General features: G+C 33.0%; 9 protein-coding genes and 2 pseudogenes across 32 annotated transcripts; 4 read left to right on the top strand and 7 right to left on the bottom strand.

Moving 5' to 3' along the window:
- Window positions 1–9,096: 9,096 nt before the first annotated feature.
- LOC146924944 (toll/interleukin-1 receptor-like protein) lies at window positions 9,097–12,332 on the bottom strand. Its single transcript, XM_085709911.1, has 3 exons — window positions 11,993–12,332; window positions 9,636–11,164; window positions 9,097–9,337 (listed from the first exon to the last, which is right to left on the bottom strand). The coding sequence occupies exons 2-3, from the start codon at window positions 10,085–10,087 to the stop codon at window positions 9,283–9,285; spliced, it is 507 nt and encodes a 168-aa protein (XP_085566037.1). The 5' UTR covers window positions 10,088–11,164; window positions 11,993–12,332; the 3' UTR covers window positions 9,097–9,282.
- An 11,207-nt stretch (window positions 12,333–23,539) lies between these two features.
- LOC146924943 (uncharacterized) lies at window positions 23,540–25,182 on the bottom strand (annotated as a pseudogene). Its single transcript, XR_015011206.1, has 3 exons — window positions 24,901–25,182; window positions 23,991–24,749; window positions 23,540–23,768 (listed from the first exon to the last, which is right to left on the bottom strand). The product of XR_015011206.1 is annotated as an uncharacterized LOC146924943 (transcript).
- Window positions 23,891–27,751, bottom strand: LOC146924942 (uncharacterized). The gene is made up of 3 exons (XM_085709912.1): window positions 26,156–27,751; window positions 25,526–25,632; window positions 23,891–25,255 (listed from the first exon to the last, which is right to left on the bottom strand). The coding sequence occupies exon 1, from the start codon at window positions 27,718–27,720 to the stop codon at window positions 26,542–26,544; it is 1,179 nt and encodes a 392-aa protein (XP_085566038.1). The 5' UTR covers window positions 27,721–27,751; the 3' UTR covers window positions 23,891–25,255; window positions 25,526–25,632; window positions 26,156–26,541.
- Window positions 27,752–32,946: 5,195 nt separating this feature from the next.
- On the bottom strand, window positions 32,947–34,991 carry LOC146924941 (toll/interleukin-1 receptor-like protein). Its single transcript, XM_085709915.1, has 3 exons — window positions 34,824–34,991; window positions 33,636–34,488; window positions 32,947–33,371 (listed from the first exon to the last, which is right to left on the bottom strand). Exons 1-3 carry the CDS (start codon window positions 34,825–34,827, stop codon window positions 33,293–33,295), a joined length of 936 nt encoding a protein of 311 aa, XP_085566041.1. The 5' UTR covers window positions 34,828–34,991; the 3' UTR covers window positions 32,947–33,292.
- A 2,206-nt stretch (window positions 34,992–37,197) lies between these two features.
- Window positions 37,198–45,784, top strand: LOC146924940 (protein VTE6, chloroplastic-like). 21 transcript variants are annotated; one of them, XM_085709921.1, is made up of 17 exons: window positions 37,444–37,759; window positions 37,852–38,033; window positions 38,119–38,251; window positions 38,984–39,078; window positions 39,180–39,207; window positions 39,351–39,439; window positions 39,529–39,661; window positions 39,820–39,900; window positions 39,982–40,080; window positions 40,278–40,340; window positions 40,459–40,678; window positions 41,548–41,716; window positions 41,810–42,158; window positions 42,633–42,996; window positions 43,155–43,838; window positions 44,397–44,604; window positions 45,457–45,784. In XM_085709921.1, exons 9-13 carry the CDS (start codon window positions 40,056–40,058, stop codon window positions 41,813–41,815), a joined length of 483 nt encoding a protein of 160 aa, XP_085566047.1. In that variant the 5' UTR covers window positions 37,444–37,759; window positions 37,852–38,033; window positions 38,119–38,251; window positions 38,984–39,078; window positions 39,180–39,207; window positions 39,351–39,439; window positions 39,529–39,661; window positions 39,820–39,900; window positions 39,982–40,055; the 3' UTR covers window positions 41,816–42,158; window positions 42,633–42,996; window positions 43,155–43,838; window positions 44,397–44,604; window positions 45,457–45,784. The 21 variants fall into 21 exon arrangements, 11 of the variants coding, with proteins under 11 accessions (XP_085566046.1, XP_085566048.1, XP_085566049.1 ...); XM_085709920.1 differs by lacking the exons at window positions 44,397–44,604; window positions 45,457–45,784 and adding an exon at window positions 37,198–37,437 and having other exon boundaries at window positions 37,730–37,759; window positions 43,155–44,071; XM_085709922.1 differs by lacking the exons at window positions 44,397–44,604; window positions 45,457–45,784 and adding an exon at window positions 37,198–37,437 and having other exon boundaries at window positions 37,719–37,759; window positions 43,155–44,071.
- A 710-nt stretch (window positions 45,785–46,494) lies between these two features.
- Window positions 46,495–48,258, bottom strand: LOC146924939 (vesicle-associated protein 1-4-like). The gene is made up of 2 exons (XM_085709913.1): window positions 48,126–48,258; window positions 46,495–47,550 (listed from the first exon to the last, which is right to left on the bottom strand). The coding sequence occupies exons 1-2, from the start codon at window positions 48,127–48,129 to the stop codon at window positions 46,607–46,609; spliced, it is 948 nt and encodes a 315-aa protein (XP_085566039.1). The 5' UTR covers window positions 48,130–48,258; the 3' UTR covers window positions 46,495–46,606.
- Window positions 48,259–55,604: 7,346 nt separating this feature from the next.
- LOC146924938 (uncharacterized) lies at window positions 55,605–56,922 on the bottom strand. Its single transcript, XM_085709916.1, has 2 exons — window positions 55,798–56,922; window positions 55,605–55,713 (listed from the first exon to the last, which is right to left on the bottom strand). The coding sequence occupies exons 1-2, from the start codon at window positions 56,595–56,597 to the stop codon at window positions 55,605–55,607; spliced, it is 909 nt and encodes a 302-aa protein (XP_085566042.1). The 5' UTR covers window positions 56,598–56,922.
- Window positions 56,923–66,977: 10,055 nt separating this feature from the next.
- LOC146924937 (toll/interleukin-1 receptor-like protein) lies at window positions 66,978–68,700 on the bottom strand. Its single transcript, XM_085709914.1, has 3 exons — window positions 68,504–68,700; window positions 67,319–68,171; window positions 66,978–67,082 (listed from the first exon to the last, which is right to left on the bottom strand). The coding sequence occupies exons 1-3, from the start codon at window positions 68,505–68,507 to the stop codon at window positions 67,004–67,006; spliced, it is 936 nt and encodes a 311-aa protein (XP_085566040.1). The 5' UTR covers window positions 68,508–68,700; the 3' UTR covers window positions 66,978–67,003.
- A 3,972-nt stretch (window positions 68,701–72,672) lies between these two features.
- LOC146924936 (putative disease resistance protein At5g05400) lies at window positions 72,673–79,639 on the top strand. 2 transcript variants are annotated; one of them, XM_085709906.1, is made up of 5 exons: window positions 73,978–77,074; window positions 77,296–78,033; window positions 78,558–78,914; window positions 79,028–79,117; window positions 79,206–79,639. In XM_085709906.1, the coding sequence occupies exons 1-4, from the start codon at window positions 74,003–74,005 to the stop codon at window positions 79,085–79,087; spliced, it is 4,227 nt and encodes a 1,408-aa protein (XP_085566032.1). In that variant the 5' UTR covers window positions 73,978–74,002; the 3' UTR covers window positions 79,088–79,117; window positions 79,206–79,639. The 2 variants fall into 2 exon arrangements, with proteins under 2 accessions (XP_085566031.1, XP_085566032.1); XM_085709905.1 differs by having other exon boundaries at window positions 72,673–77,074; window positions 79,028–79,639.
- An 813-nt stretch (window positions 79,640–80,452) lies between these two features.
- On the top strand, window positions 80,453–83,253 carry LOC146924935 (putative disease resistance protein At1g52660). Of its 2 annotated transcripts, none has more exons than XM_085709909.1 (3): window positions 80,453–80,602; window positions 81,095–82,636; window positions 82,851–83,253. In XM_085709909.1, the coding sequence occupies exons 2-3, from the start codon at window positions 81,108–81,110 to the stop codon at window positions 82,936–82,938; spliced, it is 1,617 nt and encodes a 538-aa protein (XP_085566035.1). In that variant the 5' UTR covers window positions 80,453–80,602; window positions 81,095–81,107; the 3' UTR covers window positions 82,939–83,253. The 2 variants fall into 2 exon arrangements, with proteins under 2 accessions (XP_085566035.1, XP_085566036.1); XM_085709910.1 differs by having other exon boundaries at window positions 80,461–80,602; window positions 81,122–82,636.
- Window positions 83,254–93,637: 10,384 nt separating this feature from the next.
- LOC146924934 (FBD-associated F-box protein At3g52670-like) lies at window positions 93,638–96,751 on the top strand (annotated as a pseudogene).
- The last annotated feature ends 12,445 nt before the right edge of the window (window positions 96,752–109,196 follow it).

Raw genomic sequence — 109,196 nt, 5'->3', positions numbered from 1 at the left:
TTTCAAAAAAAAAAAAATAGCCAAAGAAAAATTAGACTTTATTCAAACGACTTCAAATTTGTTGAGTGCATTATTAGACCATTTTTCAGCTGCACTGAAATCCAATCTATGAAAGTCACGATGATTAGTCCTTTCATGGACCTTGGTACCTTAGATTAAAGTTTTAAAAAATAGTTGAGAGTAAGGCGATTGTTAGGAATCAAGAAGATAGAAACTGTGATTTATTATTATTATTGAATTCACTTCTGAGTTCTGTTACAAGCAATTGCCTATAGAAAATTGCTTTTTTGACAATGAATACTTCCTATTGACACAAGTAAATGACGTTTTTACCCCCAGCAGTTGTTAACTACTGTTGGGTGAACCGTCGACAATTAACTGCCGCTGGACCCAGCGGGAGTTAACTGCCGTTGCATTCTTTATCTTAAGAACGCTGAAACCTCCGGTTTCTGGTTATATGCTTCAAAACAAAACAAACCCAACTTCACCCTAAATTCACCCCAACTTCAATTCAATTGCGAGGATTTGAGCCAAATTTCTTCAAGTAATCAACAAGTAAGTTATTTTCTTTCTATTTACATGCAATGTAGTTTCTTTAGGGTGTTATTTTAATAATTTTAGAAAATTGTTAGTGTTTAGGTTAGGTTTAAAAATTGCAAATTATGTTAGAATTTGATGTTATAATGTAGGGTTTTTGCTGGCATTGTTGTTTAGAGTATGTTTAGGTACAATGTAGTTGAATTTGATGTTGAATTAACACTGACTGTGCTAGCATTTAAAATGCACTTAAGGTGTTTGATGAAATGCCTAAGTGAAATAGTCTTGCTTTTTTTGTGATTTTTTTCTTTCCAAATACGTTAAATTTAATAATGTATATATGTTATAATTATTATAAGGTTGGATTTTGACATTTTTTGGCAAGTTTAAGAATGACATAATGTTATACGATACGTTTTTTTTAATGAAATGCCCAAGTTGAATGATTCTAAGTTTGAATTTTTATGAATGCCCAAGTAAAATTTGTTACATGTTAAATGCCTTAAAAGTATATATTTTTTGGCAACTTATTTGTGTTTTTTAAATTTGTTTTGAACAAATATCGCTAGGGATGAGGATGAGCGGCAACAGGTTATTAGAGAGGATAGGATGCGCAAAGGTAACACGGCGGGTACCGCTAGCACTCGGAAGGAGAAGGAGGAATAAAACCCGTATGTCCCAAAGACTCAGAGGCGTATGGACGCGAGGCCAGGTGTAGAGGGCTCACATGCACATATTGATTACTCCTCCTAGGTGGTTGATCTGACACCAGCGCATGATTATGCCGGGTATGCAGATGAGGGTTTTGTTCGATATGATCGGATGGAGGAGGATAAAATGTTTTATCAGCCGCAGGACGAGGCAGAGGATCAGGAGGTGGCTGATGAGGAGGTGCTAGAGGATGTTGTGGCGGATTATCTCGAGGCAGATAATGTTGTTCCTGAGGGTGAGCCTGAGCCTCAGACTCAGCGACGATGCCGCCGTGTTCTGCTGATACCCCTATATCCTGTTGGAGTGGCTCCCTTTCCTGGAGAACCTGAGACCACGACACTGTTGTCCGACTACGCGAGGCACATGGCGAACCCTCTTTGGGTGAACCATCATAATGTAAGTGGTTCAATTCTTTAAAATTCTTTAAATGCTTTAAAGTGATTATTTAAAATAATGTAGCGTAAGTGTAGTGATTATTTAAAATAATGTAGCGTAAGTGTAGTGATTATTTAAAATAATGTAGCGTAAGTGTTTTGATTATTTAAAATAATGTAGCGTAAGTGTAGTGATTATTTAAAATAATGTAGCGTAAGTGTTTTAATTATTTAAAATAATGTAGCGTAAGTGTAGTGATTATTTAAAATAATGTAGCGTACGTGTTTTAATTATTTAAAATAATGTAGCGTAAGTGTAATGATTATTTAAAATAATGTAGCGCAAGTGTTTTAATTATTTAATATAGTGACAATGTCTTAATTAATTTGAATTTCAGATGTGGTATGATGAAGCGGAATAAAAGTGTATAAATGCAGGAGGTGATGCGGATAGCTAGTACTAGTGGCCCTGCCCTTACTTATCATATTGCCAAGCGGCGCAGGGGGCAGAGGCAGGGTAGGCAGCAGGGTTGATTATGATTAGACTTTTTTTTATGTACTTTTTTGACTATGATGATGATGTATTATTATGACATGTTCCGTACATTTTCGTATTTCTATGACATTTACGGTTTTATATTATTTCTTGCGTTTTAATTTTATCTTGTTCCTGTTAAATATTGGATGAATTTGTTTAGGTATCAATTGGTTATTAGATGAAAATTTTAGATGAATTTTCAATTGGTTATTGGATGAAAATCTTAGATGAATTTGTTTAGGTACCAAAGGATTTGGTTAGGAAAGACACTGGAAAATGAGCTTCTGGAAAATGATCCAGACACATAGCGGCAGTTAACTGGAAAATGAGCTTCTGGAAAATGATCCAGACACATAGCGGCAGTTAACAGCCGCCGGTTAGACCAACGGTTGTTAACTGCCGCTGGGGGCATTTAGGTATTTTACTTGTGTCAATGTGAACTTATCAATGTATATACAAGGACTAAAAGCAACTCTCTACAAGTGGGCCAACAACAAAATAAGCCCAATACAACACTAAGTCCAAAAGCTATTTACAGTGCTACTAACATCCTCTCTTAAACTGAACTACTTAAAGTAGTCAGTTTATACTTCTATCAATTACATGCCACAAACTACAATACAAAGCACTGCACACCTAATCACAGAGATCTAGAGACACAACCATCAATTTAGCAACCTGCAAACACCCATTTTCCCTTAGTTTTTTGAATGCTTCCCTCTTCAAAGGCTTGGTCATTACGTCAACTACTTGTTCCTGTGTGCTGCAATATTGTAACTCCACGACTCCATTATTAACAAGTTCACGTATAAAGTGAAATCTAACATCAATATGTTTACTTTCCCCATGCATTACTGGGTTCTTTGAATGCTTTATTGCAGAACTATTGTCACAGAAAATAACAGTGCTCTTGCTTTGAGGATGTCCCAACTTCTCAAGTATTCTTCTCAGCCATACAGATTGACATGAACATGAGGCTGCTGCTATAAATTCAGCTTCAGTGGTTGAAAAGGTGACAACCGGTTGCCTCTTAGATGACCAAGAGATGGCTCCAGCTCCAAGCATAAACACATATCCCGAGGTACTTTTCCTATCATCAATGTCACCAGCATAATCACTATCTGTGTATGCTAACAACTCAACCTGTTCATTCTTCAAATATTGCACACCAAAATCCATTGTACCCTTTAGCTATCTTAGAACCTTTTTTTGCTGCAAGCAAATGTAACTCAATGGGCTTTTCCATGTATCTGCTGATAAGACAAACTGCATACATGATATCAGGCCTTGTAGCAGTTAGGTACATTAAGCTTCCAACTATTTGTTTGAATGTAGTTACATCCACATTTCCACCCTCTCCTTCTTTTGTAAGCTTACAACCCGGAATTATAGGACATTGTACAACATTGCAATCTTTCATATAAAATCTTTCTAGCACATCTTTGGCATATCTAGTCTGACTAATGAATATACCCCTGTCACTCTTCCACTCCAAGAAAATGCCTCATTTTTCCCATATCAGACATGTCAAATTCCTTTTTCATATGTTCTTTGAAATCTAAGAACATATCCTCATTATTTCCCGTGAATATTAGGTCATCAACATACAAACTCACAATTAAAAGAGTACCTTTGTCACCTGTCTTAACATAAAGAGTATGCTCTGATGGGCACTTGGTGAACCCTTCCTTGCTAAAGTAAGTATCTGTTCTACTATACCATGCTCTAGGTGCCTGTTTTAAACCATACAATGCTTTCTTCAACTTGTACACTTTAGATTCATTTCCCTTTTTGAGGTACCCTTGGGGCTGTTCCACAAACACTGTCTCACTCAGTTCACCATGTAGAAACGCGCTTTTGACATCAAATTGATAAACACACCATCCTCTAATTGCTGTGATTGCAAGGATAGTTCTAATAGTGTTCCACCTAGCTACAGGAGCAAAAACCTCTCTGTAATCAACGCCATACTGTTGTGAATATCCTTTAGCCACGACACGAGCTTTATACTTCTCCACTTCTCCCTTTTCATTGTATTTAGTCTTAAAGACCCATTTGAATCCAATTTTCTTCGCACCTTCAGGTAATGTAGTCAGTTCCCATGTCTCATTCTTTTCTATGACTTTTATCTCATATTCATGGCTTCCTTCCATTTGTTACTTTTACTTGCTTCTTGAAATGAAATAGGAACCTGAGCTTGTGTAAACATCGCCCAAAATTGTTCTTCATCACTTTAATCTTTATTCCCATCATAATATGTTAACCATTCTGGTGGCCTTCTATTTCTTTTATCCAATTGTTGCTCGGTAATATCACTTCCATTATTATCCAACTGTTGCTCAGTAGCATCACTTCCATTAGGTGCATTCATATCTTCTTCATTATTACATTGAGTGTTGATATTTAAGTCATTTTCAACTGGTGGAGTATGTTCACTTTCTTGTATCTCAACTTCCTCCTTTTCTCTCATATCTACTAATCCTTCACTTACATCATTATTTGTATTCCAGTTCCACATTTCACTCTCATCAAAAACCACATCTCTACTCACTATCACCTTTTTTGAGATAGGGTCATATAGCCTATAAGCCTTTGATTCTTCACTCACACCTAGTAAAATGCACTTAGTACTCTTATTGTCCAACTTCTTTATGTGAGCATCAGGAATATGCACATATCCAATACACCCAAATACTCTAAAGAAATGAACTGATGGTTTAATTCCACTCCAAGCCTCCTCAGGGGTTATATCTTTGACAACAATGGTAGGACTTCTGTTTTGTACATATACATACCAGTTTACTGCCTCAGGCCAAAATTCTTTGGGAATTTTCTTTTCTAACATCATACTTCTAACCATGTTCATAATAGTTCTGTTTTTCCTCTCAGCTACTCCATTTTTGTTGTGGAGAATTAGCAGTTGTAAGTTGTCTTTTAATACCATTTGTACTACAAAAATTATCAAACTCAGTTGAGGTAAACTCTCCGCCTCTATTAGTACGAAGATAACAAATTACACTACCTGCTTCCTTTTCTACAGAGGCTTTAAATTTCTTAAACATGTTCAACACAGTGGATTTTCCGACAAAAAATATACCCAAGTCTTCCTACTATAATCATCAATAAAGGTGAGAAAATACCTCTTATTACTATTTGATTCTGGCTTTATGGGCCCACAAACATCAGCATGAATCAATTGTAGCCTTTGAGTAGCTCTCCAAGATGAAACTTTAGGAAATGGCTCTCTATATTGTTTTCCAGCCATACAATCACTACACACCTTTGACGATTCTTCCAGTTTTGGCAACCCTCTTACCATGTTTTTTTGTACCAAGATCTTCAATCCCTTTTGACTTAAATGGCCATATCTATAGTGCCAAAGTTGAGCAATATCCTCATTAGTAACTTTAAAGCAAGTAGGTAAGACCATAGTTACCATTATGGCATACATACGATTTGCTGACATTTTGGATTGCATAATCACACCCTTGTCTTGATGATACACTTTGCAAATCTTCTTTAAACACTATAGTCAGCCCCTTCTCTTGTAACTGACCAATACTTAACAAATTGTTTTTCAGTTCTGGTATGAAATACATATCACTAATGACCTGGATAATTCCACCAACCTTTATCTTGACACTACCCTTTCCAACTACAATCATTCTGGAGTTATCACCAAGCTTCACTGAGACCCTGAATTCTTCATCAAGATTGAAAAACCAATCATTTTCCCCACACATGTGGTTGCTGCACCCTGAATCAAGAAACCAAGCTTTCTTGATCCAAGAACTATCTTCATCAGTGCGAGCCATCAACAACATTTCTTCACCCTCATCAAATTCAGCATAATTGGCCTTCTCACCCCAAGTGGGACACTCATACTGAAAGTGCCCTAGCTTGTGACAGTTTGATAGGAAATTAGATATGGGCCTTAGGCCAATAGAGAGAGTAAGAAGATATTCTCTAAATAAATCTTAGTAAAGATTTATATTAGAAATATATAATAAATATATTATAAATCTTGTAAAAATATTATTTGATAATTTATCCTTGCTAGTATTCTATATAAGTAAATATGTAGAGGGAGTTCAAGACAAGCAATCAGATTATTTGTTAGTACCCTTTTAGGGCCGGCGGCAAGAGACTTTGCTGAGGAGCTTTGCTCTGGAACTTGTAACCCTTTTCTTTATTCCATCTAGTTAATAATATTCACCACTATTCTCTAGTTTCTATTGATTTCTTCTGTGTTATTGGCTCTGCTCTATCAATTGGTCCGACCTACCGGATTCATGCAAACCATGGCTGAGCGATTTAATTTTGTGGAGGATCGTTTGGAACGTGTCAAAACAAGAATCGAAGGTTTGCGTGCTGTGATTGCCGAAGAGATTCAACGTGCTTTGGTGGATCCATTAGAAAAACTCAAGGAGTTGAAACACACTGGCTCAGTGGAGAACTATGTTGCAGATTTCCAATTATACTCTTCTCAATGTGAACGTTTGCCGGAGCAACAACTTTTGGGTTACTTCATCAGTGGATTACGTCACGATATCCGTTCTCGTGTTCGCATGTTCAAACCACGCAACTGTGAATTGGCGAGGCAGTGGGCACATGATGTGGAGCGGGAGTTTGCTGCGGAGTCGCGTTCAGGTTACAAAATGGGTCCAAATTCTTGGGCTCGTCCGCAGAAGCAGTCATTGGCTCATCAAGAAGATGATGGTAACAAGTCATCTAACCCGAGACCGGTTTGGGGAGTTTCAGGTCAATCATGCTTGATTTCCGGTTCTACCATATCGACAGGGTCTCACAAGCCGCTGATGTCAACCTCTAGTGTGATTTCTGGTGAAACTGAGGTGACACCAGAAAAGGAAGAGGCGGGAGAGAATATGAAGAAGGAACACAGAGCAATTGCTTTGGGGGAGGGAAGAAACCATCCAATTCTGTCGGAAGGAATGGATGGAATTGAACCTTCGTCTTTGGCGGTTCCGGCCATCCTGTTACCGTCTTCGGAATCGATAGATCAGAAACGGAAATTGAGAACCGTGGGAGTACTAGCTTCGTGGGTATTGCTATTGAAGGCACCAGTTGCTTATTTATGGGAGGCGAATTCCCAACAGTCACTGAGCACTGGATTTGGGATTGTGAACACTAAAGGAAAGCCAAGCGGAAAGGAGAGCACTGTATTTGTCAATGAAGTATGTGCGTGTTGCTCAATCATAATCACACCACCACCAAAGCCGCCGGACACTGGGTCAAAGGAGGTCGAGCAAACGATGTCGGTGACAAGATATCTGGCAAGTATGGGATCACTATCAACAGAGGTTTTTAACATCGGTTCAGTTGAGAAGGATCTAGAGATGTTAAGGGCAAAAACGGTTCCAAGATTGGAAGATTGTGTTGACATGATAGTGTTTTATTGCCGTTCTGGAAGGATGAAATCGATAAAAGTTGCTGTGTTTGAACTTAATTGGAAAGAGTCCTTCGTAAATTTTGAAGACAAATTACATAGAGTATTGCAGTATAAACTTAAAGTCATAATATATGCTGAAAGTGTTGACCATGCCAATGACAAGCACAAGTTTCAGATCAGCGTTTCCAGCCTTGGGAACAAATTCCCAGCAGCTATCTTGATGTTTTCGTGGAATTTCAACACTTGTTACTTAAAGGAATTGTTTGATTTAGCCAATGTTGCAATGCGGTTATTCTATTCACTAGTTTTGGTAACACCATGGGACCCCAGAAAATGCAACTTTCTTATGGTTGGGGCTGCTTATGGACTGGGTGGGATAAACTATTCTGCGAAATACTATTTTATGAAACTTGTATATGACAAAGGGAAGTTTTGGTCTTCAAGCATTTGGATGCGGCTTAATTTGGTATATGATAGAGGAAAGTTGTGGTCCTCAAGCATTTGGGTGCAATTGATATCCAGCATCATTGTCTTCAACGACTCCATTCCTATTTGTTTCTCAGGCAAATTGAAGGCTCTCCCAGTAGCAAAAATGGCTATAGAAACTATATCCAACCTTGAGGACAAGGTTGTTTTTCTAGCGGTCGGTGATGATAGGAAATTAGATATGGGCCTTAGGCCAATAGAGAGAGTAAGAAGATATTCTCTAAATAAATCTTAGTAAAGATTTATATTAGAAATATATAAGAAATATATTATAAATCTTAGTAAAAATATTATTTGATAATTTATCCTTGCTAGTATTCTATATAAGTAAATATGTAGAGGGAGTTCAAGACAAGCAATCAGATTATTTGTTAGTACCCTTTTAGGGCCGGCGGCAAGAGACTTTGCTGAGGAGCTTTGCTCTGGAACTTGTAACCCTTTTCTTTATTCCATCTAGTTAATAATATTCACCACTATTCTCTAGTTTCTATTGATTTCTTCTGTGTTATTGGCTCTGCTCTATCACAGTTATAGCATTCAACCCAATTCTTATTAAAGGATTGTCTTCCTCTGCCACGACCACCCTTAAATCCACCACGACCTCTACCTCTACCGTTTAATTGCCCAGCATGAGTAACCTTAAGAACATGATCTTCTTCCTTATGCCCTCTCATTCTTTGCTCATGAACAAGAAGACTGCTTTGAAGTTCATCAACTGTTAGATTGCTCACATCATTTGAATCTTCAATGGAGCAGACCACATAATCAAACTTTGAAGTCATGGATCTAAGATTTTTTTCAACTACAGTTACATGTGCCACCTTTTCGCCATGAATCTGCATCTTGTTTACGATTGACAGAGTTCTTGCAAAGTACTCATCTACTCTTTCACCATCTTCCATATTAAGCATCTCGAACTCCTTGCGAAGAGCTTGAAGATGTGCACGCTTAACCTTAACACACTATTATCATATGGTGTATTCAAGCAAAGTTTACTTCCTTCACATGACCGTGTTATACGAAATATAATTATTGTGTTTATCTTATTTTTCATTGACACAAAATATAGGTGCAGTCAAAACTTCAAGGAACATCGAACATGTTGAAAACAACTTCATACCACTGTCTGAACATGCACATTACAGCTTGGTATAATTCAAGGAATGTTTATAATTTTCATACACTTTAAAGACTAGATTGGAAATTAAGAAAATGATACTTGAAGATTAAATTTGGCTCTTTACTCTCTCCACGATCGTTTGGACTAGTTTATATTCGTACCTGCAAAAATAAAGACATATTAATTCATGTACGCACGAAGTTTCCATCGTTTTTATTCAATTAAAAGAATACATTAAAATTAATCTTCACAAAAATAAAATCACAAAATATAAATTGCACTTGAACGAACTGAAAACATAACTGTAACAACACACAATTCCTCATGCCTAACTACATTTTTACAAACTGTAAAGAAAACATTTTGATAAAACCACACTTATCTGATTCAAAAAAATAAAATAAAACCACACTTAAAAAATTTCCTGTTAACAATCATACTAGAAAGCATACCACGTACCCAGTTTTGTAGGTTATTCCACTCAAGCTAGCAACTTCAAATAAAGCTGACCTCCATATCTGTAACTTCTCAAAGTCATTTCCAAACCTTTTTACTTGTTTAGCCATTCCTCTTTCATAACTGTTTTTCTGATGCCTTACATCAGACGGTTCTATTTTGTAAAAAATCGGCAAAATCTGTTGGTTCTTCATCTTTTTACACTTAAGAATAGTGACCAATTCATCTAGACACCAAGAAGAATGTGCAAATTTTTTAGAGAAAACAATAACCGAAATTCTTGATGCCTCAATTGCTTTGATTAGAGAAGATGAAATTCCGTCTCCACCCTTCAACCCCTCATCATCCATGAAGGTCTTGAACCCTTCCCGGCATGGAGCATCGTAGAGAAAACCCGTAAAAGAGTCGCGAGTATCTTTTCCTCTAAAACTGATGAAAATAGCGTACTGAGACATTGAATGTCTTAGACCGTCGGTCTAATGATGTTTTCCACTCCTCAATAGGTTTACTTCTTAAGGATGATCCCACATCTTTAATTGTCCCAGGCAACCCTTGACATTCAATTGCAACTTCGTATGCCACATTTAATAGGTCGGTTGAGGACTCATCGTCTATCCCTGAATGCATCTTAAACAAAGTCCAAGCTTCCTCTATAGATAAGGGACACAATGGAATCTCTTCTTGGCAGTTCATTAGTGCGAATTCTTGTTTGCAATGTGTCGTCAAAAGAACCTTGCATCGGTTACAATTACAAGGAATACCTAATTCCTCTAGATCAAGATTTTCCCAAACATCATCCAAGATCACAAGAATTGGACGATCCGTACTTTCTAATGTCAAGTATAATTCTCTAGCTCTCCCTGCTTCAGTATTTTTGTCGAATTTCAGATTCAACAAGTCAGCAATTTCATCCTGAATCTGTTTTACATTTGGGTTTTGGGACACGGTGATAAATAAAATTGCATCAAAAACCCTTAGTTACCTGGCTTTCTCAGCCACTGCTTTAACCAACTTTGTTTTACGAGAGCCTCGCTTTCCATACAATCCAATTTTATAGAACTTACGATTTTGTAGTGCCTCCAAAAGTCTATCTGAAGTCTCTTTTATAGCCTCAAAACATACAAAATTTCCAGAAGAGAAGTGCTCTAAACTTGGAATTGGATTGAAAAATGGCTCAAACTCACCTTTGATGTTCAATGCCTTTAATTTGTTAAGCATTTTATTGGGATATCTGGATTCTGGTTCTGGTATTACTGTCACATTCTCCATCTCTTGTACAAGTTTTTCCACTTCTTTTAGCCACTCAAAAACAATATCATCGACCTTTTGAGTTTTATGATCGGTTGCTTCAATTTTTTCTTGTATAGAATCACGATTTGAGATTAGCTTCTTCTTTTCTCTTACTACATCTTTAATGATTTTGTAAGCTCGATATACACGTAGTTTATTAACTGTCTTAATCAGAATAATCGATATGATACAAACAACAGCTATGGTTATCTTGTATGTAGCAAGTCCAATGGCAAGGTAATCTGAAAAATAATCAATCTAAATTTCATGGCATATATATAAACAAGGAAATTCCTGTAAATTATCTAAAAAAATCCTATATAAATAGAATTATTTTTTCTAATCGATCATAATTATAGAATCTCCATTAGACGCCCCAAGCATCCCGAACCCGACGGGACTAATTCTCAAGTCAACTGTGGATCAACTGGTTTTTTTTCTTTTTTTACCAAGGCTACCTCCGAAATGGGTAACTCAAAAAATCAAACTCATGTTCTTTTTGTAAAAGAGAGTCATGTTGCCAACTCTCCCAATACTATGCCAGATATATAAATGGAATTATATAAACTCATATCCTCCATTTATATTTATAATGTTTGATCTATAGAAGTATGAGTTTGATAAAATAGGTTACAATATAGGGTTTGTCTAAAATGTACAACATTGAACATGTTAAAACAACTAAAAATACAAACATTTTATTGAAAAATAACAATAATTTATTAAAAAGTTATATATTTATTTAATATAAAATGACTTCATATATTGCCTAAAAAATGACATCAAGAATGTTACACACACAATCATAACATATATGCTCTACTTTAGTAAATAACACACAAATTAGAAAACAAATTGTTTTACAGTACATAGTAATGAATAGAGAATACAAATGCAAATTATACTCTTTCTCTATTCTTATACTCTTTCTCTCTTTTTCTCACATTATCACATATTTCATCTTACAACTAAACACACAAGTAGTGAATAAAAAAAAGAGAGGAAAATTGATGTGAAAACGATGACATAAAAGTGGAGAATTTAAATGAAAGAAAGGAAATTGAACTCACACATAGTGCAGCTGGCAGGAAGGATATGTATCAATGAACTTTGAACTTTGAATGATTGTCTCTTCCTTTCCTAGCTTCAAAACCAGAAAAGTGTGTGATGTAAACCTTACCTTACCCGTCTATATATAATTGCAGGAAATACGAACTAGGCGCTCTTGACAGTTGACACTAGTATCTGATCAAATCAACACACGTTGTGGTTAAAAAGTGGCTGATTGACAATTGTACATGCCTACTTGGTACATGATGATGAGCTGACTTATAAGTCAAACTCATCAAAATTTTAAAAATCAAGGATGAGTTGATCAATTCAAATGGTTGGGTTGATTATGAATTTTAGATTTACTTGTCTGTGGTTATGAGGTTTTACGGAAAGAGTCACGCTAGGGAAGAAAGAAAGAGGAAAATGAAATAGACAAAATTTATGTTGATTTTAATTGATTTTATTATAAGCCGTTGATCTGCCATTCAAAGGAATGGAGGGCTGCGATTGCTCCACAGGAGAAAACTGGAGAAATTTTGGCGGGAGACAATTCATTCCCTGCTAAAATAGTCTTGTTAACAATTGGTGCATTTTCCATCATTATAAATTAAAGTAAAATATGGTACTTTGGAAGTAGTGGGTGTAGTAATAATTTGGGAGTACTATAGGGAAAAAGTAATTAATGATGCATTGAAAACTGAAAGTTGAAATTCATTTTGAAACAATTTTTTATAACGATATTCATTTTAAAACGGAGGGAGTATGTATTACTCCACCCGTCCTATAATAGTTGTTTCATTTACATAAAAATATGGGTAAAAAAGATTATCACTTTTGGTTTTCAAGAATAATTTAATTAATTTTAGTCCTTGGGAGAATTTGCAAGACTCAATTTAATCCTTAACAAAAATAAAAACAACTTTTAGTCCCTAAAAAAAAAGCCGGGACAAGTTAGTCCCTACCCTCTTTACACTATGTTTGGTTGATAAAAAAAAAAAAAAAAAAGAGAAAAGAAAATAAAACGAGAAGAATTGATTAATAAGTAATTTGATATGAGAAAAAACCACAAACTTAACTTTTCCAAACTTTTATTATTTTGGTAAAATTGCAACACAAAGTCCTTTAACTCTATATTTGTTTATCAGTGTATTCTTGCTTCTTCATTTTTCAAGTTAATTTTTTATGTAAAAAAAATTCTAATTATTATTTTTATGGTAAAATTGCAACAGATTTAATGGAAATTTGGTCTCAAGTGGTGCTTTATCTGATTGACAGAAACGGGTGTATAATGGAAGGTTGGATCCTTGTGGTGCTATCCATATAGCTATTGGTAATGACTAATGATGGTAGAAACAGAGAAGGCTTAGGTCATAGGTAAGTAATATCTGCCAAACCCAACATTGAAATCCGTTATCTGAATTGTTTGTTGTGTGAAAAAGTACTAGTATCAAGGTTATTTATCAGTAGGCGTGCAGCCTGCAATATGTATCTTACATCGTTGTTGATTGCAGGTACATAAATCCACAACCAAAGTGGTCTGAATTCCGCAAATCCAGTTTTTGTCATGGTAAGCCGAAGATTGTAAACTTTACTCATGCCTTCTGGAGTTGGCATAGGAATGATAACGATGAATCGGTAAGCTCTTCGGTAAGCTCAAAATGTCTGTTGATCAGAAGAGACATGAGCTCAGGAGTATGCTTATGACACCCAAAGGAATCCATGTCTGCTGTAGTCATTCTTCAACTAGCAGTTTGATTATGCTAGGCTTCTGTCATAAGCGAGTAAACTGACGTATCTCACAATATAGATGCTGCTTATGCAGTATATATTAATACTGACATGTATTAATTATCTGTAAATGGATTGAAAAAGCTAGTGGTGGTCTCTTTGCAATAAATGTTACTACACATTGTATCAATGCTTCCTGCAGATGTAGTTTCATCCACTCTGGATTCTGGATACTTGAAATGGTTTTAGTAGCCAAGGCAAACATAGCATTCATCACACCTTTTCCACTGAATATTCACTGTATTGAACCAAAAGACTTTGATGGAAAATATGAATAGCAGCCAAGGCAAAGTTGTCGCGTCATTTTTTGGAGATCAAGGCTATTTGTTTAGCTTTTGACTCACTTTTTATTTCACGACTTTGAAAAAATTTATTTAAATTGGGGGTCCGGGGGTTGGTTATATTTAGGGAAGGTATTAGCACCCTAAATATTCGTAGTACTCTACGAGAACCTTTTGGTTTTATTTAACGTTTTGTGCTTTAAACTTGCTTGCTTTTTTTAAAAATGGAATTTTGAAATGATTAAAAAAGGAAGACCTAATTATCTACATTTTATTGATTTGGAAGGACGAGTGTCCTCTGCCTACGTACCCGTGAGGGATCAAAACCTCGTAGTTCGGGGTTAAGAAAATGACGTTTGATTTGATTTGGTGTTTTTTATTAATTTTGAAAAAAGGTTTTAAAATAAAAGCCAAGTGGCAAATGAGTATTTGTTTGTATTTTTTATATTGAAAGAAAGATGACTCAAAGTATGATTAAAATTGATTTGATATTTGATTAAGAAAGAAAGTAAAAAGAACGATCACTTGATTGAAAATCAAGGTTTATTATGAAAATATTTTTGTGATTTTTGTTATTTGAATGTTTTTGTTGTTTTGGAATAATAAATGAAAATTAAACTAACGGAGCAATAAAAATAAAAGCGCGTGGATTTTTGTAGTGACGTTGGGTCACCACAAAATCCATAATCTAATTTTTTTTTTGTATTTTTTGATATATATAAAGCGGTAAAGAAATAAAAGACACACACACACACACACACACACACACACACACTTTTCTTATTTATATTTACATTGGACCTAAATACATTCTAATTGCAGGAAAATAAATGACAATAATTAAAATGCTAAATAGAAATAAAATAAAATGCTAAAAAGAAATAAAATGCAAGAAAATAAAAGAAAGGGACAACCGAAGGGACAAAAATTACCGAAGGGACAAAATTCCGAAGGGACAGAAAAAAGAGAGAGAAGAAAAGAATAGCTCGTCAACACAAGCTAAATGGGGGAGAAGAGAGAAAAGTTCTTTGACAACTCAAGAGAACTTTTGGTGTGTTTTGAAGTGTGGAATGAGGGCTCTATTTATAGGTGAGGAGGTTGATGAGAATGACAAAGTGGTTTAATGGATTTTGATGGTGATTTGAATGGTGTTTAATGGTGAATTTTAAAAGAGGAATGTGAAAGTTGACACTTGACTTGAAAAATTTTGGACCATGGACATTTTATTTTTGGACTCATTAAAAAAGTTATATAATAAAAAATAAAAAAACTTATAGAAGTAATTAAACTAAAAATAAAAAAGGTAAAATGGAAAATAATAGGAAAAAAAGTTTCTGCCTTTGAAAGTGGCGTGTAAACAAGACTTGTACTATGTTTTTTGGACATTTTCTTTTGGACATTTAAAAAAGGAAAAAAAAAAGTGACTAAAATAAAAGAATAAAAATAACTAAAAATTAAAATTAAAATTACAAGAAAATTAATAAAAGATGGAAATTTTACTAAAAAAAAGAAAGGAGAGAAGAGGGCCCGATATCGGAACAAAAAATGAGGTATTTTAAAGTACCCCTCTACCGAAATTTCCTTGAAATGTCAGAGACTAATCAGGGTCAAAAGGCACATGAATGTAGGACCTTAGGTCAAAAATTGGGGTATGACAGATGCCCCTATTTAAGTTTCTTCGTCCGGAGATTTGAAGATGGAATCTTCGAGTTGACGGAACGAAGAGACTTAAATACAAAAGTACACCAATTTTGGACCTAAGATGCTGTGAAATGCTCATGATATAAGTATGAATGCAGGACGGCAAAGATGATTTGACTGGGGAGAGAAACAACAACGGGATACCCAAGTTTGTTAAAGAAAGGGATCCGACTCCGCTAGGGAATGTAGTTTCACTGGGGAAAAGATTGTCTACAAGACTTTTAGCGACATCTCTTGAACAGCTAAGCTGGGAATGACACTATTGAAATTGAAATTGATTAGTGACATCACTAGAACAGCTAAGCTGGGGATGCCACTATTGAAATTGAAATTGATTGGCGACATCTCTAGAACAGATAAACTGGGGACGACACCATTGAAATTGACTTGATTAGAAGCATTTGCAGGGTATCAACCTGATTTAAAGACATCTGGCAGGATATTAACCCGACTCTAAAGGTATTTTGCAAGCTATTCGCTTGACCCAATGAAGCAAAAGGTGTTTGCAAGCTACTCGTTTGACACAAAGGCAACAGAAAAGGTTTGCAAGCTATTCGCTTGACACACAGGTAACAACAGATGTTTTCAAGCTATTCGCTTGACACATAGGTAACAGAAGATGTTTGCAAGATATTCGCTTGACACCAATGATAACAAAAGATGTTTGCAAGCTATTCGCTTGACACCAAGGTAACAAAAGATGTTTGCAAGCTATTCGCTTGACACCAATGATAACAAAAGATGTTTGCAAGCTATTCACTTGACACCAAGGTAACAAAAGATGTTTGCAAGCTATTCGCTTGACACCAAGGATAACAAAAGATGTTTGCAAGCTATTCGCTTGACACCAAGGTAACAAAAGATTTGACACCAAGGTAACAAAAGATGTTTGCAAGCTTTTCGCTTGACACAGAGGTAACAAAAGATATTTGCAAGCTATTCGCTTGACACAGAGGTAACAAAAGATCTTTGCAAGCTATTCGCTTGACACACAGGTAACAAAAGATATTTGCAAGTTATTCGCTTGACACAGAGGTAACAAAAGATCTTTGCAAGCTATTCGCTTGACACACATGTAACAAAAGATGGTTTGCAAGCTATTCGCTTGACACAAATGTAATAAAAGATTGTTTGCAAGCTATTCGCTTGACACAGAGGTAGCAAAAGATCTTTGCAAGCTATTCGCTTGACACAGAGGTAACAAAAGATCTTTGCAAGCTATTCGCTTGACACAACAATGAGTGAAGATCGAACTGAAAGGGTACAACCATACAAGATTATGGGTGATCAATGCGGTTATGTATGAATGATGTTGTGTATATGATGTGTATGAGTGAATGTAATAATGCATGAATGTATGGATGTGCGAAAGTATTAGTGTATGAATGTATGATTGTATGAATGTATGAGTGTATGAGTTGTAACTTGTATGACTGTATAAACTGTATGTGACAGGTGAACTTGATGAGACAAGACACAACAGGTAAGATGGGAGTCGGACTGACATCGCAGTAAAAACATTCGGCAAACTTCCTTGGAGATGATGTTTTTGTGAACAAATTGAACCGTTGATTGGAGTAAAAACCCAGTACAAGGTAGCAGTTGATGCTCCTAGGGATAAAGCCCATTGTCGATCAAAAGTCTGGAAGAAGTCGCCATTTGTAAACCGGCGTAGAGTACCCTTCCACTGGTATGCCTTAGCAGTCATGTTTTTTTTTTCTTTTGAAAATCCCTAACTTTTGCCTGGACCGCCCTTTCGGGTTTTCAGTCCACCGGGAGTATATTCCTTTTTTGTGCCCCTAATTTTTGCCTGGACTGCCCTTTCGGGTTTTCAGTCCACCGGGACGCTCTCTATTGCCTAAGCCGCCTTTTCAGCTTTTCAGCTTAGCGAGCCCTTTTTTTTTTTTGAATTTTTGGATTATGACTGTATCTTGCTCAAAGCAGAGATCCTCTTCGTAGTGCTTAGACATGTTTCTCTTTCGATGTGTAACCGATCTCAAGGCGCATGCTGATGTACGCTTCAACTACTCACAAGTTCAAAGAGAGTGTGCTTGTTGTTCACACTTTTCAAAAGATGTAAAAAGTTTTTGTATTTTTTTTTTGAAATTTTTTGCTTCAAGTATTGCCATCAAAAATAGAAATTTTTTTTGCAAATAGAATAAATGAGAGTTCCAACTGAATGGGCACAAGCTCAAATTTGGTGAATTGAGTGGTGGCATGTCAATGGCGTGACCCCACGAATCTTTGAAAAATTTGGAAAATGGTAAATATATGGGAAGGTACATTGAACACAATAACCGTTATACTCCCTAACAAATTTGAATGCCCCTGTTTCGAGTCTTTGATCTGCAGATGCTTATAATCGGAGGTTCTTTGATAGCAGGTATGCCCCATGCTTCGAATTGGAGGTTCTTTGACAGCGGGTATGCCCCAAGTGGATTGTGCCTGACCGGATGCAATTACTTGTCATGATCCTTAACTTTTGCATAGCCTTTTTTGGGTTTCAACCTATCAGGATGATTATATTTTTTTTGTCTCTAATTTTTGCCTGGACCGCCCTTTCGAGTTTTCAGTCCACCGAGACGCTCATTTTTGCCTAAGCCGCCTTTTCAGGTTTGCGACTTATCGAGCTCATACTTTTTGACAGAGTATTTCTTGACTGCACCGGCATTCATAGGATGTGTGAGTTTGTCACTATCCATAGTTGTAAAAGTATTGCACATAAGCCTTCATAATTAGGCGTCCACTTGCCCCTGGAGTCTGGTTGGAAAGTAGTACAAAGTTCCCTTCTTGAAATTCATGGGGACGAACCTTTTTGTTAGAAGCTTGTTTTAAACCTCTTTTGATATATTTGTACAAGGTCGTCATAAGTTTAAATTCGATGAAGGTTGGATTTTAGCAGAACTCCTATTGACGGGACTTCGACTTCCACGAGAAGCACGACCTCCATGTTGCATATTGGGGAAGGAGGGGGGGTTGCCCCTGTTGAAATGTGTACTGAAGTACGATATCCATGCGAGGCAACGGTAACATCTCATGCCAGTCTTTGAAAGTGACCACCATCTTCTGGATAATATTTTTGTTTGTAGCTTCAACGGCCAAGATGCCCCAGCATGCGAGAGATCTCATCGGGAGTGTCTTCATTCTTCCCTTCAGCTTCGGATACAAGGAACTCAAAGTTGGAAGAGAGTACATGGTTAATGTGTTCAACGGGTTTATTAATGCATGATTTGATTATTGATTTTGACAAGTTATGATTATGCAGATATTTGAGAATGATTAAAGAAAGTTTTTTTTGTTTTGGGTTTTTTGTATTACCATTTTTCCAGAAAAAGCACAAAATAAAATCAAAGTCGGGATCAAAACGACTTTTTTATCGATGATGGAAATCCTTAAAGCAAAAAGCCCTACACAAGTCCACTTTCGTCTCGGGCGGGACGAAAGGATTTTTTGAAAAGTAGCAAACAACAAACCAACACATTATTTGAACAGATAAGTAGTAGAAGGAACATCAAAAACGACCCAAATGTGGCATGCAAGTCTGAATTCAATCTTCGAAGAGCAATATATTGGCTTCAATCAGCTTTTGGACTTCAATCTTCAAAGAGAGACAGTGTTCAATGTCATGGCCGGGTGCTCCTTGATGAAAGGCACATGAGAGGTCAGGTTGATACCGACCCGGCAACTCGTTAGGCACTCTAGGAGGCTTTCTCGTTTGGACAAGGTTCTTCATGAGCAAGATGGGAAGCAGCTCCGCATATGTCATTGGGATTGGATCAAACTGCATCCTTGGAGCCTGTTGTCGAGGCTGCTGTTGATGTTGGCGTTCGGGCCCTTGCTGGAACTGTTGCTGATTCTGTGAAGCTACCAGTTGAACCACCAAGGTGCCCAGTCTCTTTGACCCAGCCTGGAGTGTTGTGATCTCTTGCTCAAATTGATACGTTCTCTCTTTTTTGCTTGCACGAGTGCTGTAAGTGCGAGTTGACTTTGAATGAGGACGTCAGACCACTTTTGACTAAGACCGAATGACCTTTTATTGAAAAGACACAGTGTGAGACTCAGACTTGAAACTATGGATGCAAAATGATGCATGCTATGCCTATGCAAAAACAAACATGAATTTTTTTATTTATCGAAGAACTTGTCAAAGTAATTGTAAACATCATAAGGTACATTGTTTCATTTGATGATTTGAAAAAAATGGTTCCCTTAGGAATAAAAGCAATGCCAAAGACAAAGTCCCCGATAAAGCTGAGGTCTAGTTTAAGACTTTTGAAATTGTATTCCTTGGTGTTCCTCTTTACAAGGTCCACACCTCTGATGTTTACAAAAACTTATTGAAGTCCTTCGGTATTTAATGAGAAAAATTTTATGAATGTATGCATGTATGCATGATTATGCTGAAGAACATGGAAGGCATGGTGAGGTTAAGTCCACATGTTGGAGTCAAGGGTAACAACGCCATGTGGTAAAGACTATGGTTTCATTTGCACTTGTAACAAGGGTTCTACCAAGTTCCCAGAGTTGTCAACCACTTCCGAACATTATCGGGTTGCGGAACTACTTCCGGTCCAACAACGTTCGTAAGAAAGTCTCGTCTGAGTGTAGTATCGCGTATCAACCAACTCAAGACTACTCTTGATTAGCCACCGCACTACGTCCTAAAAGGCCAAGATGGGTTAAAGGTAACTAAAGGTCCTCAACATTAACAGCCACTTGAAAATAGCAATGCCAATCACGACTACTCATGTCGACATAAATTACTTCCAAGAGACCTCCGTTGAGTGGGGTTATCACATGTGCCATATCCCGAAACTTACTCTCGGTATGGGACTTTGATTATACCACCATCCTATCTTATGTTTCCCTCAAGTCCGGGTGTAGGACTTATCTCACCACTCACGTTTAAGAAAGGAGAAAGAAGAAGGAAGAACAAATATATACACGAATTTCCATCTTTTATTTTTTGATTTTTGATTTTTTTGATTTTTAAGCAAGTTTAAAGCACAAAATTTTAAACAAAACCAAGTTAGGCTTAACCCTCTTAAGGTATCCCCAGTGAAGTCGCCATTTCTGCCGCGTCATTTTTTGGAGATCAAGGCTATTTGTTTAGCTTTTGACTCACTTTTTATTTCACGACTTTGAAAAAATTTATTTAAATTGGGGGTCCGGGGGTCGGTTATATTTAGGGAAGGTATTAGCACCCTAAATATTCGTAGTACTCTACGAGAACCTTTTGGTTTTATTTAACGTTTTGTGCTTTAAACTTGCTTGCTTTTTTTAAAAATGGAATTTTGAAATGATTAAAAAAGGAAGACCTAATTATCTACATTTTATTGATTTGGAAGGACGAGTGTCCTCTGCCTACGTACTCGTGAGGGATCAAAACCTCGTAGTTCGGGGTTAAGAAAATGACGTTTGATTTGATTTGGTGTTTTTTATTAATTTTGAAAAAAGGTTTTAAAATAAAAGCCAAGTGGCAAATGAGTATTTGTTTGTATTTTTTATATTGAAAGAAAGATGACTCAAAGTATGATTAAAATTGATTTGATATTTGATTAAGAAAGAAAGTAAAAAGAACGATCACTTGATTGAAAATCAAGGTTTATTATGAAAATATTTTTGTGATTTTTGTTATTTGAATGTTTTTGTTGTTTTGGAATAATAAATGAAAATTAAACTAACGGAGCAATAAAAATAAAAGCGCGTGGATTTTTGTAGTGACGTTGGGTCACCACAAAATCCATAATCTATTTTTTTTTTGTATTTTTTGATATATATAAAGCGGTAAAGAAATAAAAGACACACACACACACACACACACACACACACACACACACACACACACACACACTTTTCTTATTTATATTTACATTGGACCTAAATACATTCTAATTGCAGGAAAATAAATGACAATAATTAAAATGCTAAATAGAAATAAAATAAAATGCTAAAAAGAAATAAAATGCAAGAAAATAAAAGAAAGGGACAACCGAAGGGACAAAAATTACCGAAGGGACAAAATTCCGAAGGGACAGAAAAAAGAGAGAGAAGAAAAGAATAGCTCGTCAACACAAGCTAAATGGGGGAGAAGAGAGAAAAGTTCTTTGACAACTCAAGAGAACTTTTGGTGTGTTTTGAAGTGTGGAATGAGGGCTCTATTTATAGGTGAGGAGGTTGATGAGAATGGCAAAGTGGTTTAATGGATTTTGATGGTGATTTAAATGGTGTTTAATGGTGAATTTTAAAAGAGGAATGTGAAAGTTGACACTTGACTTGAAAAATTTTGGACCATGGACATTTTATTTTTGGACTCATTAAAAAAGTTATATAATAAAAAATAAAAAAACTTATAGAAGTAATTAAACTAAAAATAAAAAAGGTAAAATGGAAAATAATAGGAAAAAAAGTTTCTGCCTTTGAAAGTGGCGTGTAAACAAGACTTGTACTATGTTTTTTGGACATTTTCTTTTGGACATTTAAAAAAGGAAAAAAAAAAGTGACTAAAATAAAAGAATAAAAATAACTAAAAATTAAAATTAAAATTACAAGAAAATTAATAAAAGATGGAAATTTTACTAAAAAAAAGAAAGGAGAGAAGAGGGCCCGATATCGGAACAAAAAATGAGGTATTTTAAAGTACCCCTCTACCGAAATTTCCTTGAAATGTCAGAGACTAATCAGGGTCAAAAGGCACATGAATGTAGGACCTTAGGTCAAAAATTGGGGTATGACAAAAGTCAAATATTTCTATGGAATGCCACAATAGAGGATCTGTCCATTGTAACAATCAGCTCTGCCAACATATCAAATACATACCATATGACTTCATGTTGTTCAAAATCAGAGGAAGTTCAGCCAGTGATTTTGCACCTAGAACCTTGATAAATGCATTATGTAACAATTGTTTGAAGGCAGGTAGAAGTCAGATCCAAATTATGAGATGCCATATGCATCCTGTAATAGATCCAAGGCATACATGGAACATGTAACTATTAGAAAGGAATTTTTCTGCCAAAACTTCTAATGCTGAAACTGTTATCACTTTGAAGGAGGTATTTGATGAATCATCGAGTACTCAGCTAATTTTTATACATATTTTCTTAAGTGATTCTTCAGAACTTGTATTCATAGGAAGCCAAGGAAAATTTGGACTTGGGAAAGTGGATCATTCCTGAGGAAAGACTAGCCGTGTAACTTGCGTTTGCACAGTGCATACATACAGGTAGGGTCAAGTTATAGTAGTAACATCACCTACATTACAGACTACAAAATTACCTTGATTATGAAAGACATTGTTCAGTGCATAGTCCAATCTTAATAGAATTGTTGTGTTCAAACATTGATACAACTCATGCCCTCTCTTATTCTAATGACATAGTCAAACGAGTAACTGATCTCTTAATTAGTTCTTGTCCTTGTTTAGCACTTGCAGCATAGCAATGATCTGTAAACTTCAAAGAAATTCACTGGACTATGATTTCTCCATACATACACAGATACTTCATTTGTATTGCACGGAGAGAGAAAGAATATACGGACAAAACAACATACTATTCATATGCCAAAGTGAACTCCTTAGCTACCATTGTTTAAAAAAAACTGGATATTTAAAATTATAATTATACACATTGTTTTAATAGAGCTTCGGAAAGGAAAAATGGTTTTGTGGTCTAAATAAAAAGGTGGAAATTACTGCTCCATCGTAAAAGTTTGATAGAGTCTTGGGATAGAGAAAAAATTCACTTTGATAGAGTCTTCTCCAACTAATTTATCGTCTACGAACAAATATTATCCTAGAAACCATATTCAAAAACAAATTATCATTGAACGTGTATATTACAATCATAATTCATTTATGAACAAGTAGTTGTTTGCCATCGCTTAGATCTAATGTAGCACTTAATTATTGCAAGAGAAAATGTAGGCATCCTTCTATTTCCTATCCGTGCTTCGTATATACAGTCGATGTTTAATATTAACGGCATCTTCCACAATCTTTCGGATAAATTCATATTCGTACCTACAAGATATACACAAGGGATTTCAATTTTTTTGTTCAGTAACGAAACTACACGGTTCATATGACCAACAAATTTTCTATAGCACAAATAGTCACTCAAAATGCAGAACTTGAACAGAATATTTCATGTAAAAGAGCCAAACTAACATCTACAACTAGTAGATTAGAGAGTGAACAATTATGAAATATGTTAATCAAAGTATGTGAAAGTATGCTACGCACCCGATTATATAAGCCTTTCCAGACAAACCAGAAACTTCAATCAAAGCCGACTTCCATTTCTGTAATCTCTCAGAATCACTACCGAATTTTTGTTCATGTTCGGTCATATATTTGCCATAACTATTTCTCATGTCTTATATCTGAAGGTTTCACTTTGTAAAAGATAGGCCAAACCAATTGATTCTTCGATTTCCTACACTCAAGGATCTTCGCAAGCTCATCAAGACACCAATAGGAACTTGCATAATTTTCAGATAAAACAACAATCGAAAGCCTTGATGCTTCAATTGCATTAATAAGAGAGGGTGAAATTTGGTCTCCAATATGCAATCCCTCATAATCCATGAATGTTATGAATCCTTCTCGACAAAGAGCATCATAGAGAAAACCCGTAAATGAGTACCGAGTATCTTCTCCTCTAAAACTGATGAAAATCTGCCATCGAGCCATTGATTGCCTCAAATTGTCAAAAGATTCTTTCCACTCCTCAACAGAACTACATTTTAAGGAAGATCCCACCTCTATAATTGTACCAGGTAACCCTTCACATTCAAAGGCAGCATCTTGTGCTAGATTTGATATGTCAGATGAGGACTCGACTTCTATTCCTGGATGTTTTCCGAGCAAAGTCAAATCTTCATCTCTAGCTGCTTTCAACAAATTTGTTTTACCAAAACCCCGCTTCCCATACAATCCAATCATAAAACAATTATTATCATTTAGTGGCGCTAGAAGTCTATCTGAAGCCTCTTTTATAGGCTCAAAAGACACAATTTACAGAAAAGATGTGCTTCAAAGCTGGAATTGTGGTGCAAAATGGCTCAAATTCACACTTGGTATTCAGTGTCTTTATTTTAACTAGCATTTCATGGTACATCCAATATCTCATCCTATGATCAGCAGAAAATACCCCAGCTAATGAACAATCATAATTGGGAATCTCTGGTTCTGCTCTTGTTTTAAGATTTTCCTCTTGTCCTATGAGTTTCTTCATTTCTTTAAGCCACTCAAAAACAGTATTGTTGACTTTTTCAATTTTAGCAGTCGCTCCAGCTTTTTCCCACACAAGATATCGATTTGAAATTAACTTCTTTTCCCTCTCGACATGTTTCACGATATTGCCAAACCGAAATAGACATATTAGTTGTTTAGCTTTTTTGACCACAAGATCTGCGATGGATTCGATTTGCATTAAGTTGAATAAGGTAAACAGCTAAGCTGAAAAATAATCAAACTAAAACTCAACGGATAACGGAAAATATTTCCTGCGACAAAAAAAGAAAGAAAGAATTGTGACGGATATAAAATAAAATATATTTCTACATAAAATTGAAGGCAATCATGCCTTCAATTATAATGTATGTTTCACGATCCAGCAAGAAATGGAATAAATTAGAGAAGATGAGCAACACTTGATCAAATAGAAAAGGAAAGCAAGCTTGCTGCATGTCATTAACATCACATTCACAGCAAAGAAAAATACGTTACAACATTACTACAGAAAACAAATGTTTTAAGGAAGAGTAAGGATCTACCAAAGAACTGGAAAATGACTGACTATCTCTGCAAATCAGAAAGTCAATGACTTCGGCGCTGAAGCAGCAGACTTGCTAATTGGGAGTTTGGACTCCGTCTACACTAGCTGTGAGGTGAGAACCCATTAGTTAATCATATAGCTATCTTATAATAATAACACGAACAATATTAAATAACTTAAAGAAATAAATGAAAATTTGAAAATGTCTTGTAAAAAGGGGACAGGGAATTTTTTGAAGCAAATTTTATATTTTAGAATAGGGGTAATAACGAGGCTCTTATTTTATAGGATAGGAAGCAACATATTCCATCTTCAATTATTGATGTGAAGCAACCTTTATAAACAATAAGATGTTGACTTGTCACAAAATCTTACTAGTATTTTTTTTATACAAACTCGGCACAAAAATCAAAATGAGAAAATCCATGATAATTCTACTAGGACCAATGAAGGTCTGACGGTTGAAGGGGATAATAACATAACAATAGAAATTAATTAACCAGCAATCTTTGACTAGAATTGTAAACATAAGTCGATTATTAACCATTAAGTGAAAACTTCCGTCTTGAAGTACTATCAACAAATGAAATCAGGTTTTGAGAATTAAATTACATGTATGGCATCATACCAATTTTGAAGAAATGTGAAGAAAAACTGAGTTCTAATATCATATATCCATGTCATGTGAATTCCAGCTTGTAAAATCCATTCACTTATTCTTCCTTTTCAGAATTTGTTTCTCCTTGTTGTAGTTAACACTTAACAATAATCTTTCATTTTACTACATCATCATCACGTGGCTGGATTTGCTTCGATAGTGTATCTCTCTGCTGATGTTTCTGCAATCTTCAAAGTTCCAGCTTGATTATTGCAATCCTTCTTCTGAGGATACGCGGGGCAGAAACTCCTAGAGGTTTCATGGTTCATAATTCATTTCAAAACTATTTCTTTTTGGGTTTAAGCGACTTCTTCAAGTTGTTCAACTTCAATCAAAAGAAGAAATCAAGGGCTACCTCAACTAGGTAACAGTTTGCTCAGTCTCTCATCTTTACATCGTCTTTGGTCACCAACCATGGACTCAAAAGTATCCAACAGATTATCCAAACCACTGTGTTTCTCCCCAACTGCCTTCAAAGCAAACACAATACTCTCAATGGTGGACAAATAACCAGCTTTAGGCTGATTCCTCACTTCACCATATAAGCTCATCTCATTCACCTCCAACTTCAAATGCGGCAAAATGTTCAGCCAAGGATTTTCGCTATAAATCCTTTTAGCCTTAGCCCATGTTCCATCCAGAACAATCAAGTTCTTCACCTCAAAACCAACAGCATCTAATTCACTAACACTAACAGCATTATCCGAAGGAAAAAGTAGTACAGATCCAGCACAAACCTCAAGCTCAAATTCCTCGTACTCTTCGACATTTTCCTCCCTATTCAACTGCTTCCTTTGAAACTTCTTCACCAAAAACCCTTTTGAGAGTGCTTCACATGCTTCAGGACAAGACAAAATCTTGTCAAAGGTTAATAACTCATTAGATTCACATTGCTTCATCCAAATATGTGACAAAGAAGTAATTGCACCATATTTGCAAATAGTAAAAGTAATAGCAGGTCTTCCATAACCTCCAGTTAGATCATCACAACTTCGACGAAACAGAATTTTCTTAACTTCATCATTCACATTTTCAACAGTAGAATTATGAATAACATAATTTTTCAAACCAGCACTATCAGTATCAATATCAATAAAGTTGGAACTTTTATCATAAAACAAATCAAGGGTCTCCTTAAATTCACGAAAAAACGAACCTTTTTCAGCAGAATTTGAATTGGGGTCAAATAAGTGAATAAAAAAGCGAGATTCAAAGTTAACATCGGAAACAGTTGCAATAGTGAGATTGTTGAGACCCATTTTAGCAATTCTGGTAGAATTAAGAGGGTGATTGCATTCAAGAGAGTGTTGAAGAATGGTAACATTGACGGAATTAGGGATTGGAGGAGTGAGAATTCGAGAACAGAGACAAGTTCGAGTGGGTTTGGAACATGAAGGGCAAATTGGTCTTTTGGATATTCCCTGTGACATTGAGATTAACGTTTTCAGGGGTTCTCGTAGAAGGAGTTTGTGTCTATGAAAAGGGTTGAATCGCAATGTGATGATTTGGGTTTGAGGAGTCAGAGAAAATGCCATTGTTAATTTGAGAGGAAATTCATTCTTGGATAAAACCCTAGAAATTAGGGAAAGGGAATATGTAGCTACGATGTCGTTTTACTGAGGTGGGCTAATTCATGTGTTTTTTTTATTTTTTTATTTAATTGGATAGCCATTAAGATTTTGATTGTTAAAAATAACGGATAACTAATAAAACTAATTTATAATGAATAAATTACTTCCTTCGATCTTGTAAGAAAGTGGATTAACTACATTTAAGTCATGATAAAAAAAACTGAGTAAATAGTAACTTTGGTCTCTGACTCTGCACCTCGTTGTCACAAAAGTCTCTGACTTAGGATTAAATACAAAATAATAATGTGCACTTCCGTTTGGGGATATTGATTTTCGGTTCAGGGACCAAAGTGACCATTTCTACTTTCACTTTAGTCTCTGTGACACCTCATACCCCTTCGCATAAAACATTTACCACACCATCTGTTAACAAAATTATTTAACATTAGAGGCTAAAGTGATAACGAAAGTGCACATTCAATGACTACTTTGTATTTAATCCTGAGTCAGAGACATTTGTGACAGTTAGGCATGACAATGGGGCGGGGCGGGACGAGTTTTACCTTCCCCATCCCCATACCCTATTCTCATATACTTACCTGTTACCCTACCCATACCCAACGGGGATGAGAAATCAAACCTCATCCCCGTCCCCGACGGGTTCGGGGATCCCATCCCCATCCCCGTACCTGTAGTGAATTATTTTTTAATAAATTTTTTTTTTCCAACCCCAATGACAATTTTGTAAAGCATTATGTTCCCATTAACATTTCCTTAACATAATGATTTGGTTGCTCCTTTAAAAATCAAAGGCAATTTTTATAACATGGGAATTATTAAACCAAATAACATAACATGATCTAGGGTTGAGTTTCTATTTATATAAAAAGGGGTAAAAAAAATAATTTTTACATTTGGGACGGGTATGAGTATGGGTTCGGGGTGGGTACATATAACCCTGTTACCCGTCCCATACCCATGTTTTGAAATAGAGGAAAACCCAAACTCATACCCAAACCCAGTCAAAGCGGGGAAAACCCGTCAAATCGGGGTGGGTTTGGGTAGGTACCCATGAGGACGTGTATTGTTGCCATGTCTAAGTGGGATGCAGAGTAAGAGATCATAATGACTGTTTACTCATGAAAAATATACCTTTTCAATTTTGCCCTTGTTTTGGAGTTATACATTTAAGTCGTGAATGTGACTTTTGAACTCAACATAAGAATGTGAAACAAATTGAATATAAATTATTGAGGGTATAATTGGAATAATAACATTTAATAGGATGATTTGATTATATTTTTGCCTACATTTGAGACCATCAATTTTTTTTGTTTTTTACATTCGAGACTGGAGAGAGTATAACGAATAATTGATAAGTTAATTTTTAGCTTACAACGGATGAGTTAAGTAGTGAGTAATTGAGAAAATTCGTTTTTTTTTTCTTTCATTCCAACATAATTTATTTAAAATACGAATTATGGAAGATTGAAGGGTAATTGACTAAATTATATTTAACGAATAATTTGATTACTCCTTACATTAATGCTTTAATTTTTCATTCCAACATAATTTATTTTCATCTTCCATATGATTGAAGTTAAATACGAGTTCGTTTTTATTTAAAATACAAATTATTGAAGTTAGGAGTTAAAAGTTAAAAGTAATTTAGTTAAACGAATTCGTTTTTATTCGAAAAAAAAACGAATTTTAGTCAAAAGGGTAATTGAGAGAAATTAGGAGTAATCAAATTCTTAAATTAGTAGGGAGTGTATCATCAACTTCGTCCTTGAATTTGCACTAATCGACCAAATTCATCCTCCAATTTAACGAAATATCAAAATAATCCCTGAATTTGTAAAATGTCAATCAAATTATGCTGGCCGAGATTGAATAAAAATGAATTCGTTTCATCTTTCGAATAAAAACGAATCCGTGCACCAGTTTTTCGTATGAATTGGAGGATGAACGAATCTTGGCCGATTCGTTTCATCTTCAGAATAAAAACGAATTCGTTTAACTCCTAACTTCAATGTTGATTACTCCTAATTTCTCATAATTACCCTTTCAAAAATTTCGTTTTTTTTTTCCAAAATTAAGAAGATTTTTGAAAATTTTGGAATTTAATTTTCAAAATAAAAAATGAAAAATTTAATATAAAATTAATTTACTTTTTAAATTAATATAAAATTAATTTTTCCGAAATTTTAAAAATTATAAAAAATCAGAAAAAAAATATTCATATTTTTTTTCCAAAAATTTTAAAATCGAAAACATCAGAAAAAACATTAAATTTTTTTTTCAAAATTTAAAAAATTAGAAAAAAAAAATATGGTTTTTTTCTTCGAAATTAAGAAGATTTTTAAAAATTCTAGAAATTAATTTTTAAAATAAAAAAAAAAGGTCAGATTTTTTTTCAAAAAAGCTGTTTTAAATTTTTTCTCTGGAAAAAAAATCATTTAAAATAAAAAAATTTAAATTTAGATCATATTTTTTTTGAATTGAAAATTCTGAAAAATGAAAACTATTTTCCTGAATGTTTTTAAAATAAAAAATGAATTTTTTTTCTAATTTTTACAATTTTTTTTATTTTTAAAAATTAATTTTCTGATATTTTAATTTTTTTATTTCTAAATTAAAATATATTTTATTTTTTAAAAAAATTCAAATTTTAACAATTTTTTATTTTTGAAAATTAATTTTCATTTTTTAAATTGTTTTTTATTTTTAAATTAATATAAATTCATTTATAATATTTTTTATTTAAATAAAAAGGTACAAATGGCACATGTACCCTTAAAAAAAATAAAAAACAAAACTAATTATAATGTCAGCGCGCCACATAATCAGATATGCACAGTCAGATGAGGGAGGGGGGTATTCTGGAAAAAAAAAATTACGAGGACGAAATCCTAACCGAAAATTTCATAGGGGGTTAATCGAAAATGACTTATATTACAGGGGGTAAAACACTATTAAATCTTAAATTTAAAACTTACATATTTGTGGTGTGGTAGGTTTTTCCTCTGTATCTCTAGGGGGTGCTTGTTCGATTGGTTTTGGTGTGGGTGGCATCGGCATGGCAAGGAGAATGCATCACTTGTCCCTGCTCTTCCTCTTCTGTCTACCACCACCACCGCTACTGGAGGTTCTTCCTCAGCTGCTCCAGACCCTTTTCAGTCCCTGCCACCAGAAGAGCAGTTTCGAGCTGCAACTTCTGATCATCGTATAAACCACAAGTCGAATCCCCCATGGGCGATCATTTTGTGGGCATTGGCTGCAGGAATCTTCTTGATATTGGTTGCCATAAAAGTCTTCTTTTGGTTATCATCATCACCAGCACCTGCAGCCAACGCTGTTGTGCTTGGAGTGCTAGTGCCAAATACATCAGTGGGCAGCAACAATGGAGTCTAACAGATAGAATTTCGTTTATTCAAAGAACAAGAATGAGAAGAAGCTTATTTTTCAAGATATAATACTAGTAATAATACGTACACACGTGCGCGCGCGCACACACAGATATATATAAGGTTTTGCTAGAAGACACCTTTTATGAAGGTGTCTTTTAGCAAGTTATTCTATGAGCATTTGCTAAAAGACACCAACTAATTTTTATGAAGGTGTCTTTTAGCAAAGTTATAACTAAAAATTGGAAATCACACCTTGAGGTGTGGATTGCTAAAAGACACCTTCATAGGTGGCTTCTAGCAAAACCCATATATATATATATATATATATATATATATATATAAATAAAATTACTTATTGTGTTGACATACCAATGATGTTCTTGGTATTAAGCAGTATGTATCATTCTCCAATCAATGTACTTTCAGGGTCACTTGCTGGCCATGACAAGAGAAATGTTTATTCTTACAAAATAGAATACACAAAAGGAACAATGACTCGTCGAAACTGTCAATGAGCATATCTCTCCTAAATTCAAGGATAAAGCTTGTGTTTTTTACATTTTACTTACTCTTATTGTTTGTTAAATTGGTTGAGAGTCTGAGTTGTTTCTTGTACACATTTGCTGTTGGTTAGCACTGCCTTGTCCCACAAAGGGGTAAGGTTTATGAATCTGTTATAGTGTTAAGATTCCTTTGTTAATCTTCCAAAGAAACCATTGTTAGGTTTATCTTTTGTCCTTGCACTGCAAGTAATTTGGCTAAAGAAGGTTGAACCACAAAAGTGAAATGTAAAGTGTTTCGTAACATAGTGAATACAGTGAGAATCACAAGTGAAGTGATCAATTGAGAAATTTTACAGAGTGCTTTCATCTCTCTCTCTCTCTCTCTCTCTCTCTCTCTCTCTCTCTCTCTCTCTCTATCTATCTATCTATCTATCTATCTATCTATCTATCTATCTATCTATCTCTCTCCAAAACTTTCTCAAACAACTGTATTTTTTTTATGTTATTCTTCTTCTTCTCTGATAACAAGTGTGTGAGTGAATGTGCAAAGTGAATTACACCAACAACTAGCATCAACATCAAGAACCCTAGTTGGATCGCATAGATTCAATAATGGATCAAGAACGTGGGTAGTGAGGATCCAAGGAGTATTTGGTTTGCAGAGAGTGCTGGAAATGGTGCAAAGTGGTATCCAAAAGGAGGAAGAGAGTGCTTCCTACGAGGAATCCAACAAGAGAGTGAATATTGAGAGGATTTCTTATGAATGAGTGGCATGGATATTTTATGCAATGTAATATTGAATCACATTTATTTTCAGCTGGTCCAACTGAGTCTTTAGTAAGATTAAACTGAAGTTTCTTGAATGCAAATTCAATACTTGCACACATGATAGATGAACAATTATAACAATAAAAGAGTTTTCATTTCTCTATGATTTAAGTCAAATTTTAAACTTTTTTTTGTTGGAAACCTACTTGTTTATTTTTTTTTTTGAAGGGAACGGCCTAGTTGTTTGCTTAAATAGTATTTAAGATGTTAATTACAAGTTTTTTGGAAACTTAATTATAATTTTTGTTTAATTTTTATGTAATTTTGTTACATTATTCATTACACCATTCACATTTTTGTTGAAGTTTCACAAAAAGTCATTTAAAAATGAATTCAAGAACTACAACAATAATGACCTCATACTTTATTTCCATAAAAAATCATAACAAAAGTTTGTATCAGTATTTGATATGATTAAGGGACTCACACAATTTATGGAGAGAAATAACGAAGAAAAAAATGAAAGATACTTGATTAAACTGATTCAATGAATGAAAAATACAAAGGGTTAAGGTTATATACAATAGTGAAGCAAGTGTATTTACTAACAAATCCCTAACTAATTCAGTTAAGAAAATAAATCTCTAACAATAGAACATAAAAAGAAGAAACCCACCTATCTAAGACATTCTTATTGATAACAATCATATGGACAGTAAGCTCATGAAAGACCTTAGGCCTCAAGGCTTTGACTGATCAAGTGACATAATGTTCGTCTCTAAATATTACAATAAGTTACAACTTCAATCTTGTCTTGTGCATGACTTCATTATAATAAAATTGGAAGCCTTCCTTCTAGTCCGTTTGTATACACAAACTATTTTTAATATCATTGGCCATTTTCACAATCTCTCCGACTAGTTTATATTCGTAGCTGCAAAATTGAAAGAAATATTAATTCATGTATGCACAATGTTTTCATCTTATCCATTAATCAAAATAGCAATTAAAAGAATATATTAAATGAAAATTACTCTTCACAAGATACAAAATTGCACATGAACTGAAAACAAAACTTTAACAACACACAATTCTGCATGCCTAACAACATTTTAACAAAAGTCATTCTTAAAAATGTTAACTAAAAGACCAAGTTTTAAGATAGGAACTTAAATATTTGAAAGCATGTCACATATACCTACAATTGGAAGCTATTCCTTTCAAGTTAGCAACTTCAGATAAAGCTGACCTCCATTCCATTACCTTCTCAGAGTCATTTCCAAAATCTTCTTTATGCTTAGCCATGGCTCTTTCATAGCTGTTTTTCTGATGCCTTACATCGGACGGTTCTATTTTGTAAAAGATTGGCAAAACCTTTTGGTTCAGCATCTTTTTACAGTTAAGAATAGTGACCAATTCATCTAGACACCAAGGAGAATCTGCAAAGTTTTCAGAAAAAACAACAATTGAAATCCTTGATGCCTCAATTGCTTTGACTAGAGATGATGAAATTTCGTCCCCGCCCTGGAGTTCCTCATCATCCATGAAGGTCTTGAACCCCTTCCGGCACAAAGCATCATAAAGAAAACCTGTAAAAGACTGACGAGTATCTTCCCCTCTAAAACTGAGGAAAATATGCCATTTAGCAAGTGAGTATCTCCAACTATCTAGTGATGCTTTTTTAGGTATCCCTTCACATTTCCTATTTAGTGCCTTAATTTTTTCATATAATTCATTAAATTCATTCCATGATGGCGGTTTTGATTGTATTGTAAGATTCTCCATTTTTTGCATGACTATGTCTGCTTCTTTTAGCCACTCAAACACAACATCTCTAACCTTTTCAGTTTTACGATCAATTTCTTCAACTTTTGCACACGCACGATCTCGATTTGAAATGAGTTTCTTCTTTTGTCTTTCAACTTTTATATAGCATTTGCCAAACCAATAAGATACACGTTTATTTCCATCAACTTCATCTACCACCTTCTTTACCGCATAAGTTACAAGAAGACAACCATACTGAACAACAGCATAGGGTTTTTTGCTTGCTGCAAAATATTATTAATAGAAACTAAATCAGCATAATTTTACCTATATATGTATATTAAACTTATAACAAAACTTAAAATGATTTTATTTATGTTGGACATTAATGCGTTGGATTTCCCCGCGACTCATGAGTTATAAGGATACAACTCGGTTGAACTTTTTGATCTTTCTCAAAAAACTATTAAGATTTTGTTTTTTAATTTTCAACACTATCAATTATACATCTTATGCGTGTGAGTAAATAATCATCCAACAATTTATCTATCATCCAACTTGTAATGTGGGAAACAAAAAAGAGAGAGAGGAGAATTGAGTGAAAGGAAATTGAACTCACACATGTTGCAGCATGCAGAAATGATGTAATGTAAGAGTGAAAGAAAATTGTCTCTTAATTAGCTTCAAACCAAAATCAACAACAAAGGATTGGAGGCTCAGAGCAGATAAGGTATTGTAAGTTAAGTGTGATATGAACCCATTAATTCCCCATCTATACCAAAATTATTATCAAGTGTATAAGAAGCTGACTTGTCAAATTGGCATCGTTAGAAACTTCCAACTTATTGCATCGTTAGAAACTTCCAACTTATGGTCAATATATTTTTGTTTTATTGAAATTTATAGTCAGCGGTGAAGCTAGCAAAAAATTTACGCAGAGGTCAACAAAAAAGAAAAAATAAAATAATTTTTTTTGATGGAATTTTTTTTTTAAAACCAACATATTAAATTATTCAATTTTTGTCTCAATTTTTTAAAATTTTACAAAAAAAAAGTGTTTTTAGTCTTAGATTTAATCTATATAACAAAAAAATTAAGGACTGCTAAAATATTTAAAAATTTCTAGTGCCGTAGAGACTAAAAACAAAGTAAACCAAAAATTAGTCAATACAAGTTAGCTTATAGCAATTGACAATAGCTACTATTTAAAAAAGTTGGACAAAATGTGTTCCAAGAAGTCAATTTTATTCATAATTGATTGTTTACAAAATAGATTAATAATGTTTTTTTTCCAATGTAAACTAATAGGTAATTTGCAAGAAACTCATTGCCCATTTAATATTGTCTTGATAATTTTATTGTTGAATTTTTTTTTTCTCTATAGTTGTTATTGAGACCGGAAGTTCAAAATCAATACAAATGAATCTATCAATCATGTAGTAATTTTTTAACTTTCTTATCTATGTTAATTTTCGACAACCGAACTTTTTTAAGATGGTTCAATGTTTATTATTTAAGATAGCTAAATATAAATCCATACCTACCAACTCAAAAATAATATTGGCTACCCTTCCACATGAAGGGATACGCCCCTGCTTATGTCAATATTGGTGATTATTCCAGGAGACCACGACTGTACCAATATTTCCGAGAAACTTTCAACTTATTGGCATCGTTAGAAACTTCCAACTTATTATGAAAAATGAAAAATAGCTAAAAAAAAACACGTTTTCCCTTAAAAAAAAAAGTTAACACGTACTTTCCTCAACAAAAAAAAGAGTACTATTAGATAAAGTGTGTCAAATTATTTTAAACATTCGACTAAAAATATTTTTTTTTTGAAGGAAAACATTCGACTAAAAATATTATTTTCAACATAAATAAAGAATATACCCCCCCCTTGTTCATTGTATAAACTAGAGTTAACATATGTTTAGACCATGGTAACACCAAGAAAATAAAAATAAAGGTATTATTTAAAGAACTCATAAAAATACATTGTGTCTTATATTATACTTGTTAAATTAATAAATATATTCATTTTTATATAAAGCTACATCTTTTTGAAGAGTTGAGTTGAGTCGCATTCGTCTTATCTCGATTCGATCCCATATAAATTGGTTTGACTTGAAATTTGATTCAAGTTTGATTTAAATCTTGTTTTAATTTGAATTCACCTTGTATCAAATTCACAAATAAATGGAATCAGTGTTGAATTTCAATTTGTTTGCTCGAATCACATATTTTAAAATAAAATTATATGTTTTTTCCTTTATATTTTGACCCATTTTTAAAATTTAAGCAACTGTTAACATGTATACCCAACAACTTCAGAAATTCCGATTCCAACATTGATGCATGATTGTTCTAGGAGACTTGTATCAATATAACCGAGTACTAGCTAGTCCAGTGATTAACACCCTTAGCATACATAAGAAAAGTCTCCAATTATTTTTAACGTAAAAAATATGTGCATGCCCCCATGTTCGTTGACGTAGAAGAAACTATGAAATTTCGTAAGAAAACGAAAGGAGTTAAACTAAGAATAAATGTCTAGTAGTATCATTTTTTTCGACATATATCTCAAATCGGGTACAAAGGGTTGCAAACAAAGTTTTAGAATTTGGATTTATGCTAACTCAATTTACAAGAACAGCCCAAACTTTAATAAGTACTACAAAAATCATAGTATATTTTTTGCAAAAGTTTTTTATTTTCCGTTTTAGCGTGGTGTTTATTTAATTCAGATTGAAAGATTAACTTTGATCAAGTGCAAATTCAAACAATGACTTTGATGTCGTAAATGTTGGAGGCATGACTGTTTCAGACACTGATACAATCATATTTATAGGCTTATGAAGTTTGTCGTTTTATGTTATTAACATGGATGTTGTAAGTTTGTTGGCAAATTTATCGTTTTTGTTATTAGCGACTTTGAATCCATAAGCTATCGATGTACTCTATCAGTTTAAATGAAAGAATATTGTTTATCTACTAAACTAGATAGGAAAATCAATGTCCGTGGAAATTACAATTTTGCCCTTAATAAGGGCATTTTCGTAAATTAGTAAATGGACTCCCCTTGCCTATATATATGTGAAAAGGAAAAAAAAAAACAAAACAAAAGAAGGGGGACGAGAGATTGGAACGGGAGAGGAAGAAGGGGGATGAGAGAAAGAGGAAACGGGAATAGAGAAAGAAGGGTCGGCGTCTTCTTCTTCTTCATCAAAGAGGTGATTTTCTTATTCCTTCTTGAATCTAAGGCCATGCATGTCTCAGATTGAATGAGTTTTGTGCTTTTAATTCAAAAATTTAGGTTTTTGGTTTGTTTCTTTGCAATTTTGGGTTTAATTCATCTATGTGAAATTAAATTTCTCAATTTGTATAGTTTTGAACTATTGCCATCAGATTGTTTAGAAAGTAGCAATTAAGTTGTTGTGGGGTATGTTTGAATTGATGTTTTAGTGTTTGGGTTAAAATTGAAGTCTTTAGAAGCAATAAGTTGTCCATTAAGTTGTTTTGCAGAAGCTTAAGTTGGAATACAAGTTGTTGCAGGTATGGTTATGTGTTCTTTATATTACCAATGCTATATTTAAGTTACCATATGAGTAGGTGGTGAACTGATAAACTATTTTGGGAGTTGACAGAATTGCTTAAATCATAATTGAGCTGTTTTAGAAGCTGACAGAAAGTGATTATGGAGGATTAGGGCAAGGGCAGAAGTGGATAAATTGTAATTAGGCTGCTGATTGGGATACAAGCTAGGAATAAGCTGTTTTTGGAAGAAGTTTGGTGAAACCCGTATTTGGGACAGGGCTCCACTAAAACGGTAAGAACTCACTCCCTGTAACTTGGAATCAAGTGATTTTTGATGCTATGGTTAGCTAACGAAATTCCGGACGTTTTTGTACCAGTTTCATTGATTTTGGTCCAGATTTGACTTCTGTAGACGATTTTGAAGTTGGGGGCAGAAGTAGGAATTTATGCTGAACCACCATGAATATAAGTTGTTTTGATGTGTTAAAGTTTGGTATCACTTAACAATAGGTATTTTTAAGTTGCCAACGAACAACTATGAATATAAGTTGTTTTGAAGTTTGGTATCACTTAACAAGCATCATTTGTTGCATTTTTATCTGTCAAATATCTTCATTTTTTAATCCTAGCATGATGTATATTAAGATTTTTTAAGCCACAATGTTGCAGTTTTAGAGACCTAAAACAATGAATATGATGTGTACCACTAAATTCATTAAGTTGAAATTGTGATTTATTTTACACAAATGAGTTTTTATTCAATTGTAAAAATAAAAAATAAAAACTTGAGGGTAGGATATGAAACTTTGAACGGGAACTCGTCAGGTCTGTTGCCGAAGTTCATGCTCTACATCAAATAGGTATTTTCTATAAAGCTTATGATTATGCAAGTAGCAAAGTTTATAGGGTTCTACATTCTGTGAAAACATATTTGTCATCTATATGTCTACTACTCATATTGCCGTAACAAAAATAGGCTTTTATGATGTATCATTTTTTTTAAAATGGTTTTTGAAGAATTAGCAATTGATAGCAGAATTGAGGTTCTTAAATGTCTAATATTTTCCAAAAATTTAACCAATTGGTCGCCATAAAAAAAAATTCCCAGTATTATCTCCAACACATGACCAATAAAGAAATTCTTTCTTTGCTATTACCTTTCTCTGTCTCCCTTGTGTGAATTCAATTATGTCCTTGATTTGGTGGATTTCATTTCTTGGTTTGTGACTATGGTTTCTATAGTTATCTTTTTTTGGTAGGTATTTATTTTTCAGAATTTGAGGGAGGGGAGTGGAACCTCAAATCATGTGCAAAATGAGAAGGAGAAATTTGAAGAGGTAATTCTTATGGTTGCTACATTAATAGTTATTTTCTGTTACTTTAAAGGTTTAAGAAACCGTAATAATATGATATTTATAACTTGACGTGTTCTTGACAGGAAGCATAGAGTGAATAAATCCATTAAGGTGCCTGCTGTCAGCAACAAGCTTGCGGATCTCCCTCCTGATTTTTAAGTTTATAGCTGCAGATTGCAATTTGAGATTAATTTGTGCAACTTGATATGGCAAGTTTAAGTTGTTAATTTGGGTTACTTTGTATTGTGTTTTAGGTGGTATAGGTACAAAGGGAATGATGATGGTACTGATCAAGTTAGTGGTGTTGAACTTGATAAAGTGTCTTAAACAATCTGAACCAAAGGTTAGTGGTGTTTAGTGGTTAAGGTATAAATAGTTATTGTTGTAGCACTTTTGATGGAAGAGAAATGTGATTCCATTTTTGTTCTATAGGCTTTTGAAGATGCTAAAAGGTTGGTCAATCAAGAGAAGGTGCACAATTTATTAATAAAAAAAGAAGTCACATGAGAAGGAAATGTGAGATTGCACAATTTATAAGGTGAACAACGTCCAGACATATTGTAAGGTGAGATTCTGGAAAAAATTAATTTGTTTCTAATGCTTTTTCTTAGCATTGTTATGGAATATCTGTCACTACGGCGCTATGGCAGATTGCGTTGATAGTTTTTATGTTCTCGGTTATGGTAAATGGCGACTGATATCCCATATTTTCTGCTATAACAGGGATTCCTTCTTGATCGACAATTGTTACTGATTGGAATTTCTTAGGATAGTATTTAGAGCATTTCCCATCTCTCATGCAAGGTGAGTTTCTGTTTGTTAAACCACATGGACCATGAACCATATGCGCCTTAACCAAGCTGTATAATTCTGGTTCTTTTATAGGATCAGACATTTGGAAAATTGGATTTAGAGTCCTTGAATCTTGGATTGTCACTGGTAGTTAAAAGATCAAGCAGATGACTTCTTCACCAAGCCACTCAGGTAGGACTACGAACTTGATTTGGTTTATTAAGGTCTGTAGAATTTTGGGGTGTTTTTCCTGTTTTCATTTTGATAATGAACTTAATTCTGGCTAGCACTTTTAATTGGAAGTGTTTGTTTACATTTTAATTATTCAAATTCACTTAAAGCTAATTAATAATTAAGTGCATTATTAAATGACAGAATCATATCATCAGGTAATGCTGCAGATCACAATTTGGATTTGAGTTTGGGAAATTCAAGTTCTACAAGGACACACAGTATGTGTTGTCTATGCAATTATGATAATGGATATGAAAATTTTCATTGTTTTTGGTTCTAGGGTTGATGCTTTTTATACTTTAGAGTTGATTGGTTTGGTGTTTGTTTAGGGTACAGCTGGAACAAAAGGGGTTGCTGAGAAAAGAAAAGGAAGAAGGGGTCCAGGGAGTGTAATTGGATATAGTGTTGCCGATTGCGTTTGTGCTTTCCTCACAATTTTTGGAGTTGGAGGAGCGGCTTTTTCTCAGCTTTGGAGACTTGGGTTTGTTGCAAGTTTCTATACCAAGTTGAGTGACACAGTCTCAAGTGAGATAGGCAAAGCATATGGAAAAACAATGTGAGTAGTTAACTCTTTCTTTTTTTGGATAGATATATGTTAGTTTCCAAGGATCAAACCCTGAACTTCATACTTAAAACTCCTTCGATGGATATCAAACTTTTTGTTCAATTTTATAGCTTTGTTGTCCTGTTTGAAATTAAAGTGGAACAAGAAGGTTTGTGCTTTGTTACATTGTTTGTTAGCCTTTGTTTGGTTACTTCCATTGATGATTGTTTCATTGTGTTAAAAATTGGGTTGACATTCATTTGGTTTTGATTCCAAATTGGGATTCCCATGTGCAACAACATTAAGTTTTGAATTTTAGGCTTTGCATTGCTTTACTTTCAGACTTCAAGTTTGATTCCTGAAATTAAAGTATGCTAAACAATTGGTTTGTAACTTTTCTAGACCTTTGATAAACATGTTCAATGGCATGTTACATGGTTCATTAAACTGAATTAATCTTGATGATGAACCATGATTTGGAATTTTTGAAACCACTCACAGTCATATTTTGTTCAAATGCACAATTTATTTGGATGAACTACGCTATATCATGATATCATATTTGAATTTTTAGTTAGTGGACTAAAGTGCCCAATAAAATGGATTAATATTTTACTGAATAAGGGTTTTGAAGTTTGTAGGATTGATGGTTCCGTGAGATTGGAACTATGATATAAAAGTGCAGGTCAGTACCAATGTTTCATTTTTTTTTCATGTGAAAACCATTTGTTTATTTCTCTGTAAAATACATGCAATGTGAACTTTTTTTTATCTCTTCAAAATTGCGTTTTTAAGATTTGATTTTTTTTCTTCCTTTGTGCATATTTAGAAGGATGGCAATTTTGACAGAACATTAAGTATAATGCTTCCATTTGAATCAGAAATTGTTGGCAAGTTTGGGTAGCGCTGAAGAAGATACATGGTGATATCATGTATGGAACATTAAGAAAGGATATAAATTGGCACTACAGCAGCACAATAATCTTAAGGAGACAGAAACATGTACAAATGTTTGAAACTTTGGATACTTCGGTAACCTTTTCCCAAAAAGTTTGTACTTTCTCTGAAGGACTAATAGATTTAGGTTTAATGAGTTATTTCAGTGGAATGAATTATATTGAATTGATCCATCACTATATGCAGCGTTAGTTTTTGTGTTGATGATGATTGCGACGAACTTCTGATATAGTGTCAAGCCACACATTGTGTCATGGTGGAGAAGCACATTTGAATGTTTGTGGCGGAAAAGCTAGATAGGTTCAAGAAACAACAAGAGAAGTGTCAATCGACACTCTTGAGAATTGCGTCGAGCAAAGTTGGTAGCAGAAAACCTAATACTCCGGTGGTGGCTGCAAATGCTTCATCAAATGGAAGAAATTCAAAAACTGGTGTTAAATTCTCAAATGATACTGAGAGGCTTCAGCAGATTAATAATATACGTAAAGCCCCCGTTGGTGCTCAGATGGAGCGTGTTATTGATCTATTGCTTGAGGTCATTTTGGCTTTCGCATTCAATTCGATTTCGTTGTTTGTTTTTTTAATTATTGTTAGTGACTGGCGGTTTTATTGTAGTGATTTTGATGCATGAGATGAGGGAAAAAAAGAATTTCATTAGACTGTATACACTCATTTTACATATTCTATGAGAAGCCTAGCTGTTAAGTTTGAGGTTAATTTACCCATTATAGCTTAAAAGTCACCAATTGCAAATTGAAACTAATATGTTTGGCTTGTGGACCTGTGATTTTGTTGAAGCTTCAACGTGCTGAATTTGCTTTTACGCACTGTGATTTCGTGAAACTCACCGCCCAGCAAAACATATTGAGAAATTCATTTAAGAAGCAAAAACGTTTTTTTATTGTTTGCAAATTAGTCATGTTACTTAAGATAGCTTACCAATGAAAGTCCACAATTAGGAATTGATTCGTTAAAACCATATTGATTTGGTGTTTTGGTTTGCTGATAGGCACGACAAGCTTTTACACCAGAGCAAATAAATGAAGTATGCTATGTTGATATGAGGCTAACAAAGATGTTTCTGAGAGTCTGAGGAAAAAACCAAACGTAGCATACGACGGGCAACGGTTCTCTTACAAGATAATCTTTACGGGTTCATATATCTTAACAGTTTTATATTTGAATACTCCTTTAGCAAATAACTTCTTCATCTGTTGTTTGTTTTTTGTCTAGCATGTTCTCATTTTCTTCTACATTATTTTAATGGCAAGATGGTTCTACCTACGTGGTTTTGTTACCACTTTTGGAAGGAGATTTCAGGGTTGTTCTTCAGGGGAATGATCAAAATGAAATTGAGATTTGTGTTGAAAGTGGTATGTACTCTTCGAACAACACAACAAACAATCATAAATTTGTTAGTATTTTTTGTCTGTGTAAATCGTGTATTCTCTGCTCACAATGGTAGAAACAAATCCCCGGAGTTGGGTAGGACCACAATGCCGAGACTAATGTGTGTTATGTATGATTGTAGGTTGTCCTGATGTGGAGGAATTTGATGGGACTCATTTGGTGTTTATTGGGGCTGGATCAGATCCTTATGAAGTTATAACAAATGCTTTACCTTTTCAATATACTCTTCTGAAGTGATATGAACTAAAACATGTTCCATTAGTGCAGTATTAGGACTTAACTAACTTATTGCTTAATTAGACAATTCCTAATTTGCAGTGATAAACTTTTTGTGCTTCTTATAAATGTGTTGTTAACTAGAACCATCAATTTTTTTCTTTGTTCAGGACTATTGAGTCGGGTTGAATAACGTAATTTTATATCATTGTATTTGCATCTTTTTGTTTGCTTTGTTTGGATTGATAGGAATGATGCGTTGTGGAACACCAACGGGTAAGGAGAATGCAGTTGCAGCATTGCTCGAGTTATGCCGGAGTGGAGGTTCAGCTGCAATTGAAAGGGCGGTTAAGGCACCAACTATTGCCGGATTACTTCAAACCCTACTATTTACCGGGACAAAGCGATCTAGACGTAAAGCCGCTTCACTTGCTATAGTGTTTCAGAGATGTGAAAATGCATCTCTACATTATGGTGTATTAGGTGTAGGCTATGCATTGGCTAGCAATTCAGCTCAAACTAGGGATTCAAGCTTTGCTGCAGGGGATGTTTCAGTACCAATGTCCATCTCTGTACCTGTAATATAGTGGTATAATACTTCTTCTGTATTTGTAATTGTTATGTTCACAATTTTTATTGGAAGTTTTTACAGATTCTTTCATTGAAACTTTATAAAGTCATAAAAAAAATGTCACCAACACCATATGTTTTCTCTTCCAAGAGATACATGAATGTTGTTGACAAGTTAGGTTCATCACTTGTGTAACGTTGAGTTATATCAAAGACAGAAAAGAGAATGCTCTACAAAAGAGTTTTAGACCATTTCTTGTGCATATTTGGTTTCATGATTTTTTTTTCCTTTCTTTGCCACTGCATATTAATCTTAATGGTCCCAATTGAAAGGGTTTTCCCTAGAGTAGTAAAATCCCACTTCATGTTCACAATTGATGATTACAATGAGGCCTAACTGTGCTCATGCCATCATTTCATTTGAATGTAAATCATCCTGCTTTTGCATTTTTTATTTTCTTGCATTGATTAGATGGAGACTTGTGTGCTATTGGAGACATTTATGCGGGTCATGTTATTATTACATTTACCATAAATTCATAAACAATGTTGCAATATGCACTATTCTTTTTTTTAGGAAAGAATCTACACTATGCTTCTTGTCTTCTGAACACCAAATCAAGGCGCTTCAGCTAGGAAATCATTCACAATTTTAACCACTGAGTTTAATAGTTCAGATGCATTAGATTTGGAGACTTTGAACATTTTCTTCAACTACAATTGAAATATTTTCGCTTCCTAGACACTCAGATAATATCCAGCTGACAATGAGAAAGGAGATAATGGTATGTAATAAGTTAATTATGAAGATCAAGATTCCAATTATGATTGCATCTTATTCAATTCAATGCTAATCACAAATTGCTACAATGAACTTACTATGGTTAAATATGTTAAATGTAATTATCTTGCTTTCTGCTTGCATTTCGTTATCCTTATAATCAACTAACTACATCTAATATTGCACTCTTTAGATATTAATCTAAGACTATTGAAGTTTTAAAAATGCAAAGTACACAATTTGGACTGTTATTTAAGGTAAACAAAAAATGATGTTGGCTGCAGGGACATATAGAAAAACCTTGGTCATCATACATCTTTGTTGTGATTTGTGATTATGTATAAATTACTACAAATGAGGTTTTTTATTGTATTTTGGTTTCTCTTACCACAAAGCTTGAATAATTTTATGTAACTAATATTTAACAACTTAATATCTAATGGATTATATGAGATATCATATACTTAGTTTGTAACAGTATTTATTAGCGGATACTTAAACTATAACGTTCACTTGAACCATAAAAAAAAATTGCGTGAGAACCTTAAAGAGTGTTACAAAGAAATTTCTCTCCATTCCCCTTTATTTCAAGATTCAAGTAAATTTAGATGTTCAAAAGTGGCTATAGTAATTATCATCCATTCTTTGACAATTTTCTTTTATTCTAGGTTTTTCCATCCTTTATATCATTTTTGAAAGAAAAAAAAATCAAATAACCATGCGTTTAAGGACCCTTTTTTTATTGTTATATTAGATTAAAAAAAAATTGTCCTTACATTTTTTTTTTTACCTTTTTTTTTATGAATATTAAGTTTGCATTTTCACTCATATTTTGCTCTTTCCCTTAATTTGCTAGAATGTGAAAAATGCAGCTATTTTTTTGAAAAATACAACTACAAGAAAGACAATGCGGTTGCTTGATGTGCTTACCGGTCAGGAATACAATTGCCGCCTCATTACCACTGAGCGTAACAAGGCTAAAAAAATCCTTGGGAGGAGGTTGGTTCCAGTTTGTTAGGGACAATCACCTACAAGAGGGCGACAAGCTCCTATTCGATTTTATCTTCTTATCTGTGCAATATTCGTTTTTGGATCATGCTTTTTTATATTTATATGCATGTAATATCTAAATTTCGAATCAGTTTACTTTTAAGCGTATTAACAAATATGTGTTTGCCAACAAAATTATCCGAAAAAAAGCAATCCACCCCGTGCGAAGCACGGGTTGACAACTAGTTTTGTTAAAAAAAATGGTGGTAGATGATTTCTTTAACCAATATAGCAATACAAATTCGTTTTATTAGAATAAAAAGTCAATTCATTTCGTTTAATAAAATGGAAAATACAAAGGGGTAGATGATAAAAATCATTAGGATTAGCCGTGAACGTTGTCTCCCTTGTTAATCTTTGTTATGAATCTTAATCTTCTCTTTTTGGTACAAAGATTCTTAATCTCTTTTTTTTTTTTTTGATAGAGTTTCTTAATCTTCTTACTTATTAGTTAATTTGACTTTCATATAAAGTATAGTATATTTTGATATTTTATCTACATAATTTAATCAAAGGTGATAAAATAAAAAGGTAAAGGAATTGCTTAGAAACAAAGTTAACAATTGATACCACATCTAAAGAAGTAAGGAATTCAACCCTACAAACAAAATTAACAATTGATACCCCATCTATAAGAAGTAAGGAATTATTTATTGTTTCATCAGTTTATTAGTCCTCCCTCACCTTTTCCTCTTTTCCATGTTAATTTTTTGAAACCACTTTGAAGTCTACCAACATCTAAACTATAACTTGCATTGCATCATCCACATTGAATTGAACATATAGCTACGTGACTTGTGAATTGTGATTGGTTCAATCCACTATTTTGTCCAAATTGGATAACTCTTGGTACGTATTTATGTACAACTCTACTCCCTTGTAATATATTTCGGCATTCTCTTTAAAACATGTAATTAGTGTTTCATTCTTAAAAATGTTAACTAGAAGACCAAGTTTCAAGTTAGGAACTTAAATATTTGAAAGCATGTCACATACCTACAATTGGAAGCTATTCCTTTCAAGTTAGCAACTTCAGATAAAGCTGATCTCCATTCCTTTACCTTCTCAGAATCATTTCCAAACTCTTTTTTATGCTTAGCCATGGCTCTTTTATAGCTGTTTTTCTGATGCCTCACAACGGACGGTTCTATTTTGTAAAAGATTGGCAAAACCTTTTGGTTCTTCATCTTTTTACACTTAAGAATAGTGACCAATTCATCTAGACACCAAGGAGAATCTGCAAAGTTTTCAGAAAAAACAACAATTGAAATCCTTGATGATTCAATTGCTTTGACCAGAGATGATGAAATTTCGTCCCCGCCATTCAGTTCCTCATCATCCATGAAGGTCTTGAACCCCTCCCGGCACAAAGCGTCATAGAGAAAACCTGTGAAAGAGTGACGAGTATCTTCCCCTCTAAAACTGAGGAAAATCTGCCATTTATCCGGTGAATATCTCCAACTATCTAGTGATGCTTTCCATTCCACGTTTGGTTTACTTCTTAAGGAAGATCCCACCCTTGTAATTTTTTCAGGTAACCCTTCACATTTCCCATTTAGTGCCTTTATTTTTTCCTGTAATTCATTAAATTCATTCCATGATGGTGGTTTTGATTGTACTGTAAGATTCTCCATTTCTTGTATGATTTTGTCAGTTTCTCTTAGCCACTCAAAGACAACATCGTTAACCTTTTCAGTTTTACAATCAATTGCTTCAACTTTTACACGCACAAGATCTCGATTTGAAATAAGTTTGTTCTTTTGTCTTTCAACTTTCATATAGCATTTGCCAAACCAATCAGATACACGTTTATTTCCATCAACTTCATCGACCACCTTCTTTACCACCTGAGTTACAAGAAGACAGCCATACTGAACAACAACATAGGGTTTTTTGCTTGCTGCAAAATATTATTAATAGAAACTAAATCAGCATAATTTTACCTATATATGTATATTAAACTTATAACAAAACTTAAAATGATTTTAAGTAGGACATTCTGTGTTGGATTATTTCATAGGCTCAATTGAAGTGGAGGAACTTGGTGAGCTAGTTTGTGTTCTTAAGTGTTGAGGCCTATGCAATGAAGAATTTAGAAAATTCAAATTCTCAAATAATTGTTACAGAAATCTAACTCAAATTCTTCTAAATAATTCTAATTTCTTGATGGAACTCATGAACAACTTGAACCCAATTGTTTGGGTTAGGCGGTGTGGGGGTTAGTGTCCCCACTGTATTTTCAATTTGTTTATAGTGTTATATATATATAAACAAATGAAGCGAAAGAAAATTGTAGTAAAGTTAGAAAGATATAAACTCATGATGCAATATGTGTGAGCAGCAATTGTTTCTACCTATGAAACTTAGAAAGATATACACAAGAGCAGCAATAGTAGTAAAGTTGTAAGTGATTAAAATGAAGATACATAATGTGAAAAAAAGAAAGAAAATTGAGCGAAAGGAAGTTGAACTCACACATATTGCAGGAGACAGAAAGAATGAATTGTATGAGTGAACTTTGAATAATTGTCTTTTAGCTTCAAACCAGAAAGTCAACAACAAAGGGTTGGAGGTAGAGCAGTAGACAAGGTGTTGTCAAGTGTGATGGTGAACCATGGTTTACCCATCTATATATATAATTGTAGGCTCCCTTGACAAGAAGAAAGATTAATATATAGATAGTAGTAATAAACTATAGGTTATAATAATAATAATAATAATAATAATAATAATAATAATAATAATGAAGTGATTATTTCATTCGAAGAATCGTTTGTAAACAATAGAAGTTGACTCATATTCGAACTCACCAAACTTAAAAAAAAAAAATTGAGGATCGATGAGTTGATCTAGTCACATCACATCAACTAGCATTTGCATTGTTTTTAAATAAATTTCTTTTTTTCAAGTAAGGTGTCTAATGTTCGAATCTCAATCCCTGCATATATTATATATTATGCATTATTTCTTTAACAAATGAGCTAAACTAAACTCTAAGAACTTTAATTAAGGCCAATATATAGCCTCTGAGAAAATTAATACATTTTTTAAATGTCAAATAATATTAATTGTTATTTTGTTAGCAGGCAAAGTTAAACATGTGACTTCCTTGTCATATGTGTTTGGATTGCCACTGACGTAAATTAATGATAACATTTAAGGGGTTTTGTGAGATTTTCATATGGTTATGACATTTGGCATTTTAAGAAGATGGCTAGAACATTAACAGACTTTTCGGAACAATTAGTTTGAAGATTCAAGAACTCATGTCATGTGTAATTTCATCTTCTTCTAGTATGTCTTATAATTATATATGAAAAGCTAGCTAAATCCATTATGTAAGGCCAAAGTAAATCTCCATGAATCTTCATGTGATTGAATTCTAGTAGTTAACAACTATACAATTGATATTTTGTTCGAAATAATTGAGTCTTATTCTTAATGTTTTTCTATAATTGATCACTATCGAGTTGATTATATGATTGATACTTTGCTAATGAAAAATAGGTAGCAGTGATAACCGAAACTAAGATCTTTCGTCATGAATTTATTTACTAATGAAACATAAAAAAAATTATGATGCGTTCATTATAATTTTTTTTAAGAAGCTAAATTAGTCTACACACCGATGAGAATCAAATCTGAGACTCCGAGGAGGAGCACACTCCTAGATCCCAAATTAATATCACCAGGCCAAATGTTCTTCAAAGCTTAAATTGCTAATTAATCACGTAAGAATTTAGGGGTTATTGATAAGAAACAAAGGATATTGAAACAAGGAAATTGACTAAACCTACATTGCCAATTTAAAATTATTTTTGTAAAACTTAATTGTGTTAACCTGATAATGAAAAGGAGAGAATTATATTCTTTATCATTCCTAGTCAAATTTGCAATTTTACCTAGGTTACTAAATCAAACATTTGTTGAGCAGTTAAATTAAAGAAAGTGTTAATATGTGTCCTTATAGTACTTTTTAGTGCATTAAAGATTGAAATTTTGCATCAAAAACTTTGCATTTTATTTTTTAAATATAATATTGAGTCGTGTTTAGTTGCATCCTAAGGTCACGTGTTAATGAAATTAAAATGAGAAATTTTCGATTTAAAAAAAACAACTTTGAAATTTTAAGGAGTTGATGAATGCACAATTTTCAAAACATAATTTCTACGGTAAATTCATTAACATGTACATTGTAAAGGCACACATTATTACACTCCCTAGTTTCAAATTATATGTCATTTTAATAAACTTAGTTTGTTTCAAATTATATGTCACTTTACAATATCAATGAATCATTAATGTATATTTTCATATTATGCCGCCTACTATTTATTACTTTATCTTTTTTTATTCTTTTAATTTATGTTTTCCACATCATTAAAGAATGATATTTTTGTAAAACAATTTACAATTACTTTTTTTTTTCTATACAACATTAAATATATTTCTTAATCAATATAAAATTGTTAAAATGACATATAATTTAAAACAGATGAAGTTTATAATTACTATTACTAAAATACAATTTGATACACTTGCGAAATTATCATCAATACCCAACTTCAGGGAATCCGATTTCAATTTATGATTTCAATTTATGGCCAATGTTATTGTCAAAACTAATGGTCAATATTGGTGATTATTCTAGGAGACAAGGACTATATCCTAAAATAAAACTAAAAATAAAAGAAACAAGGACTATATAACCGAGAGTAGTAGCAACTAGCAACCACTCAATAAAATATAACCTAGTAGTAGTGCTATGATTACCACAAACATTAGATAAGTGTCAAATTATTTTAAAAATTTGTCAAGAAGATCCTTTGTTCGATATATAAATTGAAGTTAAATATATTTTTAATTTCTAAAAAATTAAGACCTTCTATGTCTAGATTCTATTAGAAAAAGAGTTTTAGTCCTCTACAAAATCGTCGTTTAAAACATTAATCTCTGCTGTTAAATTATTGATGACTGTCCTTGTGAGCTTAACTCAGCTGTAATGGACAATGCATAATATATGCAAGGTTCGAGGTTCAAACCCCGACCACTACCAAAAAAAAAATTTGCTGACTAAACTATCCAAAGTGCTAGCCAGTAATACCATTTTTATTGACATGGTATACATGTGGGAAGTGAGTGACACACAACTTTCATTAATTTTAAATAATAGAAATGCTAAGGGTTTCTACTAATAAAAATAGAATTTGTGCCAATTTATTTTTTAAAAGGTTGATTTATTATTTGATGGAAGGATATGAAAAAAATCACATTAATTTGATATGAGCTGAGATCAGGTTAAACATAAAATATTGCTTTTGAAAACTTTTTATTTTCCGTTAGTGTTATCGTATTGCAGTATTGACCATAGTCTAGGTTGTATGGTTTAACATCCCATAGTGGGCTGTGGCTACAGTACGAGACCATTATGGGTCTCTCACCGTGCAAGACCTCTTAATTTTTATTTTTGTTTGTTTCAAATTGTTTAGGAGCCATTGGATTTACTTATTTTAAGTGAACGGTAGGGATTAATTTAAAAGTTCTCAAAAGTTGACTGTTAAAATTTGTATTGTTGATGAACATTGTGGAATTTGTAGTTTCATTTTAAAAAGGGTGATTTAGTCAATGAACCAAAAATACTGTTGACAAATATAATTGAATTATGGCATTTGGATATTGTGGAAAACCATTGAAACGGACTGATTTACACCATATGTACCCGACCGGATTTTAAAACGTTATTAATAATTGTCCTTATATTTACTAGTGAAGAGGCGAGCAGGTGAGTGTCCAGTCTTTTCGCTGTTTTTGTTGCGCTAATGAATGTAATTATGAACGGTATTTTATATTAAATTTTGATTTTGATGAAAATTAGAAGTATAAATATTTGCGATTTTTAAATTGTAACAAACTTAAAAAACCATGTTTATCTTTTTCAATAACAACAATAATATAATAAATATAATATAAATCCTTATCTTTTTTATTACCACCAACAATATAACATTAATATACGAAAATTTGTTTAATGACATAATTAAAATTATAAAAAAAATCAGCCCAAAATCTATATCCCGTCATATATAATATTGATAATATTGTTCCTATTGTAATGAGATTTTTCCTATTTCAACAGCATTTAATTTTTAATTAAAATCTTAAAATTTAAAATAATACTCCATCCGTTCCTTTTTAAGTGTCGTTTTAGAATTTTAACATAAAAATAGCGAAGTGTATTTTTGCACACTTTTTTTCCTATTATACCCTCATTTTAATCCACTAACGATTTCCTATTTTCTTGCACACACACTTTATCTTTCCAATAAATTTAATATCTTACAAACAATTGTTAGTTACTACTCTCTTTCTCCAACAAATTTCTATTTTTTTGCGCGTTTTATCTTTCTCTCGTAACAAACAATTTTCAATTTTCCAAATCTTGTGCATATTTCTTGAAATTTTTTGCAAGTACTACTCATGTTATTTATATAATTTTAACTCTTCATAGAACTATTATCATATGTAACAAAAAAAAAATTAGTTTGAAGATAACAAGAAACAAATTTTGTTTTAAAACAAAACAAACAAATTTTGTTTTAAAAAAAACAAACTGAAGTTTTTTAAATATATAGCATTAATTAGTTTTATTGAAAAATATAAGAATAATTGACAAATGGTATAATTGACAAATCATACCGTCAAAATACCAAAACGACAGTTAAATAGGAACGAAAAATTCACCCTAAAAAAACACTTAAAACGGAACGGAGGGAGTATTATTAAAGAAAAATAATAAATAAAATAGTTTAAATTAAGGGTAAAATAGGTCATGAAAAAGCCAGTTCAAACTCATGTATTTCAAACTTATTTTCTTTATATATAGTATAGATTAAAAAATTGTCCTTATGTCGTAATCTGCATTATCAAAACTAGCGAAAAGACGGGCCCTCACGTGTCCGCCTCTCCGCTCTTTTTATTGCGCTAACATATGTAAATTATGAACGGTATTTTATATAAAATTTTGATTTTGTTTAAAATTGCAAGTACAAATATTTTTTATTTTCAAATTGTAACAAACAAAAAAAAAACATGTCTATGAGAATCTTCCTAACAACTAATATTCTTATCTACGAGAAACTGACTAAGATTTTTATCTATGATAATCTTACTAAGACAAACTTATGCTCTATGAAAATCTTCCTAAGAACTAAGATTCTTATCTGTGAGAAACTTACTAAGATTTTTATATATGATAATCTTACTAAGACAAACTTTCGTTTTATGATAATCTTACTAAGATTAACTTTCGTTCTATTATAATCTTCCTAAGAACCAAGACTACGATTCTTATCTATGATTCTTCCCTCCGTCTATTTTTAAAAGACTACTTTCATTCTATGAGAATCTTTCAAAGACTAACTTCCATTCTCCGAGAGTATTCCAGAGACTTACACTCATTTTATGAGAATATTCCAAATACTGGCTTTCATTCTATGAGAATCTTCCAAAGATTAACTTTCGTTATCCGAGAGTCTTCCAAAGACTTACCTTCTTTATATGAGAATATTTGAAATACTAACTTTCGTTCTTCGAGAATCATCCAAAGACTTACATTCATTCTATGAGAATCTTCCAAAGACTAACTTGTGTTCTATGATAATCCTATAAAGACTAACTTACGTTCTATGAGAGTCTTCCTAAGAATTAACATCCTGTTATACAACAATCTTCCAAATACAAACTATCGTTCTATGATAATTTTCATAAGATTAGCTTTCGTTCTTTGAGAATCTTCCCAAGACTGATTCTAAGTTCAATTAGGTCATATCCAGCTGTGAGAATGATTTTGTTTGATATCGTTTGTCGTTTAAATGAGTTTCAGTCGACGAACAAACATACTTCGATGTTGACTATGTTTCTGAAGGGATAGTTTATCGAATGGACTTATCTCTAAGATTCTGATCGGTGAAGTTTGAGTTCCTGGTTTATTCTAAGTTCAGTTAGGTCATATCCAGCGGTCGTAATGATTTTGTTTGATATCGTTTTTCGTTTGGGTAAGTTTCAGTTGACGTCTAATGATTTTGATTAATGTGAAGTTGAGATAATTTTTATTTTGCTTTACAATTATTAAAAAATACGTGTACAATATTTAGATTATTGATAATTGTTTGTCATGGGAGAGAGATAAAGTGTGCTAAAAATATAAGAATTTGTTGACGGAAAAGAGAGTGACTAACAATTGTTTGTTACAAGAGAAAGATTACACGTTATATTTATTGGACAGAGAAAATGTGTGCAAAAAAATAGAAAGGAACAGAGAGAATATTCCAAAACGACACTTAAAAAGGAACGGAGAGAGTAATATATATTAAACTAAAAATTAATTTATTTTTATCTGAATATAGTTGGAAATAATTAACATCTTCAACAAGCCAAAGAAAAGAGGATAGTTGCAAAATATGAACTACCTAAATTGACCTTTGCTTCAACACGTGAGTATAATTGTTATAATACTCATCACCTACAGTTTCAATTTAAAAACAGGAATGTCAAAAAAAAAAGGGGGTTATAATACATCAGGCACCGTAGGAGACCCATTGATGTTGCGCACTGGAAACGGCGCCCCCATAGTGAGTCAAAGTGAAAGTACATATTATCATGTTGACTGAAACCCATTAGTTTACTCAAAATGTAGATACATGCTTATATAGCTAAATATCACTTTTTTAATAACAAAACAAACAAGTGCCATATTTTTTAAGGGGACTGCTATGGTGCAGTTGTTTTTATGACTTTTCTGGAAAAGTCGCTTATGTGGCTTAATGGGAGAGTGCCACGTGGATGTCTTTTTAAATCGGTTATTTGGAAATACGATTTTAAAAAGCTTTTGTTTTATATAAAAAATGTTTTTTTAATTTCTTTTTTATTTTTATTTTCATGTTTATCCCTTAGGATTGTGTTTCCTGCTCTGATACCAGGTTTGAAGTGGGGTTTTCAGCGGAATTTTTTCGAACTTCGTTTAACATTTGTTCGATTTTAGTTAATCCTTGAAAAGGTTTTAAGAGTGTTTTAGCTCTTTGTTTTTGTATCTGAGTAAGATTTTCTAAATCTTCTGTATCTCTTAATAGATCTTCAATATATTCTATATGATATATAACAAATTCTCTAGAATTGTAAAGAGTTTGTTTAAAAACAATTCTTTCATAATACAATTCTATTTCAGAGACTATGTCTTCTAGCCTTTTCTTGAAGAGTCTTAATTCTGTTATAAGATCTAGTCCAGGCATATCTAATTGTTGATTCTCCAGCGGAGGTTTTCTTGTTCTAACATTTGATCAGTTTTTATTTGTTTTAACATTTTTTCGATTTTTTCTAAACCTTGAAAGGGTTCTAAAAGTCTTTTTGCTTTTTCTTGCTGAATACTTGTAAGAGTATTCGAATCTTCTATTTCTTCTAATAAATTAGAAATATAACCTACATGGTAGATTATTAAATCTTGTGAAGCAAAAAGAATTTGTTTTAATATAATTCTTGTATTTTGATAATTTATTTCAGAAATTATTTCTTCTAGTCTTTGCTTATAGAGTTGTAACTCTGTTTTTAGATTTAATCCAGGCATTATAGATTTTCAGCAGAATTACCAGCGGAATTTCTTCGAGCTTTATCTTTTTCTCGAGCTTCGTTTATAAGGTGTTCAATTCCTTCTAAGCCCCAAAAAGGTTCTAAAAGAGTTTTTGCTCTTTTCATTTGAATCTCTGTGAGATTTTCTTGCATTTCTTCTACCAGATCTTCAATTAAATCTATATGAGATCTCATTAAAGTTTGAGCTTTATATATTATTTGTTTGTATGATATTAGATCATAATACCATTCTATATCACTTACTAGATGTTGTAATCTAGTTTTAAAAAGTATTAATTCTGATTTAAGAGTTAGACCAGGCATTTTGACTTTTTATAGTCTTTGATTAATCTTATTAACCTGTATCGATAGAGTTTTTATAGAATTATGCAGATCCTTAAGCTCTTTTTCTCTGCTTATTTCGAAATCCTTTCTAGGTGGTTCGAATGAGGATGAAGTATCATCTTCAAATATGGTTTGAGAACTTAATGATTTGCTAAAATCTTTTTGATCTTTGTTTGGTGATGTTATTCGAAGACTTTGGCTTCTAAACAACGGTTTTTCTGTTTCTTCAAACATATTCTTTTCTGCTTCTATCAGAGAAAAACTATTTCTCGTGATATCTTTAAATATTGGTGTTTCTAAAGTAATTAATGGTGTAAATAACTCATCAATATGAATTGTTTCTTTTCCTATGAATTCTATGCTATGATGTGAATTACTCAAAGCATAATTAATTCTGTAGTAAATTGTAAAAGGATGATTACCTTCTTTCATAAATGTTGAATCTTTTAGCTTATAATGAAAAACTATAGATTTATTCAAATCTATATCTTTTAGGGATAATCCCATCTGTAAATTTATATCAAATTTTATCTTTCCATATTTTAGATTACAATTTCCTTTTGCAATTACTGCTTGTTTTTTATTTCTAATTCTAGAATCTTCTAGAGCTATTTCTAGAGGTGAATCAATACCTTTCATGAAGGTACTTTTGATTAGAATTTGAATGGTTGATATATGAATATAACCAATCTTTTTTCTCTCGTTTTCAGAAAATTTTCCAAGTCTTTTATCGATTTGTTGTTTATCTATAGTTGATATAACTATTTTTCCATTAGTTGTTTCAATTGGAATTGCTTCCTCTCCTACCATTATTCCGAATTTTAGAATATTTTTTCTTGACAGAAATTCCTTAAGTTTACTAAACTTTCTTTTAAAATTTTCTTCAGCAGTTAAAGACAAATCTGCTTCTTCAATTTTATTATCTATTATGCTATCAGCATGATAACTAGATGTTCCTTCAAAATATGAAACTTCAGACATATTTTATAATAATTTTGATAAATTCATACCTGATTTTTCTTCAGAAATATGGGTTGTTTTGCTTCAGCAATCTGATCTTCAGCAGTTTTTTCTGCTTGTATTGAGTTTATCCCAACTCAGGGCGAATTCCTCCAGAGTATTACCTCAAGAATTCTCAACTATAGTGTTTTACCACTATAGGACCACTAGTTCTTAAAACTAAGAGGCAAGCTCATATCAAACGATATAACTTATATTGCTTCAAAACATGGTGAATACAAATGAGCTTCAAGGCTCTTATTTATAGGCATAGAGACTTACAGATAGGTACTACGTCTCCATCCTTACAGCTGGCTACAGCTTACTATACGACAAAAGAAATAAAGAAAATACAAAAAAGTAGATTACATAATTGCCTTAGAGATACGGCTTATCTCTAAATGGGTCCCATGCCCACTAGCTTTCTACATTTTCTTCGTTATTTGGTGATATGTCACTATCATACAACGATTCTTTGTCGGCCACGTTTTTCATGTCCTTTGCGCACCACTTGCATTGGTGTCCTTTGTACTTTTGAAAGTGTCGGCAGCACTCCTGTTGGATTGGGTCGGGTAGATGACCCAAGTCTGCTTCAAGCCCACTAAAGTTTTCTTCAAACTTTAGGATTTGCTGAAGATGCTCTTCTTTTGCTTGTTTCCTTGAATCACTATAGACTAGAAAACTTTCTTTTGCAGTAATTACCCTGAAGTTTGGTAATTTTACTCCAAATCTGATGAGAGTATCATAGAATTTTTCCATTTGATGCAGAAAACATTCTGGTCTTGGATCTACATCTCTTCCATCATTTGTTGGATATGAATGATTTGAAATGCCAATCTTAATTAAGTGTCTGGCTTTAATAACTTCATCGTCTTCAAACCATGGATAAGTTGAAGTAAAAGATAAAAAGAATTCTTTACCTTTTGCGAAGCTATTGTTGAACTTATAAGCGATTTCGCCTATATCTTTTGGAAGAAGTTCTAGTTCATGAATTTTTCTTCCTGCATCTTCTTGAAGATACATTGTTTTAATCATTCCACAATCATAGAATGATCTGACTAACTCTTTGCTTACGCCTGGGACTGTTACGGCTTTTACCTCTATCCCGTTGTTGCTAGGATAAAAACATTCTGTTTTTAACTCTTCTGAGTAGTTAGTTAACCATCTCCAGTTTTTGTAGTAGTCTCCAATGGTGACTTCTTTAACAAATTTGCTTTCTCCATAGATAATTCTATCTACAGATATTTTCTTCTTAGTCTCCATTTTTGATGGCTGGACTATATTGTTTGCTGTTGCAACTTCCTTGTAAACAGCGTTGTAGGCTGTTTTTGCTTCTTCAAGGGTCTCATACCCTTTGTATCTGACATTTTTGCCGTTTGTATGTAACTTTGTGGTTTCCCAGTTTTGGTAGATACCTTTCATAGGTCCATCAAAAATTACATAAGCTTTCTTTTTACCTCCAAGTTGACTGTCAATCTTTTGGCTTGTTTGTTGATCAATGGGTTCTTTTTCTTTTCCATTTTTTCTTTCATCTTCTTCGACTTTATCAGCCCAAGATGTTTTTGGTAAATCTGCAAGGACAGTTGTTGGGGATTTCCATCCTTTTGGTTCTATTGACTCAATTGGGATGTTTGATTCTTTTGGAACTGAGTATTTTACATAGTAGTTGAACTTTCCAGAATCTTGACCAAGCAGATCCCAGTTTTCACTATTTTTAGATTCTGAAACTGTTGATGTTTCTTTTTTACACAGTTTTTCAAGGTTTTGAATTGTTAATATCATCTCCCCCTCTTCAGAAAGAAGAGTTTCTAGACGATTTTTTGCAGAGGCAATTTGCTCCTGTTTTTGTCTGAGAGAATTCTGTAGCGTCTTTATAGCTGCTTCCATTCTCTTGTCAGTGCATCTGCGAAGCAATTCTTTTCAGATTTTATATATTCAATATATGGGTGAAACGGTTGAAGTTTCATCTGCCATCTTACAAGTCTTCCATATTTATAATTGACACGAAGGTCATATTTCCAAAATCCAGTTACATATTTGGAATCTGTTCTTAATAAAAATCTGGTTGGAATTAATTCCATTTGCCATTTTGTTAAAACTTTAACACAACTCAATGTTTCTAATTCATGAATTGGGTATCTTGTTTCGGTATCTGTAAATGATCCTGAAACATATTTACAAAGTAAAAGATCTTCATCTTTTATCTTATTTTTAATATTTTCATAAGAATAATCAATCTTAGTATCTTTTGATACTAATTTTTCTGATGAATCAGAGAGTTTGTCTAATTTCTCTTTCGAGCTACTAGACTTAGCGTACTGGGTTGCTCCAGTATCTTTCATTCCTTGTTGATGGGTTACATCATCAACATAGTTTCCCGAATCATCAAGATTCAGTATCGCTTTACCATTAGGTAGAGCTCTCATACAACCTGCCCAGGTTGTTTTATCAGCATCAATCTCAACAATTAAAAAATCATTTTCTGTCGGATTGTATAAGCTGGGTAAAACTTTAATTTTTCTTTTAATAGTTTTTATAGTTAGAGTATCTTGTTCAGTCCATGACCATGGAACTTTCTCAGATATCTTTTTCTGTAAAATCTTTCTTTCAGTTGCCAAATTTTTGAAAAATCCTTCATTGGCAATATAATTCAAACATCCTAAAAATCTTTGAATTTGTTTTCGATCTTTCAATTCATCAGGGAAAGCTTGAATTTTTTCCTGAACATGTGGAGATAAATCGAGGGTGCCATTTTCTTTAAAAATAAGGCCCAAATACTCGATTTCTTTTTTGGCTGATTGTGATTTCTTTTTTGAAATAACAATTCCCTTTTCTGAAATTCTATTTAAAACAATTTCTACATCTTTAAGATGTTGTTCTTTAGTTCCTTTTGTAAAAACTAAAATATCATCAATATATGCCAAACATATATGTTCTAATCCTCTAAGAGCATTATCCATAAATCTTTGGTATATAGATGGTGCTTGTTTTAGTCCAAACGGAAGGACATTCCATTGGTAATGACCTTGTGGACATGAAAAAGCTGTTAAAGGCTTAGTTTCTTCTGAAAGTCTGATTTGATAGTATCCTGATTTTGCATCAAAAGATGAAAACCAATCACATCCTTTTATTTTTTGCAAAATATAATCCTTTCGTGGTAATTTATAAGAATCTCCGATTGTAGCATCATTGAGTTTCTTATAATTTATCACCATTCTAGCTTTTCCTCTTTTTATTTCATTGTGATTTGTCACATAAAAAGCGGGTGCCGAATGTGGACTTGCAGATGGAGTAATTAACTTCTTTTCTTGAAGTTCTTTTATATCCTTTTGAAATTCTAATTTATCTTGCACTGAATAAGGCATTTTATACTTTACATTAATCTCCTTATTAGGGTCTCGCAATTTAATGGTAACAAGTTCATGATTTGTATTTTTCAGATTATCCAAAGGATCTTCTGAACATACAGCATCAAGTTTTTGTTCTATTTCTTCAAGATTTAAAAATAATTTTCCTTCTTCCCAAATACTCTTTAGGTTTATAAGATTTTCAGAAATTAATTGAATAATCTCATTTCTAGTTATAATTTTTGTTGTTATAACTTTTGTCTTTTCTTTGGGGTTTGCTAAATTTTTCCAAAGTAAAGAAATAGTTTTAACATTTTGCACAAACGGTGCATATAACTTTAAAAAGTTATTTCCAATGATTAAATCTAATCCTGAATCATGGAGATAAATTGTTGGTATGAAGAATTCATAACCTTCTATAGTAATTGAGATATTTTTCAAAACAAACCATATTTGATGTTTTGACTTATCTGCAACAATTATTTCTTTGGGTTTTCCTAATCTTTCCCAATTTCTTGATATGTTTCGTTTTCCAAAACATAATGTCGCGCCTGTATCTAAATAGGCTAAAATTTCCTTCTTACGAAGTTTTATTCTAATAAAGGTAGCACTAGGGTTTCCTTTACTCAAAATCTTGGTTTTGCTCATCTTCGGAATCTGTACAAAGTTCATAGAAACTTTGTTGCTCCCAATCAGAATCTGAGTCTGATTCTACTGGTTCATAACCTATTCTATAGATCATGTTTAAAACTTGTTTCTTTTCTTTAGAAACTTTCTTTGGACATTCATTGGCATAATGTCCTGTTTCATGGCATAGCCAACATGTGCATGATTTTTTACCTTTAGGACAGGTTTTATTTTTTCTAGGGTACTCCCTTTTTCTTCTATAGAATCTTTTCTTCCTATGTTTCTTTTTATCATAGGAAAATCTTTTAAATTTCTTTCTTCTAGGATATTTTCTTCTTTTCCTAGTTTTTTCACAACCATATGCTCCAATTTTTCCTTGGATTCTATCGCAGCACAAACCTATTCGTGCATCTCGTTTTGATTGTTTCTTTAGGCATTGTTCTTGCATCCAATTTCTAAGGATAGAAATTCTAGCTCCTAAAGTATCTTTAACCGTTCCTGAGGATACTGCACTTTTAAATTCGTTTTGAATTATTTGGGACATAGACATAGGTAATTTTTGGTAAAATAACTCGACAATCTTTTGGTTTTCTCTAGTGTCTTTATTTAAATCGTAATATAATTGTGAAAATTCACAAATATAATTTTCTATGTAACAAGGGTTACATATGGATAAATTCATTATTCTCCATAATTTTTCAGTGTTAAAGGCGGTATTTGAATCCACCGTATCTTGCCATCCTTTGAATTCATTTAAAAGCCATTCAAAGATTTTATTAATCATTCCCATACTGTTTTCTGCAGTTTGTTCTTCTTCAGGTTTTTCGGCCAGAAATTTATATGCATTACCTTCTGTTCTACACAAAAGATAATTAAAAATTTGTTTTGGGCTTAAACCTTTTAAGTCACTATCTAACTGTATCTGGATAGTGTTTTTATTATACCAACTTCTTATGGCTTGGACAAGATTGTCAACACAATCAATATTTAAAATTCCACTTCCATCGTTTACACTATGTTTGGGAATATAACTCATAGGAATTTTTTGATATTTGGCTTGGGAAAATTCCCTATGGAATTCTGCATTCCAATTATAAGATGGTCCTCTTTTTGTTCCTGAGCTTTCGCCCATTTCTAATTGTTCTATTTTAACGAAATTTCCGTCGTCTTTTGAATCATCATCGGAACTAAAGTCGTAGATAATATCTTCTAGATCTTTAGGTTCAGGTTCTTCCTTAATGGAATCTTTTTCACTTATGTCTAAAGTAGCCATAAGTTGATCTAATTTTTCGAGTTGATACTCTATATTTTCCTCTATACTCATTTCTTATAGTTAGAAAATAGAGTTTTTTCAATTTCTTCAATCTTTTCTTTATTCTTCCCCCCTTTTTGAAGAGAAAGATGTTGTTTACAACAGTTTTTTATCAGATAATTAATCATATCAGTGATATTATTTAACTGAGGATTAAAAGAATGATATATATGAGGATATTTATTATTCTCATTTTTATTGTAACACGGAAAATCTTTTTCCATATTTTCCCAAGTTTCATGGGGTCTTTCTAATCCTTGCTCATAATCTTTTGTAAACAAATTATTTTGTTTATAGATTTGAGGTAAGGTTTCAAGAAAAGAAATCTGTCTTTCAAATCTCTCATTTAACTTCTTGGTTTCGTCAAGCAAAGCTTTGACTCTGGTTGTGAGTGTATTATTTTCTTCACTCATCTAGCTATTTCTTTAAGTTTATTCCTTAAATCTTGAGCTATTCCTTTATATTCATTATATAAAAAATGATATATAGTTTCATGGCTTTCATATAAATATTTGTCTAAAAAATATTCAGCCGTTGTATCACACCATCTAATTTGTGCTTTAACTAGTGTAATATCTTGATAATTTGGACATAATATAAAGGGTTGTAAAATACATTTCCCTATTGGTCCTTTAATAAATTCCATTTTTATTTAGACTTTTAAAGCCGGTTTTCCACAAACTGATTTAAAATGTTTGACTTTATTGGAAAAGTCATTTGGGTGACTGTACCGTAGAATTCTCCATTTTTTAATTGCTACAAAATAAATAGCCAGTTGCGATACGACAAAATGGCATAGTGGTCCCCTGTTTACTTATATCCATCAATCACCACCAACCTCGTAGTACCCAAACAAAATAAGGATGCATACTTTGAACAAGTCCCGTCTTATAGACAATTGGATTGATGGTCAGTGGCTACTATGGTTTGCAAGGCCACAAGTTCATAACCCCTCTCTTGACATCTCCGTTAGATACAAAAGTTAATTAATAATACCAGAAATGCTACCATCACACTCTCTAACACACTCCAATAACATAAAGCCACGTCATCCATTTTCTTAACTCCTTTATCTGGTAACCGGTTCCACAGGTGGAAGGAAAATAACATTATTTTTTCTTTCTTTTTTATGAATTCAACTGCTGGTTTGTCATCTCCAAGGGGTCATGAGCTGCAACCACAACCCATGTTTTTTTATACATGGGTTCCGTTCTTTTTTTATATATGGGTTCCATTCCTCTCATAAAATAGATCTGGGTTATGGGTTATGATTACATATGAGTTTAATTCATCTAATAAAATAGAATTGTGAAGGATCCATTTCCATTTCTCCCCATTCTCGTTCTCAATTTCAATACCCTCCTTCTTCTCCTGTTTTAATTCAATTTCGTTTCCAATCTCTAACAACAACCCCTCTTATCAATTTCTGGAATTGCAACCTAAAAGAAAAGATGAAAGTTGAGGATGATGCAAATCAGAAATGGGTCTTCTTAGTACAGCACCGTTACTTTTGAAGGAGGAGGATATTATTGATGTCTTTAGCACCACCACCACCATCCGTACAAAAGAAAGTCAGTGAGGAAGATGGTGAACAAAAAAAAAAATAATGTTTTTTTTTTTTAAGTTAAAGTACTTGATGTTTGTACCGGTTGCAGGTTAAATGAACAAAAAGAATGGGTGATGTGGCTAATTTTTATTGGAGTGTGTTAGGGAATGTGACCCTAGCATTTCTCTTAATAATACATTTCTACCTCAAATTCACAATAGTATGTTTGTTGAGGTAGCTCTCACAATTTTGTTATTTGTAAAAGACATGTTGAAAAATGTGGATATAAACTTAGGGACGGATGCAAGTTTCAGTCTACGTAGGCTTGTGCACGAAGTTCTTAATTTCTTTTTTTATAGTAGTATAATATAGTAAAAAAATTGATATTTTGATTATATAGTCCACACATATTACAAATTCTTTCTCTCTTATCCCACACATACAATCACTTGACACAACAAGTAACAACATAACTTTCATGTTTCTAAAAATAAAAAACAATAACTTGTTATTATGAAATAAAATTATCACAAACCTTTAAATGGTTTTGAGAATATCAACAATTATAAAGGACAATTATGATTTATATTTCTTTTTTCCGGTCAAGTAGCATAGTGACGATAAATTCATGTCAAAATATCTCTACCAACTAAGATATGTTCACGGATGCTACAAATTTATATATAAGGTGCCCATATAAAGTGCCCCCACTATTCAAAATTCCTGGATCCGTCACTGTATAAACCTCTTAGTAGTGATTCATAAGCATGCTATTTTGATGTACTGGAACAATAGTCTTCTAGTCGAGGTTAAGGGGATAAAGTGCATGTAAGTTACGCTCCTCCTTCTGACGCCAATGTTTCAACCTCAAATCTACAACGCTACGTTTATGAGGTATCGTTCATTTTTGACCTTGTATGAGACCTCATAGTTTTGCTCTTTGTAAAAGATGTTGCGTTGAGTTGAGAAGTATAAATGTTGTATATAAACTACCCTTAATTATCAAATAACGTAGAACTATTTCGGTGTACCGAGTCATCATACTAATTAATTAATTTCACTAGTCAATTGTTTTTTTCATTGGCTATGTAACTCTTATGTACCACTAATGTAATTCATATTATCTCATATATGTTGTACGAGAGTCCAGTGGTCGTGTTAATACCCTGGGTCAAAGGGTTCAAACTTTCAAACTTCCAAATTTTTACCTTAAATGTGTATATCGTTGTTATATTGATCTCTGAATGTGTCAAAATTGCAAATACATTCATAAATGTATCTATTATTAGTCATTTTAATCATCATTTTAGTTTTTAGATAGTCAATTTTATTCTAGAATATGTTTTGTCATTGTCCAATACTAAAAAAAAAAAATATGCGCAGAGGATGTGTTCACAATTTTGATACACTTAGGGTATAATAAGAGTCTCTTACACATTCATGGACCAACATAATTGTTTTCACATTTAGCGACAAAATAAAAATTAAATATTTAAAGATAAATATAGTAAAATTATAAATGTTAATATATATTTATATTTATTTAAGAAAAATTTCCACATTCTTACATTTTTTTTTTCCATTATAGAATACATTTAAGATAAATATAGTAAAGTTATAGTGTTAAGATTCCTTTGTTAATCTTCCAAAGAAACCATTGTAAGGTTTATTTTTCCTTGCACTGCAAGTAATTGGGCTACAGAAGGTTGAATCACAAAAGTGAAATGTATTGACTCTATCAATGACTATATTGAACATTTCAATTAGAAGACAATGAGACATTGGTAAAGACATAATAGACATTAAAAATAATCGTTACAGGAACTACACTGAAGAATGAGGTACTTGCTTACATAGTGATGTCTTCAATTTTTTTAGCTTCATTTCTATAATCTAAGTTTTTATGTCATCTGTTCAAATAATGCTAACCTCCAATTTTGTACTCTCTCAAAGTCATTTGCATATATAATTTTTCAAAAGGAACATCACTAGAAATATTTTTCTCAAATAATGCTAATGTGTGTGGTCAAAAGGACCTTGCATCCATGACCATTAGTACCATCACTAAAATTCCTATATCCATTAGCTCAAGCCTGGGTTGTACATCAATGTATATTTGGGTTTTGGCTCACAGTGAAAAAATAAGTCAAAAAAAAAAAAAACTTCAAATACTTAACTTTCTCATCAACTACTTCCACCAATGTTCTTTTACCAGAGCTCTCTTCCAATGCAATCCAATTATACACCAATCATAATCTTCTAGTGCCTCTAAAAGTTGATCCAAAGCCATTTTTGTCGATTCGAAACACACATTTTCGGTTCATTTAACCATTCTAAAATAGAATAGTTGACTTTTTATGCCTTAACTTTTGTCAACATTGTGAGTTTTAATTCAATTTAGCCTATTATAATAGGTTACTTGTAATGAAAGTAAGAAGAGTTAATTAGAGTTGAGAATGTTGAGTTCAGAACGTTCTGTACTAATAGCTAATAAATTTTAACTATTTGTTAGTGATATGTTGTTAAGAAACAACCATATTTTGTAAAGTGCATAAATAACACTAACGTATGTGAAAATAAGCAGAGAGTGTAACGTGTTTCGTAACATAGTGAATACAGTGAGAATTACAAGTGAAGTGATCAATTGAGAAATTTTATAAGAGTGCTTCTATCTCTCTCCAAAGCTTTCTCAAACAACTGTATTTTTTATGGTATTCTTCTTCTTCTCTAGTAACAAGTGTGTGAGTGAATGTGCAAAGTTAATTACACCAACAACTGGCATCAAGAACCCTAGTTGGATAGCATAGATTCAGTAATGGATCAAGAACGTGGGTACTTATGTCCACCGATGTGAAAGACAAACCAAACTTTACTAAAATTTCGAAATTGCCACTTTGTGTATCTTTACCCTCAGGTATTTTTGCACTGCTGTGAAAACCCTGATGTCAAATGTCTTTTTTCTACTAGTGATCCAAGAAGTATTTGGTTTGCAGAGAGTGTTGGAAATGGTGCAAGGAGGTATCCAAAAGGAGGAAGAGAGTACTTCCTACGAGGAATCCAACAAGAGATCGAATATTAAGAGGATTTCTTATGAATGAGAGTGGCATGGATATTTCATGCAATGTGATATTAAATCATATTTATTTTCAGCTGGTCCAACCGAGTCTTTAGTAAGATTAAACTGAAGTTTCTTAAATGCAAATTCAATACTTGCGCACATGATAGATGAACAATTATAACAATAAAGGAGTTTTTACGACTAAGTTGCTTACGATTCATTTCTGTATGATTTAAGTCAAATTTTAAACTTTTTTGTTGGAAACCTAGTTTTTTTTAAACTGATTCAATGAATGAAGAATACAAAGGGTTAAGCTTATACTATACAATAGTGAAGGAAGTGTATTTGCTAACAAATTACTAACTAATTCAGTTAAAAAATTAACTTCCTAAGTAGAAGTCTAAATATTACAATTTCAATCCATTTCATAACAAACAACTAATTGCATACCGTTGTCTTGTGCATGACTTCATTATAAGAAAATTGGGATCCTTCCTTCTAGTCCGTTTGTATACACAAACTATTTTTAATATCATTGGCCTTTTTCACAATCTCTCCAACTAGTTTATATTCGGAGCTGCAAAATTGAAAGAAATATTAATTCATGTATGCACAATGTTTTCATCTTATCCATTTAAAGAATATAAAAAATTAAAATTACTCTTCACAAGATACAAAATTGCAACAAAACATTAACAACACACAATTCTGCATGCCTAACAACATTTTAACAAAAGTCATTCTTAAAAATGTTAACTAAAAGACCAAGTTTTAAGATAGGAACTTAAATATTTGAAAGCATGTCACATATACCTACAATTGGAAGCTATTCCTTTCAAGTTAGCAACTTCAGATAAAGCTGACCTCCATTCCATTACCTTCTCAGAGTCATTTCCAAAATCTTCTTTATGCTTAGCCATGGCTCTTTCATAGCTGTTTTTCTGATGCCTTACATCGGACGGTTCTATTTTGTAAAAGATTGGCAAAACCTTTTGGTTCAGCATCTTTTTACAGTTAAGAATAGTGACCAATTCATCTAGACACCAAGGAGAATCTGCAAAGTTTTCAGAAAAAACAACAATTGAAATCCTTGATGCCTCAATTGCTTTGACTAGAGATGATGAAATTTCGTCCCCGCCCTGGAGTTCCTCATCATCCATGAAGGTCTTGAACCCCTTCCGGCACAAAGCATCATAAAGAAAACCTGTAAAAGACTGACGAGTATCTTCCCCTCTAAAACTGAGGAAAATATGCCATTTAGCAAGTGAGTATCTCCAACTATCTAGTGATGCTTTTTTAGGTATCCCTTCACATTTCCTATTTAGTGCCTTAATTTTTTCATATAATTCATTAAATTCATTCCATGATGGCGGTTTTGATTGTATTGTAAGATTCTCCATTTTTTGCATGACTATGTCTGCTTCTTTTAGCCACTCAAACACAACATCTCTAACCTTTTCAGTTTTACGATCAATTTCTTCAACTTTTGCACGCGCACGATCTCGATTTGAAATGAGTTTCTTCTTTTGTCTTTCAACTTTTATATAGCATTTGCCAAACCAATCAGATACACGTTTATTTCCATCAACTTCATCTACCACCTTCTTTACCGCATAAGTTACAAGAAGACAACCATACTGAACAACAGCATAGGGTTTTTTGCTTGCTGCAAAATATTATTAATAGAAACTAAATCAGCATAATTTTACCTATATATGTATATTAAACTTATAACAAAACTTAAAATGATTTTACTTATGTTGGACATTAATGCGTTGGATTTCTCCACGACTCATGAGTTATAAGGATACAACTCGGTTGAACTTTTTGATCTTTCTCAAAAAACTATAAGATTTTGTTTTTTAATTTTCAACACTATCAATTATACATCTTATGCGTGTGAGTAAATAATCATCCAACAATTTATCTATCATCCAACTTGTCATGTGGGAAACAAAAAAGAGAGAGGAAAATTGAGTGAAAGGAAATTGAACTCACACATGTTGCAGCATGCAGAAATGATGTAATGTAAGAGTGAAAGAAAATTGTCTCTTAATTAGCTTCAAACCAAAATCAACAACAAAGGATTGGAGGCTCAGAGCAGATAAGGTATATTGTAAGTTAAGTGTGATATGAACCCATTAATTCCCCATCTATACCAAAATTATTATCAAGTGTATAAGAAGCTGACTTGTCAAATTGGCATCGTTAGAAACTTCCAACTTATTGCATCGTTAGAAACTTCCAACTTATGGTCAATATATTTTTGTTTTATTGAAATTTATAGTCAGCGGTGAAGCTAGCAAAAAATTTACGCAGAGGTCAACTAAAAAGAAAAAATAAAATAATTTTTTTTGATGGAATTTTTTTTTTAAAACCAACATATTAAATTATTCAATTTTTGTCTCAATTTTTTAAAATTTTACAAAAAAAGTGTTTTTAGTCTTAGATTTAATCTATATAACAAAAAAATTAAGGACTGCTAAAATATTTAAAAATTTCTAGTGCCGTAGAGACTAAAAACAAAGTAAACCAAAAATTAGTCAATACAAGTTAGCTTATAGCAATTGACAATAGCTACTATTTAAAAAAGCTGGACAAAATGTGTTCCAAGAAGTCAATTTTATTCATAATTGATTGTTTACAAAATAGATTAATAATGTTTTTTTTCCAATGTAAATTAATAGGTAATTTGCAAGAAACTCATTGCCCATTTAATATTGTCTTGATAATTTTATTGTTGAATTTTTTTTCTCTATAGTTGTTATTGAGACCGGAAGTTCAAAATCAATACAAATGAATCTATCAATCATGTAGTAATTTTTTAACTTTCTTATCTATGTTAATTTTCGACAACCGAACTTTTTTAAGATGGTTCAATGTTTATTATTTAAGATAGCTAAATATAAATCCATACCTACCAACTCAAAAATAATATTGGCTACCCTTCCACATGAAGGGATACGCCCCTGCTTATGTCAATATTGGTGATTATTCCAGGAGACCACGACTGTACCAATATTTCCGAGAAACTTTCAACTTATTGGCATCGTTAGAAACTTCCAACTTATTATGAAAAATGAAAAATAGCTAAAAAAAAACACGTATTCCCTTAAAAAAAAAAGTTAACACGTACTTTCCTCAACAAAAAAAAGAGTACTATTAGATAAAGTGTGTCAAATTATTTTAAACATTCGACTAAAAATATTTTTTTTTTTGAAGGAAAACATTCGACTAAAAATATTATTTTCAACATAAATAAAGAATATACCCCCCTTGTTCATTGTATAAACTAGAGTTAACATATGTTTAGACCATGGTAACACCAAGAAAATAAAAATAAAGGTATTATTTAAAGAACTCATAAAAATACATTGTGTCTTATATTATACTTGTTAAATTAATAAACATATTCATTTTTATATAAAGCTACATCTTTTTGAAGAGTTGAGTTGAGTCGCATTCGTCTTATCTCGATTCGATCCCATATAAATTGGTTTGACTTGAAATTTGATTCAAGTTTGATTTAAATCTTGTTTTAATTTGAATTCACCTTGTATCAAATTCACAAATAAATGGAATCAGTGTTGAATTTCAATTTGTTTGCTCGAATCACATATTTTAAAATAAAATTATATGTTTTTTCCTTTATATTTTGACCCATTTTTAAAATTTAAGCAACTGTTACCATGTATACCCAACAACTTCAGAAATTCCGATTCCAACATTGATGCATGATTGTTCTAGGAGACTTGTATCAATATAACCGAGTACTAGCTAGTCCAGTGATTAACACCCTTAGCATACATAAGAAAAGTCTCCAATTATTTTTAACGTAAAAAATATGTGCATGCCCCCATGTTCGTTGACGTAGAAGAAACTATGAAATTTCGTAAGAAAACGAAAGGAGTTATACATGCACGTGAATAAGGTCAAGAAAGGATTAAACTAAGAATAAATGTCTAGTAGTATCATTTTTTTCGACATATATCTCAAATCGGGTACAAAGGGTTGCAAACAAAGTTTTAGAATTTGGATTTATGCTAACTCAATTTACAAGAACAGCCCAAACTTTAATAAGTACTACAAAAATCATAGTATATTTTTTTATAATGTGAGACAAAATTCACTGTTTTACACAATAAAAATATTGAAGGCTACGATGAATACTCGGTAGGTATCTAAAGATAAAACCGAAATGAAGACGACAAAATTTTCAACACAAAATACTATTATAAACCGTGTTTTTTTGTTTTTGCAAACACCGTGTTTTTTTTGTTTTTGAAGGAACCGTGTTTTTTTTTGTCGTTTTTTTTGGTAGTTCAATTTTTTTTTGGTAGTAAATAAAGATGTTTTTTTTTTTGTCGTTACAAAGAAAGATGGAATTGTATTTGTAACCGAAAAAAAGATATTGGTGAATATATATTTTTTAAAAGATATGGGTGGATTTTATTATTTAGCACATGCGAAAACATCAAAATAGACTCTTTTTTTTTTAGGGAATCAAAATAGACATGTGAGTTTAGTTGATAATAATATCGTATTATATATATGAAGGGATTGATGTTTGAACTTTGGATACTAATTGACATCTTAAAGGTGAAATTTCAGTCATTAAACTAATCGACCACAAAAAATCAAAACAATCGCATAATTGACACGAGTTTGACTTCTCTTTATTTATTTGCTCCATAGATCTTACCGAGCCATCACATATATATTTCTTTTATAAATAGACAATAAATGGAGCAAAGTCGAACTCATCAATCTTATTTTTTTATTCGCTTTTTGTCAACTTGATATATATTTTTAATTAATGTGATCGAAGTAAAGTTATTAAAAAAAAAGGTAGTGCACACACATATCCTTATCCAGTCCTAGTCATCACCATTTTCTTCTTCTTGATTTACCAAAAATGGGGTGATTAGGTCAATTTTGTCTCGAAATTACCATGCAAATTGTTTTTTCTTCATCTTTTAATTAAATAAGTGATTTTCACATACATTATTATGTATTTGTAATTTTCTCGTCTTAGCACGACGTTGTTTGTTTTGATTTCCCATCTGTGTGCGATGTGTTTTTTATTTTCCGTTTTAGCGTGGTGTTTATTTAATTCAGATTGAAAGATTAACTTTGATCAAGTGCAAATTCAAACAATGACTTTGATGTCGTCAATGTTGGAGGCATGACTGTTTCAGACACTGAATACAATCATATTTATAGGCTTATGAACTTTGTCGTTTTATGTTATTAACATGGATGTTGTAAGTTTGTTGGCAAATTTATCGTTTTTGTTATTAGCGACTTTGAATCCATAAGCTATCGATGTACTCTATCAGTTTAAATGAAAGAATATTGTTTATTTTGTTAAAAAAAATGGTGGTAGATGATTTCTTTAACCAATATAGCAATACAAATTCGTTTTATTAGAATAAAAAGTCAATTCATTTCGTTTAATAAAATGGAAAATACAAAGGGGTAGATGATAAAAATCATTAGGATTAGCCGTGAACGTTGTCTCCCTTGTTAATCTTTGTTATGAATCTTAATCTTCTCTTTTTGGTACAAAGATTCTTAATCTCTTTTTTTTTTTTTGATAGAGTTTCTTAATCTTCTTACTTATTAGTTAATTTGACTTTCATATAAAGTATAGTATATTTTGATATTTTATCTACATAATTTAATCAAAGGTGATAAAATAAAAAGGTAAAGGAATTGCTTAGAAACAAAGTTAACAATTGATACCACATCTAAAGAAGTAAGGAATTCAACCCTACAAACAAAATTAACAATTGATACCCCATCTATAAGAAGTAAGGAATTATTTATTGTTTCATCAGTTTATTAGTCCTCCCTCACCTTTTCCTCTTTTCCATGTTAATTTTTTGAAACCACTTTGAAGTCTACCAACATCTAAACTATAACTTGCATTGCATCATCCACATTGAATTGAACATATAGCTACGTGACTTGTGAATTGTGATTGGTTCAATCCACTATTTTGTCCAAATTGGATAACTCTTGGTACGTATTTATGTACAACTCTACTCCCTTGTAATATATTTCGGCATTCTCTTTAAAACATGTAATTAGTGTTTCATTCTTTGTGCGTTAGAATTCAAAGTAATAAATTAAAAATATAAATGGTGTATTAATTTTTTTTGAAGAAGCTAAATAGCCCACCCAAATTGGCACCAAAGAGAATCGAACATGAGACCTTGCGGAGGAGCACACTCCCAAGACCCAAGCCAATACCACCAGGCCAACCCAAGTGGGTTAATGGTGTATTAATTAATTACCAAATTTTGAGAGGAAAAAAAAAATCCAAATTCTATCCAAGATTTATTGGACCACCTACTATGAGGTCAACACAATTAGGTCACTCAAGTCACGCTCCATAGTCATTCTAGACATACAACGCTCCATGGTCATTCTAGGCATGTGGGGGTGTTGAGAGTTCCATGTTGGATGTGATAAGCCAAGATCCATTGTGGTAAGATGGTATTAGAGCCAACCATTCTGGGCATCAGGGGATGTTGAGACTTTCACATTGAATGATATAAGACAATATCCATTGAATCAAAAGCACTTATATGAGATGACACAAGTCTCTTTTAACTTAACCAAAGTTTTGAATTTGAACTTGAGTTTGGACATGCAACAATGTTAAAACTCGATAAAATTTCGCCTATTTAAACTCCACAAGACTCGAGATATTAATATCTAGAGTTATCCCAAAAATTAAGAAAAAGTCTACAATATCACTTTTAATATTTTGACAAACCATATAAATTCATTTTTATTGATTACGTCCAATTTAGAAGTATATGGAGTATTAATGAATTGTTTTGTATGTTTTCAAATGGAAAAATATAGTCATAAGGAGAAATATAAATGACACCTAGCCAGTATTGTAACTTTAAAAAAATAAACTGGCCAATTTTTTATTTTACTATTACTAATATCAGGAAGAAAAAAAACTAGAAGATATCGCATAGATAAAATAATGGATTATAATATGTACATATATATGTTAAACAAAATTAAAATTTAATTCCCTCAAAAAAAAAAAATTAAAATTTAATGGGGGTGCTGAGAGTTCAAAATATTTGGTCACACTTCAGATGTTCAGTTCTCGATATGAGGGGGTGTTGAGAGTTCCACATTGGATAAGATAAACTGTAAACATGAGTTTATAGGTAGAAGCGGCCCTCCCCCAAACGAACTCTAACTAAATTTTCTCAATATTAAAGTGTAATTTGATCCATACAGTCGACTCCACTCAGGGGGATAAGGCTTGTTGTTGTTGTAATAATTAGTATACTACAAGTGAACCATGATATAAAAATAATCAGAAGTTGTGTTTTCCTATGGCAACACTTCTTTGTGTTGCAACATAGATTACTGCCACCAGTTAACCAATATATGCATGCATTCTATTCAACTAATTACCATGACTTTCTTTTACATAGGTTGCAATAGCTTTGCCATACAAATATGGCAGACATTGCTCTCTCCGTTGCAGCCAAGGTTTCAGAATATTTGGTCAAGCCTTTACTACACCATGCTCGTTACATGTTCGGTTTCAACAAAATCGTTACAAGTCTTTATGATAAAAAAGACAAGTTGATATTAACCCAAAAGAGTGTGAATGAACGCATGAAAGAAGCCAGAAGGAAAACCGAAATAATTGAGGAATCTGTAGAGAGGTGGATGAATGATGTGAAAAATGTCTTAAAAGATGTAGAAAAGTTGGAAGAAAAAACTAAAGAAAACAAGGGGTGTTACCGTGTACCTTTGCAATACTTTCTAGCAAAAGAAGTAGAAAATGCGACAGAGAAAATGATGAATCTAAATAGCTGCAACTTTGAGCCATTTTCTAGACGCACTGAACTTCCTGGCATGAAATACTTTTCATCCAAAAACTTTGTGTATTCCAAGTCTACTGAGCATGCTTATAATAAACTCATGGAGGCATTGAAAGATGGAAAATATCACATGATTGGATTTCATGGGATGGGAGGATCTGGCAAAACCACTTTAGTGAAAGAGGTTGGTAAGAAAGCTGAGGAGTTGCAACTTTTTGACAAAGTTGTTATGGCCGTTGTCTCTCACAATCCAGAAGTGACAAATATCCAAGGTCAAATTGCAGACAGTTTGGATTTGATATTGAGGGAAGAGTCACCAATTGGTAGAGCACAAAGACTTTCAACAAGTTTACAAAATGAGAGGACTCTTGTGATCTTGGACGATGTGTGGGAGAATCTTGAATTTGAAGCCATAGGGATTCCACCCTGTTGCACTGTCTTGTTAACTACTCGCAGTCGAGATGTATGTGTGTCTATGAACTGTCAAATTACAGTTGCGTTGTCTCTCTTGGATGAGGATGAAGCTTGGACTTTGTTTAAAAGGTGTGCAGATATCATTGATGACTCGCCATATGCCTTGAAGTTGAAGAATGTGCCAAGAAAAATTGCTAAAAAATGCAAAGGACTCCCAATTGCAATTGTGACTATGGCAAGTATGTTAAAAGGAAAGAGAGTTGAAGAGTGGGAGTTAGCATTGCTTAGACTAGAGGAAACACAGACAATAGACGGTGAAGAAGTACTGAGTAGTTGTTATGCATGTATCAAGTTAAGCTATGACAATTTGACAAAGCAAGTGTATAAAAATCTCTTCTTATTATGCTCAATGTTTCCTGAAGACTGGGAGATCAATGTGGAAGATTTGGTTAGGTACATTAAGGGACTTGGACCAGCTGCTGGGACTATTGGCACAATGGAGAAAGTGAGGACAGAGATACAAGTGACCATGCTCATCCTCAAAGATTCATATTTGTTGCAACAATGTGGCAAAAAAGAATTTGTGAAAATGCATGACTTGGTTCGTGATGCAGCCTTTTGGATTGCTTCCAAAGAAGGTAAAACAATTAAGGTACCTACCAAAACAATGGTAGAAGTAGAAGAAAATCTAAAAGCGTTGACTGCAATATCCTTATGGGGCATGGAGAATCTTCCTCCTATCGATCAATTGCAGTGTCCGAAACTCAAGACTCTTCTACTTCATTCCACGGACGAATCGTCTTTACAATTACCAAATGCATATTTTGGAAAGATGCAAATGCTGGAAGTCTTGGGGATTACAAAATTTTACTACACATGGCGCAACTTGTACACCCTGCGCTACTTGAGTTCATCATTGTCTATCTTAGCCATGCCACAATCGATAGAGAGATTAACTATGCTACGAGCTCTTTGTCTAAGAGGATATGAATTAGGCGATATCTCTATACTGGCAAGCTTAACAAGACTTGAGATTCTTGATCTGCGTAGTTCAACTTTCGATGAACTGCCACAAGGAATCGCAACTTTGAGGAAACTAAGACTACTGGATATATACACTTGTCGCATCAAGAAGAACAACCCTTATGAAGTGATAAGGAAGTGTACACAGCTAGAGGAATTGTATATATGGAGAGTTGAAGATGATTCTTTACAAATTAGCTCTTTACCAATGTTGCATAGGTATGTAATTGTATGTGACAAGTTCAGAGAAAACTGTAGATTTCTCATTGATGCTTATCTAGAGGACCATGTGCCATCAAGAGCATTATGCATAGACCAGTTTGATGCCTCTGCTCTTATTCATGATTCATTTTCAATCAAAGATTTGTTTCTGAGATCGGAACACCTTTACTTGGGGCATCTTCGAGGAGGATGCAAAAACATCGTCCCGCACATGGACCAAGGAGGAATGACCGAGCTGATCGGGCTAATACTCGAGTCTTGTTCAGAGATAGAATGCCTCCTTGATACTACAAATACCAATTCTCCAGCATTCTTTGAGTTGGTTACCTTGAAGTTGATATGCATGAATGGTCTTAAACAAGTTTTCTTTGATCCAACTTCCCAATGCTCTCTTGAAAAATTAGAAGACCTGCAGATAGAGTATTGTACACAACTGAGTAGCATATCTTTTCCAAGGAAATCAAATATGTGTAATCTTAAGATTCTCAGACTACAGTGGTGTCCAATGCTAACATCATCACTTTTCACACCCACCATTGCTCGAAGCTTAGTGCTACTTGAGGAATTAAAATTATTTGATTGCAGCAAGTTGAAGCATATCATAGCAGAAGAGTATGTGGAAGTTGAGAATGCTAATTATCCAAATCATGCCTTGAAAGTGTTCCCAAATCTAAGGATTCTTCATGTGCATGGATGTCAAAGTTTAGAATCGATCTTTCCAATCACTTTCGCTCAAAGTCTAGAGAGATTAGAGAAGATAGTTATATGGTACAACTTTGGTTTAAATTATGTATTTGGTACACACAATGATTACAAGAATAGTAGCGGGAGTGAAGCTAAGACCAACATCAACCTCCTTGCTTTAAGAAGAATCTCACTTGTATCATTGTCGAATTTGATTGACATTTTCCCCTCATATTGTCATCCAAACTCACCAAATTTGAAAGAGATAGAATGCAGAGAATGTCCTCGCTTGTCAACCAATGTAATGTACAAGACTCTGATCAGTCCAGATCAGCAGAAAGGTCTCATAGCTACAGAGGTAAGGATTCAAATATTTTTAGTTTTACATAAGAAAACTTTTGAGTCATTAAGTCATTATGAATAATATATTAAGATATTATTGAGTAGTGAGAAAACTTTTGAGGTTCATAGCCAAATATTTTACATTTTTAGATTAAGTATGGTTTGTTACATGCTATAAGTGCACTATATTAACCAACAAACACGGTGATATAAAATTTACTGATTTTGAAAATACAGGCGAGAGTAGTATTTCCTGATAGTGGAGAACCAGTCCTAGCCTTGGAATGTCTTACCATTGAGAATTCTATGGTACTAGAAGGTATTTTTCAACTGCAAGCTGCAAAACAAAGGCCCTTGAACTCAAGCTTATCTCATTTATGTTTAAAGGAGTTGCCTGAGTTGAGGCTGATTTGGAAAGGTCCAAAAGATATCCTCATCCTTCAGAAACTTAAGAGTTTGGTTCTGGTTGGATGTAGAAACTTGGAAACCATCTTCTCTCCCACTATTGTTGGAACCCTAGCAGAGCTAAGTGAACTTGTTGTAAGCAAGTGCGAAAAATTGGAGAACATCATTTGTTCAGATCATTCAGTTCAAGACGGAAACTTATCTGCCTTTTCGAAATCAGCGTGCTTCCCTCTACTGTCCATAGTTCATGTCTTTCAGTGCAACAATTTGAAATGCCTTTTCTCTCATTCATTGCCTTCACCATTTCCTGAATTAGAATTTATTACTGTAGAGGAGTGTTCTGAAATAGGACAGGTTTTCTTTTTCAATGACTATGATAGAGGTCAACATGTGACTGAAGAAAACAAACAACAATTAATTCTTCCGAAATTGCGTGAGGTGAAACTCGTATGTTTGCCAAACTTCACTGTATTTTGCCGAGGGCCTTATAAATTGCAGCAAAATGTGAAGCATTATACAGTAAGGCACTGTCCCAAGTATACTCATGCCTGGTTTCAGACTGAAAATCAGGTACTTTTACATCGCATTCCATATATAATCTTATAATAAAGTTACATAATTTATTATTTTCTGATATTTAATGCATGTTTGGTATTTATTTTGATAAACCAAAGCATTTATATTGTTGGACATGGCTTGTATGGCTAACTAGCTTAACTTTTGTGAGATACGGCCTTAAAATATGTAATTTGAATTAGGCCAAACCCAAATTCTAATATGGTATTATAGCCTATCTATGATCTGTTGGGCCAGGGCTACTCGAGTCACTTAATGGATGTCTGGTCCTGGACTTGAGGGGGGGGGGGGGGGGGGGGGGGTGGGGTGGGGTGTTCAGAGTTCCACATCGGATGAGATCGAATCCAATACCAATGAATTGTGTAATTTTATGTAAACAACAACAACATGACAATGACACTGTTGGTTAAGCTATGCGTTCAACTTTTAACCAATCATTCTTGTAGTTGTAGTTCTCAGCTTTTATTTATATGGAAGTTTAGATGTTATATCAATGGTAATATTTTTCATTTATACAGGAAAAGAACCCATTTTCCTCTATACATTTACAATCAACTGGGGATGTTTGGGAAATGGGATTAGGATCAGGCTCAACTAGTACTTTTGCTGCTGCTGCTAGTAACGGTGTTAACGATCCTGAGATACAAGATAAGGTGATCAAGTTGGAAACAAATTTAGAATCTGAGAGACAAAGAAGAAGGTTGATGGAGTTGGAGTTACAGGTTGAGAGTGAAAGGCGAAGACTAATAGAACTGAAACTGGAAGCTGAGCAAGAAAGACGACGGATCATGGAAGAAACGTTGCTTTCTTTCTTTCATAAAATGCTTGGAAGGGTCCCTCAACAATTTTCTTACCTTCTTTCTCAAACTCGATTGGTACTTGTCCTCAATTTTTTTACATTTACTAATCAAGTTTGAAGTATAAATATATTGTTCTACTTTCTATCCCACTGCTAAAATTATATAGTGCTTTTCGTATATAATTTCAGGCACAAAATGAAGAAAATGAAGATCAGACCTTAATTGATGTATCCATACAGTCCCTCTGAATTAGTCATAACTAAAATATCATTAAGGAGGTTTGTTAATGTATTAATATAATAGTAACAGCATATTCTTGACAAATATTCTAGAGATATCATATAATATAAGTGTAATATTCTACAGGTATTCTACAGAAGGCTTCTAGATATTTGTATTAAACTTAAATAATGGCAAAGGTTGACAGAACCGAAACTGGAAGCTGAGCAGTAAAGGCAAATGATCAGGGAAGAAGCATTTCTTTCTGTCTTTAGGAAAAAGCATGGAAAGTTCCCTATGTATTTTGCTGGCTTTCTTTCTCGAACTCCTTTGCCAGTTGATTCTCCATATGGTTTTTTTCTTTTCTTTCTCAGCTTTGTAATTCAGATTTAATCAGTGTTGATAAATAACAGCCATAGCAGCACTATAGTGTAGCGAAATTTGTGCAAATTGCTATTGTTTTGCAAAACACTATGTTCTCAAATAGCAGCTATAGTGGCGCTATAGGAATTTGAACAAACAGCTAGAATGATAACATTGGATTTAATGTAAATTTATCTCCTCCTTTCCACTATTACAAATTTATTGTTCTATTCCAAAATAATAATAATATTATAACTACAACTATTCCTATATATGTTAATTTCTGACATCAACTGAAAGAAAGTAAAAATCATGCCTTTCATACATGAAATTTAATTCAAGTTTATGCATACATATTCCATATTGTTATCATTCTAGCTGTTTGTTCACAGACATTATTATTATTTTGGAATAGAACAATAAATTTATTGTCTAATGTCTGTGATAGTAACTGGCCTAGTACTCCCCCATATCTTGTACAATCTCTCCCCCATAGCTGTAAGTGACTCAAACTGTCCGATTTGGATTAGACGGCTCACAAAATTACAGGTTTTTATTTTATTTTTGCAAATAAGATTTAATGAGTTTTAAATTTGGATAGTCCGATCTTGATCAAGCGACTTCAGATATGTTAACTGCGTGACTTATTCTCTCACTCCATGTTGTCATATTTGGCAGATTGTGTGTGGATTATCATAAAAGTCAGTCCATGAAATTTCTTAGGAAAAATGCAAACCGTCTTAACTTGGAAGGTTGGTTTAGTTATTATTATAAAAAATACAATTCTAGTTGATGTGATGTAATGTGAGATAACAAATGAAATGTCAACTGATCCTTAATTTTATCTAATTTTTTAAAATTTTGGTGAGTTTGAATTTAAAGTCAGCTTCTTGTTGTTTACAAATGGCACTCACCCACCCTAACAAATGATGCTACCTATGAAATAATCACTTAATTTATATAATTATAATTATATTATAATCTTTCTTCTTTTTATTAACCAAAACGCGTACTTGATGCCATCTCATAGTTTCCTGCACCTAGTTCCTACAAATATATCTATAAGAATACTTTTTCTTTAACAACTTTGACATTAGTCATTACTAAGCAAAATCAATCACATTGATAGTTGGCATTCTGAGCTCCATCCTTTGTGGTTTGTGCCTCTGCATTATCTTCGAGTGAGTTAAAATTTCATTCACTTATCTATGCATTTCTTTTCTAACATCACAAATTTTTATATTTTGTTGATTCTGTATTTTATTCATTACATATTTTGTTGATACTGTCAAGCCATCACAAACTATCATTTGTATGACTTTTAAGGTTGTTATGATTCTGGTGACAAAGTGTTTTATTGCCATTTCTATCAATAAGGAGGAACATAATTAGACAAACTGGACTTACTGTATCCTTTTTTATTAAAGCTATGTTCTTGCCATGTTATATGATCATTTCAATTGTTACATAATTTCTCTGTTTGTTCCATTTCCGATAAGATCATCTAGAACAAACCTTGTAACAATGTGAAAGTGTAATTACATACAATTTCTATATAAATTCATTTTGTTTATATTTGTTACATCAATTCATTCAACATGTTTTCATCTACTGCATAAGAATAGGGCATTAAACTATGATCTTGATTAAGTGCTAAACTAATTTTTTTCCAGTTACTTTGTTTAAATGGAAAACGAAAGCTCTTCCTCATCCCTTACTGCATTATCGGGAACATTTATACGTGAAGGAATATATTTGTTTCGAGTTGGAAAAATCATTGAAAATGTGATCAAAGAGAAGGAGAAGTTGATTTCAAATCATGAGTTAGTGTTGAAAAAAGTTGAAGAAAAAAATAAAACAGAAAAAATCAATGATGTTGTTATGGAATGGCTAAATGATGTTGGTAACGTCATGGAAGAGGAGGAGAAGATGGAAATAGAAATGGAAATTTTGGAAATCTTGTGTACTTCTATTGATAGTGAGAGGAGATATAGGTTATACAATGAAATGCTAATGAAAATAAAGACCCTAAATACCAATTGTGAGTTTGAGCCATTTTCTAGCCCTATTCCTGGTTTAGAGTACTTCTCTTTCGGAAATTTTGTATGCTTTGAGTCCACTAAAGTAGCTTCGGATCAACTTTTGGAAGCAGTGCAAGACGGTAATTGCTATATTATTGGATTATATGGGAAGAAGGGCTCTGGTAAAACAAAGTTGGTGAAAGCAGTTGGTGAGAAAGCCAAGTATTTAAAGATTTTCGATACAGTTCTATTAGCCAATGCATCTCAAAATCCAAATGTCAGAGCTATTCAAGATAAAATTGCCGAATCACTGAACCTGAAATTTGACAAAAATACTGAAGCTGGAAGAGCAAGAACAATATCTTCGGCATTACAAAGTAGAGATCGAATTCTCGTGATCTTGAATGATGTTAGGGAAAAGCTTGAGCTAGAAGATATAGGTATTCCTTGTAATGGTAATCGGTGTAAGGTGCTTTTGACCACACGCCGCCAAAGAGAATGTACCTTGATGGATTGTCAAAGTGAGATTCCACTAGGTCCTTTATCCAAAGATGAAGCTTGGACTTTGCTCAAAAAACATTCAGGCATAGATGATGAGTCCTCATCCGAAATATTACACGTAGCACATCAAGTTGCTTATGAATGTGAAGGGTTACCAGGTACAATGAAAGAATTGGGATCTTCCTTAAAAAGTAAACCTGTTGAGGAGTGGAAAGAATCATTAGACAGCTTGAGACATTCAATGGCTCGCTACCATATTTTTCTCAGCTTTCGAGGAGAAGACACTCGTTATTCGTTTACAGGCTCTCTCTATCGTGCTTTGTGCCAGGTCGGATTTAAAACCTTCATGGATGAAGGAGGATTGGAGGGTGGTGACCTAATTTCACTTTCACTTCTCAATGCAATTGAAGCATCAAGGCTTTCCATTATTGTTTTATCCGAAAACTTTGCATATTCATCATGGTGTCTCGATGAACTTGTTAAGATTCTTGAGTGTATGAAAATGAATAATCAATTAGTTTGGCCAATCTTTTACAAAGTGGAGCCATCAGATGTAAGGTATCAGAAGAATAGTTATGGAAAAGCAATGACTGAACATGAAAATAATTTTGGAAATGATTATGAGAAGATACAAAAATGGAGATCAGCTTTGTTTCAAGTTGCCAACTTGTCTGGATTGTGTTACACTACAGGGTATGTTGTATGATTTAAAATGTTTTTTTTTATCAAATTTCGTAATGAATGTCTTGTAGTCTACTAAATCTAAGAGGCACTCGTTAACATTTCCCTTAAGTATATTACATTTATTTGAAGTTCTATGAAATGTTAAACAAGAAATATGACTTTGCCCAAATGTATATTTGTATCAACTTGTATGAATGAATTGAAAGGGCTAGTATTTTTGCAGGTACGAATATGATTTTATCCAAATGATATTGGAGAGAGCCAAAAATATTAAGACTCGATTGTACATACAAAGCATGGATATGGATTAGAAGGTTCTCTTGCATCAATGGATAGAGGTTGTAATTTGTATATGCATATTCAGTATTGTGTTGTAGTGTACATGTTTTTTTTTTTTTGGTGGTGTACATGTTTTAATCAAATTACACTAATTTGTTAAGAGATAAATACGTATAAAAAGAGTCATGTGTGAGACAATATCATTAGTATTTAATGTAATGAATTGCAAATATATCAATGTATCATCAAGTGTCTCTAGTCTATAGTTAGTCATTTTGTTGCTTTAATATGTCTTTTAATACTCATTTTGGTTCTCAAAATGTGTTTTTAGTTAATCAATTTAGCTCATGATATTGATAAGAAATTTTCACGGCCGCAACCATATTCTTAAGGGACTCCAGTCCCATACCATTTGAATCAATCTATATGTCAGTTAATCAATTTAGTCTATAACTACAAACGAATAGATACTTGAGATGGATTTGCTATTATATATGATCGATTTAGAGACTATAATAAGTTGTCTCAAAATAATATTATGATGTTTGCTATCTCTTTCATGTAAGTATTTCCAACTTATCTTGCATAAGTTAAAAAAGAGATTTTGATATTTACTAACTTAAATATTCATTGTTCGAGATTTTAAATAGTAAAAATTACATATTTTTTTTTTCAAAATGACATTTTTCAAAAATGATTTTTATGAAAAGCTATTAGAAATAGTTTTTTTTTTTTTTTTTGAGATTTTTTTGAAAATTTTAGTATAAAAAAATTTATAACAAAATGATAAAATACTTAGAATAACATTTTAAGATAAGTTATTCTAACAAATTTTTTTCATTTGAAGTTTTCTTTGAAAATTTCTTTGTTAAAAAAATTATAGCAAAACCATACATGAGAAAAATCTATTTTAAAAAAATCCATAACAAACGGCCCATGCTTTGTTTTTGACACAACAAACGGCCCATACGTGAAAACATTTATACTTCTTTTATTTGTTGAGAATTACTTTTCCCACCCTGTGCCCTTCTCACGCACCCTGGAAAAATGACTAAATTACCTTCCGGAATACCTATTCCAGAATATTAACTTCCGGTCCGGATTACATATTCCGGACTCATTCGAAGTATAAAAGGGCGTTCAACAACATTATATTGTGTTTTATGTACCATTTGGATAATTATGTTTTATTAAAGTTTGAAAATTATATTGTGTTGTTAATTTTGATGTTATAACTAGGGGTATTTTGGGGAAAAAATAGGGCGCGCGAGAAAAGGCATAGGGTAGGAAAAGTAAGGGCCTGTTTGACTGGCTTTTGGTTTTTTGTTTTTAAATTCAATTTTATAAATCAATTTTACAAAACTCTATTTAAGAACAAAGCTAAAGAAAAACGTGTTTGGTTATCCTAGTTTTAAAACAATTTCCAACATTTTAATTTTTTAACATATTTACTAAACTGCCATTAATGAAAAGAGTGAATTTTCCGTGTCTTTTCAATTTTGAGAAAAAACTTGAAAACTAAAACTAAAACAACTTTCGGTAGTTTTCATATTTTCCAGTTTTTAAAACAATAAAACTGGAACAATTTTCGTTAGGGGTGGACAATATGATCCATGATATTCATATCCATCCAATATATCTACTATAAAATTCATACAATCCATACATTAAACAAAAAATTTGTTAATGGATGGGGTTTAAATCCATCCATTTAAAACTATGGATGGATTTGATTCATCCAACTTATTTTAAAAATCAATTGGATCACCTCCTTAACAAAAAAAAAAATCCAATGGATAATTTCAAATAATATTAATATTTTTATTTAAATAATTGGATCACCTTACAAACCCCTTTTTTTTTCTTTTAAGAAGAACACTATATAATTTGAGTTTAAATTATAGAGTACTCCCTCCGTTTCAAAATACATGTCCAAGTCAACCACTTCACATATGCCAATGCATAATTTTGACCGTTAATATCTTTAATTATCTAAAGTAAAAAATTATAAAAATTTAATATTTTGAAAATATTTGTCGAGACAAATCAAACAACATCTTACATGCTAATATTTGTATTTATACATTAGTTAAAAAGTATGGTCAAAGTAAGTCAAGTGAATAGTGCACATTGCAAAAATTGGACATGTATTTTGAAACAGAGGGAGTAATAAAATTCAACAAGGCAACACGTGGTTAGGCTGTATTGGATGGTCAAACTGAAAATTCCACCTTTGTTGGAATTCATAAGGGGTGATAATTGAATACATTATAGGGGGAAGTGCATTTAAGCCTTTTTTTTTTTTTTTTTTCTTTTAAGAAGAACACTATATAATTTGAGTTTAAATTATAGAGTAATAAAATTCAACAAGGCAACACGTGGTTAGGCTGTATTGGATGGTCAAACTGAAAATTCCACCTTTGGTGGAATTCATAAGGGGTGATAATTGAATACATTTTAGAGATATTCTTGCATGAACTCTTACCCAAGATATTATTCTTACACCCAACAAATAAAAATATGACACATGTTATTAACTTTAAAAAAATGTGATTTTAATTAAGGAAATGAAAACAATAAATGGTGGTGGGTGGTTTTTGTTGGTTAAAGAAAGTGGAAAAAAGAGAGAAATATTAAAAACTAGTGTGGAGACCCGTGCCATGCACGGGCTAGAATTTCGTCATACTTGAAAGAGAGAGAATCTTGTGATGTATCAAGTGTCAGTCACAATCCAACATTGAATATAAGAGTTGAAGTTTAACAACATATAAGTGAGAAAACCCTCACAGTTAATGCCTTAAAATATTGGGTAAAGATTTGGGATCATTCTCACTTGTGTGGTTGTTCTCTCTCTCTCTCTCTCTCTCTCTCTCTCTCTCTCTCTCCAATGGCTCTATCCACATAAGTGTCGGATCACTCAAAAGGTTCAATGGTGGTATCATATATCATGGGCGGTTTCACCGCCCGGCGACCCCGGGCACTCGCCTGGGCTCGATTGGTACTTTCTTTATATATGTCACAACCCAATAGTCCATTAACTCACTTAATAAAAGAAAATTTTGGGCAAAATCTAAAAATTCTCACACGCAAAGAGGTCTCAGAAAAGACATTTACCTCCTAATTTTATTTAGCACACTGATGGCAAGTTTATCTCTCTTATTTTTAAAGGGTTAATTGTTCGAATTGACCCTGTTATATACACTATGTCTGAAAAATGACCCTGTAAAGTACAACACATATTCTAGCATTATAACTTGAGTTTCTTCTTATTTTTGACCACCCTATAATATACGCGTAGTCTAAAAATGTGACATAGATTGAATTTTTTCCATACATGTTTAGCACGTTAAAATATAGCTTTGCACAAAAAATTAAATTTTTCAACCAGGGACAAATTAATTATGAATTTTTATTCCCCCATAATTATGAATTACTTAAACAATTTATAATTAATTTGTACTTTCTTTATATATGCCACAACTCAATAGCCCATTAATTAGGAATTTGACCTGTGAGTATATGCTTACTCGAAACAAAATTTCAATTTTGCACGTTTTGGTTGAAAAATCAAAATAAATTTAAACTGCTTCAAAATGATATGAAACTTCATAGATCCTTTTTATGCATTTTTATAGATGTCTCTGCAAATAATGAGCTCAAAATTCGATTTATAGGTCGAGATTTCCGTTGTTTTGTTTTTTGAGTTTTTTTACACTTTAAAAATTCATAATTAATTTTGTCGTTTGTTGAAAATTTATAATTTTTTTTGTGTAAAACCATATTTTAATGTTCTTAACACGCCTCTAAGAAATCATGACAAAATTCAATCTCTTGGTTGCTTTTTTGGACTTCACGTATATTATAGGGTTATAAATAATAAGAATCTCGAATTACATGGTCAGAATATATGTTATTTAATTACAGGGTCATTTTTCAGACTTCACGTATATTACATGATCAATTTCAATTAATAACTATATTTTAAATGGTACTTTTGTTGACAAAATGAGGAACCTCTTTTATTTCGATTTATGATTGTTTATATATTATGTCACATGTAAATTTGTGATAAATTTTTTGCCCGGGCTCCATAAAATTTCTGGCTCCGCCACTGTCATATATCGATTCAACTTTGTGGGAAAGTGAGAGTGTTTCCTGGTGGTAGATCACGGTGCGGAGAGTGTTATACTTAATGTAGAGATGTTAATATGTCAAGTGTGGGTTAAAGTTCCGCATTGGACGCAAGAGTAAATGTTAAACAACGTCTAAGTGACATGACATATATACTTAATGTCTTGAGGTTTATGGTGAAGGTGTAGTGTCAATCTCACTTGTTGATATTTGCTAATTTAATGTGATGATCAAACTTAGGGTAGGATCTCTCGGAAGTCACAATATTATGATAAACTATTTTTTTTATGTCATTTGTTTAATTTTTTTTATCTTTAAATTTAATTTTTGGATGTCATTCTCTTTCCTGCAAATTTTTTTCATTCAACTTCTATTATTTCAAAATTCTTTCAGTTTTAGTGGCATGTGACAATAAAAAATTGCATAAATGTTATGTTCAGTTAACAAATTACATGTTTATTAGATATTTAAAATTATTTGACATTTTTTTAACCGAGTCTAATTTTTTTTTTGTAAAATAATTACTCAAAATCTCCATCTCCATCAATAAACTCATAAAATTACATACAATTTACACTATTCTGTATGCTATCACGGAAAAATCACACAATAATTATTTTTTCCTTTATCTTCTCCGATGTTCAAATTTCGTTTTCATATTCATTTTTTCTTCTAAATTCCTTTACATCTTCTCATAAAAAAATGAACATAAATCTACCTTCATGAAAGTACCACCAACTAACATTTATGAACATGTGCTTCTGTTTAACCTTTTTTTGACTATATGACATAATTACAGACACAAAGAGTCGTATACTTGATTAAGAGATGTTAATATGTCAAGTGTGGGTTAAAGTTCTATATAAATGTAAGAGTATAATTTGAACAACATATAAGCAAGATGACTAATATATTTGATGTTTTACAGTTTTTGGTAAAGATTTAGTATCAACCTCATTTTCATGGTTTATAGGCTAATGTGATGATCAAACTTACTCTAGAAAACCTTGAGAGTCTCAAAATTATGATGAACTTTTTGTTAGTTTTTGAGTGTCATTTATTTATTTTTTTATTAAATTTTAGTTATTGGATGTCATTACATTCATGTTATTTTTTTATTCAAACTCGATTATTTCATATTCCTTCACGTTTGGTTTTCGGTTGAGTCTGACAATGGAAAAGTGTAGATGTGTTCGACTAAGTTCACAAAATATATGTTTATTAGAAATTTTAAAACGATGTAGAATTTGTCTACTAAGTTTTTTTATTTTGGTAAAATAATTACCCCAAAATCTTCAACTCCTTCAACAAAACCGTAAAATTATCAACAACTCACTCTATTTCCTAAACACCCACAAATAAATGCTCACTCTATTACATTATCATCTTCTTTATTTCTACTTTATTTTTTCTATTTTCCTGTAAGAAAGAAACATAAACCTCCCTCCATCCCGTCAAAAAAAGAAAAGAAAAGAAACCTCCCTCCATAATATCACCACCAACCCACATTTTTTCACCATGTTGTGTCTCAGTTTGAGCTTATTTGGCTATGTCAACAGATCATAGATGCAGATAGTCTCACACTTTAGAGAGATGTTAATTTGTCATATGTGAGTTAACGTTCTATATTGGATTCAAGATATTGATCAGAAATATATTAGATGGTGAGAAAAATGAGTAGTAAGACTTAAATAACTAATGTCTTGAGGTTTTGAGTGAAGATATGATGTCAATTTATATCTTTAATTTTATTCCTTGGATCTAATTCTCTTTCATGCTTTTTTGTTTTTTCAACCTCTATTATTTTAAATTCCTTCTGTTTTGGTTTTTAGTGGGATGTGACAACGGAAAATGCAGATGATTATTTTAAATTGAGAAAATAAGTGTTTGTTAAACATTTTAAAATGATGTGTTTTTTTTTTTAAATTAAGTCTAACTTTTTGGTAAAATAATTACCCAAAAATTCCCAACTGCTTTAACAAACCCATAAAAATACTGGCAACTTACTCTATTTCCTATACTCTCATGGACAAAATACACTACATATTTCTTCCCCTTATAATTTATCCCACGTTTAAATTTCTTTTTCCTATTCATTTTGTTTTTTCTAATTTCATTTCTCTTTTCTCGTGATTTTTTCTAATTTCATTTCCCTTTTCTCATGATTCTTACTACCAACCCACCTTTTTGAACATGTTGTGTCTCTCCTTTAATTTATGATTATGTTACAAAATTACAGACACAGATAGTCGCACACTTGATTAAAAGATGTTAATGTATTAAGTGTGAGTTAACGTTCTACATATTTTGAACAACATATAAGTGAGATGACTCATATACATATAGCTTTGAGATTTTGTGTGAAGATGTAATGTTTATATCACTTATGTGGTTATTATTGGCCTAGTATGATATTTCAACCTAATATAGACTCCTTCGAAAGCCTCATCATTATGATAAATTGTTTTGTTAGTTTTTGAATATCATTTGTTTGATTTTTTATTTAATCTTAAATTTTAATAATTGGATGTCATTCATTTTCATGCATTATTTTTCATTCAATCTATATCATTTCAAATTTATTCACTTTAGGTATTTAGTGGGCTCTAACAACAAACAAATGTTGATGTGTTCTACTATTTGGTAAAATGCATGCATGCTTATTAGAATTTTTAAAATGATATGGCGTTTTCCAATGCTTTCATACCATTTTTTTTATTCAACTTGTATTAATTCAAATTCTTTCATTTTTGGTCATTGTTGAGATATAACCATTGGAAAACACGAATGTGTCATGTTGAGTTGACAAAATACATGCTTATTAGACATTTTTAAAAGATGTGGTGTTTCGTTAATTGATTCTAATTTTTTTGACCAGACAATTCCAATCATTAAGAACAATAAAATCAATAACTTTTTCAATAAAAAAGGAAGATGTGAGATGAATTGAGTATAAGGAATATGTCATTGTCGTGATTAATTTGAGGCGATAAAAAAAAATTCATTTCCTAGTTCATTGCAATTTTCTAACTCTAGTAAAAAAAAAATACAAACTTTGAATTTAGAGATTGTAGGTCTAGCCCTACCTTATACAAAGTCAACATTCCCTCACGATAATTTTTTTTATTAAAAAGAATTTGATTGTGATTTTTGTATTTTTAACTTCATTAAATATTATACGTGGAGAATTATTATGATGCAATGATCATTAAGGAGTTATCATATGTACATTTTTCTTTATAAAATTATACATAAATGCATCAAATAGTTTTTGTTATTAAAAGGAATTTATGTGTGTTATGCTATTAAAAGACATGACCTACTTTAAATATTTTGCAAATAAACCTTTGTAGAAAATTAGTAAAATTGGAATTTGAGAATCACCGGTTATTTCTCAAATTTAATTTTGGTATCATTAAATTTTCATAAAAGTTTTATTGTTATTACTATTTATATAATTATATGATCTTCCCATGTTCTTGATATTTTTTTTAGAATTTTCCAAAATTTTGGCTTTTATTTTGAATAATTTTTTTTATGACTACTATCAATATTTAAAATTTACAATTTAAACAAACCAATTTTTTATGATGAGTTAGTGCAACTTGATAACAATCAATTTGGTCTCTTAACTTATGTAAGTTAGTGCAACTTGATCTTTTAGTTTTTGTTTGTTGATGCAATTTGACCCCTAAATAGATGGACATGATAGTATATAATTTTCATAAGTTAAGGTACCAGTTCTATTGAGTTGGATAAGTTAAAGGTCCGGAATGATCGGTTTTAAGGGATGAAATTGAACTTTATAATTAAATTAAATGACCCAATTAACCGGTTTTAAACATAAGAGACCACATTAAAAGTTTAAAATAAGCAAAGGGATCAAAAAAATATGCTAAAGTTAAGGCTTTTATTTTGAATAGAAAATTGAGGCTTTTCGGCCACGGCTATTGGAATTCAAAATTTAGGATTTTAACAAAACCAATGCTATTATTTAAAATTTTAACAAAACCGATGCTATTATTAGTGTGTATATATATATATTAATATCAAAAAGAGTGGTGACCAATGAGTTGTAAACATAAATAGTTTCAAATGATAGGGTGCAACATAAACTTACACATGCAAGCTTGTCACACAATACATTGCGAACAAATCATCGTCGAAAACAACCAAACTCTAAGATTAACCAATGGGATTAATCTTAAAAATTGAATAAGTTTTATGAATTGGAGCTACATAAAGAATTTTTTTAAAAAATATTGAAAATTCTATTAAACACAAACGCTGAATTATTTTAAAGAATTTCAAATAATTTGAATCAACATCAAAATGGTGTGGAGAATTTTTTTTTCTTTTTGAGTAAAAAATGGTGTGGAGAATGTTGAATGTAGAAACAATATTTGTAGCAAATAAAACAATACTTTTGTACTGATCGAAAAATTTGTGATGAAATTTATTACATTATGTGCAAAAAAGGAAAGAAAAGAAAAACGTAGTAATTAATGTTTTTTTTTAAAGAAACGCAGTAATTAATGTTGAAATATTTAAATTTAAAGAAACGTAGTAATTAATGTTGAAATATTTAAAAATAGTAGAATTAAAACAATTTAATAAATGAATATAGTCTTTAAAAGGGCAGAGTCTTTGACTCAGTTTAGAAACTTGCTTTTGTATAGTATGATGATGTAATTTGATTAAATAGAGTTAAATGATATATTCATAAAAATAATATTTTCCATAAAAAAAATAACGCTTTTTTTATTTGCTTTTCGTACGGTTCTTCACATCAAATGTAGCTTTTGTGGCTATATCCAACTTTAAGAATATTGCAGATTTAAAAAATCAATGGTAGTAATAATTATATATGAAAAACCACGAAGAAAAAAAAACATAAGAACTTGCACATAAGTTTGTCAAATTTTTTCCTTAAAAAAAAAAAGTATGTCAATTTTTTTAACTCTATTTTCGAACTTTTTTGTTGGGCATAAGTTCATCTTTTTTTTACCGCCCAACAAAAGACGAACTTTTTAAAAAAAAGACGAACTTATGCCCAACAAAAAAGTTCGAAAATAGAGTTAAAAAAATTGACATACTTTTTACACTATTCCCAACTTTTAAAGAAAAAAAAAAAGGTTAAGGATCAAGTGGTTAATTAAGCTTAATTAAGCCTAATTGTTAATTAAGCCTAAAAAAAACAAAGTATATTTAAATAACAATTAGGCTTAATTAACCACTTGATCCTTAACCTTTTTTTTTCTTTCAAAGTTGTCTCCTAACTAAAATAGGTCTCAATTAGGTCCATCATTAGTGCTTCTGTCATTTTATTTGGTCATATTCAATCAATTTTAACTTCAAATATCTATGATGAATCAAATTGAAGGTGGTCAACCATAAATTTTAATTTTTTAATCAACCCTTTTTTTGTTTATAAAAAAGGGATCATATCCAAAAGTCCTAGCTCAACTGGCAAAAATTCCGAAATTGTTACGCCGGATGCTATGACCGGGGATCGAACCCCGGTACCTCCACTTGTGTGTGTGAGTTTATAATGGCTTTGCCATTTCGTCTATCTACCAAAAAAAAAAAAGGGATCATTAGATTGTGAAAGTCTATTATATCTTAAAATGAATCGTCAACAATAAAAAAATTCCCTCCTTACAATAAAAAAAATCCCTTTCTTCATCTTTTTAATAGACATGCTTAATCCAACAATCCTATTTTTATATAAAAAAAAAGATCAAATGTTTAAAATTATAAAAACTAATAAGATTTATGATGGACCACTTTCGGTGTTGGTTCTCCATGGACAATTAGACTTAAAATTGATGAAATAATACCAAATTGACTGACAAAAACAAAGATAAAAGATCAAATTAAAACTTTTATACTTATGAGATCAATTTAAAATAAAGAATTAAGTTAAAGGTTAAGCCTAACAATTATATGTGTGCAAACACAAAAATACTATATATTTACTACCTCAATCTGTCCAATCATCATATAGGCACCTGATTTTTTTATCCAAAGAAGTAACATCATAATAAAAACAACAAAAAGTTGCAGATAAGAATATAAAAAAGTTGAGTTACTAAAATATAAATTTTAAATAAAATAACAATATTAAATTTGAAAAAAAAATGGATAGTTAGAAAAATAAAATGTTTGATTGTCGGAAATAAAGAAGTAACATCATAATAAAAACAACAAAAAGTTGCAGATAAGAATATAAAAAAATTGAGTTACTAAAATATAAATTTTAAATAAAATAACAATATTAAATTTGAAAAAAAAAATGGATAGTTAGAAAAATAAAATGTTTGATTGTCGGAAATTTAGAAATTGAGAGAAGCAATATCGATATGGTGTGAAAAATATTGACAAACAATGTTTGGGTTAAAGACAATTTTTTTTAAAAAATAAATTAACTCTAAATTTTTTTTAAAAAAAAGGATAGTTAGAAACATAAAATGTTTGAATGTAGGATATTTAGAAATTGAGAGAAGCATCCTCAAAAAAAATAAAATTGAGAGAAGCAGTATCAATATCGTGTGAAAAATATTGAGGATTGTAAGCAATATTTATAGCAAAAGAGTGCAGATGGACAATCACAATCAAAGGAATTTGGTAATTATTTCCATTGATTGAAATTAGTAAGTAGGAGTAGTATTGTAAATGAAAAAAACGAAATAATCCCACCAAAAATGGTGTCAATTGTCATTACATTGATTGCTTACTAAATAACTTTAAAAATATTGTACCAAAAAAAATGACTTTAAAAATCTTGTACCAAAAACAACTTTAAAAAAAGAAAAGTAATTTTTTTTTTGACAAAAAAAAAGGTAATAAAACATGGTGATCCACAACATATCATAATCTATATCTACAAAAAAAAAAACTATCATAATTTATAGATTAAAATTACAGCAAATTAAAGTGAGAAGTTACTCACTTCTAAAAAAGGTGAGGAATTTGTTTTAAAAAAAAGGTGAGAAATTATTCTATAAAAAAAGTGAGAAATAAAGTGATGTTTTTTCGTGATGATAGTAACAATGTAATATAATTTTTTTAACGTGGAGATTAAAATGGTAGGCCAATTAAAGTGAGATTTGAATAAGAGTGTATACAAAATTATAGAATATTCCTTTTTAGTCGTTTCAATTTTTAAAAATTAAATAAATTAAACAAATAAAAAAGCATTAAATCAGAAGTGAAATGTAAAGATGTGTACTTTTTGATTTGAGGGAAGGGAAATGTTTATAATAAAGATGACATGAATTAATTTTAATAAATTTTTTCTGCGACAGAGGTGTTAGGCGATATGTACTATTAGAAAATTAGGAAATTAGGAAATAAGCACTATATGCATAACATACTCCTATAAAATTTTGTTAAGGAAATAACAATAATCCTCTTTTTTCATTATTTCCGTAAAATACTGTTAATTTTTTCAATAAAATTCTGATCACTTTTGGTTGAAATCATGTGCATTAAATACTCTTATAAAATAGAGATAACATTTTAGGATAATTCATCAAATTATGATTGTTGTTTCTATTATAAACTTTTTCATATTTATTATGAACATAAAAGAAAACATTGGTGCATTAAACAAAAATTTCAAATTCTGACTTTTTGCACAACATTTTCGGTTACCTAATTTGGATTCCAATTTTGTTTGTTTTTTTTTCCTATTATAAACTCCACCATACCTTACGTGTACATGAGAATAACATTAAATGTACATGAAAAATAACATTAAATGCGCCTTTCACCAATAGGTTGCCACATGTACTTTAAAAAAAAATAGCGCAAATATATATAATAGAGATAATGAGAAAAAATTATGATATTAATTATTTTTATTATTTTAATGAGATGTTTGATTTTAATTGGTTGGGTGTAAGAATGATCTCTTAAGTAAGAGTTCATGTAAGAATTTTTCTTGTATACTTCCTTTATTTGTTTTTTGTTTCTAACACAACCCTAACTTCGTTACCTTTCAACAAAACCCTAACCTTCGTCACTCACTCTCAACCTTCTTCCCTATCCAACCAATCCCAGCGACACATAGTAATAGTTCGCATTCTCTGATGATACTACTCTCAATGACTTCCCTGATGATATAATAGTTCGCATTCTCTCTTTTCTCCCATTCAAACAAGCTTTCAGAACCATAGTTTTTTCCAAGAGGTTTGCACCGTTATGCTACTCACTCTCCGTCCACTTCGACCATATCGAAACGGAGCCATGGATTCCCTTCCGTCAAATGTTGGACGCAGTTATCCTCTCCCCAGGTGCCCAACAATACACTCTCAAAACCTTTCATATCGACAACTGTCGATTCAATCTCTCCGAGTCCCCCAGTTCCAATATCAACCAATGGCTAGAAGCAGCAAAACGTCGTGGCGTGCCGTGGAGGATCTCTCTATATTCTTGATATTATATACCAGTATCACTTTGTCACCTTCGATTTTTTCATGCAAAACACTAGTGGTTCTAAAATTAAGGTTTTTGAAAGTCTCATCTATGTTTCAATGTTCTGTTGATCTTCCTTTGGTCAAAACCCTGAGTCTCATTGATGTCCGTTTGAATCATGTGGAGGATTTAAAGAAACTTATCTATGGGTGTCCCATTTTAGAAGATTTGAAAATATCATGTGTTTTACAAAATGTATATTTTCAGGCAAGTGCCGGTGGTATTACAGCTGGAGGTTACTCTAAACCCTTATCCAAGTTGATCGAAGCTAATATCCGTTTATTCGAGGTTCCACTTCGAGCATTTTCTAATGTGAAATTTCTAACTGTAACCGAGGTATGATATATGATATGATGCATCTTGGGCCTGTTTTGATTGATTTATTTAAATTATCTATATCTTCATTTATATAAATATACATTTGTGAAACTGTTTTAAAGAGCTTATGATATGTCAAGAAGTTGTTTTCAATTCATTTCCATACACACATCGAGTTAGCTTACGAAAATAACTTATATCAAATACGATAACAGTTGATTTATGTTGTTTGTAGAAAAAAACTTACATAGCACTTATATAAGAACTTAATTATGTTGTTTATCCAAAGATGGACTATGTCTTTTGTCGGATTGTGTTTTGTTTTATTAAATGTATGTATCTTCTTCTTTTTTCGTGCAGATGGGGAAAATTCTTCCCAATCAAGAAATCAATTCATATTACAAAGGTTATCCCATGTTTGAAAACTTAATTGAACTTCGACTATTTTGGTTTTATCATGGCACTCGTGACTTGATCTGGGATGATGTAGTGAAAATGCTTCAAAATTGTCCTAAACTTCGAGCACTTTCCATTACAAAGGTTTGGTTGTCATAGATGGATAGTTATTGCTTTTTCGTTTGTTTTCTTTCTTTTCTATTCAAGTATTTCTACAAATCATATTTTGTCTTTGATTTACAGCAGACGATTCCATCAGACAGAGGCAGAGATGATTGGAAATATCCATATCATGTGCCAGAATGTGTTTCGTCTCGTCTGACAACATGTACAATTTTAGGCTATCATGCTCTGGAAGCTGATTTTCAATTTGCAAGATATATTTTGCAGAATGCAAGACTTTTACAAGTTATGACAATCAAATATAACTGCTCAGAATCAAAAGATCAGAGACCCCAATTTTTTAAAGATTTACCCTCTTGTCCAAGGATCTCTCTCGTATGTAAGCTGTCATTTATATGAATGTTTCTTGTTCCTAGATGCATACCTTGTGTTTTTATTACTCCTTGTGTCCTTATACAAGTCAATGATCTAGGGTGCACAATTGATAAGTATACAATGTTTTTTTCACTTAGCATTTTCTGTCACCAACTTGAGTAGAACAATCTGTGGCTGCTATATATTATGTCCATACTTCTTGCATGTGACATTGAATATTAGATTTATTTTGCAAAAATCTATTAGCAAAAATTCTTTTGCTTAATTAATTATAGGAAACCTTTCTCTACCTCAAAAACTCTGCCCTCTTTGCTGTGGTCTACCTTCCTTTGCACCAATCTCTCATTTGTTGGAGCTTTAAATGCTTCTTTAATTTTGTCTCACTCATTCATGTTTCATGTGACTTCAAGGATGCTTCCAAATCACTCGAGATAGTTGTGTTAAGAACTTTTGACTCTTGAATTGATGTTGCAACGTAATTGAAACGTCTTGTAAATGTGCGCATTACTTTCTCCATGACTTCTTTTTCTGTTATATTTTTAAAGACAAAAACAAATAAAAACTTGGTATCTGATCCAAGGAACTCTTTTTCTGTTATATTATCGCTGTTATTCGTTTCATTGACCAATGTATACATTCTTGAAAAATAATCATGAATGACTTTATCTTTGCATAATTAAATCACCTTGAGCTGATTTATCCTTGCAACCTTGTTCATTAAATTGGACCAGCTCCTTCATTATGTTTTGAGCATAATTTCCCATGCTTCCTTTGTTGTTGTAGTATGATTTTTATTTTCAACATCAGGCAGGTTCACATATATTGACATATTAAAAGAAAAGCTTTTTAATTGAGTGGAATCTTTTTTCTACTTGTTGGTTGTGCAAAACTTTTCTCTAAAATATCTCCATAACCACTGGGTTTTAAACATAGTTCGATCAAACTTGTAAATTATTGATTAAACTTGTTTAAGTTCGGTTACTCTTGAGCTTGAATTTGCTACGTGCTTGAATTAGCTGCTTAGTTCAACGTGGCTCTTGATACCATTTGTTTGCAATCAGAACTTCCTTCTAGATAAACGTGGATAAATAAAACATAGCAATTAATGCAACATTGATGAAGTCAATCAGAATTTATACACAGTCTGCACATGGAACTTGTTGGAGTCTCCATTTTGAAATTTTCTTCTAATTCTATTTATACAAATAAGATGTTATTGTTGCTACCTTTAAACAAATTTAAACAAGTAATAGATAGTAAATTACAAGAAATAGGTTTTGTTTCAATTTAACATCCATTCTGCATTGTCCTAATTTCAATTGAAATGATCTGAAACTTCCTTCTCCAAGTTAGAGTCGTGTAGCAGAATGCATGTAAAAGAAGATATAAAAAAAGCTGCTAAGAACTCATTCCGCCTGTCGGAAGTGTTTTGGAAAGATAACCCTATAACTATCATCTTTTCATTGAAAGAGAAGATACATTTCTTCCAAAGTACATTTATCCTAAAAATAATATCATATTTACACGATGGTTCTCGTCATATGAAGTTTAAGCATATTCAAACTGAGAGCCATCATATTTACATGATGGTTCTCTCGTCTTATGGTACTCATGATGGTTTAAGCACGTATCAATACATTGGATCAACTATTTCTTCGTGAAACTTGTTTTTTTAATTATTACTTGCTAGTGAACTTGCCGGAGAAGATATTTTTATTATTATGGAATCAAAAGGACGTGAAACTAAGAAACAAGCTGAGGAGTACAAATAAAAGACATCTCCCTATAACCTTGAAAAGATTTTGATGTAAGATTTTTCCTACATGTCATATAACTATGTACACGTGAGTATATATAGGATCGTTTCCACAGGGAGTTACGTTTAATCATAAGCATTTACACAATCGTTCACATTAAGGGTTTGGATATAATTTGTTTGTTTGTAACACTATATCCATATTTGACACTAAAGTAAAAACGAGAGGGGATCGAACTATTTCGCTTGCGGTATAAGATAACGAGCAAGCATAACAGCAGCAATCTCTCGATCGATTAACAGACTCTAGCTTTATAACCAATATTATTACAATCATTTCTACAATATCCTTCGTGTCCAAAGCGACATCGTTATTTCCAAGTTAGCGTTTAAACATTCGTGTCCAAATTCCTTAAACGATAACAAAGTCGATCGGATAACTTAATCGACCGTGTCCAGCCTGATTAAGTATCCGAAAGCATTAAAATCTTGATTAAAAGTAATTATCAAAGGTTTACAAACTTGTCAAGAGTGATATAACATAAGATAGATTGTTATTCTAGTTCTAGATTCAAGAGTTTGTGTCCAAATCATCTTGAATCTCTTTGAAAGCATTAAAAGCAAGAATAACAACAATATTGAATCATTAAGCTAGAACCTTATATATTAAAAGATCAAAAGATTACATAATAGCTTGATAGTTACCTCAATACTACAAAGAAGGTGATAGTTACATATAGACATGTAAACTAATGCAAGGAATGAAGGAAAGATGAAGATTCCATGCCAAGATCCTTGATGTCTCAATGAATCTAGGGTTGAATCTACTCCTTAATCACTTGCTTTGTGTTTCTCTCTATGAAATAGCTCTAACCTCTCTCTAGAAATGTATAAAATGTTTCAATGGAATAGTGAATAGTGTTAGAGAGAGGGAAAAGTTATATTTAAATGGGCTGAAAACGTGACAACTCGCGTAAGCGAACATCATCTCGCGCAAGCGAATTGCATAAATATTAAGCTCTGACCAATGAAGTCTTGCCACGTAGCCCTTAGCCTAGATGAACTTGCATCTCGCGTAAGCGACATTCACTCGCGTAAGCGAATATGCTTCAATCTTTAAACCGCCTTTGAGTCTGGCTTGAGCGAACTAAAAGCGAGATGAGAAGCGACATGATTAGTTGCTCCCTGGAACTTTCTCGCGTAAGCGACTAATACTCGCGTAAGCGACATGCCAATTTCCATGAGCGATCTGAAAGCGAACTGGAAGCGAAATGATAAGATGCTCCCTGGAACTTTCTCGCGTAAGCGAAATGTTCTCGCTTAAGCGAGTTTTGCTTGGCTTAGAAACTTGAGTTTTGGTCCTTGCTTGTCATTTTCTGCATAAATTGGGTAGAATCAGGCATGTAAAGCATAAATGGTATAAATACACAATTGAAAGCTTTTCCATAGATAACTTGCATAACAAGTCACTAAAAATGCCTCTTTTAACATAAGAAATATATTACTTTTGAGCACTTATCAAACTCTCCCCAACTTAGCTTTTTGTTTGTCCTCAAACAAAAGAATCAAAAGGAAACTAACAAGGCTTTGGACAAGCTTTTCAGCACAATACCAAACAAGTCAAAACAGTAAAAATTTTCAAGTGGTGATTCAAATGTGAATGCGCGGCAAGCATGAAGTTCTCCATTATTCTTAGCACAACTATGAATGTGAAACCAGTTCTAAACACAAAATTTACATCATAAACTTCAAAACATAAACATAACTAACTATGAACCACACCTAACACACTTCTTAAAAAGTAAATGAATACTATAATAACAAAGCGAGGGTAATGAACACTCATCCAACAATCATGCTAACATCCTATTTAAGTTAGGTGTCCATCCAAATACCGTCTCAAAAAGCATAAAAGCATGGATCAAAAGGTCTTGCAAGGGTTATAACTTGGCCGGGCTACAAAAGAAATGTCATATGTGGGGCAATTGATCAGAAAGCCTATCAAAGAGGAACATTTTTTTGTATCACAACTTGAAATCCAAATACTTCCCTACCAAGAATTACAACCTTTGGCGATTAACAATCAAACTTATAACCTTGACAACTTATTCTATTTTTGATTTTTCTCTATCTTTTTCTTCTTTTTCTTTTCTTTTCTTTTCTTTTTTCAAATGTACAACTTTTTCTTTGATTCAATGTTGTCAGGTTATTTTACAACTTCACCAGAACTTAACATATAATGCCTCCTTTTTCTCCCCAACTTGAATACAACAAAACTCTAATTGAATGTTCCCCTATCCTAAGGCAAGGGACAAAGTACAAAAAGGTTAAGGGTTCAACAAAGTAAAATTATCAAAGTCCTATAAGATTCAACCATGAACTGGATTTTTGAAAAATTTCAGGCAAATTCAACAAGCATTGTGCTTATGAATATTGACAGTTCATGTTTGAGGACTTGATTAATTTGGCTCAGATTGGGGAATCAGATACTCACTCTTCTCACAGGTAGGCTTTATGTGGTCAAGTAGGTTACTCTCGATTCAAAAAGTGCCTTGATCCTTTCCATGCTTTCAAACAGTTCAAAATAATTATCAGATTTAACATAACTAAAACAAGTTAGACGATGATTATCGGTCTCCAGCATATATACAACAGATTGAAGCTACCTCACATTTAGGTTAAGTACTAAGTGGTTCAAAATTATTTATGTTTATGAAAAGAATTAAATGAGATATATTTTGTGCAAAGTACAAGTTTCAAATTCATAGTAAGACCTAGAACAACAAGAAACCAATACCTTGGCTTTGCGCTTTCTCACAATTCATATCATTATCACTCACCTGCTTTTGCTCAATAATTGGCTCCCTGGAGCACTTTAAACTTTGATGTTCATGAGCAATTTTTCTTTTAACGAAACACAAGCAAGATTAACCAAAAATTTTCATCCAAAACGATAAATTAAAATTCAAACAACAAACTAAGTTATTTAACCCAAAAATAAAATTAAAACTAAACCAAAATGTTGAACACCCAAAACCGTGCTCAAGAAGTAAAAGTACAAAAGCATAGAAATTTGTTTCAACATAAAACTAAAAACATGAAATAAAGAGTCAAAGCAGAAGTCAAAACAACTAAACATCACTAAAATAACCAAGAGATACGGTCAGTGTGCCGCATCATCATCCATATCATCAGAAAGATGGAAACTAACAGTCCCCTCTGGATCCTGATCAGCACCATGAAAACTAGCAGTCCTCTCCTGAGTAGCATGCCCCGCTGTACTAATACCATGAACACTAGCAGTCCTCTCCTGAGTCTGGGCTGGTCCTGCTCCACTGCCCCCTCCTGTGTAAATTGGCCTGTCCCCAGGCCACATGCACGAATCGTAGAACTGAGCAGGAGTAAATGCAAAACATCTAGGGTCCATGTGAGAATCGTAAAGATGCGCATAGATACCCTGGTTGCTGCGGAAAATCGCAGCCTGCTGGTCTATCATATGGTTATCTCTGATCTCTTGCCTCATAGCTCTCTCCTGTGCTCTTTGCTCATGCTGAGTCATCCAGGCCTGCAAAGAAGAAAAATCAAACATACTAGGCTGCTGAGGTGGTGGCATAGACTGGTGAGGATCATCATGCTCTGGAACATCCTCAGGTGGGGGTACATCCTCAGGTGGGGGTACATGAGAAGAAGAAGCAGCACCCTTAGATAGTGCTCTGGAAATGTAACTCCGAATGTACTTGTCGTCAATGGGAGAAACGAGCTCTTCAGAAAAGTCAGGAATTTGCACTCCCTTATGCCTAAGAAGCCCCATTATGAATCCTGGAAAGCAAAGTCGAGTCTCAGCTCCTGCTGTACCACCTAGAGCTATATTCTTCAACTCTCTAGAAATGATCCCCGCCACATCCACTGGTCTCCCTTTACAAATATGGTAAATCAGAGGCGTTACTTGCTTAGTTGCAGTGGTGACATGGCTTTTTGGCCAAACATTGTGAACCAAAAACTTGAAGATGATCCCGGCCTTTGGTTTCATATCAGTGAAGCCGGCTAAGTTTGGGTTACCCTTTTTGGATGGGCGATACAGCCTCCCAGGTAGTAGGATCTCTCTCTGAATTTTTCCATGGTCCCAGTCCCCACTTTTCTGTCTATCCCCATAAGGACAAAGGGCTTCTTCATCTGGGTCCTCAGATTCAGGCAAGGTGTAAGGGTTTCCCAGGTACTCATTGATGGCATCACGATCAAAGTGGATCGTAGTGCCCCTCACAACAGTGGTATAGGAGTAGGCAGCATGCATTTGGTTGGCTGCACAATCAGGCATGGAATTGGCATAGAATTCACACAGCAGGTCCAGGTTAATTTTTGGGTGGGGGTTGAGAAGTTTCTCCCATTGCCTCTCTCTAAAAACAGCTGCAATACCCCCAAACTCTCCCTCAGGGTCTATTCGAAAGATTTTGTCATGCCAAGTTTTCTCTCTTCTTAGCTCAAGAAACCTGGCATAAGTTTTGTTTGAGGTGTATCTGGTGCGGTCGGGGTTTCTGGGTAAAGGTACTGGACGGTTAATAACACCGGACGAGGAAGCAGTAGTTTTTCGCTTCGTGCCTTGTTGATTTTTGGGTGCCATCTGCAACAAAACCAGGAAAACCATATATAATATAGAATAATGATCAGCACAAGCATGAAAACCATAGGGTTAAGACAGATAGAACTCAAAACAAACAGAGGGACAGAAAGATTCGCTTGCGACTCGCTTGCGCGAGCACAGAAGCGAACATGCATAAGGATTTCTGGAAAAATTCGCTTGCGCGAGATTTTTAGAGCATGAACTTCGCTTAAGCGAATTCTGTCTGTACCTGCGAATTTCAACCCATTTCCAGCATATTTCAACACAATCAGCATTTTTAAACACAGCAATCAACCCTAATCCTCTACTAACACAACCATGAATAAGAATTCAATGAGAATCAAAACATTTGCCAAGAAATTTCTCAAAACCCATATTTTCAAAAAATATTTCAAATGGGTCAAATTTTCAAAATTGAATTTCAAGGCAATTAGTTGTTGTTCTTGTTCATTTGCATCACCAGTATCCTATGGAACATAGTCTCTAACCAAAAATGACTGCAATTAATCCTATCTTTTCAAAACAATACATAAAGCATGAATTTTGACAAATGAAAAGCAAGGAAAAGAAATAGAAATCAAACCTGTTGAATGATGATGAATGAAGCAAGCAAATGATGATGAATGAAGAAGTATGCAAGTGCTTGACTATGGTTGAATTGGTTTTGATTTTAGGGTTAAAGTTTGTGAGAAAAAGAAAAGTGTGTGAGATTTGTGTTGTGTTGTTGTTGTAACCGAAAAAGAGAAGTTGGGTGGTTGGGTGTGGTTAAGAGGAGTTATGGCATTGATGTTGGGAACCGTTATAACTCCATCTCGCTTACGCGAGTTCAATGTCGTAACCAAATTTCAAAAATTGAACCAAATTCGCTTAAGCGAACTATTATTCGCTTGCGCGAATTGTCCCAGAATTGTCCTCAAAAAAATATTTTTGCTTTGCTTTGCTATGCTCATAACTACTTCTACATGCAATAAACATAAAAATACTTACAAAACTGGGTGTGCCTCCCAGCAAGAGCTTGTTTTACGTCCTGAGCTTGACGCATTTTGAAGAAATCCTGGCTCGATTAGTGAAATCGTCGTCAAACACTGATCAATTTCACCACCGAAGTAGGGCTTAAGTCTCTGCCCATTCACAGTCCAGTTGGCTTTTGTGACTGGATCCTCAAGCTCAACAGCTCCATATGGTTTGACCTCTTTAACCATGAAAGGTCCGGACCACTTAGACTTCAATTTGCCCGGAAACAGTCTTAGTCTTGAATTGAAAAGTAACACCATTTGCCCCGGCATGAATTGTCTCATAACGATCTTCTTGTCATGATACTTCTTGGTCCTTTCTTTGTAGAGCTTTGAAGATTCATAAGCTTGATTTCGCAATTCTTCAAGCTCATGCATTTGAACTTTTCTTCTTTCACCGGCCTTCTCTTGATCAAAGTTTAGGAACTTCAACGCCCAAAAGGCTTTATGTTCGAGCTCGACCGGTAAATGACAAGATTTGCCATAGACCATTTGGAAAGGAGTGAGGCCTATAGGAGACTTGTATGCAGTCCTATATGCCCACAAAGCTTCATCAAGTTTAGCCGACCAATCCTTCCGAGATGTAGAGACCGTCTTCTCAAGTATGCGTTTGACCTCCCGGTTAGAAACTTCGGCTTGTCCATTCGTTTGCGGATGATACGGTGATGCTACTTTGTGCTTGACTCCATAATGATCTAGGGCCTTGGCAAGTTGTGTGTTGCAAAAGTGTGACCCTCCATCATTAATGAGAACTCTTGGTGTACCAAACCGGGTGAAAATATTCTTTTTTAGGAACTTCACTACCGTCTTGCTATCGGCTTTAGGCGATGCTACGGCTTCCACCCACTTTGAAACATAATCAACAGCTACCAAGATGTACTCATTTGAATATGATGAAGGAAAAGGGCCAACAAAATCTATACCCCAACAATCAAACACTTCCACTTCAAGGATGAGTTGTAGAGGCATCTCATTTCTCTTTGACATTGATCCGGTTCTTTGGCATTCATCACAATACTTGCAATGTAAATTAGCATCTTTGAATAAAGTTGGCCAATAGAACCCGGATTGAAGTACCTTTGCGGCTGTTCTCTCCCCGTTGAAGTGACCTCCATAGGGCGAATTGTGACATTGCCATAGGATCTTCTTTGCCTCTTCATCATCCACACACCTACGCAAGAGATTGTCCGCTCCAATTTTGAACAAATAAGGCTCATCCCACACAAAGTGGTTAGCATCATGAAGGAACTTCTTGCGTTGTTGCCATTCAAAATCTTCCGGAATGAACCCGGTTGCTTTGTAGTTCACCATGTCGGCAAACCACGGTCTCAATTTGATAGCTAGCAACCGTTCATCTGGAAATTCTTCACGAACCTCCGGTTCATTCTTGGTTACCTCATTGTTTGTCAACCTTGAAAGGTGATCAGCTACAAGATTCTCCGTGCCTTTCTTATCCTTTATCTCTAAGTCAAACTCTTGAAGCAACAACATCCACCGGATGAGTCTAGGCTTTGAGTCGGACTTAGTAAGGAGATACTTGATAGCTGCATGGTCAGTGTAAACAACAATTTTGGAACCTACAAAGTAAGAACGAAATTTCTCCATTGCATATACTATTGCAAGTAACTCTTTTTCAGTTGTGGCATAATTAATTTGTGCCTCATTTAAAACCTTACTTGCATAGTGAATAGCATGAAAAATTTTGTCCTTACGTTGACCCAAGACCGCACCAACAGCATAATCACTTGCATCACACATTAATTCAAAATTTAAATCCCAATTAGGAGCAATGATTATTGGTGCGGTGGTCAACTTTTCTTTTAAAGATTCAAATGCATCAAGACATTCATTATCAAAAACAAAAGACTTATCTTTGTTGAGCAAGTTGCTCATAGGCTTTGCAATCTTTGAGAAGTCTTTGATGAACCTCCGGTAGAACCCGGCATGACCAAGAAAACTCCGCACACCTTTGACATTTACCGGTGGAGGAAGCTTTCCTATGACATCGACCTTTGCTTGGTCTACCTCAATACCCTTAGCAGAAATCTTATGACCAAGGACAATACCCTCGGTAACCATGAAGTGACATTTCTCCCAATTGAGCACCAAGCTAGTTTCAATACACCGCTTCAGCACGGTATCCAAGCTATTCAAACACATATCAAATGACGAACCGAAAACCGAGAAATCATCCATGAACACCTCCATGCATTTTCCAATAAGTTTGGAGAAGATTGCTTGAACACACCGTTGAAAAGTTGCGGGTGCATTACACAAGCCAAATGGCATTCTTCGATAAGCAAAAATACCAAAGGGGCAAGTGAAAGCCGTCTTCTCGTGATCATCTGGATTCATGGCGATTTGATTGTAACCGGAGTAACCATCTAGGAAGCAATAAAAGGATTGACCGGAGAGTCTTTCAAGCATTTGATCCATGAAGGGCAAGGGAAAGTGATCCTTCCTTGTTGCTTGATTGAGTCTTCTATAATCTATACACATCCTCCATCCGGTGACGGTTCTAGTTGGGATCAACTCATCTTTATCATTAGTGATCACCGTCATTCCTCCTTTCTTGGGGACTACTTGAACCGGGCTTACCCAAGCACTATCCGAGATAGGATAGATCATGCCGGCTTCAAGCAACTTCACTACTTCCTTTCGCACCACCTCTTTCATGTTTGGATTTAAGCGGCGTTGCGGTTGTGCTACCGGCTTGAAGTTTTCTTCCATCATAATCTTGTGCATACAATAAGATTGACTTATCCCTTTCAAGTCGGATAACTTCCACCCTATCGCTTCCTTGTTGGCCTTGAGAACCTCTACCAACTTGGATTCATCATTGATGGACAAGGAGCTACTAATGATCACCGGTTTTGTACCATCTTTCTCAAGAAAAACATACTTCAAATTAGATGGTAAAACATTTAATTCTACCTTGGTGTCATCAACTTTGGCTTCTTCCTTGGATTCTTCTTTCAAATCTTCAAGTATGGCTTGATTAGGAAGAACCTCCTTCAAGGAATCTAGCTCCTTCAAACACTCTTCAATGGCACTTGGTTCGTCTTCATCAATAGCATTGAGTGCGTCCACCAAAGCACTCTCAAGGGGTGTTCTATTGTGCATTTGCTTCCGAGTAGTCAAGATGACTTCTTCGGTTGCATCCATTTTGAAACATGCACCCTTGTCTTTCGAGTACTTCAAAGCTTCTCGGATGTTGAAGGTAACCTCTTCATCATTTACCTTGACCTTCATGATATTATCATCAAGATCAATCATCATCCGAGCCGTTTGCATGAAATTCCTTCCCATTAAGATAGGCACATCCTCATCTTCTTCGACATCCATAACCACAAAATCAGCCGGAAAAATAAATTTGTCCACTTTAACAAGAACATCTTCGGTCATACCTAGTGGTTTTGCAAAGGATTTGTCGGCCAATTGTAACATCATCCTAGTCCGCTTTATACAAAGGTCACCAACTCTTTTGGCAACGGACAAAGGCATGAGATTGATGCTTGATCCAAGATCAAGTAGTGCTTTACCTACATGTGTTGTGCCAATAGCTACCGGTAGAGTGACTCTTCCCGGATCTTGCTATTTCTTAGGCAACGTTCTTTGAATAATAGCACTACAATTGGCATCGATTTGGATCGTCTCTTCATCGTTGATTCTTCTTTTCTTGGAAAGGATATCTTTCATGAACTTCGCATAGACCGGCATTTGCTCCAAGGCTTCTGAGAATGGTATATCAATTTGCAACTTCTTGAAGAGTTCAAGAAACCTTGCGTATTGCCGCTCTTTGTCTTTCTTCGATGGAGCATGTGGGTATGGTAAGCGTTGAGCCACCACTTGCTTCTCAACTACTTGTTTCTTCCCTTTATCTTTCCCCACATCTTTATTCTTCCTCTCCATCTCCACTTGTACCTCAAGATCTCTTTTTTGATTTTTTTCTTTTTCAACTAATGCTTCTTTATTCTTTATATTCACTTCCTCCTCTATCTCTACACTATCCTCCTCGAACTTCTCTATAACCTCCTCGTTAACAACTTCATCTTCCTTCTTTTCTACAACAATATCATCACCTACCCCTTTACCTACTACTCTCCCACTCCTTGTAGCTATAGCTTTTGACTGCTATGCCTTGTGGTGCTCCTTAGGATTTGGTTGAGTGTTAGCGGTGAAAGCTCCCAATTGCGGAGGACCTTGAGCCATTTGTTGTGCTAACTAACCAACTTGTGTCTCAAGGCCTTTGATCGACGCGTCGGTGTTTTTCTGGTTAGCCATGGACACTTGCATGAATTGTTTCAAGACCTCCTCGGTGCTTTGGGAATTGTTAGGTTGTTGGGGGTTATTTGGTGGTGGGAATTGGTATTGATTATTGAAGGGTTGTTGGAATTGGGGGAAAGGTTGTTGGTAGAAATTTGATTGAGGATATTGGTAGTTATTGTTGTACGGTGTTCTCCAAGGTCTTTGTTGGTTTTGGTTGGCCGGATACCTTCCTTGGAAGTTGGAAGTACCCGGATTTTGTTGTGAGGTTCCGGCTTGTTGTGGTTGGTTAGGCCTTTGTTGGTTTCCCACATAGTTGACCTCTTCCTCTTCAAAAGAACCGGGTTCGGGACAATAGCCGGTTGGATGATCCCCCGTACAAAGTCCACAAGTATTGACTTGAGCGGTTCCTCCTTCTTGCTTAAGAGATTCAAGAATTTGTTTAGGCATAGCTCTCATCTCCTTTTGCATAGCTTCTATTTGTTGAGTGAGGAGCTTATTTTGAGCTAAGACCGCATCATTTGCTTCTAGTTCCAGAATACCGACTTTCCTTTGATTAGGATTCCGGTTGTGAGAGGATTTTCTTGTGTTGAGAGCCATTTGGTTAATGATTTTGACAGCTTCAGCTGGGTTTTTCAAAGCAATAGAACCTCCAGCACTTGCATCTAGCATCGTCTTGGACATGTCTTGAAGCCCTTGACGAAAAAGATATAGTTGCATTTGGCTATCAAAACCATGCTTTGGACAATTCCTTAGCAATGATTTATAACGCTCCCAAGCTTCACAAAGAGTCTCACTTTGGCCTTGAGCAAAAGT

The sequence above is a fragment of the Medicago sativa genome, chromosome 5 (assembly GCF_051527215.1).
Source record: "Medicago sativa cultivar Bolivia chromosome 5, Bolivia_mono, whole genome shotgun sequence".
Taxonomy (NCBI): domain Eukaryota; kingdom Viridiplantae; phylum Streptophyta; class Magnoliopsida; order Fabales; family Fabaceae; genus Medicago; species Medicago sativa.
Note: the sequence above shows the minus strand (reverse complement) of the source record. Positions and strands in the feature narration are given on the sequence as shown.

Excerpts from the sequence above, each read along its gene's own strand:
- LOC146924944 (XM_085709911.1), bottom strand. The coding sequence starts at position 10,087 with ATGTCTCAGTACGCTATTTTCATCAGTTTTAGAGGAAAAGATACTCGC. Across the intron at positions 9,338-9,635 it reads GGAATAACCTACAAAACTGG|GTACGAATATAAACTAGTCC; the intron begins GTACGTGGTATG and ends TTATTTTTGCAG.
- LOC146924942 (XM_085709912.1), bottom strand. The coding sequence starts at position 27,720 with ATGGCATTTTCTCTGACTCCTCAAACCCAAATCATCACATTGCGATTC.
- LOC146924941 (XM_085709915.1), bottom strand. Across the intron at positions 33,372-33,635 it reads GGAATAGCTTCCAATTGTAG|CTACGAATATAAACTAGTCG; the intron begins GTATATGTGACA and ends TCAATTTTGCAG.
- LOC146924940 (XM_085709921.1), top strand. The coding sequence starts at position 40,056 with ATGACTTCTTCACCAAGCCACTCAG. Across the intron at positions 40,341-40,458 it reads AAGTTCTACAAGGACACACA|CTGGAACAAAAGGGGTTGCT; the intron begins GTATGTGTTGTC and ends TTTAGGGTACAG. Across the intron at positions 40,679-41,547 it reads AAAGCATATGGAAAAACAAT|AAATTGTTGGCAAGTTTGGG; the intron begins GTGAGTAGTTAA and ends CATTTGAATCAG.
- LOC146924938 (XM_085709916.1), bottom strand. The coding sequence starts at position 56,597 with ATGTCTGAAGTTTCATATTTTGAAGGAACATCTAGTTATCATGCTGAT. Across the intron at positions 55,714-55,797 it reads AGCCAAAGTCTTCGAATAAC|ACCACCTAGAAAGGATTTCG; the intron begins ATCACCAAACAA and ends ATCCTCATTCGA.
- LOC146924937 (XM_085709914.1), bottom strand. Across the intron at positions 67,083-67,318 it reads GGAATAGCTTCCAATTGTAG|CTCCGAATATAAACTAGTTG; the intron begins GTATATGTGACA and ends TCAATTTTGCAG.
- LOC146924936 (XM_085709905.1), top strand. The coding sequence starts at position 74,003 with ATGGCAGACATTGCTCTCTCCGTTGCAGCCAAGGTTTCAGAATATTTG. Across the intron at positions 77,075-77,295 it reads AAGGTCTCATAGCTACAGAG|GCGAGAGTAGTATTTCCTGA; the intron begins GTAAGGATTCAA and ends TTGAAAATACAG. Across the intron at positions 78,915-79,027 it reads TTCTTTCTCAAACTCGATTG|GCACAAAATGAAGAAAATGA; the intron begins GTACTTGTCCTC and ends ATATAATTTCAG.
- LOC146924935 (XM_085709909.1), top strand. The coding sequence starts at position 81,108 with ATGGAAAACGAAAGCTCTTCCTCATCCCTTACTGCATTATCGGGAACA. Across the intron at positions 82,637-82,850 it reads GGATTGTGTTACACTACAGG|GTACGAATATGATTTTATCC; the intron begins GTATGTTGTATG and ends GTATTTTTGCAG.